This window comes from Oenanthe melanoleuca, chromosome 1 (genome assembly GCF_029582105.1).
Source record: "Oenanthe melanoleuca isolate GR-GAL-2019-014 chromosome 1, OMel1.0, whole genome shotgun sequence".
Classification (NCBI taxonomy): domain Eukaryota; kingdom Metazoa; phylum Chordata; class Aves; order Passeriformes; family Muscicapidae; genus Oenanthe; species Oenanthe melanoleuca.
In genome coordinates, this window is record NC_079333.1 from 32,295,207 (window position 1) to 32,438,384 (window position 143,178).

Sequence of the window (143,178 nt, forward strand, 5' to 3'; positions counted from 1 at the left end):
CAGTAGATTTAAAATTTCTTTCTCAAAACATGAATAAAAAAAACCTCTGAACCTATTACAGAGCATGTAATAGACTCACCCAGATCTGGGGAGTTTCTTATACATTTACTAAAATTTTGCCTTCCTACCACTGAGGTTTTCAGTGTGGGATGGTGCTCTCAGAGAGTAACTCAGCTGAGTTTTTGTATTCTGACCACCTTGCTTGTGGTCATAATATCAAAAAAGGTGAATTGTTTGAATTGGGGGCCAGCTGGAAAAAAGGTGCACACCTGTGGCCTGTTAGCTACATCAGTAACAACCAGGGTTCAGATTGTTCTGAAATACAGTCCAGACATTATGTGAAGAAACAAGTTAGACCTCTGTCCTCCTCCAGAGCCTGATGAGCTGGGTTATGCTAAAACATGCCAACCATCTTTTTAGGTCTGTGGTGCTCTCTGCAGAGTCTAACTTGAGGCTTTTGGCTGAGGAGAGATCTGTGTTCCTAGATCTCTTTGATCTCTTGGACTCTTTGTTTGGCTGTGGACTTGAGGCTGCAAATCATTAAAACACCAAAGAATTGTGAAAGCTCAAACCCATGTCTTCTGCAGGGATGCTGGACTCCTAGTACCCTTTACTGCTCTCTCATTGTTGCTCTGTGTTCCTTGAAGCAGCTGCTGTGCAGATTAGGTTTTCTTGCTGAAGGCCTTGCTGAAAACCCTTGCTCTTTGGTTACTCGTGGGAGACAAACTGGCTTGAGAATTTTCCTGAGTAGTATTTTCTCATTTGCTTTGTTTCCAGGAAGTGTTTGCTTTCAGTATCACTGAAATAACACTCAGTTTAGCTTTATTTAAAAAAGCACAGCACACAGATGTATTTTGTTTTTTAATTACTGGCACTTATCAATAATAGGAGGTTGTGAAAACCTCGTTCTCTACTGAATTGAGTTGAAAGGCTGATTAATCTGCAGGAGCAAACTGTGTAGGGAAGCTGCCTGCCCTGAGCAAGCAGAGGACGATGGAGTGCTTTGTTAGAGGGATGTGGTTCCTCTTAAAGCTTTGTGTAGGGGACTAGTGTGTCAGAATAACCACAATATATATATTTTTTGGTTTTTTTAATCATTGCATAATGAAAACAACTTGATTTACCTCTTGAGACTATTACTCTTGCCAGAACAAGAACTTGAACAGCTCCTAACAGTTTTCTAACAGCACAAATGTAGTCTCTTCATCTGAAGACAGATCTAAATTAATTTGCTACTTCTCTTCTTTGTTTCAAAGTCATAAACTAAAGTGAGCTGGTACCTCAGGACATGTTTAAAATCTGTCTTTGCATGACTTTGTGACATCAGAGGTTCCATTCAGCCAACTGCCAGAATAAGTGACAGACGTTCCCAGCTGCCAAGGGGCCCTTCAGCAAGGAAAAGGGACTGTGAAACCCTCCATCTTTCATTGGACAAAAAGTGCCCATCTCCAGAGCCTGACACATTTTGTAGCAACATAAATGAATTGCAACTTAAAGGCAATGACATAATTGAGATAAAGATTGTGGCAGAGAAATGAGAATTAAGTGCTAAAAACACTGGGAATGATAATAAATGCTGATGGGAGCAGAAGATTGACAAGATAATGTGAGAGGCAGTGAAAAAATGTGCTGAATGCAGACAAAAGAGCAGTGCTAATGGCAGCATATGTAAAGTGAACAAGAGCTTTCTCCTTGGCCTGTTGTCAATCTCTTGACTTGACCTTTGGAGCTCTCACGCTACAGTGGGAAGAGCAGAAACAGGCTTGATATGTTCCACTGAGTTTGCCCAACGAGCAAAATCTGTGAGCTGCTGCTGCTTTCCAAGATCAAACTGGAGGGCAGAGGGACTTAGCTGATTGTTCAGCTGCATCCTGGCTGGATCAGGAGGAGTGAGGAGGAGAGAACCCTGGGCATGTTCCCTGAAGCTGTAACATTGCTGCCACCAACTCGGCTCCTTTTTGTACCTGAAGGTTGAGTAATACTATGGAAGATGGCCTTCCCAAGATAACAGGTCAGTGAGTAAAACACATTTAATTATTTTCTTGCTTCTCTGATGATGAAGTTTCATGAAGCAAACATCAAAAAACCTTGGAACAAAGAGCCAACCAACTTGCTTAAATTTCTATGTGAGGTGATAATGGGTACAGAGAATGTGTTGGATGCAAGCACAGTGCTTTGGATATCCAGCAGCTGCAGTACACAAGGAGTACAGGGGTCTTGGGTTTATTTTCATAGCATGGATCTCTGCTGTTCCTGGCAGTAGCTGCTGAACTTCCCTCTGCCAGCTACAGCAATTGCCCAAGTACTGGCTTTTTTTTAGAAAAGCAGTATTTGATACAATTTTAGCTTCTTGTTTTACTTTAATTGCTAAGTGAGCAAAGATCCAGCACCATGTTAAATCCCAGTTTTCAGCATGGCTGTGTTCAGTTGTCCATATATCAGAACAGCTGTTGGCATCTTGTTGCCATGTCATGTCCTAAACCAATATGGTGTTTGTGGGAGACAGACCATGAGCTCTGAAATGTACTATTGCAAAAAACAACCTTACTTTCACAGTTGACTCAAAATCCAAGGAAAAGCATTTTTGGAGGAACATCCAGCTGCAAAACCTCAGTGGCTAAAGATGCTAACACCAATAGATTCTCTGTTCTGTGCTTGTCACTATAGTGTAACTTTTCAGTCTATTACCTTCTGCCTTGACCTTATTCTGGCAAACTCCTTTTAGCCCAGAGAAGCAGAGTGTTTAATAACTTCTCTCCAGAAACCAGCCAAACAAAAACAAGTGCTGCAGAACGAGTCACTTACCCTCATTTCCCAAAACGTGCAGGTCTGAACCTGTAGAAAGATTGCCTTGTTATATAACCTTGCTGCAGCAGAGGCTGCAAACCTCACAAAAACCAGACCAAAAGTGAAATCACCCACCTTCCCTGCAGCTCAGGCTGGGGGAGATCATACCAGCACAGCCAGACTATAAAGCAGTACAATCCAGTTGCTCAGAGAGGGTTCAAGCCAGCAGAGTGCTGAGGTAAGCAGCTCCTTTCATCACTGGAGTGGATACAGGCTCTCAGCACACCTCTCCCCATTGTGCTTTTTAGACATTCCATGGATTGATGTTTCTTACTTCCAGCTCATAGACCTCAGTTCTATTAAAGTAGATTTTTTTTTTCAATGCAGCTTGAGTGATGCTTGTATTTCTTTAATTTTGAATTCCAAGGAATACTTGTTCTTTCTTGTTGAAATTGTAAGTTTCTTTGAGCTGTGTTCTAGTTAAACACATAACTCCAGCTCAACTGAAGCTTAGCTTGGATTGTGGAGACACCTGGACCCTTGCTTGCATCCTAAGAGTTGTCTTATGCAACAGTAACACAGTAAAGAAAAGGTATTTCATAATGCTGGGAATACAAGGGTGACTCCCTTTGTTTGGTCCTAACTGGAGCAGTGAACTCCAAGTGGGGTGTGGAAGCACTGGCTGTGCTGCCAGAAAGTGACTGATCAGCCCCCTATTTTACAACATGCTGCTCATTTCTGAGAGATTCTGCCAGTAAAAAATTTATCAAATCCAGATGCCTTGGGCTGAAGACCCAGTTTTCTCCATATGAAAGCCTTGAAGTGGCCTTAATGCTAATCCTGTAGAAATCAAGGGGATTTGGGACACTTCACTAAATATGTTTTGCTGCAGGCTGTTGCTTCTGGCTTGTGCAGGCTGCCTGTGGCTTGTACCCTAATTAGCATGTTTGGGATTTCTTTTTAACTCCCTCTCACCCACACAGGCTGTTATGGGAAAAGGCTAAACTGACTGGAGGAGGCAAGGACTCTTTTTTCCAAGGTGCAGGTTGATGTTGTCCTGCCATATGTCCTGTACATGGTGTTCTGCATTATGGGCATAAGCCAAGGGCAGCCTAGAGATGGGCCCTGCATTTACACCACTAGAAAATATAAATCCCCTCTGGGGAGTGGTGGGAAGAAGGAGAGGCCTTTCTTTAACAGAAAAGGCATTCAGCACAAGCTACATTCTAATTCTGCATCTAAAGGAGAAGCTAATCACTGAGCAGAACTAATCTCTCTTTCAAGTCAGCCATTTCATGGGGCTTGCGTTGCAGTCAAAGCAAGGCAGGGGAGCTGAGGGGAGGCTTCTCTGGGCTGCAGACACAGCAGGAGCTGCCCAAGTGTGGATCCCCATTCCATGGACACTCAAGGGACAGGAATCACCTCAGCTTCCACAGTAACTCCACTGGGTTAACTCCATGTCCAAACTCACTTTACTGTTCTCCACGTGGCAGAGAAGTGAGAGTCAGTGTGAGGTGTCTGCCACCTTTACCTGGCTGATTGTGATCCCAGCCTCAGAGGAGGAGCTTGGTCAGTGGAGCCCAGAGACAGTGCGACTCACCTGCAGCCAAAAGAGACAACTCCTGGGCAGGAACAGCTCAGCGTGCTTGAAAAACCAAAAGTGTTTGTTTGCACTGAAGTACAGATATACTGAGGTATTGCACAGAGATACAGGTTGTTTAAAACATAAGTTTTTAAAAAAGCTTTATTCTAAACAGCTGATTATCCTGTAAAGGGTTTAAGTCAGATTATTCAATGCTGTCACAAGTTTCTAATGAGGAAATGGGTCAGAACCTACATGTGGGAAGGACCTGCTGTGTGGTGCTGGGAGGGTGTCCAGAGGGAACCCTCCCACTGAATCAATGAACTAAGAGATATGTTCAAAGAGACCAGCCACAAACCAAGCATATGGCCTTACACAATACATTTGGCCAATTCTAAACAAACAAAATACTTAAGACCTTAGAGATTTCTATGCTAGTTTTAAATTGTTTTCAATTAATTTTTGTTTATTTCAATGTATTTAAGTAGGGGTCTTGTGGAGACAGATAAGAAAGTATTCAAACACTTGATTTATAGCAATAGTTGAATTATACTTGAATAATTGATTTATGCTTGAATTAATTCTGCTTTAGCAGAGCATCAATTATTTTGTAACAGATCTGTGTTTTATGGCAGCCTGCGTATGGGCAGACCCATTCACTGTCTGATCAAGAGAGAATTCTACACCTGCAAGTGGAGACCACACAAACTAAATATTAGCTCGGACCTTTTAGTAGATATATGTGCTGCTAGACTGAATACCCCAAGAAGTGCACAAGACCTCTCTCAGTGGTAAGGAAGGGAACCTTTCAATTAGCTTCTTCACACAGACATACCTCTCATGAAACTTATAATCATGATTCAGGCACTCTAAAATAGTTTCCTCAAAGCCCCATGCCATAGAGAAGAGAGCAAATATTTAATGAATGGAGAATGTTACATTTCTGTGTAAACAGCACAGCTTGTCTAGTTTTCATCAACATTTTCCTTAAATAAGGCCTTGATCATCTCAGCTGTGATATGCTCATTTGATTTACCAACAGTGTCCTCTTCTCTGTGGCTCCCGCTTGGCATTTCTTCTGATTCCTTACAAGTAGGCACAGCTTTTCCAACCACATACAGCTTTCTCTTCAGAGGTCCTAGTTTTGAGTATGCCTTAAGAAGAAAGAATATGTCTCCTTTACAATTTCATGGGAAAGCAACTATTCATTAAAAAAACCCCAAAACTCAGCAACTTTTCTTTTTAAAGCAACTGTAGAGATGCTGCCTTGGGGTTGTGTTTGATAGTGTCAGTAATAATGTAATAAGTTTGCAAGCCAACTCATTTTAGGAGGCTTCAGCCCTGCTGCCCTCTTCTCCTGTGTATTTTCACCAATAACACCTTCTCTATAAATCAAATTCTAATCTCAAATTCGGTTCTGAGAGAAGAGTTAAACTCATCCAATAGCTTCTTCCTGCCAAAGAGAGAGAGGTCCAAGCCCAGCCATGTGCTTCTGCCACATCTGCACTGGCTCTGGTCTTCTCCAAACCTCTGAGTCTACTCGGTTGACCAACCCAAAAGAAATTAGTTCAGGTGGAGAAAGAAAAGGAAAGCTTTTCTGCTGGGTTAGAGTCAATCAGCTACAAGAAAGGTCAATGTGCACTGTTTTCTCAACCCCACAGTTTCCACCCAGGAACACCTTCATCCTGGCTTTTTACTGAAGGAATATTGATCCTTTAATGCTACTTTGCAACACAGATTCTAAAGGACCAGTCCATTATCACCCAAGCACAGTTATCTCTCATTAGGAGACATTCAGAATTCTTTCTAGGGGAATTTCAGCCTGATACTCCATGGGATGATTCCTAGGACACCATTCAATGGCCAAAACACATGCCTCATTATATCAGAGATACCTGAAGGCTTCCAAAACACCCAAGTGAGGCTGGTCTGTAGGACGCAGAACCTGTGCTGTTTTGGCCCAGCATCTGAAGGACATGCAGTGACCTTACTGTCCCAAACAGCACCAGAGGACTACAGTCAAGCATCTGAATTGTCCAGGTAAAAGACACTGGATGCCATAACAACACTGGAAACAGGATGGTCCCAACAGTAGCTCATGCTCCACACTGAAAGGGTTTTTGTGTCAGTGAAAGACCTGATAACTCTAACTCATACCTGGAACTCTTCTTCATCTTCATCCAAGCTGTCCAGGGCTGGAATGGAAAATTTTTTCCACAGCTTTTCATCACTGTCTTGAGGCTTCTCATAATCTGTTTTAGACTGAATCTTTGCAAAGGCACTTCTGAGGCTCTTTCCATCTGTCTTTGCTTTTTAAAGAGAAGAAAAATTAAGTGTATGCAACTGTTAAGCCTTATAGAAGTCAGAATCAGTACCTGATATAAGGATTGCCTGTAATCTTTAATATGGCTTAGCAAAGAACAGCTTGGTAGCATTTTTAATTGGCAATTCAAGCCAAATGTTCATTTACATTGGAGTTTTTAATGTGTTTTTTGTTTACAATTTCTGATCAAGACCCAAGGACTGAAATTGATTGAGTTAGAACTAATGGATCTGTGGGAGGGGGCAGGGAAAAAAAATGAACTTTTTTCAGTTCAGCTTAAATCCTGTAGAGCCCTGAATAGTTAAAAAGAATAAGAAAGGCATCAAAAATAAGTATAAACTTCTATACCCATGTTTGTGTACATAAAGTTTCTGAAACAAGTTTAGTCTACTTATAACTCCCCTAAAGAGTTCATGTCTGTAGTTGACTAATTCTCAGGATGATAGAAGATTCTGAACATGGACTGCCAAGTTACAGGTTTGCCTGGGACAGTGACCCAGCTTATAAGAACAAAGCCTTCTTCTCCAAGTAACTACTGCAAAAGTCTAGCAAAGGTTTTCAAAGTAACTATACATTTAATACAGAAGTCTTTGTCAACATGTTTGCTGGTGCCTGATGGTTTCAAAAGGCCCACCTATGGCTGGGACTGATCAGAACTTCAACAGACTTTCATGTATCCATAACTGTATGACTTCCATTTTTCTAACGTATCTCTAATTTTGTATTAAAGAGATATATTAAAATCATCTTTCTTCTACTTTTTTCCATCCTCTTTCTCCTACTCACACAAAGATGTAAAAAGTAAAACTTGTGATACTTAGGAATCCACAAAGACTGTCCTAAACAGATAAGCACAGGCTCATGCTCCTTCTTGCCCAATGGTATATACTTCCCTTGGACACACCTACCAGAAGAGATGGAGATTCAGCCAAGATTTTCAGTTCAGGCTGAGCTCCAAGTAGTTTCACCTGCTCTTGCTAGGGATTTAGTAATAATTTAACTCTGGTGTATTGGCTGAATGACTGCAAAGTGCATGTACACTTAAAGTGAAAGGCAACACAGAGTTTAAGAGTGTCCTCTCAGGGACAAGCTATAATGAAGTTATGATATGGACCAGCAAAGAACTGATTAAGATATGATTCATATCTTCATAAAAGATGGTCAATCCTAAACTGCATTCCAGGGTAGCTCTAGATGAGTAATTATATTCCACAATCTAAAACTAATTTCAGTTTAAAAACTGTATTACAGCTAGATTGTGATTTTGTCTCCTTATGTAAATTACAATCTATCGTGGCTGTGGTGGCTGCAATCAAGAGGCAAATAAGGTGTTCACTATGTCAAACAGGTAGTTTGATTAAAAAGCTTCAGAAATAAAAGGTCTGTAAATGTTCAGTAACTTATCAATTCTTATAAGCTGCTAGCATTTGCATTACCTGCATATTCTCTGTTTTCCCTTTTCATTTCATCCTCAGGAAGCTCATCATGCAAGCCAGCTCCCTTTGTAAGAAACAAATGCCTATGGAGTAAAAAGTATAAAGTGAAACCCATAAGAGGGTTGTGAGTTTTCTCTCTAAAATGTCCTGTGCAATGATTTGGGGTGAGGGGGAGGCCACCCTTTCTGAGAGCCACTGCTGCTTAACCACAAAGGCAGAATAGTGCAATGCTTCAAAAATGCAATGGAGGCAGCCAGGTAGCTTAGTGGCTAATAAGCTGCTCTTTTTTATTCTTAGTGCTTTAGTTCAACTATGTCCATGAGACTAAAAGAAAACAAATGTTATAGTCTCCAGTCAGTCCAAGATTCAGACCACAGCTGGCAGCTCTCACTTCAAAGAAATCCAAAGTTCAGAAAGGAGAGAAAAATGGTCACTTCTTAAGACTTGGAACTTTTTGTGCAATATGACTAAAATCACTGAGCTGGGACTGGAAACTGAAGATCGATCTCTCACATTGTTGCATTGTGTTTCTGATACCATTAGTGTTGACATTTTGTAGCTAAATTAATCTTTCTCTAGGGAAAAATTAAATAATTTCAATACAAAAGAAGCTAATATTACAGACAACTCTGCAGACATTTCCCAAGGTCTCTTCCTTTCTCAGTGTAATGTCATTTGTTTCACTCAAGATTGCAAACCCCCTATATATTTGCAAATTAATCTTCACATCCTTTAACATTTTGTGAACAGTAAAGGAAAAATCTATTATTCAGCACTTAGTCTAAAAAGCTGGGGCTGAGACCATCTAATTGCAACGCAAAGAAATTATTTCCAAGCCTCAGTGATATAAAGTGAGTGTTGTTAGGTCTTAGTAGATTAATTAAGGACCCAGTTTCTTCCCTGAAATTTGGTACTTGGGAAGTCACAATGTTACTGTCACCTTTCAGAGATACTACCCCCAGGTATACTCAGTCAAATCCTGTCTTCCCTCAGCTAAGAAATTACCTTGGCTTTGACATGGGAGAGTCCAAATAGCTCTAGAGGCAGACAGGAGCATTATCTTTAAAAAAAAATTAATCACTTTTGAGTCCATAAAATCATTATTTTACCCTGATAGTCCTAGATGCTGAAGTTTGATATCAATCAGTTTTGCGACTAAATTGACATTTTCTTCTTCCAGGAGCTGGACAGAAGCTTTCAAATCACTTTCTTCCTTTCGGTAGATCTTAACCTTTAGACAATTTAAAAAAGAATAGAACAAGGTCTTAGAATTTTGGAAACCTTTGATAGAAATTACTTCACCAGCACAACTCTGGAAAAAATGCAGCTGTATCAGCAAGATTGCACATTTTTTGGGGAAACATAGTGACACATTTTCAGACAAAGGGAAGGTCTCTCTGGTTCTCTCAAACCTTTATTAGAACACTTTTACACTTACTTTTACATTTGGGCTATGCAACCCTGACAGCACAACCTTCTTGTGTAGTCAAACACATCTGCTAGACAGTCTGGATTTTTCTTTTATGCTTTCACATCAGAGCTTTGAGAGAGAAAAAGCTTCTTTGCAGAGGTAAATTCAGGGTCTTGCTCAGCAAGTGTTGTTTTTCTAATTCCTCCCTATACACAAAGCCTTCTTACCCAGAATTAGTGAAGTTTTCAGTCCAAGTTACCACAACATTTCTTCACCCAGAGGGTGGTTGGGCACTGGAACAGGCTCCCCAGGAAAAGTCACAGCCCCAAGATTTACAGAGCTCAAGAAGCATTTGGACAATGCTCTCAGGCACATGTTGGGGCTTTGCAGGACCAGGAGTTGGACACAATGATCCTTGTGGGCCCCTTCCATCTCAGGATGTTCTATGGTTCTGTGACATTGGCTAAGCCCCAGGTACTTGATTTCAGACTGTAATTGCCCCTTATCACCATGGAATTATACTGACCAAAGGATGCTGGTTATTCAGTTCCCACAACTCCTCCCACTTTTGCTGAAATACAAGCACATTCTTACCCCCTTCACTGGGGAGGGGAGTGTACTATGGGAAAGAAACCTTCCCATAAAACTTAGCCACATGTTTAGGAGAAGTACCCAGTGATCTGAAAGCATCCATTCTCATCAAAACCAAATTAACCAGCTATAGTCATCCAAATTTGCAGTTAAAACTAATTCCAACTTCTCCCAAGGATTAAAAAGGTGAAAATGACTGGAAATTATTAACCAGGATGTGGCTTGGCATGGTGAGGTGATGCAGCTTTGCACCATCTTGGTGTGATAGAGTAACCATGGAAAAATGCGACTGAAGTCTCCAAATCTGTTTAAATTTGGAGGTAACTAATCTAGGGCTATTTTTGTAAGTCACTTTTCAGTTCAGTGGCCAAACTTTAAAAAAAAAAAAAATAACTGAGGCAAAACTAAAATTTTTGGCCTATCTCCCCCAAAGGAAATACTGAAACAGTCTGTCAGCTACATATAAACATTAGTCTGAGAGAAAATATTTCATCCATGTAAGAAAAGCAGGGAAAATGAACGGGTGAATTCAGAGGACTGGAGAAGTTAGTGATAATAGTTTTGTTTTCCCCCAAAATTCAAAGCACTTATTCATAACATAGGAAAGTAGCAACATAGGAAAGTAATTCATAACATAGGAAACTTCTAGTTGAGAGGAAAGAAATCCAAATCCCTCAGCTCTGAGGTGAGGGCCTGTCAGGACATAAGAGTATTCCAAAGTGCTCTCTTGTTGGCACTGCTAATGTACAGTAAGTGTTCAGTGAGACAGGGAGAAGGGAAGGCAATTCATACTCATTCAGTGATGGCATGTATAGATTTGAGCTCCTGATTGTTTATACAGAATAAAACATTAATTCTTTCCCATTTCTCTTCCCTACCCTCATTGCTTCAGAAGCTGTGGTTTGGACACTGTCCCTGGAAAGTTAAAGATGCATGCTCAGAGCTCATTAAGGGGAAGAAGGAAAGCTGTGTCCCTGCATACTGGCAAGTACCTTAAATTAGTAACTAAAATGAAGAAACCTCTACCAGGTTTGTTGATGTGGCATGGAAAAGTAAGAAGTACATTCATTAACTTCCCAAAATATTTTGCTCAGTTCTTAATTGTGAGACTGTAAAAGTGAGGAAAGGCATTTCACCCACCAATCTCATGCTTACATTTGATTGAAACAAAGAACCAATATTGACTGGAATAAATAAAATCAAACTTTCATCATGGAAAAAATTAGTTTCTTAAATCTGACACATAAAATTTTTTGCTTGTCAAGACAATCACAGCTATGTAACATATAGCTCTAAATTGTCATTAAAGGAAAGTATAAAAGCTATCAAGCAATTAATTACTACTATATATGATTTTGATTTTCCTCTCTTCAGTGCAGATTCCCCATGGTTCCTTTATGATCTTCCATTTAATGTTGTTTCAAGCCATTTCTCAGAACATGTTTCCAACATCCATATCCACTTTCTTTCAATACAGCAGCACTAGAACTTTAATGCAATTCAAACCACCCCTCCTCAGCTACTTACCTGGTTAATCCTTTATGCTATATAGCATCCCCATCTCCACAGATAAAAGTCCTTAATTGCATGGAACATTGCAGTCCTTCATGTAACAGCTTGGGCAGGAAAGGGGGTCCTCCATTTGTGGAAGCAGATGTCCACCTCTTACCTTTATTCACCACATTGCAATGTTTGCTGCTCAGGATTACAGATTAATTACTGGAAAATTGCTTTCCTTTGCCAATAGAAGTCTCCCGAGGCCCATGACTGGAAACAGTTCTGACCATAGGCCACAGCATTTCAAAAATGAACTGCCATGATAAACTGCAGGCAAGTGATCCTCTTACCTCTTCTTTTAGCCACTCATTCTCTTCAATCTCTCTGCGACAGTTTTTGTCTAAGTATCCCACAGCTTTCTGAGAAAACACAATTTAAGATCATCTCACCTGAGAGCAGAATTTCGACAGTCCTGCATTCTATAAAGAAGAACCCTCTGCTCTTTAGTAGGAAACAATAAAGAAACATCCACACAACAGACTGCAGCATCCCCTGAGGGATTACAAGGGGATTTAGTTCACAGGGCCAGATGTTTCTCCTCTATCATCCTGCCTAGAGCAGATTATATGCAAGTAATTTACCAATATTTTTTGATTTCCCACATTAAAATAGGACAGTTCCCTTTTTGCAACAAATTCTTCTATGTTCCCAGTACTGCTCAAATCTTATTGCTTTCAGAAAATCAAACCTTCAGCAATTAAGAACCCCAAGTAAAATCCCAAATGAGTGACCTAAGCATGTAGAGGTCTCTGCTAACGAGCCAAGGCTATAATTTAATTATTGATGTCAGTAAAGTGGGAAGGAAGAACTGGGAGGGAAGATGCCCCTGTAAATTACCATAAACACAGTGCTCTGGATTATGTTCTCACATGACTGAAAATTCCAGCACTGAAGTTAGGGAATCTAAACACCTAATGGGCCTAGTGGTTTGTACTGAAGTATGCTTTGCATTTTATGAAAGTAAGAAATTGTCACTAGAGCTATTTGTAAACCATGTTTTCAAATCAGAGCTGGCAGAGATGACAAAAAATAGTAAATCAATAAACCTACATTTTCCTGAGACTGCACTACCATGGCATTTAAAAAATGTTGTACCTTACAAGTACAGTGAATTTTTTTTTTCCCCAAATTGATGTATATTTTCATGCAATTTCTTTGTATGTTACTGCTTTTTGAGGTCTGTGAAAATGTCAAAATCAAGGCCATGGCAAAAGCAACAATTCTCAAATAAGCCTTGTCAGTGCATGGTGCCCCAGTCTCCCAGGCCTTGTTGGTAAAATGCCCTCACATCTACCCATTGTTATTCTGATAGGAAAAAAAAAAAAAGGTACATGCATGCATAGCAATAACCAAATCCATGTGTACCAAGATTTACACATTATTTTACTCTCAATTTATTAGAAAAGTTCCAAGTCTTAATATGAGTTAAAATAATTAATAATGCAGAGTACATGTATCCCAACTATAATGTGGTTAGCAGTTCTTTAAAAAAGCAAAAAGAATACCTTAAGTGCTGCTTCACTGAGCAACTGCATGTGCCTATCAAACAGTTTCTGATTTTCTTCTCTCACAACCTTCAAAGCTTCTCTATAATATTCTGCAAAACAAAACAAAACCAAAAAACACAGGGAAATCAGAAATTATTATTTGACATCAATTTTTCCTGATAACAGAGAGATAACTGGCATGTCATAACTAAACTGGAACTTATCAGAGAGTGTCACCTGCATAGATGCTCCACAGAAAAGGATTCAAATATCCTTCTCCACAGAAATTATCCTCCTAAACACAAAGAACAGCAGTATTAAGTATAAAACTAGAAATTTAAAGTGGCTTTAACATTTCTGTTGACAACTGCAACAGCTGAGCAATTCACTGCTAACTGAGCAGTGAGCTAAGCAATTCTCTGCTAAAATATTGGCATCTTAATATTAAATTTTGTCTCTATCAATAGCAGAACTCCTGGAGCCATGTGAGAAATTTGCTTAGAAAATTTATTTTTTGGAATAGAAGCATATTGGATCACCGAATCCACGTGAAATTTTTTCAGATAGTTATTATACCATGCCTAATATATTTTTTGACTTATCCAAGACTCTAAGGTTCTTTTTTGACAACAGGACAAAATGGAGAATGTGGCAATTGCCACAATTATTTGCTTCTATCATTACTTGTGGTCATTATTTAGAAAGTGTGTCTTACATTGAATTGAATAGGTTTGGCTTCATATTCTAGTCACTTGCTATTTAATTATTTCATCTATCCCTTCAGTTCTTTTTTTTTTTTTTTTGTTCTTCTAAATAGCCCACTTCTGCTTGATATTTCCTCCTTTTGAAGGAATGAATGAGATTATAGTAATTTTCTTTGAAGGAAGGCACTGCACACTTGTTCAAAGGGTTGAAATTCAGTCTCACTGCACTTGTGTTGCAGACTGCCTATTTCTGATCTAGCTGTAAATGAATATCTACTCATGGATGCACTGTGGAGTCAAAGGCAGTGAAATATGAAAGGTGTATTAGTTATGCATTAATTATTAATTTAACATTGTGGAAGCTGGACCCCACCATCTAGACTTGGCAGAATGAAAAGGAAATACTTCCATACTATAATAAATTCATTCTTCATTATTTCAGACAGCTAAATAACCCGAGTTGCACTTGGAGAATGAAAATGGAGAAACTGTATGTCTGAACAGTTCCTAAAGAGGCTATCTTCCCTAATCCTTTCACTACAACACTGTTTTCCCCACACATCACCTGAATGTGTGGCTCTCTTTTATTCCTCTCTTCTCCAGCTGTTTTGTTTAAAACGTCACCACCAGACAACATAAACTGTGCCAGTTTCAAACCCTACAGTGGTACACACTGAAACCTGTGAGAGAGATAGAAATCTGTTCACCTATGCTTATTCTCTAAGCCTGTGAGACAATCAAGATATGAACAAGCCCAATAGGTTGCTGCCTTGCTCTGAAAACTTAGATTTCCACTGGAAGGCTGTACTCCCCAGACTATGGGAGTTTCTGGGAGTTAAGCAAAATAGTTTGGTGAACATCCAGTACTGGCAGCATCATTTTCCAGTATGTCATGAAGGCCACTTACATATGTACCACTATAAAATGACTTTGAATAAATACACTTCTGTTGGACCATGAATTTTTGTTAAACCCTGACATTCTGTACCCTGTGACATGCAGAAGGTCAGACTGCCTGCCCCTGCTAGTATTCTATATAAAAGACCATTCTCTTTTTCATTTCATATTTCAGCAGTTATATAGCAAAGTTTTAAATCAATTAAGAACATGGAAAATGGATAATGAAAAAAGCCCAAACTCTCCTGAATACAGACGTGGATATCTGACAAGCTATCTGGAAATGTAGAAATCACAGAGCAGATCTTAATCATGGTAAAATAAGTTTTGAGAGACAAAAAGATAGCTGGCTGGCTCTTATTCACAGTAGCTGATGCCTGGTAATGGCTGGCACAGAATATACAGAGACCCTTAGAGCAGTGTCACTGCCTGTTACTACCAGCTGCTTGGCTGCAGTCATGCATACTGAGAGGGACATAAAGAAAGAAAACCAGGACATCTTTCTCCTCTTGGAAGCATGGGTTATGTAACAGCAAAATATTTAAATGTTTTTAAAATAATGCAGTAATAAAGAAATCTTTGTAAAGCACTCAGCACCACAATGTATAACCTCTCAAATCAATTCCACTGCTGTGACAGTGCTGAAACAGTTCCCACTATGTGTCTACATCTGTACTGGTGATTTTGCAGGGCCTCACACTGTGTAACCAGGAGGAAAGGTCCAGACCACTGGCTAAAGAGCTCCCTCTAGTCCTGCATGTAAACCAGTGTGCTCCATAGAAAAGACTGTTCCAAGAATGAGCTCATACTACTTTCCTGTCAAAGGAGCTTTCAATATGTGAAGTGCTTGTAGATGATGAGAAGTAACAGCAGCAGAGTCAACATTTTCAAGTATGACTGCTAAGGGAGCCCTCTGTGTAGGTGACCCAAATACATGTAGACTTACTTTTACAAAAAACTGCTGTCCTTCTCAGTAACATTTTTTTAAAAATGGGTTGCCTGTATTTTACAAGAAAAGCATCAAAAGACCAGCTTATCAATTTCTTTAAGTGTCATCATTTCTGTAAACTTCATAAATTTCTTTAATAAAGGAACTTTTACAGAGAGAGAAAGAAAGAAAGGGAGTCCTTATATTTTTCAAGATTATGCAGCCCATCCTAGGTGTACTTAGAAAAGTTCATGCAAATTACTAGAAAAGTTGATACAAGTTACTTGAACTTGTCCTAAAATTAATTTTATCATTTAATTCCTGCAAGCAATATGCAAAGACCCTGTAAGACTTGCATTACACCAGCTGGAAACTGACCTTCAGCTCTTTCAAGTTCATATTTGACTTCTGCAGTGTCTTTTTCCAGACTGCTAATCCTCTCAGCATGTATTTTGCTTCCAACATTTTTGTATTCCAACCAATAATCTCTCTCACGCTGCTTTTCTGAAATTTTTTTCTTAGTTTCTTCAATTTGGGAGCGCAGATCTATTAAAATAAGAATGTCAAAGTTCATTACTGATTTCTTGAACTGATAATTCTTACAATGACAACTTCTTTAGGAAAGGTGCTTTCACAGAGAATGGAAAAGGAAGGGGGATTCTTCCACACTACAGTATGTTACAACCTGATGGCCCTACACAGTTTTAAGGGCCACCATCATTGCTGAAAACAGCTTGATCTTATTCTTCCAAGGAGAGAGAACAGTTCTAGCCAAAATGTTGTAACAACACGTCTCCCACAGAGAAATGAAGGGATGGCAGCTAGAAATTTCAACACTCAAAACGGGTCTTTTTTCCTGCCATCAATAATTTTATTTTAATCTTCAGTGCTTACCACTTTCATGAATTTCAAAAAAGAGGGAGCCTCTGTACTTGCACAATACTATTCATCACTTAGAAGGGACAGATTGATTTATAAGCCCTCCACAATCTCATACTCAATTGAGAGAGCCAAATTTTGGGAGAGGAAAAGTTTTATACTTTTTATACAACAAAGAAGTTGAATCTCTACTTAAATTGCAAAACAGCAAACAACAACACGTACTCAATCCCAAGTGTGTAAACTGCAAACCACACCTCCCCAACTCACAACATACCTTGAAGAAGTTGTTCTTTGTCCTTCACAAGCTGAAAAACTGCTTTCAGTGACTCCTCCACATCATCCCTGGTTACAACCTCCTTCTCATCTCGTTTTTTCTCTTTTTCTTCTATTTGCCTTACTATTTGCCAGATAAGCACCTCCTGTTCTTCCTTCAGAACAACATTCTAAGAAAGAAGACACAGCTGATATTAAAATGTTTTCAAAGTGACAAATTTAAGTTAAAAAGGTAAAATCTGGCCTAGTGCCAGATGAAATGCAAGAACACTAAGCTAAACACCTGTTCTTCATATTCTGAAAGGTTAGAGCAGAAGGGGGAATTTACAAGTCTCAGACATTTCCTCAGTAACTTCAAGACCACTGAAAGGAAATGAAAGACAAATGACAGCTCTACTTGGTACAGCACATCAATAATCCTCCATTGCCTGGAAAGAAACATGCTTGTGGATAATTTAATAACAATATTTATATGTAGGAGCTATTTGCTACATGTCAACATTCTTCATGAGAACATACTGTCTTGATATAGAAAAATCATGAGACAATTAGGTCACTTGCACATAGCCATAGCAGAGTCTTGCCAGAGCTGAAATTAGTTAAACCTCCTGATTCCACAACTGTGATCATAACCCTTGGCCATCATCCTCTCTAGTGACACTCAGAATGTTTTGAAATTACTGTCTGTATATGTCTGCTCCCAAAGGATACCACACAGGAGCAAACAAGTAGCAAGTAAGTAAAAGTTGGTAGGCAGTAGAGTCTCAAGCATTCCCCACTTCTAGAATTAGCTCTAAACTGCTCAGAAACATTAGGCAGGAAATAAAGAATGGAGCTCAAAGCACTGTCAGAACATGATTAAATTAAAATAATAGCACTTCACCCATGCCTTAAAGTATGCTGCTCAATCTAAAATATGGAGTCCTTGAAAGACCATGAACTAGCAGTGAATTGGGGAATAACTGTAGAAAGATAGCTGGGGGTAAAATTAGAGGAAACTGGAAAGTTGTATTCACATCCTAACAGAAGCTGTAGTGGTACAGAAATTAGAGGGTAAAATGCAGCTGCTAGTCTTTGAATGGAATGCAGTTGGCATGCTCAAAACCTATTCCATGATGATTCCCTACAATCTGCAACCACAGCCCCTCTAAGAGAGATGAAACAGAGGGTGGAACAGAACGGATACACCGTGGCCAGGCTGGCTAGAAATCCTTGCAGGGAGGGGAACTGAAGGGCACTGAAGCTGACAAACCTGCAGCACAGCACCTGTCAGCCAGGGGAGAGAGGAGAAGATGAATAACTAGAGTCACTCAAGCTCCACCTAAACATAAAGAAATAGTATTAAAGTAAGTTAGGAATGGGGAGAAGTTCGGGTAGTCCATCATAACTGCTGGGATCATTCATGAAACTGAACCTGTCTTCTCCTCATAGGGCCACCTATGGGGTTAGAACCATGCTCTGTGGACACTAAATACTTTCATTGGGGATTAGAGCTTGTCTGTGAGTTGCTTTGAATATGTTTTTGCAGGGAATTACTGTTACTGAAAATCCTCAACCCTTAATCTATCATAACTTTATGTTAATAAAGAACATTATTCCATAAACTGTCAGCATGAGTCCTTCAGGAGTGCTGGCTGTCAGTAACACACTCAAACAAACTGGGGAGACCCACTGAGGGGTCACAAAGTGGGGAGACACACTGAGGGGTCACAAAGTGGGGAGACACACTGAGGGGGTCTCCCTTATGCTGTAGCACTGTGTCCCTGAACAAGGCAGCTGAACCGCCCTCCAATCCAGCAGTATAACCACAAGGGACATAAGATCCAACAATAATCATAAAAGCTTGCAGATGCCTGCAGAGAGAAGAGCAATTGCCACTTCAAGTGATAGTCAAGCCATAAATGAAGCACCATCCAGGCTTAAAGACTGAAAGAAGTACCAGAGAAAGCTGAACAGATGGATGCTTATAAAAGCAGGACAAGCATCAGCACAGGAAGGACAGAGAGACATTGTTTCAATATTTCACTGCTATGAAGTGCAGGCTGCAGCATGATTCAGAATAAGGGTTTTTGAGCACTTTCAATTAATTTCAATAGGTGACTCTTTAATATCAATTTTCAAAGTTCACTGCTCACAGTTGTCAGATGCCATATTATGGCTGTTTATATACAGCTCATATGCATGGTTCTATAAAGTGTCACTCATGTGCCATCAGTAGTTACACAACCTTATTCTAAAAATTACCCAAAACAATTCTTAATCCATGAGAAAGTGTGTCTTCATCAATCAGTGCTAGAAATTGCAGCTAGTAAATAGCATGACGTTCTTTCTTCTTTATTCAATTTTTATTGTAACTAAGTTTGCAGCAACAACTATATTCTCACAGAAACCTGTGCAATTCCATTACTTCAGAAGTGATTCAAAGGAGGTCAGCAATTCTCAGTGCTTGGTTAGGTCTGCTAATACTACTGACAAAAATGAAATTTATACCATTTATTCTTCATGCATTGAAATATTAAAGATTATTTGTAGGACTGGTTAAAAGGAATATCTGCAGGAAAGGTACTTACTAAAAGAGAGCTTATTGTCCTGTGCTTGCTACAGAGAAAGATGCCAGGAAAGGGCAACAAAGTAGATAAAAGGACTAGAGCACAAGTCTAATGTGGAGCAACTGAGGATGTTTCATGTGGAGAAAAGGAGACTCAGGTGGCATCTCATCTCTCCCTACAACCACCTAGAACAATTTTGTAGCCAGGTGGATGATGGTCTCTCCTCCCAGGCAGTAAGTAACAGGGCAAGAGGAAAAGGAAATTGTGACAGATTTAGATTGGATATTAGGGAAAATTTCTTCACTGAAAGGGTGGTGAGGCATTAGAACATGTTGCCCAGGAAAGTGGTGGAATCACTATCCCTGGAAGTGTTCAAAAGACATGTGGTTGTGGCACTTGAGGAACTGGTTTAGTGATGAACACAGTGGTGCTAGGTTAAATGGTTGGACTTGATGATTGCAGAAGAATTTCCCATCCTTAAGGATTCTGTGAGTCCATGAAATATGTAGGTGGTTATAAAGATCTCTTGTGCATTGGAAAGCACCTGCACTGAACTTACTTTACCTTACTGCTCTGTCCTATTCTATAATGTTCTACTCCTGCAGCTTCTTTTCAGCATGTTATATTTAGGACAATTATGCTAAATGTCACATTTAATTCAAATAACACTTTAACTTTCAGAACATAAAGTGACTCACTAATTCTAGTTTCATTGACTGTAACAAATTCACTGCAAAAACTAATTTTAATATATGCAGTATTAGAATGGAAAGAATAAAACTGAATCTGTAAGAATACCACAAATAAAATTTGTTGCATAGTCACTTACTTTTTTAAGATTTTCTTTGATTTTTTCTTCCAATTCTTTCAGATGAAACAATACCCGTTCAATTGCTTTTTCTTTTGCTTCAATACTATGGAAAGTAAAGAAAGAGACATTCTTACAAAAAGTATTTAGGATGCAAACACTACCAAAATGTTTATTTTCATATCATATTGCTTGACTCATTTGGGTAAATACTACTGCCTGCTTACTACATACAAATAAATAATTTCCCATATACATCTGGGCCTGCATGTTAGTTAGGATTTCATAGCCCTACAGACTCCCTGGTTACACTGTTGCTGTGTAGCCTCCTGAGAGGCTGGAGCTGGTTTGTTCATTCTGCTTGAGGTTTAGCTGACCTGTTACACAGGTCACTTCCACCACAAGATAATTTGTGCTCCAGAAAATATTACTAATCACTAGCTATAGAGAAAGCCTAGGGAACTCACACACAGCTCAAATGAATCCCAAACTGGAGAATTCAATGGGATTCAATTCTCCTGATAATGTGCTGTGTTAAGCTTCATAAATCACATTTCCTAAACTACAAGAACTTGTTAGCCTTGAAGAATAACTAAGGGAATAAGGACTCCAGCCTAAGTAGTATGTTCTGTTTGTATATTTTTGTCAAAGAACTAGCTCATTGATTCCACAGTTTCATAGGCTACTAGTCACCCTCTTTGCCACAGCTATAAAATAAACATTTCTTTCTGGTATTCTCTCTTCTAGAATGAGAAACAGTAGGCTGCAAATGGTGTCTATTTGAAAAATTCTCTGTAATATGTACCTCTGTTCCCAGCATTCATTCATCATAAGGCACAATAGAGGTGAGTTTTACAATTATTACAGTGTCTTTTGTTCTTTTAACAGTTCTTCTTCCTTCAGTTTTTAGTTTGGGGGTTTTGGATGCTTTTTTGTGGTTTTGGGAGTTTTTTCCCTTCCCTATTGCCTTAAGCTATTTTAAAAGAAGATAATATTTTTTCCTGGTTAATTTTCTAAGTTTGGATCACCGAATCATGCAAATTGTAGGTTACTAAATTCGCATCCTCTGGTGTCAGTGTGCTCCAAGGTATTCTTCACATTTTCTATTAAGTAGAAGGATATTAGTTTTAAAGAGAGACTAGACCAGAGATATGGGGGTACAGTGGCCATGGCCACAGCAAAAGTACATTATAAGATTGTAGTTCCTAAGAAATGCTGAAACGGAGAATTTTAATGAAAATGTAAAATAACAAACTGCCTAGGAACAGTGACCATTCTTCAGTGTATGGAAATAAAAAAAAAAAAAAAACAGGAATGGAAGTTAAATAAATACTACACATTTGATAAATCCTAAAGTGAAAAGTGACAGCTATTCACCTGTATGACTATCCATGTTTGATTAGTCAAGTGGTACAGAGAAGTTACAGACTACAAAAGTGAAGAGAAAGAAAGAGAGAGCAAGAGGGACAGAGAAGAGAGAGGGAAAAACACAAAAACAGCAAGAAGAGTACTTTTCTTCCCTTTTTCCTCTACTGTTGCTGTAGAAACTACATATTCCCTTTCAGTGAAGCACCTATTTCAGTGGAAGACTCTCCAGACAAATGAGTAATTTGCTTGGATATCTACATATGCATAACAATAATTTTATCAGAAAGTGGTACTGTTTTTTTTCTTAGCCCAGTTATAGAGTTTCCTTATTCCTTCACAAAATAGGTGAGTTACTTCTGGACTTTTCAGATGGTATTTGTTTGTGATATGATTCAGCTATATCTAGGCTATTTCACTATGGAAAATTGTACTCTGTGCTCTGTAAAATGAAACAGAAATCCCACATAAACCCTGTGAACTCATATAGATGTCACTACAATTACAGGAGCATACTTTTCAGCCTGCTCACTCCATTCCTCATTTCCACACCAAGACATTTCTCCTTGCTCCCTATACTCTGATAATTGTTGGATATTGGGTGTTCCTGAGGTATTTCCCTTTCAATTTCTGTCTCTTAGATAAAAATCATGAACCCTACTTTTTCTCCTTTAATCAGTTACTCAAGACTAGAAATCAAGTAAGTTGGACTGGTATGTAACTGCTTCAGGTATTTCCCCCTTGGCTCTTATTTTTCTCTGTTTGATTTTAAGAGACCTTTAATTTATCCATCTCTTACTTTCAAAATAAAACACTTTGTGCTCTGCTCTCAGCTGCACCAAGGAAGACAGCAAACTGTAGGTCTTGAGGTTCTGGCTACAACAAGGTGACAACAAACCTCCGCGAACACCAAGGAATCCTAAAAAATACAGTCAAATGTGATCTTGCAACTTCAGCATATGCTGATCAAAAGCTTGTTACTAACAGAAAAAAAGGCAGGGTTTTTTGGTTTTAATAATTTTTTTCCCCAAGTTATAGTCTAATGGCATAAAATTTCTGACCCATTGAACTGCTTTCTTACAGCTACAGTTTAAAAAGTGTACCTTTCTGAGATAGCCTCAAAACAATCAGCTCAGGCTCTAAACTGTATAAGTTGTCTTTGTTACCTGCTTCCTTCATTCACATATTCTATATGAATGAAAAGTTAAAATATATTAAACCTACTGATATTCTAGTAAGGCTTCTGGTAAATCTGGTTCATCAGGGTCTTGAATTTGCTCTTCTGGTTTCTTCTTTTTCTTACTCTCCTCCATTTTTATTTTTTTTTATACTCGTGCTAGATGTAAAAGAAAAAAGTATACAGGTGAATGATTTACAAAACATTGTGTGATCACTGGCATTTGTCACTTGTGACAAGCTTGTAACAGTTCTGAAATAAAAAAAAACCAAAACAACAAGTTGGGTTTTTGACAGCAATAATCCTGCCCAGGGATAGCACTTAGACCCATGTCTATATATACACATACACACACATACATATGTATACACATATATATGCATATATATATACACACATACATATGTACATATGATGTATATATATTAAATGTATATGAGTGGGTACAGTGGTCTCTATCACCAGTTACTTATTGCATCCCTTGCTGCAGGTTGTCTTTTATATTCTTGCAAATTAAACTAGCACTTGTTCCTTTCCCAGTCCTTTGTTTCTTTATCAGGCTTGTTTTATCAAGTGCACTTGTTCATATGCCTCTCTTTCCCTCTCCTTCTGTTCTCCTAGAACTATGAATATCTCCCTTCTACTACAACTCTGATACCAGTTTTCATTGTCAGAGCTGCAACAAAAGCACTTTCTGAAAGCATATGCATGTCAGCAGTATTCCCTGGGCATGCTGTCACAACTACCAACCTCAGAATCTGATTGGCAATGAAGAGTTCTGCAATGGAACTGGTAGCAAATGTTATACAAAATTTAAAGAAAGTCAAAAGAAAGGGCATTTATGAAGATGCCTCACTTTTAGCAGTCACATAATCAAATGCCCAAACCAAAATATTTATATAATGAAGAATGTTTTATTACTGAATTAGTAGAAACATTGTATATAACCTGTTTTCATATTAAACTACTGCTCTGAATTTAAATCATGAATTTTATAATAATAGATGAAATTGATAAAAATTTGTTCTGTGACTAAATACAGCAGGCTGGATACTTGTTTTTCCTGTTAAAATGAGCACAGATAAACAGAAAAAAAAAATCAGTAAAATGCCCCATAAGCAAGCCTGTAAAATCAAGGGAATGAAGTGAAACCAACTATTGATAGATGCATATAATCCATACACTGTCCCATGCCTTCTCACCACACTCACCATACCCTGAAGCAAGGCAATGTCAGCTGTCTCTATAGAAAATTACTTTCTATCCTATTTCACATACAAGCTTTGCAGTTTCCAAATCAGTACGATATTTTTTTATGAAACTTTCAAAAATCCTAAAGACATGGCTGTTGTAAGACCTGAGGTTTAAAAGAAACCCAAGCAAGTGAATTAAGAAAAAAATCTCACTGAGGTAGGAGGTTAGGTACTTTGCTCCTCCTAGATTCCTTTGAAATTTCCAAACCAAATCCACAAGTGCATGATACATTTGTTAAGTGTAAAAAATAACTCATCACACTTCTTCAGTGCAGAATTAACTGGACTGCTATTGATTCCATTTCCGCTTGGTTATTTGTTTTACTGATTTTCCTCAGAAACTGAAGATCACTAGAGCACTCCCTAAAGTTTTCTTTGTTTCTGTCTCTTTCACTAAATGCATAATCCGCTTAAAACTGGATACAAAACAGAAAATTTTGAGCAGAAGTATTTTGCAAAGGCTTAGGGCCTTTTTTTTTAAACTACAGACCCAGATGAGCTCCAGTGATATATTTATGCAATTCTTCCCAAGTAAAGAGGTACAAGAAAGCCTCCAAGCTGTACAAGGTGAAAAAACACATACTACAATAAAGGATTTTGCAAACTTTAGAAAATACACATATGTGAGAGAGAGGAACATATTTAAGGGGACTGAGCATTGATTGCACATTTTAAACCCATGGGAGAACATTTGCAGGAGATCTATTTCTTCTTCCAAACAATAAAATTGTGAGGATCTTGACTTTATCAAGTACCAGCACTGTCTCAAGCAATAACTAGACTGCTGTTGCATCCTTAGAAGGAGCAGGCAGTTTCCTGACACTGCAACCCGGCCTAGAGCGACTTCCCAGACACACTTTACAGAGACCACCTGCACTGCAGTTCACCACTCTCATGAGTCCAATCATTATCATTAATGCCATCCAAACTAGCACTTGCACTCACATAATTATCCCCGTATATTGAGCAGCTGCACTACCAGAAGCCTCCACCCCCTCAGTCCCCAACATTTACAGTCACAGAATACACTGAGTTGGAAGGAACTCATCAGGATCAAGTCCAATCTCCGGCCCTACGCAGGACACTGCAAGAATCACACCATGGGCTGAGAGCATTGTCCAAACTCAGCTTCAGGCCATCCTCGCACTGGTTACTAGAGACGAGATGGGTACCAGCCCCTCTGATTCCCCTCACGAGGACCTTGCAGACTCAGTCTCCTCTTCTCCGGGCTGAACAGACCAAGCGCCCTCAGCCACTCCTCATACGGCTTGCCCTCAGGACCCTTCACCATCCTTGTGGCCCTCCTTTGCACACTCTCCAACAGCTTAATGTCTTTCTTGTGACACCCAAAACTGCGCAGGATGTCCGAGGTGAGGCTGCCCCAGCTCAGAGCACAGCGGGACAATCCCCTCCGGTGCCCGGCTGGCGATGCCTGATGCACCCCAGAACACACTCGGCCCTCCTGGCTGCCCGGGCACTGCTGACACATGTCCAGCCTGCCACGGACCAAGACCCCCAGGGCCCTTCCCACTCTCGCTCCCCAGCCTGTCGCTACACGCGGGGTTGCCCCGTCCCAGGCGCAGAATACGGAAAATCCATTTCCCCAGTCACGCTACAAAATCGTGCAGCCACACTGTAACCCCTTCCCCGTTTCCAAAGCAGGCTAACAATTCCCTCTGCCCTGAACCCGTCCCTGGCTAACGCTTCCCCCATGTCCCTTACACTGTTCCCCCCAGCCCCCTTCGCCACAGTGTACAAAGCTGGGCCGCCCCTCACCGAGGCCAGCGCCACTCCGCCCGCAGACAGCACCAAATCCCCCTCTCACCCTGCGCCTCGGCCGCCGCCACCCCTCCCGCCCCACCGCAGAGCTCCCTGAGGCCCCTCCCGGCCCTGCCGCCACCACAGCCGCGTCCCCCCGAGGGCCCCCGCGCCCGGCCCGCACCGCGCGGGGTCTGCCCGGGCCCGGGGCACGGCCCGGCCCTGCCGCGCGCCCCGCCCGCCGGTCGCCATCGCGACGGGGCCGCGCAACGCGGGGGCCGCCGGCGCCCTCTGCCCCGGGAATCGAGAACTACGGGGAAAAGGCGTGAGGGGCGGCCCGGCATTCGCCCAAACGCGGTGCCAGGCTGGGAGCCTGAAGCTGTAGCTTGAAGGAGAGCGTGTCCCAGCTCCGTACTGGGACAGTCCCACACCGAATGTGGGCCGGGCCCCCTGTCAGCGCAGAGCTGCTTGCTCGGGAACCGGCTCCCTCAGTCCAAGGCACGGCCATGGAGCCTCGGCCGGCCCCTGTCCTGCACTAACAGCAGCCGTGCTCTGCTGCTGTGGCCCCTTTGCTCCACATCCGTGCAAAAGGCCATGCCCAGCGGTGGGGACAGGGCTCAAGAAGGTGGAAAGGTAGGCTGGAGTCTGATCCTGAACTCCTTCTGCTTCTCTCCTCCTGCCCAGTGGACTGCAATAGATTTTGGATAGGCTCTGGTCATTTCCTTCCTTTCATAGGATGTCAGTGCCTGAGCCACATAATCCTGGGAGCCACACTCAACCTCAGAAATAAATTATCAATCACTGAAGTGCTGCCGTCCACATTCGTGGGCAACATGGAATCATAGAAAGGCTTGTTGGAAGGGACCTTAAAGATCATCTGGTTTTAACCCCCTGCCATGGGCAGAGATGTCATCATTAGTTCAGTTTGCTCAGGGCCCCGTCCATCCTGGCCTTGTAAACTTTTAGCCTCTCTGGGCTCTCCTTTTTTAGTTTTAAACCATTCACCCTTGTCCCATAACTATCTGCATGTGTAAAAAAAGTGATTCTCCCTCTTTTTTAAAAGCCCCCTCTAAGGACTGGAAGGCTGCCATAAGGTCTCCCTATAGCTGCCTTTTCTCTATGATGAACATTCACATTTACTTGCTTTGTTCATAATTTTGGGCCATCTCTGTGGGAATTTGTGTTTTCCTTTGACAAGTCCCGTTTGATATAGTAGAACAGTCTCTGTAATTAAAGATATATTCATTAAAGTAAGGACAAAATGCTTTTAAGCAGAGATCTCTAGCCATGCTGCATAAGAGAGTAAATTTAAGGATGCCCTGGTCACAGGCAGCAGGACTTAAATTTGTTTTGTTTGAGAGCACAAGAGAAGGAAAATGATCAGGCCCTAGTTATGCACATTTGATCTTTGAAGCCATTCCTTTCATGATCATTATTATCAAGCCAGTCTTTTTCTTCCCACAGACAGTACAATATAGAGTAATATAAATTATCCACACTGTTTCCTTTTACAGTTTGCAATTCTGGTATATATTTTCTTGTAACATTTTAAAATAAATTCTAAATAATTTTAAAATATTTTTGAAGGCTTATGTTTTTAAAGCCTCTGCACTCCTCCATGTATGAAGAGATGTACATTTGACAGGCTGAGAGCTCCTGTGGTGGACTTGTGGGCAGCCAGGCAGGGTATTTCTCAAGCTCCTCCACTCACCATTATTTCTCTGCCTTCCTTTGTGCACATGGAGAACTTTTTACAGCACAACCTAACAGCATGGAAGATTTTAAAAGAAACAAATAGTTACCTTGATGCCCAGGAACCAACTGAAGGATGAAAACAAGGGATGATGTGGTCCAAGCCACCTGGGAAATATCACTACAGCCATTAAATGAACAACATCAGAGTTAGCTGTGATTTGTGTTAGTTCATCAGAGAGCAGCTCAGTATCAAAGGCAGTTGAGTGATAGGAGAAAACTGGAGGAAGGAAAGCATTATCAGCTCAATTTGCTTCACTGCAAGTTACTGTCTCTTCAGCTAATACCTGTCATTTTGTAACCATACCAAGGCACTCACTAGTTTTTTTATTACTGGAAGAAGATGGGATGACTTCCTTTTTACTTTGAGAAATCACTGGAAAGACAGACATGCTGAATGAAGGAGTGAAGGAAGAAAGGTCATCCTCTTTCTGAATTCTGATAGCAATACTACCATACGAAGATACCTGCAGACTTCGTTGGTTTGGGTCTTTCTCCTGAAGATGCCATAACACACTCTGTTGCACTGCAATCAAAACCATGCTTATATCTTTTGATTGTGCTGAGAATTTTACAACTCTGTGACTGTGTCTGGGAACACAAAGAGGAGGGTGGGTAGAGTATACCCTTTTATGGCTAATTTTTGTTCTCTTGCTGCCACCTTGAGAATGTTCGGGCTCAATTAACTTGGAAAACAGCTGTCCTGTGCTCACATGAAATGCATAGATTCTTCAGATCTACTGCACCACTGCAGAGTAGCTGTGGGGACAGGCTGGATACTGGGTGCAGATTTTCCATCTGCAGTTACTGAGAAATGAGTCTGAGGGTCCTTCAGATATTCCATGTTTTGAAGGTCATTCAGATCTTTTCAGTTTCTTCTTTATGAAGATATCAATTGGCAACAGGTCTGAGCTGAGACAGTCCTTACACACATAATCCCACAGATTTCATCTGAATCCATTTCAAGAACACATCACTGAATTAAATTTGAGCAGGAGAGCTCATCTGTGTATTTTAACAGACACAGCACACACCACATACACAGTTTCTCAGCAATCACTTCTCACAGTGCTGGAGACCTTGGCTATTTAGCAGCGAGGAGCTGCTTTTTCCTAAGCTTGGGTACAAAGTTCTTGATTCGAGGGGGATTGTTATGGGCAGCGAGTACTCCAGACCCATCAATTCCAGGTCCATCCAGCAGGGGTCAAAGCTCACTCACAGCTGCCAGCTGATACAGCGTGTCTGGTCCTGAACCACTGTTTTACTCATACCTTCCTATTTCTGTGGGAGGGGGGAAAGAGGTACTTTACACACGAGAAAAATATGCTCCATCTACAGAGTGTCAAAAGGGCTTCACATCGCTTCTAATTAAGTGGTGCTTCTTGATCTGCACTGAACAGCAGTGTGGGTTTGAATAGATACAGCTTAGTATGCTGCATTGGCATGAATAAACAGGAGATGTAGATGAGAGGTGATTGAATGAAAATTATTGAGGGGAGCAAGCGACTTTCAATCTTTTATAAGGTCTCTAGTTCTCTCTGATCCTTGTGAGCTGAATGTAAGCCTTATTAAAGGCTTATGAAGCCAGAATTTTACTGCATAGTGCATGAAAAGCATGCTCTACTCCCTTATTTTGTCATCAAAAAGGAACAGCCACTTATCATATGCATGAAATTGAAGAGACATATAATTGACCAAAACTTTACACCAATGCTATGAACACTAAATTTTCTCTAAAAATTGTTTCACCATTTCCAAGTTTGAGAAGGAAGCGAAACCTAAGAATTGATTGTTAGCAGGAAGGCAGGGCTGATGGTATGGGATTTGGGGGTGCATGGACTCAGGCTGGGAGCACAGTGGGAATGTAATTTAAAGCAAAGCTGCTGCTTGCGAGAGCCGAGCCAGCGCTCCGGGCGGCAGATGCGGGCAGGGGACAGCAGGGCTGCTGAAATCCTCAGCTGCCCCAAACCAGAATTAAATCACTTAGATCAAGCACTCCGAGAAGAAGGTGCGTAAGGGGAAAATGCCATCACAGCAGCTCTCCCCATGCCGGTGTCGGTGCTCTCACCCTGCTCGCAGAGGCACTCGCAGAGGAAATCGCCGTGGTGCCTGGCTGCGGAGGGGAAGGTCCTGCTGAAACACCCCAAGGAACGGCGCCATGTGTGTTTTGTGCCACTAATTAAACAGCCACTTACAGCGGCTTCCTGGACAAATAGATGACTGAAACCTCTGTTATCGCGGCCCATATCTTTACTCAAACAGGGGCGTATGTTCACACTTCTCGGGTTGCCTGTCACCAGGTAAAATGAAATACTGATCGTCGTCCCTCAAGGCAGCTCGTCAAGTCAAGCCGACACTTCCTGCGTGGGCTTGGTGTGAAGCAGCCACAGTCCGCCGTGGAGCTGCTGCCCCGGAGCAGTGCCCGCTGAGGGCCGGCCCGCAGCTCGCCCGGCCCGCGGGCAGCGTCACACCCGGGGCTGCCGCAGGTGACACGGGCAGGAGGCCGGGCCGGGCGGGGGAGCCGCCCCGCTCGCAGGGCCGGGCGCCGGCATTGGCCCGGGGCGGCGGGACGGGCTCGGCCTCGGCCCGCGCCGCGCCTCCCTGCCTGCCCTCAGACGAGCGGGGCGGGGGCGCGGGACAGCGGAGCCGGCGCTGCCTCTGGCCGGAGGGAAGGACGGGGGAGCCGCGGAGGGGACGGAAGGAGAGGTGAGGCTGGCCTGGAAAGGGCTCTGGGGGTGGGAAGGAGGGGGTCTTGTTAGTGCAGTGACTCGGAGTCAAAAAGGGGCGTAGCAGCCCCCGCGCCCGCAGTGCTGGGGCGGCGTGAGAGCGAGCCCGCTGCCCGCTGAGGAGCCCCGGCTGCCCGCTGAGGAGCCCCGGCTGCTCCCCTTCGCCAGCCGGGCTGCTCCCAGGGCTTGGCCCATTCGCCTGAGGAGGCTCAGCGCTCCCAGGTGTCTCGCCGGCCCGGCCCCGGTTGCTGCTCCGCGGGGAAGCGGCGCTTGTCAGCGCCTCTCCTCAGAACCGCTCCCGGGAGCGCCGTGCCCGGGGAGCCGAGCGTCGGGACATCGCTGCTGCTGCTGCTGCCTCTGCCTCTGCCCGCGGTGAGAGCTGTCAGAACTGCCCTGCACAGAGCTCCTGGAGTCTGCTGGAATGGCAGGACTCTCTGTTTTAGAATAAGATGCTTAGATCTCAGCTGAGAGATGTTAATGACCTTTGCGTAAATAGTAAACACTTTTATTCTCAAAACAGTGAATTAGTCGCATCATCCACGCTGTCTCTGCAATGACTTGCAGGATTGGACCTGGCCCGAAAGTCTAACGCAGCCAGTTGTGTCTTTCCTGTGTGAGCAGAAGAATCTGCTTAGAAGATTGCTAGGATGAAGGTCACTTAAATCTGGAGACAGAATTGTCAAGTGACAAGTATTTTTGAACTTCTTGACAAAGTGTAAAGGGAAGGGACTTAGAACATGTGGTGATGTGTGTCCCCCACACTCATTCACAACATATGCTAATGGAAAGTTGTGAGAAGAAACTTGATTTTATTAGCTGAAAGAACTGATCAAAGCATTGCACCAAAACATGTGCATGTTTACACACAGACTGAAGCTCTCGGTGATGGATTGTTTAAAAGACTAATGAATCAAAGATTTCATATTAAAGTTGTATACAGCAACAATGCAGCTTTCCAGTCATTAGTTATTAATTACCATTGGTCATTATTATCTCTTTCCCAAACAGTTCTTAACAAGCACATATATAAGTGGTAATAAACCTGGAGTATATATACAATACCCCGGAGCTGGTACTCTATACTTAGCATTGATTACTGTGCTGCTTGATGGTTTATTTGAGTTGCAGGAGTCACAGTAAAGTGCTTGAGAGCTCCTTGGCAAGAGAAGCTGGAATCAAAACGAGTTTTTTGTGATTTTTGAAAATGATCATCCTTTTTTTCTAATTGTTAATGTATTGTTCACCTTGCTTCCTCTCTGGAAGAAAAAGGGCTGATCTCAGATGATGTAGTTCATATTATTTGAGGGAATAAGCTTACCACAGTATTGCCAGGCATCTTTTATAAATGTTTTGCAGGATTATTCTGGTTCCATCAGACACATCTCCTTTTCGTTGTGCAATATTATTTAATTTCATCTGACATCTTTCCTGACCACTCCACATACTTTGTTTTTATCTTGCAGATTTTACATATCTTTGTATTATTTGCATGTGCTTTCCTGTGCCCTATTTGGGCAAGTGTACTGCAAGTCTCTGTTCATTTGCAGTTGTGTGTTATTCATGTATACTAAGTTATAAAATACTATTAAAATACACTGTTTAAAATACACTGTTGCTGTGTTACAAAATGCCTGTACACTGCTACCAATTACCATATCTTAGTGTGTTTATGTCTAGGTCTAAGGCAAGGAAATAATAAGCATCTTAGTCTGCTTCTACTTTATGTGTGCAGCCATTCTCTGCTTTGGTTGTAAGGCACGTTTTTTAATTTCTTGAAGCTGTCATTGGACCTGTCTCTTGTTAAATTTTGTTCCAGCATTTCTTGCATCCCAAAATAATGTATTATCAGTTTCACTGTCAGACTTTTAAAATTCAGTGAAATAGGTCTTTGTGTTCTTGTTTTCCAGTTCTGACAAAGGCCAGAGTAAACAACACTCCTTTGCCCCCAAAAATGGAAAAAAAATCACAGAAAAGTGAATTTGTCATTTCCCTTAAGAGCCAGTGCTTTAGAACACTGGATAGCACTCAATGAGTACTCTGTTTCTGCTGGATAGAGACCATGTGCAGGTATTCTCTGGAGTAAACTCCTGTTAGGAGAGGCTTGCCAGATTCCCAAGTGAAAATACTGTTTCAGTTTAGTACTCGGAGAAAATCTTTAATAGTTGCATCTGGAAAAGAGGCTTAACCAGAAAAGCTGTTGGATGAAGTTAAAGAAATCACTTACTTTCTGCTCTGTATTGTTTCCTATGTTCATGACAGAAAAGGATGTAGCAGACTTAAATCAAAATTCTAATAAGAAAACATTATTTACGAGGAAATATAAAGATAATTTGTAGTCTCTCAGTGGGGAAAAAATGTTTAATTTTCTTTTTATTTAATTAAAAGGCTAGTCTAGTCACTCTAGTCAAGAGTGACTTGTTTTAAACCACAGTAAAGAATTTTTTTTTTCTCTGCACAGAAAGTGCTCTTCACCTGGGATGGTTGACTAATGGATAGCTGCTAAAAGTAGTGGGTACCCTTCTGGTGCTTGAAGTCCATCACTTGTTGCACTTAAAAACAGCTTATTTAGATTCATCAGAAGTCAATTTAAGGAGGCTCCATAGTTTGAGCTCCGATTCCAAAACACTTATGCCAAAATGTGTGTATCAAACCAGTGATGTAGCATTTGCTGTTTTGGCAGTCTCCAGTTTTTTAACTTATTTGGGCATAACTTGAGAGTGACAGCTGATTTCAGCAGATTTATTCATGATTCATCCTTGTGGTAGGGAGTCATTCCAATTCATCAGGGTAAAGCAACCGGCTATGTTAGATTTACTTCATGTTATAAGGTTTCCTTTCTATATAATTTGATGCTGCTTAATTGCATCAAGAGGGGCAAAGGGAAGAGATATAATGTACGTGTGAAGAGGATGAAAAGATCACCTCTTCCCCTTTTTTATTTTATAGATCCTTTTCTGGATAATAATGCCAGACTATTTTTGACCTGAAACTCACTCAGCATCCTGTGCCTAGACATCAAATTAATGAGTAACTTAACAATTTGTTGCCCAGAGAGGCAGAGGTCTCCCCATCCCTGAAAGTGTTCTAGGCCAGACTGGATGTGGCCCTGAGTAACCTGGACTAGTGGAAGGTGTTCCTATCCATGGCAGGGGGGTTGGATCTAGATGGTCTTTAAGCTCTCTTCCAAACCAAACCATTCTATGATCCACTTTTTCCCCCTTACATCTTGGTATGTTCCTTTTTCTCTGCAGTATAAATCTTCTAAAAGTAATTTTTTCTTTTTCTCTGTCCCAGTCAGGGAAATTTTGCATTTCATCTCTCTCTAAATAAGTCTGAGTATAAACAAAAAGAAAGGCAAGAAGAAAGGGGATGCTTACCTGTGGAGTTATTAGCGCAACAATATGCTAGATGCACTGCAAAATGTTTTTGTTCTACAAAAGCCTTAAACAATATTGGTAACTTCTGTATAAAATCACCTGCTCAATGTCTGATTCTGGCTGACTGATAAACTGACAGATTTAGCTCTGTACAGGCTGGAGGGACTACAATCAGACTTTGTGATCTCAGCTGTATGGCTGGAGCTCCAGAACTAGATCAGTGTATCCAAGAACCCCTGGGTTTTAGAAATGGTTTCTACACCATTAGCTTGGAGATGTTAAGATCTGTCATCATGCTTTTCTTCTCTAATGAATTTAAATAGCTAATGTGATTTAAAAATAGAATTTAAAAATAGAGTTTCTGTTATGAAAAACTAAGGGTGAGGTCCAAAAGCTCTCTGTAATTGCACTTGAAGCACTGTAAGCAAAAGGTATGTATCTAAGTCCTAGGCAAAACTCTGTCAAACAAGCAGAATTAGCAAGCCCTTAACCTTCTATTCTGGTCCTGCCCATATAACTTGTTTTTTAATCCTGGGATAGCTTATGTTAGTGTAAATGTCATTAATTTTACCTTGCTTCATAGTGATTACATTACTTCTCTGGAGGTTAAGAGGCTTGGATTAAAAATGAATACCCTCAGGTTACTGTCCTGTTCCCTCTGCTCTATTAGAACTAGACTCCTCTACAGCCAGGAATGAGGAGGGAAGTTAGGAGAGACCTTGATATTTTTTTTTTTTTATTTATTTTTTTTTATAGTGGCCTGACTGAGAAAAGATGTACCTCCCTTCCTGTTTCTGCCTGCAAGGTTGTGACATCACCTTAATAATGATTATGTGAGGTTTTCTCCTTGGTAGTTAGTTCAGGCCTAGGAGGGATCAAGAGAGAACCAAGCAAACCCTTCAGAGATTATCATGTATTTTGGTGAAGAAGGGGATGTGCATTTGAATCTTCTTGGATTAAGTGGTCATGGGGGCTCTGGATTTGGCTGCTTTCTGTATCTGTAGTTATTGGGCAAGTGAGCTAACACCTTGCATAGCTATGTTCTTAAAGAATGAGCCACTCCTGCAAGACTAAATACCTGTTCAGGGCCAGGCCTGATACTCTAAAGCCCAGCCTCACAAACTCTAAACTCCTGATTTAGCTGTGTATGAGAAACAATTCCTGTCACAGTCTTTTGCTCCTTCTTTCCTATTCCTGTGCTATCTGTAGGGCCAATCCTTCTCAGGCAGTGCGAATTGGCACCTCACCTCATCGAGTGTAACTGAAGGCTGCTCCAGAAACTTCCCTGCTTCATGCTTCTCATGAGTAGCAGTTTGGTTTAGCTCTTGCCATGGCCTTTTATCTTCCTTGCACCATAGCACACCTCGTTTTTCAGTGTAAGAGTTCTCTGCTTGCATCTGGCATAAGTGTTCAGGGAAACTGGTACCAGTCAGGGAGAAGACAATTTTGCATTATACAGCCCAGCCCTCAGTGCAAACAATCTCATGAGTGAAGTTTTCATGGCTGATAGACTTCCTGTTATTCTTGCAATTTAATATCAGTATTAAAGAAGACTAACATTGCTGCTGATTGGTTTCAGCTCAGCCAGAATGATCCCAATAGCAGACAAAATTTTCATGTTATGGGGTTATCTGTTAAAACATTATGCTTAGGAGGACAAGTTATTTTCCTCTCAATGGGGAGCTATTGTGAGCTTTTAAAAATGTGTCTATGAAAAAAAAAAGGACAACAACAACAAAACAAGTAAACAATAACCCTGAAATAAAAACTTCATTGCAGAGTTTAAGTTAATTTGGTGACTGAGAAGAGACCTGATTCTGACTGGTTTATGGGCAGACTGCATGCTACCTTTTTTTAACCATTTTGAATGCTAACTTTTTAAACCATTTTGATTTTTAACTTACCTGGGAACTTTGATGTAGTGCTTTTTTTGCAGCTCGATTGTTTCTGTGACTGTAGGACTCATATTTTCTTTCCTCTAGCACCTGATTTGTGCTGGCAATTATGTGAGGCCCTGTTTTCAAGTAGGTGTGTGCTTTAGTTACAGTAGCAAGGACCTGATTAATTGATGCCAACTTTCTTAGTATCCTCGAGATTACATAATTTATTAGGTAGGTAATTTTAATCTTTAGAACTTGCAGGAGTGAGTGTCTAAGTGAGTGGTTAATCAGTCATGCTGTGAGAAAGGATAGACAAAGGGCTTGTACTGCTTGCTGGCTCTTTGTCCACAGTAGTAATCAGTTAAATAGGGCTGTAGTTGTAAGAACAAGGCTGGTAGCTGCAAAGCAGGAGGTGCAGTGACAAATTAGAGTGGTTCAGGTGAGTTACAGATTCTTTTGATTCCCACAGGTACTTACTTATGCAGTTAATTGAGAATGATGGAGTGCCTTTTGCAATGTTCTGTGTGGTCCCAAATTTCTTTTGAGCTGCAGGCAAAGGTGCTCTGGGGAAGTTGAGATCAGTGGCCTCTGCCAGTGAAAGCAAAGGTAATGTAAAATGTTGCTGTCTTGACTAGGAAATTTTATGCTTAATATGTACCACAAAACTGTGTTGTACACCCTCCTGCAGACACAGTGACATGTGCAGTTGGATGTTGACAGTGCTTTAGAGTAGATCAAAGTGATACATGGAAGGGGTGACCTGTTAACCCACAGGTTCCCAGTTTTACAAAAGTAGTGGGAGGAAATCAGTCTGTCAGTAACAGTGGCTGGCTGTCCTTGCTCAACTAGCTCATCACCTCAACTCAAATGAGCAGTAACAGTGGGATTGTCAAAGGCACAGGGATGCAACAGATACTAACTAATGGATTTCCATAATGAGACTAAAATCATCTGAGAAGTCATGTCCATGGACTTTGAAATAAAACTTGGAAATTATTTCTTCAGAAACTGTATGCTCCAGTCTTCCACTTGGTATTTAGCTCTACAAACTGTCTTATTGTCACCTCAATTTAGCATTACTGTTAAGTATTTGAATCCAAATCCTTGTCTGCTCTTTGTAACATAGATTTCTTCTCATCAGTGCTGCTAGCCCCCTAATAAGCCCTTTTGTTGGACTGTCTGCACTAGCAAAGAGTCACTGGAAACTGCAGCTCAGTTCGTTTTCACATAAGAAAGAATATCTTAACAAAGTGCAGGAAGTGTGTCACTTCCCAGTAGCCACTGATAGGAAATACTTGTTAATTAGTCACACTGTTTTGCACACTTCCATTCTCCAATAGTACAATTCCTACAATAAAATAGAATCCTAACTAAAATGTAGCCAGTGCTTGCTGGAGGGTAAGGAAGGAGGGTAGAGGTCGGATAGTTCCCCTAAAGTCTCCAGTATCTAAACTTGTCAAGGCCTCTACTTTGGCCTTTTTGTTTTGTTTTGTTTTGTTTTGTTTTGTTTTGTTTTGTTTTGTTTTAGTAATTCCTAGTACATAATAAATGTTTTTATTTGTCTTGCATCAGTGCAGTGTTCATTCGCCTAATCCAGATAATGCTAAAGTCCAAACTGGAATTTTTTTTTAAGAATGAGGCCACGGAAGAAAAGGAAAGGGATTTGGCAGTTCCTAGTTATAGATTAATGTCCTCTGTGGGACAATACAGGTGGGAGAAATAGGTGTGTTCTCCATTCTGCAATAAAAGTTTATGAGAAGGGAATGGAGGTCCTGTTGTTCCATTGTCATTGTTATCTTCCATGCTGAATCCGTCTGTTTAAGATGGCAAGTCTCCAGAAGAAGAGGGAAAGAACTTCTTTCCTGTAAAATGAGAAGAAGGTCATGGCTTCTTAACAAAACCTTCTTAAGAAATTAGTCAGTTAGTTGCATTATGAGTTTCAGGGTTGCTTGTTGCTGGGATCTTTTTTGGAAGGGAGAGGCAGGGCAATGTTTTTTCTTATTCTTGTGTGACTTCTCTGCTAGAATTTGAATCTGTCTTGCATTTATGTTTGGAAAACATTCAGAAACAGCTAGCTATTAAATACAATGTATCAGATATGTAGGGTCAGGAGGTGCTTCCCACCAAGTAGTTGGTTTGTTTCTGACCTCTCTAAAGGTTTTGGTATTTTGCTTAAATCTATTTTCAAACAAGATATAAAAACAGTCCGTCAGACTGGACCCTGTCTGAGTTTAATGCCAATGTTGACATGAAGAATGAGAAAGTGGCAATGGGAGCTTGAGTCCTGTGAGCCTCACACTTCTGCTGTCTAAATGGAGATGAGAATAATTGTTACACAACTGACAGTGCTCTGCCTTCAGAGATCTACAGGACTGAGTCACCTTCATTATTATATTTCAAGTCCATTATGCTGAGACAATACTATTTGTTTTGTAATTCTTGATGAAAAGAATTAACTAGAAGAATGAAGTTCTTTCAAATGAACTATTACTAATTCAAGCAATGTGCCCACTGAGATTAAACCAGCCAAGTACAAAGGGTACAATGTGCAAGGAAATATAACTAGATTGGAAAATATGCTGATGTCAGTATCAATAACTTGGTGGAATTTCTGTAATTTTGAAGATTCTTCAAATTATATATTTTTAGTAGATTTGTACTTACTGCAATGTGAAATAAATGGCATGACATCCACAGTTAGCCTGACAGTGGTCACAGGGAGGAGGAATGTTTAGGTGTGTTTTCCTGCAGCTTCTCTTTAATTGATGGGACTCTTCTCCTAAGACCACATCCTCTTAATACCTCTGGCCTAATGGTTTTACACCATAACAGGTATAGAGTTTGACATTCTTAGGCAATGCTGCCAATATCCAAGCCCTGTGAAAGAAATGGCAAGCTGCCATATGTGATTAGGGGGATTAGGCCACAACCAAAGCAAATTATTCTTTTCTATTCCAATATTAAGTTGTTAACTTTTATCCTCTTTGTTATTAACTCTTCTTCAGAGTAAATTGCCTTTATAGTCTTCAAAGTGATGTAAGTCTTAATGTCTTACCAAATAAGAATAAAATTAAACCACAGGCAGAGTCATGTGGACCAACAAATCAGATCTTCCAGAAGAAAATGAGAATTTTTTCTGAAGTGCTTGTGTTACTCCAGCTGAACTTCATCCTCTTTCAGCTGGTTGAACATCATTATATAAGGCTTTTAGTGAAAGTATCTTGAGACTGCAACTATTTTACAGGTTAAAAGCAGTAAGGATTATTTTGATACTGTTGAGCTAGAGTAAGGTGTGAGCAAAGCTTGTGTGTAACTTTTAATATATTCCTCTTTGTGGCTGTTTGGAGCCACATGCTGTAAGGAATACTGCACAGGAGAACAAGTAGGCCTATTATTGTAATAAAATGAAGCATTGCTCTATTAATAAGGCAACATTGGAACTGCTCTTAAAATAGATCTCCCTCACTTCTGCAAAAGTCCATGTTCTACCAACACTTTTCACAACTAGCTAGATAAGAAATTCCTACCTCTCACTGACTAAACATACATGTAAGCAAACACTCCTCTCTAAATTAATCTCTAGGACTGTTGGAAATATGATATGCTGTGTATACTTGCTGTTATAATTTTGAAAATATTCAGATAGCACCTTTTGTAAGAGCAGATGGATTGGCTGCAGATATGCATATTTTACTGGGTGATCTTTTTCCTTTCTGCCCCTTCAGGAATAAAAATGACAAAAGGCTTCTTGTGCTTGTTTTAAATTCTTGTCCTGATCATTGCAGGCAACAGCTTCTAAAACTCCTGTGAATTGTGGCTTAAGTCCTTCTTCAAAGTTAATAGCTCTTTCTCTATTGCTCAAACTGAAATCCATAATCCTCTGATCTTCTGAGCAAATATGTTCATGACCGTTTCTGCTTGGGCCAACACTGGCATTTAGCTTAATTAGCTGTCCTGCCTTCATGGGATTTGCCTCATGTATTTACAGAAAAAATTATTTCTAAGCCTAGGCTAGTGCTGAGTTACCTGTAACTGTATTGCTTAAATATCACTGCAGAATGAAATTTATTCAGGAGACTGATTTGTTTGTTGTTGCTGCAAAGCTGTAGCTTGTAGGGCTTGCAGTCAGAGGTACTGTTACTGCCTAATGTCACTTCCCAGGGCTCCAAGGCTTTTATTGCTCTTAGCATTCTTCTTGGCTTCCCTGCTTCAAAGTAAAGGTTTATTATTTCCTGAGAATGGGTGTAGGCCAAACTTGGTTACTTTTGAGGACGAGTTCCTCTGCCCATGCAAAGTGTTGTAGTGTACAATTGCATTTATCTGTCTTCCTCAGCTTCCTGTTGCCTTATGTGTGGACTTCAAACTCATCCTAGTTGCTAGTGCTGGTATGTTCTAGCAGTGGAGAAATACAGTTAGATTTCAAGCACATAAATCCAAACCCTCTTATTTTTAGGAGCCAGTAGGTTACTTGCCAGTGAATGCTTTCTGGGATGAAGATGTGTGCAGATAGCAGTCACTGATCAGCCAGGCCTGCAGGGTAAGTTGTTCAGCTGAAGGAGTTGGCAAAAAGAGCTGTGTAAAGCAGCCAGAAGTGTAGGATTGGCTGTCACCTTCTTCCTTTTGTTAGAAGGCATAGGCTGCAAGACAGATTCTCTGGATCAAAGCTTTAGCAGCTTAGGTCTACTCTACAAGGAGCACTTGAAAAGTAGTTTTGCAATGTAAATTTAAAACATTGAGGTTTCTACATGCAAAAGGAGATCTTGTTGGTTTGAAAGGAACAGCTGACTCTGGGGTTTTGCTGTTTGTTTTCTGACTGTTGGTAAACAGTGTCAGCCATGGCAAAGTACTCCAACCTTTTCCTTGCCTCCCTCATTGCATCCCATAGGTATACACTGAGTAAAAAGTTGGGAACCTGAATTGCTATTATTGTACTACCTCTTAATGTAAAATCCCATAGTGTTTGCAATACAGTATTCAAATTAATATTCCCCTTTTATATCTGTGGGAAAGCAGTGTGTGTGTAGGGTTAATGAGTTTGTAGACAAAGTTGTCTTTCTTTTATGGTTCCTGTTGTAGAAAAATGTGAATTCTGACTTAAAGCAATTGAGGTGAACAGCTGCCTGAGAGGTTCTGAGAAATTTTACAAGATAAAATTTTTGGATGAGTGCTGGCCTAAACCACTTGGAAAGTAAGAGCAGCTTAAGAGTGTGTGTGAGCAAAACTACATTTTGAGTTGCCTTTCTGTTTCTTTTATTGCCAAAACATAGAAGCTTTCATGCATGAGTTGGATAAAACATAATTTCAGATCCCTGTTTATTATGGGAGTCTTTAGTAGAGGGAAGATTTTTTTTGTGTGGTTTTACCTGAATTTAATATTTAAGGAAAAAATCATGCCAAATATGCCATGACTCACAAATGTTAGTATATAGCACATAAAAACCCTACATTGGAAGTCAGTCAATGTGGTATCAATTTCCATGACTTAATCAGTTTGATAAGGATCTTTCAGTCTTATTTGAAACTCAGGTCTGAAAACTTTCCTGACAAAAAGCCCTTGCCACTTGCAGTGGCACCAAACTGTTCAAACCTCTCAGTTCTTCCTGACACGTATTGGCATTTTTAAGAGGAAGAAAATGTCAAAAGAAATCAAAATAATTGAGGTTGAGGTGGTGTTAGAGTGTGAATTGAACAGGGGGAAGACTTTGAATTTTTTTCTTCACTTTTTATTTTTAAATTAACTTTAAGTTTTATAACAGGTAACTAGCAGTTTTTACCATCTGTGTTTGGAATCAGTGCTGATAATCTTTAGCAGAAAGCCAGCCTTGCAGTAACTTGTATCAGACAATCTCATGAGATTGGCCCTGCACCACACACACAGAAAGGTTTTCTTGTTTATGAAGCACTGTGGAATCGTGGGTGAAGAGCCTGCCAGGGTGGGTGGTATCTTGGTATCTCACCTCTGATTGAAAACAAAGTGGGGGTGCAACCCTGGCTGATGAAACTGCTCTACAGAATGATGGTATCTGGGAAGTTTAGTAGCAGTGCTGCTTGCTATGAGCTCTCAGAGCCTGTTTGGATGTGCCCTTGCAAACTGGTGTTCAAACAGGGAGGCCTGAAGCTCTATTTCCACTGATTTTATTGATTTGAGTGCTGAGAGACATCAGTGAAGTCTGCAGGTGGTTTTGTAAATACTGTTGAAGTATTTCCTTTAGATTTTTCAATTCATATAATAAGACAATATAGCAAAAAAGACCAAAGATGTGGTAAGATATTATTCCCTGCAACAGCTTTCTTGCAGACTTGACTTATCTTGGGGAGGAAACAAAGCAAAATCTTTGATTATTCCAGTTCACAGGTGTCCAGGGTTTGTAATTGCAACATGAGCTTCTGTGCCTGTTGGCTGAGCACTTGCCATTCAACCAGCATCCAAGGCTTTGGATTAGCAGTGTGGATGCTGGTTGCTGTGTCAGATGGTGTAGAAAGTTTCCACATGACAGTTGAAACCAAGATCCATACCAGCTCCTAAGCTGAAACAGTACTGTAGTAGATACTCAACAAATCTAGGATTGTTATATTTGTCAGTAGGCCTATATAGTAAGCACTTTCCACTTTTGCCTAATTATAAACCCATAATTTTCTAAATGAAAATGAAGTTACAGATGGCAGGTTGCTTGAGATGCTGTTGTATCAACCTCATGCAACAAAATCACAATGAGAATCATACAGAAAAATATGGCAGCCAAAGAAAAAGCAGAAGGTAGTTGGGCATTGTAGTTGTTGAGGGGATAATCAGTAATGTGGCTACAGCTCCCTACCAAATCTGAAAGAAATGCTGCTATTTTCAGAATGAAGTTTCCCTTTGAGTCCTGCCAGTGTCATATTTTGTTTTAATGGCCTGGTTGCACTCTTGTGGCCAGGGGAGTGAATGCAGTGACTGCTTTCGTGATTGTAGTGCTCAGTAGACTGATAGGAGGTCAGCATCCTGTCAGCCACATCACACTGACAGTCTGCTAGGGCCAAAGGAAGACACCCACAACCCTGAAAGGCTGTGATGGACCTGCCTGGTACAGAGACATGTTCAGTGAAAACATCTGCTTCTCTTCTGTCTCTCACCAGGTTTGGCACTAAGCCTGCTTCTGAGCATTAAACTCAAGCTATTTATTTCTTTTTTCTCAGGCTTTGATATCTACATCTCTGTGATCCTGAGGCACTGAGATACCTTACCACAGACATAACTAACTCCTTGCCATGCCACTCTCTCTATTCCTTTAAGGGCTTTTTTTGAAGGAGAGGTTTCTGTCTTTTACAGCTGGAATTATCTCTAAGTGGATATTCCCCTGAAACCATGGCCAATGAAATACAGACAAAACAGTATTTCAAATTACTACTTGTAAATGCAGTTTGGCTTGTATAAAGCAGTGAGGTTCATGTTACCACATGACTTGTAATTACACATACTCAATATAATTATGTATAAATTATTTCACATTTATTCCATATGGTCTCTAGGACAGTGATTTTGCCTCTTTTTTTTTTCCCTTTTACTTTAAATTGTTGAGATAAATGCACTTTACTTATTGGGGGGTGGTTGTCTCCCCTTTCCTTCAAATTATTCTGCTAACTGTAAAGGTGATTTGAAATATATAATACAGTGTACCAATTGTATGACACTAATTTCTATGTTTTAGGGTGTGAGTTTTCATATTGGGGAGGAAGATATTTTCATGGCCACCTTGTTCAAGAGGCCTGTAAAGCAGGTTTGACTTGAAGTGACCATTTGAACTTCATGAAGTCATTTAATCATACTGAAAAACTTGTTTCTTTTAATTAAAAATGCATACATAATCTACTTCCTTGATCCCTGATATTGCAACTTGTTCTTCCTTGTCTCTTTTTTAGGGAATGTGTTGTTTGTTCTCAAACACTGGATATGCTGGGTCAATGAACTGTTACTCCAGGAAGCAGAGCTGAGAGGACAAACTGAGAAGGCATTATTATGATGACAAGCAGGAATGCAGCACTTGCCCAGAAGTCTCTCATCTAGGGAAGCATGCAAGAAAGCAACCTTTAAACCACTGACTGTAACCTGGTCCAGGTTTGTCAGTGCCTGCTGAAAAAGACTTCTAGAGCTTTAAAGCAGGCTGCAAGACAACTGTCCTCAGCAGGATTCAGGATCTTCCCAGGCACTTTTCCAGCCCTACACACAAAACAAGATGATTGACCTAAGCTTCCTAACAGAGGAGGAGCAAGAGGCAATAATGAAGGTGCTGCAACGGGATGCAGAGCTTAAAAGAACTGAAGAAGAGAGAGTCAGGTAAGGGATCTAGCACCCTGCTTGTCCTGGGAAGACCTCCACAGTTCCTGTACTGTGTACTCAGGAGTAGGTTGAAACAGTTGCTGCTGAGGGCCCCATATTTCTCAGTATATGTAGTTTGGAGATTTTTTTACTCTGGACTAGATTTTACCATAGTCTCTGGATGAAATACCTTTGCCACACAAATGATTGATTCCTGGCAAAAATTTTTTTGGACCTTTGCAATTCCCTAAGGGGCCAAGAGCACCCTGGATGCATCTGCCTGGATACACATCTGCCTTGGTTTCCTCAGAAGAGGATTCCAAAGTGTCAAAACCACTGCAGACTGGACTAATGCATAGTAAGTGAGGGACTTGGCTCAAAAGGAGTGCAAGCACCCCCAACAAACCAAAATATGGTTGCAGTCAGCAAATATGTCTGAATGCTGAAGTTATGGAGCTGCAATATATTGGAGCTATAATTCAGAAGAAGTACCAGTGCTATGCCTCACTGCCAAGAAAAGTCCTTGCAATCCATAAATAAAGCAGAAAATTGCTCCTTAATTTCTTTGTGTCACAGATGGAGCAATGTGTTGTTATTCTGGAGTATTTTATGTGCTGGGAGGTTTTACTGTAGGTACTATATTAGGGTAACTGCCATGACTAGAAATGCATGCATGGAAAGTAGTGTTTCCCAGATAGACAGCTTTCTATCTACACAGGTATAAATAGCAGTCAAATAGTTTCTTCAGCTGATATAGATAGCTGCCTGCTCAAGAGTGAGGATTTTGGTAGGCACTGGTTTTCTTTTTCCAGTGTGAGGGAAATTATCTATTACAAGGTACACAAATTAATATGTGGACAAATGAAAAATGGTGCTGAAAACTCCAGGTGCTATAACAGAACCAATTTTTTACAGCCTTAGTTAAGGCAGGATCTTCTCTAAGATTCCTTCTCGTTGTGATATTCCTCATGAAGTAATGTATTTCCAGTTTAAATGTTTTGAAATTATTCCAACCAGGGTGCATCTCTGATGCTTCTTAGCTACTGAGAAAGATGTTTTGATTTTTCTTTTTTTTGATAAATGTCCTATATCATGCAAAGGAGAAGGCAGCCAGCCTCTTGCCCTAAGAGCAGCATTCCTTTTGCTGAGTATGCTTGGGCAGCCCTGAGGTTCTTTGATCAGCATGTGGTCAGCATTTCGTTGAGTTACTCTACTTGCTTCTTTTAAGAGCAATAAAGTGTAGACCCGTAGCTTCTCCTTGTTAAAAAGACTTTTCCTCTCAAAGCATTTGCTTTGCTGAAGGTAAAATTATTACAGGCACTGTTCCAAGTTCCTGCCCCCATCTTAATGCAGCCTAAGTAAATATTTTCACCACACACTCTTGTCTTCTTAAAAAAGCAGTAGACTGACTTTGCTGTAACAGAATAGGCATTTTATTTACTGAAGGTAGAAAAACACTGTTTTTTAGTCTTGAAATGTTAGATCAATGCTAGGTCTGAAAGCATTCAGGGAAGTAATTATAGATGAGAGTTTGAAAACAGCATCTAGGGAAAGGAACCCTTCTTGGAACAGAAATTAAAAAAACCTCTCAGTAGTGGTTTGAAAGGACTGTCAGCGAGTATTTTTGTCCCTTTAGCTTTACTTCTGCCATTTATAATTCTAGTTTGAGAGGGTGTGGTGGAAAATGCAAGAGACTGCAGGTCGTAGCAGCCTGTAATCAGTACATTTGCTGCTACAATAAAATGTCTCTTTTGGTTTCTAAATATTATAACTTCTGAGAAGCTAGAAGCTTACATATTAAATAGATTTATCTGCTTAATTGTGGCACATGGAGATGCTTTTCATATCTTATATATTAAACTCCTACTTGAATTATATCTCTAGCCAAGGAGATGCAGTATTGTAGTTTGGATTTTATAACCTTGCACAGCTGGAATATTCCAAGAGCTGGGATCAACTGTTGTCGTTCAAACATCAGACAACGTGTTATTTATATGTGTATATAATGGAAGTCTTTCAATGTGAAATTTTTTCCTTTCCAGGAGAAATTCTGAGGTTTGAAGTGTGTTCTAGTAATCTGTGCCATGTTCTTGGAGCGTGGACAAATTGGTAACATGACAAAATCCTCTTTGAGCCACTTCGTAGTGGAATTTTACAAATCACCTGATAGAGTCTTGCGGGAGACTCCTGGACTCTTTGAATCAGGGTGGACGCGAGGGACAAGACTCAGACGCTCTGTAAATGCTAAAAGCTACAGTTGCAGTTTATTATAAGGGAGTCTGCAAGGAGCTGCCCGGCACAGCCACGTGCAGATTAAAGAGATAAAAAGGGGGAGAGAAAGAGAGAAGAAGGAGGGTATAGAGAGAGAGTAAAGAAGGTAAAGAGGGGAAGAGAAGAGGAAAAGAAAAGAGAGAAGAGAGGAAGAAGAGAAGAAGAGTAATGGGATAAAAGGGTATTGGGGTAAAGGGAGAGGGAGAAGAGCAAGGAGTAAAGATAGGAAGAGAAAGAGAGAAGAGAAGAGAAGAGAGGAGGAGAGGAAAAGAGAGAAGAGGAGAGAAGAGGAGAGGAGAGGAGAGAGTGACTTCCCGTTTGTAACACAATAAATCCACTTCCATCATGAATATTCTAATCCCTAAGAACCAATCTAATACAAAATACTAATTCTATAGCATTTACATACAGCCTATAGGAAATGTTACATTAGCATAGCATGTGACATTCTAAACTCTAAGATCTAATCTTTGGGTGCAGGTCAGTCTTTTGTGTCTTTTGGCCTTGCCCTCTGGCCAAAAGCATTGTTTAGTTAAGAGTGGATTGGCTTCGGTGAGCCATCCCATTGTATACCTGGTTATTCAGTAACTAGGGCTTGGTATCTCAAACGTGGCTTTCATTTCAATTTCATCCATGGTTTCTATATTCCCAGAATCTGAGCATTCATATTTGCAAGATTCCTCAGTTTCATCTTCTCCAACAGAGTCTCTTCCCTGCTAGCAGTTCCTAGAATTGCTAATCTAATAAAACTGCTCTGATTAGGCTGGCCCATGCAGCCTCCTTAAGGTAATCTGCTTTAATTCTTGGTTTGTTGAGGGCTGTAGTAGATGTTTCCCCATCTTGTGTCTCCTTTTGTGTTGGTCTGGATCAGCATGATTAGTTTAGGTACAGCACTGCTTTGGGAACAGCATGACTGCTTCCTCTTTCACCTCTGCTGAGGTTTGTCTCAAAGGAAAGAGGATATTGATGTTCTCATTGGCAAAAGGGTGATGAAGAAATCTCAGATGACAAGAGGGTGTGATGCATGGAAAGCAAAAGACATTGTATGGTCTTTTATTCCTAGTGCAAGAAGATGTCTCTCTCTTCTTCCTTACACTAGGAGTTGTAGCAGGTCACTCAATGGCAATGTTCCTATAGATGGGGCAAAGGCATAAAACAAGAGTCAGGTGACAGCTTGTCAAGGCTAGAAATTTTTTTTCAGCATATTACTAACTGAATTATTTTGGTTTTGTTGTCATCATTCCTGCCCAGGAATCTCTGATATGCCCTTCTCCACCACTGAACAAATGAATGGGCTATGTACATAACTGAATGTCCTGGCAGTAGCTTCAACATAACCCTAACCCCTTCTACAGATGCAGAGTTCAGAACTGATTTAACTTTGAGCCCTTTCTGGAGACAATAATGTGAGCAGAAATGTATCTGTCTGTGGAGTTGTGGAGTGTGGTTGGGTGACTCTTCTGTGGTTTGAGTAGCTGGCCCCTGGCACCAGCCTGTCTAAAGCAGAAAGCTGTTGTGGTCACCTTTGGGACAGGATTCCCTGATGTGGTGATCAGCCCTTCCTAGCAGAACCTCCTAGCAGTGCTCTTGTGGGATGTGCATGGGATTGTTTGCTCCTTGTGTAAACTGAAGGAGGTTAATGATAGGGGAAATTCTGGTGTGGAGTTGTTTGTGTGGTGGGTGGGGATTGCTGTGAGCCAAACCCCTTTGATACATTAATTGGTGTGGCATTGCAAAAAGAGAGAAAACTTCAGGGGTCTGGTTCTGCTGGGAGTGTGTAGCTGTTGAAAGCCTATTGTAAATGTTATTTTGACTCTGGCTAGTTATCCTCTCCAGTTACTTTTCCAGGCAGTTTTCCTTACATTGTTGACTGTCAGAACAAAGGCTCTTTTATGAGGTGGGATATATTTAAGGTATTGTAGAGAGGTTAATATTGGCATTGGGGATACCAGACTTACTACTGTAATGTGAAAATAAGTGACATCAGAATGCACACTTAAAATTGTCATAAAATATATTTTTGTTAAATGAAACTGTTTTGAGAGTGTGCTTAACAGAGGCAAGGAGGTTCTTCATGTGCCTATTGTGGCAGAAAAAAATCAGCTCATGTCTTCTGGATGAATTCCCCATAATGGACACTGCTTAGCACCACATATGATTTTCCAAATACAGTGACTATTCAGGAAGTGGATCAATTTTATTCTCTAGGAGAATATTAATGCCATTATTTATCCATTTTAACAAAGCAAACTGCCATAAGAATGAAGATGGGGAGAATGGTCCCAGCCCACCTTGTGAAATGCCAGTAAGAAAAGCAGGACTGTTTTCATCTTGATGAGGTGAGAAAACTGGGCTTAAGGAAGGGACCTTGCTTATTGGTCTTGGTAAGAGATACAGCATTGGACTACACTGAGAAATGAGCTGATACCTTTTCTTCCCAGTATTGGTTACTACTTTGTCTGCTAATAGCAGATAAACTGACAGGATGATGATTGGGTCTGCTAGTGAAGCAGGGCAGATGGGACTCATGGTAGAAGAATGTACTGAAGGAAAAAAAGCAGATACTTATAACAATTTTTAACCTGTATATTGAGTACTCCCTCTGTAAGCAAGGTTTTCCCTACAGTTCAAAAACTTTCTTGGTAAGACTTATCACATTTGTACCTGACACTCTTGTATTACTACCCACCAAACTGAAGCCTTTGTCTTCAGATTAGATTAGTCTTGATTTGTAGTTCACTTGAAATCCTAAATGCAACCTTTTCCACAGCAGGAAAGATATCCTTGCTGGTAGTGTGAAGCAAGCTATGATACAGACTTTTCTGCTCACTTATATTTGCTTGTATGTGTCATTTGGTGGGGCTGGTTTTATGTTTTATATGCCTGCTTTTAAAGCCTGTGAGGAGCTGGGGACACTGTGTGAGCAGAACCTGCCAGTTACATATTTTCTATCAGCCTTTCCACCCCTTGTTCAGATTGTCCTGTGCTGCTGTCCAGGCAGGATCTAATACCAAAGGTGTATTGTCACAGGACAGCTGTGCCTCCATTGAGGGTTGGATTGGTTGGTTTGGTTCAGTTTTCCCCTGGCAAGGTTACTTGGGTTGCATCAAAAGAGGGAGGGGAGGCCATTGAGGAGCCTCAATGCAAGTCCTTTAAAATAACAGAGAAACTGAACAGTGTAAGGCTGTTCTGATAATGAAACAAATGGAAGATAATAGAAGCTACTAATACTGGCAGACTTTGAAGACTTCTACCTCCTGTAGCAAGACTCAAGAGTCTTAATATTAATTTTCTGAATGGAATAAAGTTAAGCTTCTATATACTAAGAAATGCTTCAACAAATTCATATGTTCATTGTGTCTGCCTAGGGAGTATCTAATGAAATGATCTCTATAATTCATTGCTTGTAAAAGGAAGTTCATTTCAAATTTGACAGTGCAACTACTAATAGAAGAGTAAGTCTGAATGTTAAGTGCAGGTGACATAGTAGAAAGGCCCATAGACATGAAGGACTCTATCTGTGCAGATATACATAGTGCAGAATATACATACAATTGAAATGAAATGGGGGAATATGTGCCAGTTTGATGCCCCATGTGTGGCCATCTGCTCAGAGAGGAATGTCCAGCAGGGTTAATGTGATCAGTGTGTTTCACAGCCACTTGTTCAGCATAAACATTGGGATCATAGTTTTGGTTCTAGATTCTGACAGAGACCATATTTCAGTGGGCAGCAGAGCTTCATGTTTTTTCTTCTTTCTCTCCAAAATCAGTCGACTTCTTACACCTCTGAGCATGTAACTCATTCATTCATTCTGATGCTTCAGGCTTGGATGAGTCTTTCTCCCCTCTGACTTGAGAGACAGTCTAGTCAGTTCTCCAAGGACTCAAAAGCAAGATAATACCTGAGATTTATTCATCAGGGTATTGTTAGTAGACTTAACACACACAGACTTCTGAATAAGCATAAAATGGAAGAACATGCATTACTACCAACAGAATTGGCTTGCTTTTTCATGTACCCAGCTACTTCTTACTATCAGAGAGTCTTGCTGTCTAGAGAGACTCCAAACACAAGAATTAGAGGTGTTGCTTATGAGGAATTGTGGTGATTAGGATGGAGACAGGTTGCATAACCTCACAGGTCTGCTTTGTTATTTCTAGTATAGCCCTCAAACAGTTAGAAATTATATTACTCTATTGCTTAAACCAATTAAATAGCAACTGATAGGTTGGTTGGTTCGTAGGTTTGTTTGTTTGTTTTTAGAGTTTTGTAAAATCATGTGCAGCTGCTATATAAAAGATAGCTTACTTGCTGTTTGGGACTGCCCACTACAAGTATTTTGGGTGTAGTTCTCTAACAAATGTCAAAACAGACTTTCTTACTATACCTTATGTAGATATTTGCAGTCTAAAGAGGCATGCTCATACAAGGTGGAATGCTTAAACAAATACTGCTTTGTCCTGTAAACTTTTTCTAGTCATTTCCTATTCTTAAATAATAAAAAAGAAAAATCAACAGGTCTGGCTTTTATAATGCCTGTTCTAATATCATTTTACTCCTGTCCTTGCATGAGTGATACTACAAAATGTTTTTCTTGTTTTTTTTCAGAAAGTCACCTAGAATGTAAATCCTTTGTCTTTTTGTTGGTTTGAGATTTGTTGTTATGTTTGCAGCAAGTAGAATTGAGATAAAATTCATCAAAATCCTTTCCTTTCAGCTTTTCCACTTACTTGGTATTCCACTTGCAGAAGGGAGGTTTTGGGAGTTAATTTGTAGATAAGGTGTGGTAATATCAGGATTTTTAAAGGCTTTATTGGACTCTAGGGTACTTTATCCATATGTTTGGATTGGGGTGTGTGGGACAATAATTAATCTGTCTTTGAGGCCAACACAGACCTTGATCTAAGTCCTCCTTCATTCTATGAGGAGTCCCAAAATAGGGGTACCACACAGATTCTCCTGTCTGAAAAGCTCAGTTTAAGCTGTCAGTTGGAGTATAAGGCAATCAAATAAGGTATTAAGGTGTCAGTAGTCACATCTTGCAAATTCTGTGGTGACTTGTAATATAGACTATGAACAAGGCAGGTGCAGGTAGGGAATTGAGACACTAAGGTATGTAAGGTATGTATGAGGTATTTATTGCTAGATACTCTTTTCAAAAACAGGGATGAGTTGTTATCTCTTTGCTTGTGCAGTGACCTATTGTAGTAGCTTACAAAGCATAGGATAAACCATTCTGGCTTTGGTGATAGGAAGGTTGACAAGGACTGATTATATCAGAGCAGATTTCCTGCCTTACAGTGATACCATACGATATGGCCCATTGTCAGATGTTCCAGAGGTGGAGAGGAGCAACCCAATTAATCCATGCATAGATTTTCTGTTTGCCTGCAGAGTGGTGGACAGTTGTTTTGAATTCCTGTTCAGTGCAGTCTGTATGTACTTACTGCCCTAGGGGAGATGACAAATTTTCCATCTTGCCATAAAACATGTTTCACCTTGGCATAGTGGAAACATCGTATTAAATAGTGGGAACTCAGTCTTATTCAGTCCAGAAATCCTCTTTTTAATTTCCTTTTAACTATGTACCTTTACTTTCTTGTGTTTAAAGTTCCTATAGGAGAAATGGGCACTAGCTTCATTAAAACTTTAGGCTGTTTCCCCTTGAAAAACTGCAGCATAAGCTAACTGGCATTTTAACAGAGCACAGAGGGACACTAGAATACATACTTGCATCATACATAAAGCTCTTGCTGCATTTTCTCCTAATTGCAAACTTGGCAACTGAGCCTGCAATCTGATTCTTAATCTGGATGTCTACTAGCTCTCTGATCACCAAGAGAAGAATTTAATGGCAGCTTGGTCAGCCTCCTTGTTAACTGGGGAGCTGGCATAGAATCAGTTGTTCCCTTTTAGTGCTGTTGTGGTTTGCTGGGAGGCTGATGTAGCTGAGGAAAACCATGGCTGCAGTGTTATTCTCAACAGAGAAGGCAAATCTGTGTCTAATTCCTAGCAGTCAAACAGGCCCACACAGTGCAAGTAGTTTGTTATTACTGATGTCCTCCTAGCAAATCTTGAGAATTCAAATAACGTAGTAAAAATTCCCATTTGTTGCAGAAACAGCCGTGGGCATTGTGTCTATGGTTAGCACAGAAGGCTTAAAAACTTTTTTGTTGTCAAGACGTAAAGCTAATTGTCTTTCTGATAATGGAAATTGGTTTCTTTACTTGTGGCTGAAGAATGTCTGGAAATAGCTTTAATACTTATGTTGCTCTTAGTTCCTCAAAAAAAAAAAAAAAAGCCTGACTGACCTCTCTTGAAAGGGTGAGTAAGCCAAGCTTATTTCAAGGGGACATAGTAGAAGTCTGTTGTAAGTCAGCTGCTGTGAGCATCTGTCATTTCTCACCATACAAACCCTATCAGGCAGCCAGGTCATTCATAAAGGAAGTGCTGTGTAAATTGAGAGCACATTTATACTTTTGTTAGCTGCTGGAGTTAAGGTACACTAACTCTTAGAGGCAGCAAGCAGAAGTGGGACCAGGGTGCTTGACTTTCACTTCCAGACAAAATGAGAGCTGCATTGGCCAGGTGACATTTATTGAGCCTAGACCTATGACAAATCCATGCCTCTGTCTGTGTCTGGTTATGTTAACTGGTCACAGGTCTGAGAATCCTGCAGGCAGGTAAGCAGGCTGCAACAGCTGAGAGGCCTGGGATCCTGTCCCCTTCCACAGCCCAGCTGAGCTTCCTCTGCTCTGGGCTGACGTGTAAAGGTTTCCAACCACACCCCAGTTTCAGTGGCTGAATACCAAGGGGAGAGGGGTGAGCATGTCTGGGGTGAAAGGATTGAATCAAACAGGGTGAGGACACTGAATACCTGTCCTGTGACTCAGTACCCTCCCACCAGAGAACCTCCCTTGGCATATGTTGTCATACTGTCCCAGAGCACTTGCTGCGGTCAGAGCTCTGCTGCCCTGCAGGCTGTGCAAACAGCTGAACAGCCAGTCCCTACCCTAAGGGGCATCACTTCTCAGAAGACAAATAACACATGTGCAAGAAGGTGAAAGGAAGAAACAGCCACCTGTGTAAAAAATTTGTGTTTTACATTTCCATTCTTCCTGCTGGCTGCAATTATAAACTGAGTAATATATTTGCTGGAGGACAAAGGGAAGCTACTGCTGTGTTCCTGCTTCAGCTTAGAACACCTGCTTAGGAAAGGTACATATTTTGGCCCTTAGAGAAGCACAGAGGGAGGGAGAAATTTTAAATGACCCAGTAATACTATGGACTGTTGAATCTTGGAGTTAAAAATGCCAGTGGGGACCTCAACATCTGGCAGCCTAAACTGTGTGTAGTAGATTTGAGGCACCCCTAGAAGGGACTGATTTTTGACAGTATTTTCAAAATGAAGTTTTATGTATTCAAATTCTAATATAGCTGATGGATTAAAATAAGTCTTTTCATATCTGGCTATACCAAAATGGAAGAGAAGTTGATTGACAGATGAAAATGGTCTATCTTAGTGTGAGGATTGGGACTAGCTCAGTGTCCTTTCTCTGCTGTGAATCTTCTCTGCTGACTATCTGTACTATCTGACAGTCAGATCTGCAACCTAAAATATAAAAGGGCTGGCATCAGAGTTAATTGATTGTATGAGAAGATCTGTCCCCTAAACCCCTAAGAAATACCATACTTGAGTGAGCTTTGTTGGGGCTGGGCTAGATGATATTTAAAGGCCCCTCCCAACCCAACCCATTCATGGTTGTCCATCAGACCTGTGAAAGACAGCACCATTCCATGGCAATGTGGCCTTCCAGTCTCAGTAAATGGATCTGATTTGATTTCTCCCTTGGGCTCTGTTATATTGCTGAAGGAAAGGACATAAATGGAGAAAGAAGATGAAGCATGACTTTTTTTTTTTTTTTTTTTTTTTTTTTTTTTGCTTCAGTGCTCTCTAAATCTTTATGGTAACTTCCCTGATCTGAAGGTTAGTCTCTAGGCCATGTGTAAGCATATGCCTAATACATTACATGCCTAACAAGGAAAAAAACAGTCTGTCAAATTGCCCACATCAACTACTTATTCTTTTAAAGCATGCCTCATAAAAACAGGAAAACCCTGAAGCCTGAAAACAAATTATTAAAAACTTGTCTTCCGGTTTTTAAAATGGCTGCTGTTCACATGATGGATATAGGTAGATTAATAAAAAAAATTTACAAAAAACTTATTTTGTTGTTTCTTCCATGTGATGATGTTTTTCTTTGTAACTTACTGTATTCATATAAAGATTTTTGTGTAATTTATGGAAAAAATGGTACCATGCTTCCATTATACATTAGGACTGTGTGTTTGTAAAAGTACTGCCAAAAAACTCCTGAAGTGGTACTTTCTGAGCCTCAAAATAGCCATGCTCCTAATTTTGCTAAAGACTTTTTATGTTACTAGCTTATTTCAATTTTAATCTTGGAAAACTGGCCTTTGAAGGCAGGAAGTCAAGATCTGCAGTAACTGCAGACTTCTCTAGTGCTTGAGTGTTCAACATAGTTAAGCTGGTTTGTATTTTTAATAGAGTTAAGTTGAAGTAAGGCTTGAGGCTCTTCCCTTTCCAGCTCATTGTCATCCTTCATAATTAAATAAGGAGCATAATGGGAGAGAAGATGGAAACAGCATGTAGAGACAGTGTTAAAAACACATCAACAAACAAAACACAGCCCTGCTCCCCAAAACAAAAAACAAACAATCAAAAAAATCTGACTCTTTTTTTTCCTGTTCACATAGGTAAGTATGTGAAGTATGATTATATCTCATTTATTAATTTTTCTCTTCCTCAGGCATTTACCAGAAAAAGTCAAAGACCGTGTTCAGCTGAAGAACATGAGTGGGCAGTGGTTTTATGAGGCCAAGTCGAAGAGGCACAGGGATAAGATCCATGGAGCAGATATTATCAGAGCTTCCATGCGCAGGAAACCTGCCACCATTGGTAAGCATTTGGTTTGGACTTCATTTTGGAAAGGCTGGCTCTTACTTTGCTAACCTCAGACAATGTTGTTTGTGAAATACAAGACTGCTGGTCTCTACAAGTGGAAAATGATGCAAATAAGAGACTTCCCATGTAATTTACAGTGTAAGCTTTCCTCTCCCACAGTGCTGTATATTAAAGAGTGGTGACTGCTAACAGAAGGGATTGGCTTGTGTTTGTGTAGGATTAAAAGCTCTCTGCACTTGTAGACTCATTCTCTTTTTCATTTCTGAGGCCCTGTGAGTTAATTAGGAACATGCAAAGAATCCAAGATTGAGGAAATTGCTCTTTAACATGAATTTCCAAGATTTCAGTGCTTGGTTTGAGATCTTTGAGGCTTAATGGCAGGCATCTAGAGATAGTGGTTATAACTAACTGAAGTATATGTGCTGAAAGCTCTGCCAGCTCTGACTGGCATCTTGTGTCCAAGTGAACTTTAAGTGCACCCAGAATCCTCATGCCACAGTGGGTACCCTAGTCACCATCAACTTTATCCTTTGGAGGGGAGTGAGCAACCAATCTCTATTCACAAAAATGTGTTATATAATATCCAGGATTTTATAGACCTCCATCATAAATCTCTCAGCATCTGACTTTTAATCTAAAGTGTCCTGGTCTGTTTTATCATTCTTCATATAGAAAGTGATTTTTTTTTCCCTTAGTGAAATTTACCTACATCCCCTTTTAACCTCCTCAAGTTCTACTAAGTCCTTTTGATTTAGAAGGGCAAGACTTATATTATTCTTACCAGATTATGCTGATGTTTGTACTATTTAGTTTTTTTAGTTGTGTCAAGTGATTTTGCTATGTGCTAGTGAAGCAAATAAGATACTTTTTTCTAAACTGTGACTGGACTACACTTCGTTGCTTTCTATGGGTTTTGTAACTACAAGTTAGCCTTGTTTTCCTGTGTCTAACCCTGTAATATTGCACTTTCTCAATTTCTATATTTTCAGAGATGATTTTGACTAATGTCAGTTAGCAGTTTGAGGTTACTGCTTTGAGTTTTTAAATTAAAAAGAAAAGGCCTGGAACAGAAAAGAATGCAGAAAAAAAACTCAAAGGTGGCTAGTGTGGTGTGTTTGTCATTTTAACTGGTTTTGTGCTTGAAGTTGATGAAAGTCAGCTGTAAAATTCTAACTAAATTTCACAGTAACTTTTATCTTAAAGGAAAGTACTAAAAGCCATACCATATTAAAGGAAAGTTAATTAATCTTGATATTGTTACTTAAACAAAGGGACATGTTGGTACATTTAGAACTATGTACAATTGCTTGGTTTCAATGACTCATGGGATGACAAGATATTTTTCCTTGCAGTTATAGATAGCAAAAGTGGGAATAAAAATCTTGCTTATTTTTGCACACTAAGAAGTTCTTCACTTCTAAACTATTGGTGAAGAGGAAAAAGCATTAGAGAAAATAATGGAATGTTTTTGTTCTGAAAGGGATTATCAGAATAGAATTTTGTCCCACCCTAAAAAGAAATGCAAATATATTTGCATTTGCTGAGTGAGGTGGGGCTTTTTATTTGTTTGGGTCTTTTATATTACCTTTTTAACATCTTGTGATAATTCTGTCCGTAAAGGATTAGCCACCTACCTTAGTGAGTTATGACCGACTTCCAGTTTACTGCTTAGGAAGGGAATAATTGACTGGATTTCAACATATTTTCAGTTTCCTATGGTTTAATAATTTTTGCTTCCTCAGCACACTGATGAACTTTCAGTATTTGTCTAACTACAAGAACTTTAGGATCAGTCTTTACCAGGGTTCTTGTAGAAAATTCCTCCATTCAGGATCACTTAAACATTTAAAGAAGATACATCTGGTATAGTAGAAAGAAGTATTCAGAGCAGTATTTAACATTTCTAGTGGCATTAAAAAGGTATTCTTTAGAAGGCACCAGATCTGCTTCTGGAAACAATTCAAGTGTAGAAATAGCTATTTAGAAATAGCTGTAGGCCTAAATGCAAATACTTGTACTTCTTTCTTAAGAAATCCTGTGTGAACATGTGGGAAACAACAATATTCTTGCTTCATATTTTAGCTGAAATGGGTCAGAACAAAATGAGCAAAGCAAAGATCAGCTGGGTGAACAATGTTAATAAAGAAGTCTTCATGCCACCAGATCTACACAGCATTGTGGAACATCAAGAAGAACAGCAGAAAACTAGTTCAAGGTAAGCTGTCTTATCATGCTTAGAATGTATATATATGGACTAGTGAAACTTGGGAGCTGTAAGTTCCACCCAAAATATTGTACTTATCTCTTATTTCAAAGGTCACCAAATGTTCCTTCATTTGAGAATTGTACACGAAATCTTTGCATGTGACAGGCACATAGCCATGCATTGCTCTTGCATTTGAATATAGAACAATCAACAGTCCTCAGCTTGTCTCAGAAAAAGTTGACAATCAAGCATAGAATGGTCACATACATGTTCTCATGTCACAATTTATTTTGGTTCCTTGAAGTGAGACCTGGGTTTTCTAGTTAGAATGGCTGGCCATGATCAGTCCCCTGCAGTCAGTAATAGGGGGACCAGAACCTCTGCATCTCTTTATTCAATTGTTTACTGAAACCATTCTATTAATTCAGCCTGAATTTTAAATTTGGATTACAGCATTATTGAGGTTAGAAAAACCTGTAAAATCATCAAATCCAACCATTAACCCAGCACTGCCAAAGCCACCATTAAGCCTATTCCCAGGTGCCACATCCACATGCTTTGAACACTTTCCATCACGTGAGGAATTGGAGACTAAGAAATTGCTGCTTTGAATTTTCCAAATAACTGGGCACATAGTTTAAGACCTCTGCAACTTCTTAAGAAGACCAAACATATTTCAGATGGAACAAACTAGAATCTTGAGATAGCTGCAGAAAATTAGTCAGATTCTACCAAGAAAAGTAAATGTCTATCTGGAATGGAGAAGCTTCCTTTGAGTAAGATAAGGCCTCGTCCTTGATATGCCTGAATTACTACAGTTGTCAGGAGGGCTGGATGATAAGTAGTTTCTGAACCAAAAAGGATTTCATATTAATTCAGTTTATCTTAAGTCTAAACATCCCAAAAAGCTTTATTTTGCTTTGAAATATCCTGAGTTGATTTCTGAAACAGTTATGTTTCTCTTTAAAATACCTACATGTAATTCATTGGCTGTGTTAAAAACTTCCAAAAAGCCTACATTTGAGAAGGAAAGTGCTGAAACAGCTGGAGTCAGAGCAGGTAAAAGTGAAATATATTAAAGTGGCTGGATTCCTTAACACACTGAGGAAACAAGAACCAGGGTGTAACTGTTTGTGCTTATAGTGAACAGAGTGAGGTAAGAGCCAGACTTACTTCTTAGGGGAACTGTTTTACTTCTGGTTGTGCCATTGATCAGCTCTGTAACCTGTCACTTTCTTGTCTGTCTTCTAAGTCCTTCTCTGTACATCATCTGTTTTTTCTTTGCAGTAAGGCTTCTCCTACTATGCATTTATACAATACCTAGTAGCAATTGAACCTTTCACTTTCGTGATCTGCAGTCTGGGCACACACATTCATGGTGAATGGCAGCAAAGGTTGGTGTGAGTCTTAACAACTCTGGCTTAAGTTACTGGTCTTTCTAATATTTTATCACTATCAGTGAATTCAGAGGTGTTTTTTTTGACCACATTGAAAGTGTGCTGAAAAAAGTCAAATATATGCTTTGTTATAGACTTGCCAAAAATGAAGTTGAAAAGGGATGATAAAGTTTGCTTATCACAAGACAGAGCTCTGTTTCCCCTCCCAACTCAAGTTAACTGATATGCTGGCAGAGGTAGTTGTTACTAAATGTAAGTTTTTTTTTTGCAGGGGGCTTTTGCTTTCAGGGGATTGCTATGAAGTTATTTCTTTAAGAACAGCAGAAGACTTGTTCCTGTTTAATATATCTTTTAGAATATTTTACATATCATCATGCGCATCAGGAAAATATGATACTTTTAAAGAAGTATTTCTAATGCTATTCTTATAGTTACAACTCTCCACAAACTGTATGTGATTGATAAGCTCTAATAGATTTCATAATATGCCAGGGCAGCCTCTTCAAAAATACATAACATAGCAAGATTTAAGAATATGTAGATAATTTTTTTAAAATGAGACCAACTTGATAACGGTCTTCAACTTGAAGCGATTTGATGACTTATTTCAGATCACAGCCATGAAAAGCTTTATAGTTATTTTCCGGGACTCTCTGCTGCCTTTTGCTCCAAATTGTACCAGAAGTTAATCAGCCTTCACGCCTTGTTCGTGTGTACTTAGGCTTTCCTCAGTAGCTCAAGATCCTCTCTCTAAAGCAAGCTCATCCAGTCCAGATTTATGAGGCAGTTGGAAATGGACCTTAGAAGTAATCTATCATAGGTGGGCTGGATGCTTACTTACATTGACTTTGCATAAATAACTTTATTAGATGCCTCAGTTAATTTGTTTCTAAAATGTCAAAACCTATGGCAAGCAAATGTGGCAGAACTGTGAAATTCATTGCTTATGATTTTAGTATGGGCTTAATTCATTATAACTGAGATTAGTCTACACAGTATTGCATGTGAGAAATTGCAGGAGGCACCATATGCTCTTAAAATACTCTTCCTTTCTGTTCCCTTGGTACTGGAATTTGATGGAGACTGGCCTGGCATAACTGTGGGCCTGTCTCTGGCAGAAGGAAACACAGTGGTGTGAAAGCAATAACCCCAGTATCTGGGGTGGGAAGGGAAAGTCTACAAAGATTTAATTTGGCTGCTAAAATAGTGGAACCACAAGGAATTAACAGACTCTCCCTCTTACAATGCAATAGTCTTAACCCAGCTAAGAGATGAAACAGATAATCATTCTAGAATTTGGAATTGCATTAAAGGCAGTTGGCAGCTTACAGTGTCCAAATGCTACCTGCAGTTCAAGCATTTGGACTTCTATAGCATTTTAAAGTGCTGCTTTAAGAGTAAGTTTGTGGGTGTTGTGGGGTTTATGGGGCTTTTCTGTTTGGGTGGTTTTTTTTCCCCTTTCCCCTTCTTTCTGTAAGAGTGTGCCTCAGGCCAGCATTGACTTGCAGACTTTGCCTGAACTGCAGAGCTAACCTGAGGATTGGGTCCAGAAGCTATGTGATAACAAATTACTCATAGTACTTTTCTTCTGGATCCTGTTCTTAAAGCAAAACAATTCTTACTGAGTGTAAAGAAAATTTAGTTCTGGTAGATCTGTTTGTAAACTGATAAGGATAAAATCCAACCCTGAGGCCAGTTCAACTACTGTTGAATCAGGGTGCTGCTATATTAGGTGGAGCAACAATATTCTTAAAATTAGTGGTGACCTTTATCCCCACACCCCAAATATCTAAATTCCATAATGAAGCTATGAATTATTTATTTATTGATTTTTATATCACTGTGATAATTTTCTTGCATACCAGAGGCTTTACAGGCCCGGTATGTGAAGTGTCTTTGAAGGTGTAACCTTAACAAAATGAATTTTCAAAGGTGAGTCACACTTGTCAATATTACCTCTGTCCAGTGATGCTATTTGTCTATATGCTGAATCTCAAAAAAGGAGGGTTGTCTTTCCAATTAAGATCTGTAGGTTGTTTTCTTCCCTAAGCTAGAAAGTATTCTTGATTAACGTTGAGCAGGTGGCAACTGGGGGTCCTGAAGTTCAGCAAGTGGAAAACTTGCTCAAAAGCCTTGACTTTTAAAATCCATGTATTGACAATGCCTGCAAATCTGTAACCCCTTTCTCTAGCTTTGCTCCTTCCTTTACCTTGTTGCCTCAGTGTGTATGGGACTTGGGCCTTCATTGTGGCTCCTGGCATATCATTTTTCCAAGTTGAAGTGCAGAATTTTTAAAACCTTTTTTAATCTTTGGCCTTACACACTTTTAGATTAGCTTTGGGAATGCAGTATATCTGGGAACTGTTTGTTCAGTTTTCTTATCTATACAGATTGTGGGTAAACTCATTTCCAGACCCTTTTTTGTAAAACTTAGTTATAGGATACTGGCTGTTGGGTTGGGGTTTTTTTTGTTTGTTTTTGTTTTGCTTATTTTTTTGCATTGCTTTATTTAGACCAGGGTTTTCAGTATATAATGTCAAGTTAATAATCTTTAATTCTTCTGTGGTAAGTCCAAATAAGCATTGCATTCAAGATTGTGAGATTGTGTCATTGAGCACACACACAAAGTTACCTCTCCACTTGTAAAAACTGCACTGAAGAATGTCTTACCAGTTTCTTGCAGCTCAGGGTGCTTAACAGTATTTTCCTTGCTTAAAATGAGTGAGGGGTTGAAGTATTTGGGATCCAGACCTTAAAAACAAAAATCATGATTGTCCTGTTCAGTAGTAGATGTTGCAGAGAAGACAAAAAATGCAGGACCATACCGGTGTGGTGCTGTCAAAAACAAAAACACAAATGCTTTTTAAAGGAAAGACTACAACCTCCATTTTCTGTAGTTTCTTTTATATGTATGTCTATTTTCACACTTATATTAGAACTAAGGTTAAAAACCATAATGTAAAAGAAAATTTTGGAAAAGAAACCAGAAATTGCAACATTTTGCTCTTTGAGAACCAGAATTTTTTTTCTTACTTGGGATCAGCAAATAATAGAACAGTAGTAATCTGTTAGTAATCTGGTGTGTGCATATAAGAGACTGCAACAGTTACTGTCTTAAAAAATGTAAGAACAGTTAATTTTTCACCCCTGAGATAGATTCCATTACAAGATCAGCTCATACCTTAACCCTCTATCACTATATCACTATATTTCTTAAAGGCAGTGTTGAATGCCTTTAATGCTCACTATGGTAATTTTATCTTCTCCGTAATTATGTTTTTCCTTCTGCAAAATGTAAGTGATGTCACTGCTCAGACACACTTAGCAGTCCAAAGGCAAGTAAACTTTCAAGGGTAGTTATTGGAGTGTTTTGGGGTTTTTTTTCTCCCCTAAACTTTGAGTTTAACTGTGCACCCTGGAGAAGATGGGAAAGTTGTCCTTCCGCTCAGGAGGGTAGACTGGTACCAGTTATCAGACTGGAGAGATATTTGTCAATACAAGGAGAGAAATCTGGAACTTGATGAGAGGTAGATGCTGTTTCTGTCCTGAGACACCTTATGGCTCTTCTGTTTATCACCCTTAAACCTTTTCACACATAACAAAAATCATTGAGCAAAGAAATACTCAGATTTGGAATCTCTTTGTACATCTATATTGGAAAAACCATAGGAGTTGCTTTCTTTCCTAACCTGAGATATATTTCCTGTCTGGAAATATAATTTTTTTTCTGCTTCACACTGTTCCTCTACCCCAAAATCACAAGCGTGTATCTTGGTTAATGTCAGTGTTTTCCATATAAAATTAGGATACTGGATATAGTTGTTATGTGAAGACCATATTGAAATCCATGTGTAACTTCCATCTTCAAAAACCAAATACTTTTTCATATCTGAGATGTTTCGGTAAACTCAAATAGTAAAATTCTGATTGGGAACAAAACCTTGTGCCATTCTGCAAGTAGATGAAATATTTCTCAAGATAATATAGGAGCTGTCACTTCTAGTGCTTTTAATTTCTCCCTATCTGGGTTATACTTATTATCACAAGTAATAACTTACTTCACTTATGCTATCAATCAAGAAATTTATACATCTCAATTGAAAGAATAGCTTATAAAATGTAACTCTGAGGTGTTATGTTGTCATCAGTGACATGTTGCATCTTCACTCTAGTGGTGATGGGGTTTCTCTGTTTTTTCTGACTTTGACACTTTGCAAAACTCTATGTTTATTCAGATTTTGGCACTTTCCTCCACTTTGATTTCAGTCCTAGAAGTACAAATGTAGGACAAGGATGGAGATGGCAGCACTGATATTGTTTGCAGAGTAGCTATATTTACTATATTTGTGGTAAAAATAATATATATATTTATGTTTGTTTTTTATAAAAATTGCTCAGACATCAAAAATATGCCAAGTAGAAGTTGTATTGAATTCTTTAACAAGTAAATACATTTTTGCAAGAAAACAAAGCAGCAAGAGTATCCCATTTGCTATAGGAATGAGATGCTTTTCTTCTAAATCTGATGAGTACAGGCTAAATAGAAAAACTCAGGTGCCAAGTGTTTGTTTGAGTATGTATGAGTGAATCTTTGATCGCTTTTTCAAAAAGGCTTAAAGTAATGTCCCATTTGCTGAAGTTGTTACATAATTTTCCTTTGCAGTTCCAAAGAAGTAACCCCTGCATTAAACAAACCAGAGGAAAGACCTATGAAGGCAGTCTCATCAGTAAGGGTATGACTGATACTGAATATGGTGGAAGTTATTTGCTTCAGTGATAAACATTTGTAAAAAAAATAAGGGTTTTTTTGTTTTGTTTTGGAGGTAGGCAATGAAAGCCACTAAAGGTTCAGCATTAAAGTGCTGCTAAACCTATAATTGGTGGCTGTTTTTTCTTGACATTATTTCTAATCTGTTCAACTACTGAAAGTGATTGACCTGCTCTGTTCTAATATCACAGAATTAGATAAAGATATAATTATTTAACTTGCAAGAACTTGGAATTTTTAAGTGTCTTTAGGTGGTGGCTTATCTCTGTTGATGGTGAGTTCAAAAGAACAAGATGAAGTTATCACTGGCACTTTGATAGTTTCCTGTTCATATTGTTTAGGTTTTTTGTCATGTATCCAATTTAAGAGGTATGCCTTCAGACTCTTTGCTGATAGATTAGTGGGGAAGAGAAAATCACTGCACTTGTGTCTATTCTGTGATGTAAGAATTTCACTGCAACAGTAATTTTGTTCCTTTTTTAGCAAAGGAGAAATCCATTTAATTCCACTGCATCAGATGATAACTTGAACAGTGAGGAATCAGAGGACAGACCAGCCACTGTACCTCAGCTATCAAAGAAGGGTAAATGTACTTGTTTAGGAGATGACTCTGAATTTCCTGTAGGTTTATATGGAAATTATTTTTACTTTCATTGCTTATTTCTGCTTTCTGAAAGAGATCAAAACATTTTTGTCTTAACTATTGGAAGTTGTCAACTAGCTTATTTCAAATCTCATCTAAAGCATGTGAATAGACTCAGGAAATGGCTGTAGACATGAGTAAATGGATTTTGCTTTCTTTGTTTTACTCACAGTTCTAGTGAGTACTAAGCACTCCATCTGAGAGGGCTGCTTGTCCTGAATTGCTGACAAGAGGGCGGTGAAATTTCATTGAATTTTGCATAGCTGTCTTTTTGACCTTCCAATCATTATTGCTAATTGACTTCACAGAAGCAGCCTAGTTCTTCTCTTTGGTCCATACTTTTTTCCTTTGTTTGTATAGTCCTGTATGTTATCCTCTCTTTCCTGCAGTATTTTCTGCAAGCAAGTTGATGAGTGATTATATATCACAACACATTCATTTGAAGTTGTAATTTAGAGTCGTATGTGGCTGTTACTCTTCTGTCTCTGTTGGGAAGCATGCTAACAGGAAAAGAAAAGATTTGCATAGTAGGAGTAGAAAACCCTTCATCTCCCTGCCAGGAGATTATTTCTGCATTTGACTTGTTTTATATGACTGTGGAAATAGCCAGTTTCCATTTTTGTAGGTTGCTGTTTATGTTCTGACATTGAAGAGATGTATGTGTATTCAGAAGCTGCCCTTCCCTGCAAACTTTGTCCCTTGGAGGAATAATGCTGCTAAAAAACTTGGTGTGCTTTCTTTGGTATCATCAAATAGTTAATAACTGCAAGCTTTTAATTTGCTAAAAATTTCTATTACATAAAAATGAAATCAACACCTATATAAAATTACTGGCTGTGTTTTTGCTGCAGTTGTTTTCAATAAACCAGTATAATCACTGCATTTTAGATCAGCACTGTCATATCTTTCTGTTTACACTGGCAAATGTCACATAAACTCATGAGCTCTTCTATGTTTTACAGAAATTTGGTCACTCTCAGAAGACAGCCCACCCAAATCAAATTTACAAAATGATGAAAGAGATAAACCTGAGAAGCCTTCTGTAGAACTTACTGATGAATCACAGAAGGAACTAGCTAAGCGTCCTGTCCCAAAAGCCAGGAAACTAATTCACAAAGCAGCAGATTCTGTATCACAAAGAGAGGACCTTGTTCCCAAACCAGCCAAGCAGACTGAGAGGATTAATGGCATTGGTACCCCACCCAGGGGAATTCTGAAGCGTAGCTCAAGCTCAAGTTCCACTGACTCAGAAGTTCGGGTCAGTCAGATGTTAGATGTTCAGAAAAAGAATGGTCTTTCTACTGCAACTATTTTTGAAGGAGAAGGTGAGAAGAACTCGCTTACAGAAGGAGCAGAAGACTCCACACAAAATTCACTGGAAAAACTGAAACAAGTGAGGTTTTCATCTAGCTCAGGTGAAGGAAAACCTCTGCAAAACCCACAGCTGCACAATGGTAAAGAAAAAGGAGAGCATGATATCTTAAAGCCTGACCAAAAAAAGAATAGTGGAAATTATGCTGTTCAATCAGATTCACTTGGGGATAAGCAAATTTCTGCAGCAAAGCCTTTGGGAACCTGTTCATCAACTTCACAAATGAAAACAGTAGATGACATAGAAGAAGACACATCTGCATCCAGCCCTTTTGACAGTAACAGATCAATCTTCCCAGTTAGTGAAAGCTTCCAGACAAATACAGTTACTCCCAACAAACTTGGAACTCCAAAGCAGACCTCCAGCAATATCCTGTCAAACAGCAATTATGAACAGAGTGTCGATCAGACACATGAAAAAAAATCCAACCAGATTTTGAGCCATGAATCAGAGTCACACAAAAACTTCACTGGTAAGAGCCTAATAGAAGTGAAGAATGGAATGAGATAGGATAGAGCACATATTCAACATATAGAACACATATTCAAGCTAACAATTAACAACTAGGAAACAGTAATAGGAATGTGCTACTGTGGGAATGTGGTGCTGCAGAATTAAATAATCAATTTTTTTAATATACTTTTATGACCTCCTACTGGTAATCTTATCAGAGCCAGTATAGGCACCTCTGTTGTGGATGGTATTTTAGTGTAGTGCTGTCAGTTGTCCTTGGGAGGAATTCAGATGTGACTTAGGAATTTGCTTATGGGACTAAACACAAATATGCTGGATTGTCAACTTCTGTGCGTGTGTCACACCCAGCCTCCCTTCAATGAAGGCATTTCCTTTAGAATGGGTTTAACTCATCTTCTTGGCTTGTACCCTCAAAAGCAATTATTCCAATAGGAAGTCTCAGAGCAGGAATTTTCCTCACTCTATTGCCCATGGTTCTTTCCAAAATCACAAGGACAGAGAGCTGTTTTCTCCACTAACAGTTAAAACACTAACAGTTCTAGGTAGACCAAACATTTTTAGTCATGTGTCTGATTCATAACTCTAATGAGTTTGTTTACATTGTAGATGAATATCAACTTTCTGCTGAAGCAGAAGCACTTGAGGTGTCCAATACCAATTCTACAAGTCTTCAACAAGGTAAGCCTGATCTTGTTGAGGAGAGAGATGCTAAAACCACTCTCAAGCCTGGCAAGCATATTGATGAACTCATGAAAGTGAATGATGAATCTGTATCAAAAGTTTTAGACTGGTTTAAAAGAAGTTCTAGTACTGAAGATGAGGAACTTGTATCAATGAAGTCCCAAGGCAGGGAGCCCAGAGAGAAAGTGGATGTGTCAATCAGAACAGCAGTTCTTCCCACAGAACACAGTGGGCCTGACATGCATGAAAATACAGAAGATATAGAAGAGAGACCGTTTGGAAAGATTAAACAACAGAGCAGTATTTCATCTACATCCTTTACTTCAGAAAACATGCAGCTGATAAAGGAGAGAGTGAAGCCTAAGACAGGGGAAGCAAATGAAAAGCAAAATGATAAATTTCTAACTGAATTTGATTGTACAAGAGTTGAAGAAAAAGAACATGGTCAAGAAATCAAACAACAAAATAAAAAATCAAATCTCTTGGAACATCAAGGGCACAAGCTACCAGCTCAGAAATGTGAATCAGAGAAAGCAATACAAGAAAAAAGAAGAATAAGGGCGATCAGAGCATTCTGGGAAGGAGATAAAACTATCCCCAGTCATGGAGAGAAAGTTAGTATCAATGCTGATTCATCAGGTGGCCGTGCATTGACAGGTCTCAGAGAAAGTGACAAACCATCTGCAGTGTATCCCCCTAAGGCACTGCATGAGCAGAGCAAGAATACATTAAGAAGTCCTGAACTAAGTTGTGTGAGCCAGGCTTCAAGAAACAAAAGTCACCAGTCTTTTGAATCTGGACCAGGCCATGCATTTGAAAAGCCAGGAGGGACACTTCAATCTGATGAAGCTCGTGAATTTACAGAGCTCCCAAAAGCCAGTAACTTGAATCCCAGAGCTGGTGTCAATTCAGCTTCCTCAAAAAGCAAAGACAAAGATGAGAAGAAAGTCGCTGCTTCTTCCCAACAGAAGCCCAGCTTCCAGGTTTTGTCTTTAAAAGAAAAGATGAATGAAAAGTCCCAGAATCAAATTTTAGATCCTTCACACTTCCAGAGTCTGAGAAACTTCTGGGATACTGGAGTTAAATTCCAGAGCAGCATTGGCAGGGAAGATGATTCTTTGCCATATAACACTAAATCAATAACCTATGAAAGAAAATCAAAAGAAGATAAAGGCGGAGATAATGTGAACAAGCAAGGGTTAATTCAACAACAAACCCAAACATCTGAGAAAGAAAAAATACAGAAACTAGATTCTGCGGTACGCAAAGAGTCTCTAGAATCTCCTATCCTAAAAGGTCTGAATGTGACACACACAACAAATACAGACTCTCTCCAGCTGGACAGACAAGCAGTTACCTCAAAATCCCAGGAAAAGACGGGTCTTCCAGAGCAAGAAGTTAAAGAACTTAGAGAAAAAGGCATTGTTTCATCAAAACATCATCATGGATCCTTGCAGCTCCAGTCAGCTGGTGATAAAGCTGCTTTAAAGGAGACAGTAGTAGGGGATAAACTATATTTACCTATAGAAAAAGAGGAAAACAAGACTGGTCCTTTGGATAAAGAGGAAGTTGCAGAGACTGTGGATAAAGTTGTTCTACCTAAAGGTGAGCTTGATATATTTAAATCATGTCTAAAGAAGCTAGAAAAGGAAGCCTCTGAGATGTCATGTAGCTTAAACCTAAAAGGAAATATTTTAAAAGGGAAACATTTTCAGTCAAATCCATGCAAGGTCTTTGAGAGAACAGGGGAAGACAGTCATGATATTTTTTCTGTTGAGCGAGGAGAAGAAATAGGCAAAAGTACAGGACAAGTGAATGTGTCATCAACAGATAAGCATGAGAACAGAAAAAGTCTCAGAAAACTGTTTAGGGAATTTGAACCTTTGAATCTGCAATATCAGGCAGCAGAAAAGGATGATACTCTTGAGGGCTCTCAGAGGCCTCAAGCTGGTTTGCAGAACCTTCTCAGAGAAACCTTTGTATCTCAACCTTCTGAATACAGAAGGGTGGGAATGAAAACATATGACGACTCAAATAGTATGTCACAGACTAACTGCAATGCAGAATCAGCACACCAAGAAGCTACTGGTCAGCCTGAAGAGGTACGTGAGACCATAGAGAAGTCTGTAGCTGGATCCAAGGACAATGGCTTGAGTTCTGCTCTAGGGAAGCTGCTGAAGGAGGCTTCTGAAACACCACCTCCTAAACCCAAACGTGCTGACAGCACAGCATGGGAGACTGCTGAGGAGCAAGTTAGGACAGTGTATGAACATGGTGGAGAAGTGCTGCAGGAGATCTGTGAGACTGTAGAAAGGTCTGTTGCCCCATCCAAGGCCAGTGGCTTGAGTTCTGCTTTAGAGAGTCTGCTGAAGGAGGCCTCTGAAACACCCTCTCCTAAACCCAAATGTGCTGACAGCACAGCACAAAGGACTGCTGAGGTGCAAGATAAAGGCATGATGTATGAGCATGGTGAAGAGATGCTGCAGGAAATCAGTGAGACCATAGAAAGGTCTGTTGCCCCATGCAAGGTTAATGGCTTGAGTTCTGCTTTAAAGAGGCTGCTGAAGGAGGCCTCTGAAACACCCCCTCCTAAACCCAAACGTGCTGACAGCACAGCACAGAGAACTGCTGAGGTGCAAGATAAAAGCACAACTTACGAGTGTGATGGGCAGCTGCTGCAAGAAATCCATGAGATAATAGAAAAGTCTGTTGCCCCATCTTCAGACAGTGGCTTGAGTTCTGCTTTAGAGAGGCTGCTGAAGGAGGCCTCTGAAACACCCCCTCCGAAACAAAAACATGCTGACAGCACAGTACAGAGAACTCTGGAAGTGGAAGCTAAAAGCATGACCTATAAGCATGGTGGAGAGGTACCTCAAGAAATCACTGAGAATATAGAGAAGTCTGTTGCCCCATCCAAGGCCAGTGGCTTGAGTTCTGCTTTAGAGAGGATGCTGAAGGAGGCCTCTGAAACACCCTCTCCTAAGCCCAAACATGCTGACAGCACAGTACAGGGGACTGCTGAGGTGAAAGCTGTGAGCACAGCCTATGAGCATGATGGAGAGCCGCTGCAGGAAATTGGTGAGACCACAGAAAGATGTGCACTGTCCAGCACTGGGTATAGAGGGTCTGATGTTGATTTTCAGAATCTACCAAAAGAGGTCTCTGAAACACCAGCTTCTGTGCTGGAAAATACGGATAAGAAAATTCATAATAAAATACAGACTAGTGTAGGTATACATGTTCTACATCAACAAGACAGTGATCACCCTCAAGAAATACAAGAAACTATAGAAAAAACTTCTGTTTCAAATATTGCAAAATTTGAATTCAGTCGCTCTGTAGAAAAACTTCTTCATGAAGCATCTGCAGTTTCATGTCCAATAACAAAAGATTTGTATCAGCAAGAGGAATTTGAGGATCATACATTTCCATCAGAAAAAGAGACTCTATTCATGACAAGGTCACAGCCATACAATGCCCTAAGTAGCTATGATACACAATTGGAGATAGTTCTCAAAGAGGGAGCTCGAGAAAAATATGTCAAAGCCTCAGTTAATGATCTTGCAGTAAGTGAAATTGAAGCTTCTAGTTTTAAAAGAGATGGAGCTATTAACAGAATAGAAGAGAGAATCATGATTCCTGTTGATCTTCATCCCTTGGAAGGCAAGACCAATATGGTTGCAATCAAACCATTTGAGATAAATGAAAAAGGGATGAATGAAAGCACATTCTTGGAGACTTCTGAACAGTATCCAGAATTTCAAGCACTGGTGAATTTCAGAAGAGCAAGTACACCACTTAATGATGAAAGCAACTCCCCCCAGCCAGAAGCAGCTCAGTTCTGCCAAATGTCTCTGCATGAGGATAACAATGAAGAGGAAGGCAACAACTTAAATTTGGGATCCAGGATTTCCAATGAAAACTCTGATTCCCTCTCCGGAACCGGAAGTTCAACTCGTGAGCTATCTGATTTCTAAAATTCATGGTGCTGAGTTAAACATGGCTACAATAATTTTCTTTGTATCCAGCTTGAAATATGCTAATGGAAAGTCTGTGTGATCACTTTTTTAATTGAGAGATTTGGATAGTTGCTTGGGAGGGGTGGGAAGACCTAATTAAGTTGTTTGATTGGAAAGTGTTTAGCAGACACATTTGGGTAAGGATAGTTTAGAGTATGAATCAATTCGGTTTTGGTGATTTACACTTTTCTTATTCCATGTGGCATTGCCTTCAAATTAATAAATTTGTAACACTCAGTCTAGTAATCCTTTCAAATAGACTGGATTAAAAGAGGAAAAAAATATCAGTGGCTCATTGGGTTCATTCTTTAGTTTGACTGGCTAATCTCTGAAGATAAATACTTATCAGTGGAATATCTGGGTATAAGGATAATACCAATACTCTGTGCTGTTTCATTTAGCGTTGCTGCCTTGCACTGAAAAATGACCATATAAATGAAGAGATCCATTTACCAGGATTCACGTTATTTGGTTAAGTGGCAGTTCTAGTCAATGCATAGTGTATGATAGTCCTCAAAGAGCTTAAGGTAGAAGAGATAATTTACCCTTTTTAGTCTCACACTGAGAAACTGGGAATATTTTCTTCTCCTGGAGAATCTGAGAAATATATGAAGTTCCCAGGGCCTGCCAACTTATATCCAAGCCTCTTTTGAAAGTGAGTTTCCAAAGAAACTCAGTGAAAACTCAAGATAAGTGAAGAAAAAGTGAGAAAAAAATCAAATGTCATTTGGTTTCACCCATGATTACAGGCAGCAGTGATGTGATTGGTTGGTGGAGGGGGAGGAAAGTGAGATAGGGAGGAAAAGAAAGTCTTAAAGATTTCTGAAGGAGCTAGGTCTGTCTTGATTCTACTTTTGGAGACAATTGCATAACTCCAAATATATCCACAGCTTGTTTTTTTTGTGAGGTTTTTGTTTGTTTAGTGGGGTTCTTTTGGGGTGTGTGTGGGGAATTGGTATTCGGTTTTTTGTGGTTTTGATCAGTTGGTTTTGTTTGGTTTTGGTTTTGTTGGGGTTTTTTGGTTACTCAAGCATTGAAACAAAATTACTTTCACTGTGGAAGGACTATAATAGAAAAATTTGCACAAGGGGAAAAAACTAAAATTTTCTTTTGTGCTGATTCATGAAAATATGGTTACAAAATATCTACAATCTGAATTTATCCAATATTAATCTTAACCAGCTGAGTGAATAATTGCTCCAAACACTGTTGTTAGTAAAGATAGACCTACACCTACACAGGGCAAATCACTTGTCTGTCAAATTGTTTGTCAGACTTATCTGTGCTGATGACTGAGGGTGCTTAGAGAGCACAAATAGATAATTAAAAGTAGATGTTTATTTTATTTTGGATTTATCTTGTATTTTCATTGAACGTTCACTGTATTTGCTGACTGTCAAAATAGATTCTTAGGAGAAACCTGTGATTGGTTATTCATTGACTTGCTTAAAGTGGCATGTCTGTGTGTGCAGTGTTCATGTGTTTTGTCTCGTAACAGGTTCTGAAGAAGAATTAAACCCTGTTTTGATGGCATTGAAAAGGAGTGCAGATAGGAAAAAGCCTTCCAAAAGTCTAGAGGACATTCCATCAGCCACCTCAAGTGAGCACAAAGCTTGTGTGTCTCCCATGACCCCCAGTTTGGCTTAAATGTGTTTATGCTGGTCTTCCATACAGCCTTGCCAAGTTGTGGCTTTGTTTTTGTTTCTCAGCAAACTATATGGAGGTTGTACTTTAGAACCAGATTCTTTGCTCAAATGGTTTAATTTTCAGTTCTTGGCGTTAATTTTGGAACAAGGCTGGTCTGTGAAGCAGACATTTTCCAGGAGTGCACTGTGTTGATCAGTGATTAACTGTTTCCTGGATAGTTTTTCAATTGGATTGGCAATGACCCAATACAGTAATGAGCAGCTACTGTCATTGCCTCCTCATTGCTGGCTTGGGTCAAATAAGTAGACAATGAAAGCATGAAAAACTCAGTTGAGTAATGGTCCACCAGTGTATTCTAGCAATAAATAGATCAAACTTACTTTAAGAGAACACAGTGAGATAATATTACACTTAAAATGAATTCTCAGCTTCCCTCAGTAGCCTCCTTGAATTCCTTGGTTTTTTAAAAATTATTATTCCTGTCTCACTTCACCTTGCCCCTGAGTGTTTTCATGCTTATGTCTAATGGGGAAGACACAGACTGAACTTACATTTGTGAACTGAAGCATGGAGATGTAGATTTTTGAAAGATACTGGCAAGTTGTTCTTCTAATACTACTTATGCTACTGCTTGCTTCTAACCAGTTTCTAGGTTTTAGGTGTGCACTAACATTGTTGCTACAACACGCTGATAGAAACTATGTCAACGTGAGACCCCTCTGGAATTTAACTATTCCCATGGCTCTGCTGGTTTGTCTGTGGTTTTGCTCCTCCTTACTCTTAGTTCTGTGATTATCACTACCATCCATTTTATACTGAATAACAACATTTCTAACTGTGTTGTTTTTTCCTGCACAGATAAAGAAAAAATAAATAAACCAAAGGAAGAATTAGTTCTTAGTGCTGAAGATGGTAAATATCATTTGTGTCTGCATGGAAGTTTGTTGCTTTTTTAATGGCCTCTGCTAGTGAAGTTATATAGTTTTTTTTAAACCAAGAATTATGTTGTGTTTTTAGATTTGGTTGACCTCAGCATGGCTGGAAAGCTTTTGTAGAATTCTGTTGTGGTGTTTATTCTTAAGGAATCTATTTATATCCTCCTGTATCTGTAGAAACTGTGCCACTTATCAGTGTATTCTTTTGGCCTTCAGTCATTCAGCCTATGAGTTACTGAAATCATAGGGAGCCTTGAATACAAGCTCTCTTGAAAGAAATTGGCCTCAGTAAATATCTATCTGTCTATCTGTTGCATTATAAGATCCAAGATTACTTTTGCTAGAGCAAAACACTCTTCAGAATACCTCAGTTGGAAAGGAACCTCTATTAATATCCCTGCCTTAGTCCTATAAAGTAGCATTATTCTAAGCAATAAATGAACCTCTAGATCAGCTACCAGTTACATTTTTCTATATACCTTTAGAAATTCTGAATCTAAGAAAAACAAAAAGCAAACCTGCTCCAAGAACGTGTCAAAATAAACAGAATTCAAAACTATAAAATAATATTGAATATGGTGGAATATAGCACACAGTTCTTTATTTACTGCATTGGAGCACTACAGTTTTAAAAGAACAGTTGTGTGCAGCTGTATTTTTTATTTTATGCTTTAAGTGTTTTAAAGCATTGTCCATGCCAGTGGCCCATAGTATCAATAGGATAATTATAGCATATTAGGATATCAACAACACCCAGTAAAGTAACAAGACTTAAGCACTGTCCTGCACTCTGCTTTCAAGTGGAGACTCCTACTGAAAGCCTGTTTGGCATTCAGTGTAATATGTAGAGACTAACCTGAAAAGAGTAGGAGGAATTTGAGTTTGATTTAAGATTGAAGTTATAAAAAAATGGCATACAGCCAAATTGATAGTTGTACAGGCAGAATAAGGTAAGTTCTCTTGAAAAGGCTGTTCTTTTGGAACAGCAAAAAAGACTGATTTTTATAGCTTGTACACTTACATTACACTCATATTTTGTCATGATCCAGCTCCTCAAAGGAGAACAGCAATGCAAAACACAGAAACAGAATCATACAATTGTTTAGGTTGGAGAAAACCTTTAGGATCATCAAATCCAATGATTAACCCAGCATGGGCAAGTTCCCCACTCAGCCATGTCTCTAGTTCTGAATTTATGTTTGTGTAAACAGAAAGGCTCCATGATGCACCAAAATCAAACAGACCTTAATAGCCATACAGGCCTAATACCTAAACCACTACTAACTCTTGGAAGGAAAAAAAATCCCACAAAGTTCACAGAGTCTGGGGAAGTAAAAAAAAACCCCAAAACACTTCAAAAACAGAAAAATCCCATATATAAAGTATATTGATGCTATTTATAACCTTGCAAAACTGCTGCTGAATGACTATTGATACTGCACTGAGCAGGTCCGAAACCTGATCAGCATCAAGAGGGGACTGAAAATGCAGCAGAAAGTGAGTAATAGGATTCTTCCAGCAGATACTGGAGAGACTTTTCCTCTGATAGCTGAACTAATACATTAACAATACTTTTTAATTTACCAACTAACTAGATACTTGCTCTAAGTACCAAATCTAATTGCATACTGACTGTAACTGATCTGTTGAGCTCTAGCTGAGTTTTGACATCAAAAGCTTGGCAAAAGCTTCACTCACTTTGCAAACAATCCCATTGTGTGCAGTGTTTCATTTTATGCGAGAAATAAGTGTTCCTGTAGCTGGCTGTTTGTTGCCAAATCATTTTCTGTCACATGTCACCTTATACAATTAGGTTTTGTACACTGAAAGAGTACAGAAGTGAGCTGCAGTAGAGCTATGCAGGTATGGAAGAGACAGTGCAAAAAAGTGCATCATTAATAAGATATGCATCTTATAACTAAGTAGGAATACTCGCAGCTTCCTTGGTCAGGTCTAGAATTTGCTTGATTTACACAAATTTACCTATTGCAGTTAAAGAGATTGAGTAAATAGAATACAGGTTGTCTTGTATGCTGACTTCTCACTAAGAATATTATGACGATTCTAATGTCAGTGATGACATTGTTAGTGCACAAGTGTGCTCATTCTTGTTCTAGGAAGAAAATCTAGAAGGAAATCTGCAATGTTTTCTTCTTCACTTTTGATCAGAATTTGCTTGTCACACCCAGGCTACCTCATGTCAAGCAACATTTCTCGTCCTGTCAAAGTTTGTTGGTCACTGTTATAGACAATGCCATTATCCTAATGATAACTTCTGAGTACTGTGGGGGAAAAATCTCCTTGCATCCAAGCTGTTTGTGCATGTGCATGTATTTCATCCAAAGTGGTTTGCTTCTAACAGTGTCCTGTTATGGAATCACTGTTCTGATGTACAAGTGTTTTTGAAGCCTTTTGAATTACTGCTTTTCAGTTTCCACAGTGACTTCACAGCCTGATAAACTGTTTTCCAACCCTGAAAAACTCAAAGGACTGAGCAAGTCAGTACCCTCATTCTTACAGGAAGAGGTAAGCACCATCTCTGAAATGTTATAGTTTCAGGCAACTCACCATTAACTCAGTGCAAGTAAATTTTCAGAACTCCCAACAACATGCCATGCTCGATTATTGTTATTATCATCATTGTGGTGTGAACCTTGGAATAAGCTCTGAGGCCATATTCAAATCTAAAATGACACTGAAATTTGAAAGTGATAACCAACTTGAACTGTCAGGCCTGTGACATCTGTGATTCTCTGTAAATGGTTTGGTTTGATTTGAATGGTTTTGTTTGGAAAGGACCTTAAAGACCATCCCTTTCCAACTCCCCTGCCATAGGCAGGAACACCTTTCACTAGACCAGGTTGCTCAGGGCCCCATCCAACCTGGCCTTGAACACTTCCAGGGTTGGGGACAGCCACAGCTTCTCTGGGAAACCTGTGCCAGTGCTTCACTACCCTTACAGTGAAAAATTTCTTCCTAGTATCTTATCTAAACCTATCACCAGTTAGTTTAAAGCCAATTCCCCCTTGTCTAATCACCATATATCCTTCCCCTGTAGGAGAATTTAGGATTTTTCTGTCTTTCAAAGAGTCCATGTAACTGGACTGACTATCCACACTGCTTAACTGTTACTTCACTCTCTGGATTTATTTTGTGCAGTCCCAAACAGCATTCTCCAAAGCAATTTTCTCTCAAGAAGCTTTGTCCTGGGTAGGCTGGACATTATTCAGTCCTTATTGTTGACCTCTCAAGAGAGGAGCAATCCTGGTCTGCTTTTATTTAACAGAGTAGACATAAGCAGATTTTATAAGCAAGCTGAAAAAGTCTTCATATACTAAATATTTATTTATAGAAAAACCTATTTTTTTAATGTGTGTGGAAATTGTTGTTTACTAACCTTGTATCTGTTATTAGATCTATGACTTCAGTTCAAAACAGTTTGAAGGAGACTTTGTAAATTGTCCTTGGGTGGAATATGTCACATCTCAAGGTGTCTCCTTAGACTTGAGATCACCTTAGGTGGACATGCAGGTGGTTTGGAACCCAGCTTTTTCTAATGCCCATTAATGAGAGACTGCAGGAGGCTGTTTTTAGAGGTTTTTATGGTTGTTTATTGTTCCTTATCTCAGGAATGCTTTGTTTAGCGAACAGCGGTTTGCTCGCTAGACGTTTAGGGCAGAATTTGCTTGGCAGAGGCAGGACTTACCTTTTATAGTCTAAATTAAGTACTAGGTATTTACAAATGACCCCCAATACAATACAATTTTGTTACATGGTCCAGCTCTGTTTTCATCCAATCTAAAAGTGCCAGCATGTCACCCAGCATGGATGACATAGAGAAGAAGGAGGAAGAGGTATTCACACCCCCAATTTTCCGTGTTGGTTATGTGTCCCTTATTACAAACATTCTAAAAATTTGCTAATTTTACATTTTAACAGTCTAATTTGCACTCTATTTATTTTTGCGGCTTGCATTTTTTCTCTTAATGTTGGTAAATTGTTTCAAGGAGCTAAATCCAGCCCTTGAGACACCTGGGTCTCATTCAAGGGTTTTTGGGGATCCCGCCAGGGGGGTCTTAAACTTTTCAGGGAAGCCAGAGGAATAGTCTGGACTCCCACAGAATACAGCAAGAAGATGAAGTTGTCCATAACAGCTTGTGTAGGAAGGCACAAGGAATAGGAATGTGGGAAGGGGATCAATTCTTTAGTTCAGAGATAGCATTGAGATAGAATGGGGTTGTATGTAACCTGATAATGATCAAGGAAACAAAAGCTGCAATTCCCTCATGGAAAAGCAAAGCCCTACTTGCCCTCTTGCAAGAAAGACTTGGCAAAAAACATTCACCGTGTCCAGTGCTGTTCTCTAAATGTTACCTTCTGGCCAGCTGCCCTTAGAGAGAGGTACAGAACTGACAGCATTTACTATATAACAGAAAGGACAGGTAAATGAACTGAGTATTATCAATTGCATAGGTTATGCACGAGACAGTGACACAGAGAAGTTGAGTTTAATTGTCCCAATAAACTTAACTTTTTAAGTTTTCATTGGTACTTGAGACTTGAAAGAGACAAACAAACAAACAAACAAACCCCCGAGCCTAGCTGCAGCACTGCTTAAAAAAATTATCAGTGTAGGCTGTTCATCAGAAAAACTCCCTTTCAGTTTTAAATGCATGACCTAAATCAAGAAATATTATTCATGTTGCAGTACAAGGGAATATAAATTCAGCCTTCCACTGAGTCTCAATCTGCATTAAAATTCTCTTTGTTTGGTTTTGGTTTTTTAAAATTTTCCTTGTGACTATAAACAATGTACACAGACTTTCTTTCTGTGATGTTTTTGTAGAGTGATGACAGAGAGACAGATACAGCATCAGAAAGCAGTTATTCCTTTGGCAGAATCAAGAAGAGTCCCAGCTCTCTAACCAATCTTAGCAGCTCTTCTGGCATGGCCTCCTTATCCTCTGTATGTAAACCAAAGCATTATTTTAATGGCACTTTGCTTTTGCTAATTTCTTCAGTGTTGTCTTGGCTCTTTTCTCATTCATCTTATCTTTCTTCCCTTGTTATCTCTGTCTTTCCACTTCTGTGATATGAACATAACATAATTCCTTGCATGGAATTGCCTGAAGCAAGTAAAGTAAAATGAAATAGATTTCAAATTTTTTTTTTCTAGTAATATATTGGTGCTTGTTCAGGGCTCTGAGCAAAGGTATTGATTTTACACAAACAGCTTACATTTGTAGCTGAAAATGAGGAACAATTCATATAGAACAAACATTGAGAAAGGGGAGAGAGATAAGTGAAAGCAGGAGTTATTATTGGTATATCAGGTGTGCATTTGAGTCAATTAGCTAACCAAAAGTCATTTATGTGGACTTTGAGTAAGAAAACAATTTTGGGGAAGGATGTTGAGATAAAGGATATATATGTATACACACATCTTTCTTCTTCTGTGTATTTAGTATTTAATTTTCAGTGTTTTATTTAATTATGTATTTAGGTACATAATTCAGCAACATAGACTTTACCTATTAATCTTTTTGTTAGTATTTTAAGAAGGTCTGTTGTCCTAAACTATTCCGCTCTGCTTTCTGCAAGGAAGATCAGCTGAGGAGGTTTAGAAGTAATATTTCAAGGATCTGAGCACAGGCAATCTTCAGATCTACAGCATCCTATAATTTAATTTCTTCTATCTCAATGCAACTAACCCATTCAAATTTTTCTCGAAGAATCCTGGTGTAACCCCTTTGATTTCCAAATATCTTTCTATCATTAATCTACTTGCTGAGAAGCTTGTATAATACTGTCCATTACATTTTATTGTTACATCTAAAGAGATGCAGCTGATTTCTTTACTGCCTGAATCCTGAGCACAATTTCTACCCTGATCCTGAAGTATCTGGTGAAATGCAATGTCTGGAAAATATTTCTCCTCTTGTTCCATGCAGGTGAGCGGCAGCCTGATGAGTATCTACAGTGCAGACTTTGGCAGTGTTGATGTGAAGGGGAACATTCAGTTTGCCATTGATTATGTGGAAAAGCTGAATGAGCTCCACATCTTTATTTGCCAGTGTAAAGACCTGGCAGTAGCAGATGTTAAGCGGCAGCGTTCAGACCCGTAAGTACAAAGAATTCATTCCTTTCCTAATGGAAGTTTTTCTTTTAATGTGGAAATGAAAACTGCTGAGGTTCTCTAGTCTCTCTAACCTGCTGGAGTAAACCACCCAAGAAATAGATGAAGAGGCTACAATGTGCTTTGTGGTTTGTTTTTTTTTTACTCTGATTGAATATAGAACCACCCTTATAAATTGGTCTGTGTATATATTAACATAGGAAATCAAAACTTTTAAGAATATTAAATGTTCTTTTAAAATGCCACTTTTCAGATGGTAAATCCCACTTTGATATGTTTTCAGCAGGATTAGCACCTATAAAGATGATATTTGGTCTTGCTACAGTTATATATTCTGTATTTTCATGTGCTGAGGAGGCATTTCAACAGATTTTTTTCACAAGAAAGTGATGATGTTATACATCACCACTGCTGTTCTAATTCTTAAATATACAAGGTGAATAATATAATGTCTACTCAAGTGGATTTCTTTTACTTTGTAAGCAAGTACTCATGTATTTTTGAAGATGAAGTTGGAGAGGGTCTGGATATTTTAGGTTTTGGGGGTTTTTTTAACTCTTCTAACAATCCTGTCTAAATTTTAGGTACGTAAAGACCTACCTGCTTCCAGAGAAATACAGACTGGGCAAACGGAAGACCTCTGTCAAGAAGAAAACTTTTAATCCAGTCTATAATGAGATACTGCGGGTATTTATCAAACTACTACTAGATATAATACACTGTATGTGTGATGTGTGAGGAGCCTCAGCTTTTGGGCACAGGTCTAGATTGCACTCAAAAGGGACATTAGCCATGAGAGGGATTGCCCTGCAGAGCTGGCCGTGTGCTTCCATGGATAGGTTGACGCTGCAAAGATCTCTGGATCCAGCATTGAGAGCACTGGTGGTTTTATACATCTTGTAAACAAACACAAGCCACGTATAGGCTTAAGATGGTAGAAATAAAAAGTAAATAGTTGGGTTTTATTGTGGTTTGTTTGCTTTCTGAAATGCAGAAGTGGGCAGTTATGGACATATAAACCCAGACACTTTTTTTCTAACCCTATAACTTTCTGACACAGCACTAGTAAAAATTCACCGTGTTAAAATTTTTTTTCCTTACTTCTTCCTGGCAGTATAAAATTGAGAAGGAGCTCCTAACGAATCAAAGCCTCAATATCTCTGTCTGGCACAATGATACCTTTGGGAGGAATAGCTTCCTTGGCGAAGTGGAGTTGGATTTAGGAGCTTGGGACTGGAATGATCCATCCAATAAGCAGATCAACTGGTTTCCTCTCAAGCCAAGGGTAGGTTGGCTGTTTTGCATTTTCTGCAGTGTACGTGCAAAACCAAATAATTATTTAGGCTTGGTCTTGTGTGTTCTGTGGGTTTTGTGCTGATTATAATCATAAATACTTATACACTGGTAAACAGAAATGCAGTTCTCAGATGTCTTTTAGTCTAGCTAGGTATTACAGTAGGAAAAACTTTCACAGTCTAAGAAGTAGGAATTTCAAAGTATTTCTCTTTGTCATATTGCTGCACTTGTTAACCAAATATGAAGTAAGCCTTCTGAGGATATGGAGCAAGTGTAGCACCATTTTAATATTAGATGTTTGGTTTAATTTTTTTTTCATTTCAGACTTCAGCAGTAACTCTTAACCTAGAAAACAGAGGGGAGATGAAACTAGCCCTCCAGTATGTCCCACATCCAATTGGAGGTAAGCATTGCTGCTTTGCTTGGGTTCATCAAGCCTTTGGTGGTTTTGTCCTCTTTTTTTTATTTTATTTAAAGAAACTCCTCGTTTAATGTTTGTGATTCACTTCAGACAGCTTCTTTCAACATAAAAGTTTCCTGTTTTCTTCCTAGAGGATTAAGTCAGATTGTGAATATAGTTAAGAACCTCAAAGACCATTATGAGATCTTTTGATGAAGAAATTACCTCATTGTCATAATCTAAGATTTGTAATACAGTATGTATGTGTAACAAAATTCTGTTTTCTCAATAATTTTGGAGATTATAAATCATCAGACAGGTGTTGTGAGGTGATAAACTATGACAACACACTGAATTTTAAGCAATACTAGATGCAGGAAATAGCAACAAGTATCTAGAAAGCAGAAATTTATAGCAGTCTGATCAGTTTGGTTTAATCTTGTCTTGCAACAGATAGTGGACCAATCTGAGAGTGAAGCCAGGTCAGGTCTTTAATCCAGACAGACATTCAGTAAGAATCAAATATATTAAGACCATAAAAGAGCTTATTTGAAAGTACAAGCAGCAATAAATGCTAAGATCACATAGGCTGATGACAAGCTGATCTGTTTATCTAGGAGTCTTGGGAAGAGAAGACCAGTGGCATATGTTTGCTTAGTTGTAACAGAAGAAAAGTCATTGTAGGAATGCAGATATGGTGTGATCTTGCAGTACTTTGATGAAGTATTTCAACTTACAGAGTACAGAGAGCAAAGATGAATTAAGATGTGGGATAACAAATCCAGGCTGAATATCACTTCTGCAATGGGCAAAAACTGCTGCATCAGACAAAATACCTTTAAAAGGCATATGCTTAAGCAGATGTTTTGTTTTATTTTTACAGGAAAGAAGACTCTATCTACTGGTGAGGTTCACATCTGGGTGAAGGAATGCCATAACCTCCCTCTTCTGAGAGGCAATAGGCTCAACTCTTTTATTAAATGGTAAGAATTGTGGTTGAAGTCATCAAACACAGTGGCCCAATAATGCTACCATTGTGCTTTCTAATTGTATCTTCTTTTTCTACATTCATATTAAAAGAACACTGAATTGCTTTCTGATTCCTCTTTACTGTAGTGCAAATTGTCCTGCATAGTTTACAACTTCCAGATGCTAAGTATGTGCCACCAAGTAAAACTTACTGGGAGAGCTCTCTGTGTCATTATTACACTTTGGTTTTTTCTCTCAGTCACTAGGTGGAAGGACTAGTCAAACTGTTCTGGCTTTTATTCACATTGAAGCAAAGCATGTTTGTGCAAAACACAGTTTAGCTTAGCAAATTTTGGGAGGAGACACAAGCCTGAAATAATGTAATAATGTGAATACATAATTGCATTTCTTCCTCCTTCCTTTCCACATACAGACTAAAAATGTGAAGAGATAAGAATAACAAGATGGTTGGGGAAATATCTGGCAGCAACAAAATGTTTCAGTGTCATCAGTGATAACACAGCAAATAAACTCACTTGTGCCTCTTCCCCACCTGACTTGCTTGTCCTGGTTTAGGACACTTGCCCTTCCATCCTCTGAAGCATAAGGGTGGATACCTGCTGCCAGTATTTCCTGTAAGGGACTGAGAATATGACCCTTCACTCCATCTCTGTAAAGCACCTTATCTTCAGTCCTGTTTTAACATGCAAAACATAGTTAATGAGCAGCTTTTGCATTTTCAGTATGTTTCATGCAGACTGTGCTGTGCAAGTGCAAACTGACAGTGTTTTTTCTCTCTGAAGTACCATTCTTCCAGACACCAGCAGAAAAAGTCGCCAGAAAACAAGGACGGTTGCCAAAACTACAAACCCAGTATTCAACCACACCATGGTCTATGATGGCTTTAGACCAGAAGATTTAAAAGAAGCCTGCATAGAACTCACAGTCTGGGATCACAACAAACTAGCAAACCACTTTCTGGGAGGCCTAAGGATAGGTCTTGGAACAGGTACTGGACAATCACCACATTAATATTTAGCTTACGAAGTAGTTGGTTTTTTTTTTTTTTTTTGTTTTGTTTTGTTTTGTTTTGTTTTGTTTTGTTTTTGTTGTAGTTTGGGGTATTTTTTCCCTTTTCCATTTCTTCTCTTTCAGTCCTTCTTTTCTCTTGAACAGTTTCATTTGGTAAAGTACCCATTCTTCAGAACAGATCCTGAAGTTTTGTCAGGAGGGTTAGCATGACTGACAAGGAGAAATACTAGAAACTAACCTTTGTCTGGCCATATATTGTATCTGGTGCTATTTAAAGTACAAGAATATGCTCTTCCTGCCCCAGAAATCTGATAATGTCTTGCAAACTTGATGCCTAGAGGAGATGGAACAGAGGCTACACGGAGTTAAGGGGAATAAAATGGATATTTATTGAGATGCCTTCAAAGGCCACACCCTGGCAGTACCAGTCATGGCCCCTGCCTGGATGGCTCCAAGATGGAAGCAAAAGAGGGCTTGGTCACAAGATCTCACATTTTTATAGGCTTTAGTTCATTTGCATGCAGGAGTCAGCTGTCCAATTAATAGCCTCGGATCATGAAGATTCATCCTCCTTGCTTGCTTGTTTACTTGCCCACCCTCCTCTTTTCATGTTGTTTATGCTTAGGGCCTGAAGTTTGAAGAAATTGTCCTTGAGTCCTCAGCTGGAATAGGACTGTTTTGTCTTTACCACCCAAGCACAACAGAAAAGCACACCCAAGCAGAACAGAAAAACTTAAAACTTAAGGCATCAACTCATGCAAAAAAATAGTGTAAAAACACCAGTGGGTGGAAATAAAAGGATAGATCAGGAATGATGGATAAGATTGGAATATACTGAATAGGAAAAATTATAAATGCAAGCAAATTTTTAGTATAAGGGCAATATAAGATGTGCAGATATAGCAACAGGAAAAGCATACAATTCATCTCTGTCCCTTTTATTCTGCTCTCTGATATGAGGAGAGGATGTTTGGAGTTTTCTCAAGAAATGCAATATACAAATGACTTTTCACAAATCAATTTCTTGCGTGGTTCATCAAATTAAAAATTAGAATAGTAAATCTTAATTTGAATTTTAGAGTACCCAATCTTGCACTTCAGTACAAAATCAGTACCCTGTTTTATTGTTAAACCTTCTCAGATGCATGGGCAATTGGCATTTTTTCCTTGGGATTGTGACAAAAAAGACCAAAGATAAAAAGGAAAAAAATCTGGACAAAGATGAAAAAAATTGTGTGAAACTACTGTTAATTGTATTTGACACAAATGTTCAGAGTAAAAATGTAGAACTGTATCTCCAAAGCACTAGGTCAAATACCTGAGGAGGTGTAACCATTTTAGAGCAGGCAAACTTGTGCTTAACTCTGCAGCATATTAAGTAATTTTTCTCTTAAAACTGACATTTTACTAGGCAAAAGCTATGGAACTACAGTAGATTGGATGGATTCTACTTCAGATGAAACTGCCCTTTGGGAGAAGATGATGAACTCTCCAAACACCTGGGTAGAAGATACATTACCTCTCAGGATGCTTATGGTTGCAAAATTGACAAAATAAGGTGGATTTATATTTGTTTGTGTCAAAAAGATATCTTGGGAATGAAATTGAAAGCATGGGGGTGGAACTTGGAAGAGGAACACAGCAGCTTTTTTGACAGTTTCTGCTCTGTTACTGTTCTGGTTATGTGCTGTCAAATGTCACTTTGTATTTCAAATTAAACATCTGCTTGCAGATCATTATGTAAACTGTAAGGATTTTTAAATTTCTTATTCACTGAAAACAACTTCAGGAAAGAAGGTGCTTACAGAGCTCATTGTTAGAGGTAGCTGTGATACCTGGATGACTGTGTTGTCTAACTGAAGCATTGCTGATCCCTTAAATGATCCAAATAACCAGCAGAAATATAGGAGCAAAGTCAACTGTTTCTCTACATTGCTGGGATTGTTCATGAAGCCTTACTGATAAGACAGCAACATTAGTGTTAAAGCTCACTGGTATGTGTTTTTATCCTCATTATGCCTTGTTAGATCTCACCAGCATGGAATATGGGCATGAAGCATCTAGCTTTTTGAAAGTTCCTGTAGTTGTAATTGTACATTTCTAGGACACACCAGTTACTTCCCCAATGAGAGAAGCATGGCAGGAAGTGGGACTGTCAATGTCCTATTCTACAAGGTGAAGAGGACTTAGTTCCAATGTACTGTAAAAAATCAGGGTTATAAAAAATTTGCTTTATAAATGTGTTAATCATCTTGCTAGCATACAATACTTAGTCTTAAGTGCTGAAGATGTGAAGGTGAAACTTTTTTTATTACAGTGCTACTCAAAAGGATCGAAATGTGCCAATTTTAGTGATGACAAGGATGTTGGGTATTTATTCTCCAAAGTGCACTTGTTTGTTTGTACCTGTATCCATCAGGGAATCCACTTTCTCTCTCGTCAACCAGGCAATCTGTGGAGTTTAAAAATGTCAAAAGCAGTTTGCCAGTCTTTGGTATCTTCCTGCTTCAGCTGTTTTGTATGAGATTGGTAACTGCTCCAGCTTCCACTCTGCCAGACATACAAAACACTTTTTTACTAGGGAACACATGCACATGACACTTCAGAACAATGTGTTCTTGCCAACGGGGTACAGCTGTTCACTCCCTATATGAATTAATTTTTCACCTGAAAACAGAGGTTGCTGTGAACATGACCTTCAGTTTCACAGGATTAATGTTTTTATTGCAGTTGTATCTCCTGTGAAGCTCCAATACACTGCTAAGTCTAAGCAGCTTTGGGTTCAATTGTAGGAATGGGGTCTTAAGGCTCCAGATTTGCAGGCAAGTGTCATGTAATCTGCTATGTTCTCTACAATAATACTCTACAAAATTTTTGTACCTAAATTTCCCTGCTATCAAAATAAAAGGTTTAGTTTGTGACAGTGACAATCTCCTTGTCTTCTGATCAAGTATAAGACATTGTGTCTTGCTATTCTTTTAACCCTCCTAGAGACTGACACAGAATTTTTCTGGTATCTCAAAAGACTCTATGTATCACCTCGCTAATAGACCAAACCTCAAATTTTGAAAAGCTACCTGAACATGAATGCAAGATCTAATCTCCCCCTTCTCTTTGAACCATGAACATTGTGTTGACAGCTTTGTCAATCCATTGGCAGACACACTGAAGTAGACAAGGCACAAATACTATGATTACTGTGATGACAATCAGCACATACATGCCCATTTTCAAAAATTTTTTCCACAATTGTGGGATTACAATTCCAATTACACAAATCATCCAATTGTGATCCTCCTTCAACTCTGAGTTTGGAGATACCGTCCTGCAAATCTTGTATACTTTTATGTATAGATACCAAATGATCAGAAAGATTCACACGACACATTCCAGCAAAATCTTTGCATCCGTGTCCATACACTAACAATAGAAAATCAATCGCTGCTGTTGTGCAGAACTGTCTTTCTCCTTGAGCATCTGTTAACAAATCACTAATTGTGAGAGAGCATGAGATCACTTACTTAGCCAACAACCTAGTTGATCCAATTGTTTCAAAGCTGCCACATCTGCACCTGTGTCCATCATTCCTGTGATCGTGATTGTTTTGTTGTTATATGTCAGGTCACAAGTTATTTGTGGTGTATCTCAGCCTATTTGTTCCATCCAGAAGACATGCATCTCTACATCTTCATTTTCAGATGATGCCTGTTGGCTCATGACTGGCATGACTTGAGGTCCGATTGTATTGGTTGGCAGAGCAATGGCCTTGGAGTATTTTCTGGAATAATCAATGGAGCCTGCAAGGCCTGAGCTAACACTGTTAATTCTTCATTCTGATTGGCCAAGATGACTGTCGGGTAGATGATGAGTCCTAAAATGCTACTTCTGTCTTTCCCTATGATCAGAAAGTCTTATCTCTTCCATGACATTCCAGTCACTCCTGTGGAAGCTCACTCATGAAGTAGGTTAATTTGGAAGCAGCCAATTCACATTGCGCCCCTGGGAGTAACAGGTCTGGGTTGCTGGGGAAGTGGCAGATTGTCCTGTGTAGGGAATCTGATTGGGGTTCCCCACATATTGTATGTTTTGCTGATACACTGGCTGCTGTCCTGTCGCTATCACTTGTGTCGTCACACACTGGCGAGTCGCGCTCTTCTTGGAGTTTCCCAGCAAGGGTAAAGGATTTCCATCTACATCCGTCTTCGAATGACACTGACTTGAAAAATGCCTTCCTTTTCCGCATCTTGGGCATCAATTTGGTGCTTTTGCATTCTCTGTTGATTCTGGGTAATACTTTTTTTGTGTCCGAATTTTCCACATTTGAAGCATGGCTTTTTGGAAAGTTCTGTTGCCATTACTTCTGAGGAGGTGTTGTGCTGAGGAGTTAAATGAAGAGCTGTGAGAGTTTTTTCCAGTCTTTTATCTGCAGCTTCTAAAATTTTTCTGAATTGCTCCCCCAAGGCATTTGCTTGAATTGTTACCATATGTTGATGAGTACCTATCTTACTGCAAGCTTCTATCATTTGAGGAAGGGTTGATTGAGGGTCAGGCAAAGTACTAATTATACGTTTACATTCATGGTTGGCATTTGCAAAAGCCAAGCTTCGAAGCAGATGTGGATGTGCATTTTCATCACTGCATTGTCTTTCCAATGCTCGAGTTAAACGATCTATAAAAGAAGTGAATGATTCTGGTACACCTTGCTTCACCTCTGTGCAAATTCCCCCTGAACTCCAGTAGGCTGGATCTGAATGATTGTCTTCCGAGCTGCTTCTTTGTTATCTTCGAGCACGTCTCGAGGCAGGACTGCTGCTTGATCTACTTGTTTGTCATTAGGAGGATCTCCTGCCAGTTGATCCAATGTGAGGTTTCTGTGTGGACCTCTAGCATAAAATTCTATTAGTTTTGTGAGAGCTTTCTTCCACTTGACTTCCCACAACATGAACTGTGCGTCTGTCAAGACTGTCATGGCAATGTGTTTACAATCAAAAGGTACCAAATCATAATTACCGAAGATACCTTTTAATAGTTGCTTGAAATAAGAGAGAAAAAGAGAAATAAGGCTTGAGAGCCTAAACCATTCTCTTCCAATGCTTGCCTTAAGTCTTTAATTACATCGTATGTCAGAGGTGCCCATTTGGGATGTACATTTCTCCTTCCATAACTGACTGGCTTGCCCCTTGTGTTGATGCCATGTTGAAATCTCCTTCTTTCAATGCTTTTCTTCTGATCTCATCCAAATCTGTGAGTATTTCTCTTGAGTTTCTTTGGTTTTTTTTTTTGTTTTGTTTTGTTTGTTTCTTTATTTTGTATGTTCGTGTCCTGGAAGGATGCTCCTTCTTCTAGCTTCAAAGCTGTATTCAGCTCCTCCTTCTGTGAAGTAACTTGTGTTTGGCATGTGTTGTGGTAAATGTTAATTATTTGAGGGTGCAGTAATAGAAACTGTCAGAGGTGGCGCTGTAGCAGGAGGTTTGACACCGTGTTCAGAAAATGGCGTTGGCGGAAGTACGTAATCATTATTCACGGAAATGCACTGGGCGCCGACATTTTGTCGTACGGAAGTCGTGCGCATGGCTCCGCCATATTGTTGTACGGACAGAGAACACATGGCGCCGCCATCTTGTGACCCGCACAGGTGCTGCAGTTGAAATAAAAGATCTCTGAGACATTCTCTCGGGATTACATTATGGTATGTCACTGTTTGGCCAAATGGAAGGTTGCTCGGCGTGACTGGGATCTCTTAGCGGTGCCAGGGACCGGGAAAAAAGGCTGGTGAAGGGATAAATATTCCTTCAGTGCAGTGTGTATTTTCTGATTCTGTGTTTGCAAGCTCCGGTTCGGAATCTGAGCTGTCCCCTTTCTCCCTCAGTTGTTTCGGGTGAACTGCGTTTTCCGTCTGGCTTTGTCTCTCCCCGGCTCTCCCCTGCCGCACTCTGCGGGCTGGCTGAAGGCAAAGCCGTGCTGGTGATGTTTAAATTTGCACGGGAATTGCTCCGAGCAGTGCGGGCCGCCCGCGGGCTCTCTGTCCGCCCCGCTCCCCGCTGAGGGCCGGCCCGCTCCCTCCTGCCCGGCGGCGGTGCCTTCCCCACACCGCTGGGACCGCCGTGCCTGCCGGCGCCGCTCCCAGCTCCCTCGTTAGCAGCGGGGCTGGTTTTTGCTCTGTGGCGGCGGCAGCGATGCGGGTGCTGCCGAAGCTGCTCCGCTGGGCAGCGATGCCGGCGCTGGGACCGCCCGCTCCCGGCTGAGGCGCGGTGTTTGAACTGCTGGCTGCTGCGCGGGGCGTGCTGAGCGGGGCTCGGCCGTCCCCGATTCACGGGTGCTTCCCGGGGTCACAGACATCTCGGGGGTCCCTCCTCTGTCGGAGTCACTCAGCAGGAGCCGAAAGCATTCTGTCCTTTGGCTGAGGCTTTTTCTGTGGTTTTATAGGTTTTGTCCCGACTCTCTCCGGATCGGAACGGGGGAGGGACATTCCCTGCACTCCACCCGCTCCCATAGCTTCCGCTGTGGTTTGCATTTCAGGGATTTCTGTCATGAGGATCATTGCTCTCTGCTTGCGTTTTGCATTTACGTGTTACAACTTCATATACCACTCTGCAAGCAGAAGTAACTTCGCAGCTGCAGGAATTCCAAATGTTGCTGCATTAGACAATCTGAGATTTAAAGCGTCCCAGAGAAATGAATTAAACAGGTTTTGGGTCCTCATTCCGAAATTGTTCCTGGGCCCATTTTAAAAGATCTTTTAATTGGTCTCTGAAGACTTTAATAGGATGGTCTTTGACCATTAACTGTCTTTGGTCTAGAATGTCCTTTTGAGACCTGGACATTACGTTGCCCATTTTAATAGATTACCCTGAAGATAACAAATCACTCCTACCTTACTGGCAGTCAATTTCTTCCTCGGGTCCCTCCTTTTCCATGAATGGCCAGCACCACGGGCTCCTGGTTCACCGTTCATCAGCGTCTAAGGATCCCCGAGCTCCTGTTCACCCCAGGGACTTTTCCAGCTGCTTGCGTTATCTTCTTCTCTTCAGGGAGGTCCTTGACTCTGAGATTTAACAGGTGTTTTCCTTCCTCACAATGCAGGCACAACTGTAACAGCGGTGGGAGTTTTGCACCACTTAATTAGTGGTTTGTCTCAATCTCTTCTGCCTTCACTCAGAGCCAGGATTAACCAATGCACGATGGAAACGGATTTTCTCATGTTTGGGCTTGGTTGTTTATTAAATCTTATCAGAAAGTACAGAGCATTTGACAGCACTTCTAGCTACCTGCTAGAAGTGAAGAAAATGGAAGAAGATGCAGCTGCTACAAGGTCTCTTAAAGCTAAACAGTCCAATAGAGAATTAACACCTATATTATTTATACTTTTAACCCAATAACTAAATTCCCATGACCCGTAGTGTGACACTGACTGACCAACCAGAAACTACTACCTGAAACACATGAGAAATTAAGAAGGAAGATGAACACTGAAAGAGACAATGCCCAGAATCCTTCATATTGCCCTATACCTATAACTATACTATAAAAAACTCATATTTAAAACCATCACCATGTGAAAGCACACACTTCTATTTCACTACACACCCGTTATTTTACCTTCATCACTCATATTTAGAAGCTGTCTCCACGGCCTCAGGTCAAAAGCAGTCTTCTCCAGGGGGTCAGTGCCTGACAGAACAGAAAGTTCAAAACCCCCAGGTTTCTGAGATCCAACAATCTACTTGCACACTGCACTTGTAATTAACTAGTTTGATTAACTAATGACACAGAAGTACTATGTACTCATCTAGGTTAACCAAGAAACTGAGCCAAGGACAAAAACTGTTCCTTAAGTACAAAAGTTCCTCCCTAGTTTTTAATACCTTTCTTTTCACCATGTATGGAATTCTTAACTTCAGTAGTATGATAATATGCTGATGGAGAAATGTGAGTTGGGAAGTTAAGACAAAAAGTTACAAGAAACTTGTTACTTTGCTGTTAAGTCAAAGGGAAAGCCTTTAGTCATCCATAACCAAAATTTTAAAGGTGCATAATTAGCTACTCATTAAAGGGCAGTTTGATAAATTAATTGCTATGCTCTGTCATAAAGATGAACTGGAATTAAGAATCAAAGCAGCCACACTCCTAGAACACCTTTATGTACATTCATTCTTGTCTGGAGAAACACAACCGTTCCTTCCTCTCTTTTCCTTCATGTTACAAGTTCATCTTTGTTTTAGCCCATAAGTTTTTTTTTAGTACATATGTGTGTATATGCATAGATACATATGTGTATATCTTCTAAATTACACTGTTTTCACTTGCTATAAACCAGACTTCAAAGTCCCAGCTCTCCTTTTGTGCTCTGTGTTCAGAAACCTCCCATTTCTGCAAGTAAGGCTGCAAACCTGAGTTGGTGCAGCAACATTGCTTTGGTTTTTCCCATTTCGAAATGTGTACTGTGCCCATGTAAATCTTGTTTGCTTCATGTCTGTTACCACAGCACTCTCTTCTTTCTCCTTTGTATTCTTTTCCAGACGATTCAGCAAAATCTGCACTGACTTCTTTCTTCCAATTGCATTTATTTTTCCTTTCCCTATCCTATCTGCCAGATTTTTATTAGCTGCTGGATAAAGTTGCAAGTTGTTCAGGGCAAGGTCTGTCTTTATTTTCTATGGACCTTCAGTGTGTTCTGAGGGCAGAGCCTGCATTCTGATCTCCTCTGGCATGTGCAGGGAGTAAGCTGAGAACAAGGAGTTCTTCAAGCTCATGGAAATTCTTTCCTTTTCCAAATCTGTGTGCTTTTGAGAGTGCCAGCAATGTTTGTTTGCTAAGAAACACTGCCAGCTCTTTCAGCCACCCTGGTGGGGCTGGCGTGGCTCCAAGCAGCCTGGATGAGGTCATGAGCTCTGGAGCGACTGGATTCAGCGTCTTACCTCTATGGAAACAGAACCTCACAATAGGAAAGACAACAAACAGACAGCAGAAAGAAAACACCTGGTAAGGAAGTAGTTTTCTCTTCTTAAATCCTGCTCTTCATTGTATTTCCACTGGATGGCCTAAACTTTTCAGCCCTCCTCCCTCTCCTCCATTATTTTGCAAAGGATTCAAGGTATCAAGAGCAGTGAGGGAGTGCAGGATGGTGGAGGCACTGCTTGTGTCTGTACTGCAGTTGCTACTACACAGCTCTGAAATTCTTTGTGCTTCACAGGTGTTTCATTCATTTTTGCTGTACATTATCTTTCATCCTTGCTTTAAGCTGGCTCCTTCCCACATCCTATCTTTACCCCAGTCAAACCTTGGCATTCACAAAACCTACAAAACCTGATTGTCAGCATGTTGTTTCAGGTCTGCATCCAAATGAAAAACTTGTAGATAAGTTTTAGGCTAATTTTCCAAATATCTGGGTAGCATGCTGTGTGATTCAGCAGAAATAATAATTTTGGTGCATATGTAATGTAAATATTTTCCTTATTTTTACATGAAGAACCAGACTTTTAAAATTACATGCCTAAAATAATCTGGCAGATCAGTGTGAAAGCTCAGATGAGGAGCTGTTTCTCCAGGCACAGAGGCTTTGTACCACAGAGCATTCACTAGTTATTAACATTGTATAGATCTTTTATTTGATTCATAAATCTCAAAGCATGGGGTAAGGCTATTCAGTTATTTTTAGCAAGCAATGTACTATCACAGAAATCTTGTAAATCAATTAGAAGTTTGACGTAACCCTCTGTGTTTTATTTGCAGTTACAATACAGAGCTGTAGGAGAAAATAAAGGCAGAGGAAAAGAATTGCGTAAGGAATTATTTACAGCTTTATCACTTACAAGCTTTTTACCTAAATATAATAGTAGTTCTTGTAGCTACAACACTAGTGCCTCGAGAAGGAATAATTAGCAGAGCTAGTCATCAGCAAATGAATAGCCTTGCACAAATACTAAGCCCACATTATTTGCTTTTGCTCACAGAGTCTGGCATCCTTGGGTCTCAGTGTGCCTGACTGAACCAGAGGAGGGGGAGGGCAGCAGGCCCGTGTGGTTGCTGGCTGACATTGGTTTTGGGAGGTTCTGTTTCCCCACATCAGTTTCTCTGGACTTCCAGAGAAACGCCACCAGCTTATGGCAGCAGAGTTGGCCACACAACCACTGGGCACTGTTTAATTATGGAGTATCACTAGCAGAAGCAGCCACTATAAAATTTTATCATGTCTTTGCATGAGACAGGGGCTCCATGACTTAGGAGACAGGAACAGGGATGGCCAACTCCACAAGTGATCCAGAGACAGGCAAAGACATGGAAGATCTGACAGAAGGCTTGGAGGAACTCTGTGAGAGTTCTAAGGAGCAGAGTGAGGACATGCTGTTGCTTTCACACCTAGAGCAGCATCATCATCTTGTCTCTATACTGAGGAAGAAAGTGGATGACACATATGAACACTGCAGAGACCTGGAGCAGCTTAACATGGAGCTGGAGAAACTGAGGGCAGAGGATGCTGTGAAAATTAAATTCAGTATTTGGAGGGGCGCTTCATGGATCTGGTCAAAAACCATGAAAAGATGATCCAGTTCAAATATGAACCCAAAAACTGGCACATGCAGCTGTGGGAGGAGAACAAGCACTGTGGCAGGACAGGGAAGCACTCCTCAGCCAGGCTGTGAGGGAGAAGGAAGCTGAAGTGCTCTGGCAGGTGGCCCAGGCCAGGCAGCTCTCACAGCAGTTGTGCTCCTTTCAGGAGAAATACACTTATGAGAGTCACAGAGCCCAGGAGCGAGAGAAGGAGCTGCTGGAAGCCCAGAGCCAGCAAGCAGGCACCTATGCCTGGGAGGTGGATTCACTGAAGAAGCAGCTGCAGCTCCTACAGGAGAGGCACCAGCAAGCTGCTGCAAGGGCTGAGCAGGCAGAGAGCACGCAGAGGGCTCAGGACAGTGAGCTGCAGGCCAAGCTGGAAAGGGCACGTGAAGAGAAAGAGCAGCTATTGAACCTGGCCATGGAGAGGAGCAAAGCTCTGCAAGATAAGGAACGGGAGATTCAGAAGCTGGAGAAGTTAGAGACTGTGGAAGAAGCTATGCAGAGAGAAGGGAGATGCCTCAAGAAAAAGGCAGCACTAGACAAAGATCTGAAGGTTCAAGAGCTCCAAGGACAGCTAGAACATAGCAAGCAGGCATACAATGAACTCTTGCTGCAGTTCGATGCTTACAGAAAGCACAGTATGGATTTGGTGACTAAAGAGAGAGCTCTGAATGTCAAACTCCGTCACTTTGTTACATAACTGCATTTTTTTCTCTCCGTTCTCGTCTCAACAGGTGCCTCTATGGTAACACACTCCTGAATTTTGTTCCTTTCCTTTGGTTTCTATATACCATCCTCATCAGTTTAAACCCTCCTCCACTGACAGTTCTGTAGCCTTTCTGTCATTACACTTTTATGAAAGTAAATCACTATGCTCTTAAATCTGAGCATGGATCATTGAACCAATCAAACCTGTGACATGAATGATTAGGGTGGAAAACATAAAATATGACTTTGATTTATTTAGTGCTAACCTCTGCTGAATCATAGGTTTTCATTTTTTTTATTGTTAAAACCACTTTATTTTTCAAGATGACCAAAAGCTCAAACTCTTAGCCTTTTGTATTTGATTCTGCTTTGAAGTTCAACAGAGGCTGGGCATGTAAGAGGCTCTGAGACTCCAAGAAAGAAATTCTACCTTGCAATATCTCTGCAATTCTCTAAATTCAGGAACTTAACAAGTAATCCAATAATCTCATACAACAACTGATTCTCAAGCAAATTACTGTTTATCATTTTCTAGAAGTTTTACAGATTCTGTAGTCATTTAAACCCTATTTAATGCTATATATCCCCATTCAGCTCAGAATAAATTGTCAAGTCTTTTGGGTGATATCAATGTGTTCTTTGGAACAGGACAATGTTCTAGATGTTCCACCAGGTTTTTTTTCCAGCTCTTAGCTGTTTCCTGGAGATAAATATTAGTGATACACTCTTCCATTTTGTGCATGTCTGGCAGCTTTTGACAAAAAGAAAAATCTTTCCTGTTAGCACTGTGGGATACAGAAACCTCCCACTCTCTCCTGCTGATGCACTAGGCAAGAAGGAAGTTTTTTGCTGTTGAGTTTCAGCTCCTGTTCTTTAAGTCCCCAGCAACAAAAAAACCCCAAAACAACCACCATGATGGGCCAAACAGCATCCCCCATCTGGGCTGTAGGCAGCTGCCTCCAGAGTACAAGCTCTTTGCCACATGATTATGTCTTGTGGTAACTCAAGAATGTAGGTAATGGATTGAGTGTATCTAAAAGCCACAGCATGGTGTCAGATTTGATGTCTATTGAGATCATTTACAGAAATGACTGGAGGCAGCAGGTCTGGAGGCCAGTGACCAATTTGTCTCAAGGATTGACTGAACCAGATGTATTTTCTGGCTCTGGCACAGGTTTCCCAGAGGAGCTGCAGATGACTCCATCCTTGGAAGTGTTCAATGTGAGGTTGATGGGCCTCTAGTGAAAGGTTTACCAGTTCAAGGCAGGGAGGTTGGAACTAGGTGATTTTTAGGGTCCCTTTCAACTCAAATAATTCTATGAATCTGTGATTCCGACTCTACATAAGCAGCAGCTGCCAGCAGTCTTTCTTCTGAACTTCTCTGTCCTTGAACTCATGCAAATCCAGGTGAGAAGTATTGCTCTACCTGCTGTGTGGCGAACCACAGCACTTCTTCTGATCCTGGCTCCTACAAGTGTCATTCCACATGCGTTTTATGGACCACATTCTCCTACTTTTTAACCATACTTCCCTGCTCTGAGGTGCCCAGCCCACATACACATTTAATCTCCAGTGCTGGTAGCTACAGCAAAAACGCCAACTGACTCCCATTACACACTATGCCCCTGGTCTGAGGGCTGGCAGCTCTGTTTGAATTAGTCCATAGGCAGCAAGGAGCACCTGTATCCCTCTGGCTGCTGCAAGAGACCCTGAGACCAGGTGCCTTAATGCTCTAAATCTGGGCAGAGACACCCTCTCACTGTGTGACAGAACAGCCCCTCAGGCCTCTGGCCCGGCCCCAGCCATGGGGTGTGCTGGGAAAGACCCCACATTCTGCACTCCTCAGGGACATCCCCTTCCCACCCTTTGGCAATGTCAAGGTGTGGGAGACCTTTCCTCCACTCCCTCACACACAAACCGCTTGTCACTGCCCCCATTCCCTCCTTCACCCCCCATCACACACACACACCCCTGCTGTACACCCACATTTCCTACACACCTCTCATCACCCCAACCCCACTGGTGTCCCCTCACACCCCCAGCCGTGCACAGAAATGGGATTTGTTCCGCGGTGTGCACCGAGAGTTACATATGTGAGATGTTAATTTACTCCAGAGTTGCACAAGCCTGGGTGCTTGGTGGTATTCCACAAATCAAACACACCAACTATCAAAACTTTTTACTCTTTATGTTTTAGCAAGCAAGGGAATTGGTGTTACAAGCTGCAAATTACTTAGTTCTCCTATTAATTTAGTATTCTATCAGTTAATGATTCTCTCCTGCTAATTAGTTTGCGTGCCCAAACTTTCTCTTTTTTTGGGGTCAGTGATCCGTGAGTTGGTGGTTGGGATCTCCCCCTGCTGGAATTATGTTTTACCCAGTCGGAGCTGATTTAGCACAGTTGCTGAGTTGGGTTTACTAATTTATTCCTTATCGTGGGAGTTCTGCCAAATGTCCTTGTGGCCCGTATATTCTGCATTCTTTGTGTCCACTATCAGCGGTACATCCTTCTCCCCAAGCTTTGTTAACCTCCCGCTAGGTCTGAGGTCACTGGAACGTGTTGAGCCCTAAACCTTAACAAGGCAATTCTGGTGACAATTGATTTGCCCTTCTAACACCTGGAGATCCCTTACAGCTCATTGGCTGCTCTCTCTTTCACGGATCTCCCTTCTCGTTGATTAGGCTTGAAAGTACAAAAAGATCAAACGTCAGAGACCATCCTCTCTCAATAAACTTGTAGATACTCCACATTCGGTGACAGTCCCGCCGCACTCCCAGACGCGCTTTCCCGCGCGCGGGCGCAGTGGCGAGGCGCTCCCACACCCCCCCCCCCCCCGCGCGCCGCTTCCCGACAGGCCCCGCGGCGGCAGCGCCGGGCCGCAGCCTCGCGCGCCCGCAGGCTCCGCGCCGCCGCTCCGCCATGCGCCACAGCCTCACGCAGCTGCTGGCGGCCTCGGCCGGCGGCGCCAGCCCCTCGGGCGCCGTCTGGCCGCTGGCCGGAGCGGGGCAGGCCCCCAGAGGGCGGGATGGCGGCGGGGAAGGCGACCCGGGCCCCGCGCGGCCCAAAGCGCAGCAGCCGCCGCGGCGGGAGCCCCCGGGCGCCTCGGAGCCGCGGCGGCAAGAGAAGGAGGCCGAGGCGCCCGGCGGCCCGCTGGAGGTGTGGGAGCAAGAGGACTGGTTCCCGGGGCTGGAGCTGGGAGACCTGCTGGAGGCGGCCCGGCCGGACTGGGACCTGGAGGCGGAGCTGAGCGGCTGCTTCTGTGGGGACCCGGAGCCGCTGCCCGCGCCGGGCCTGGGCCCGCGGCCGGCGGCGCCTGGGCGGAGGAGCGGTGGGGCCGGGAGTCGGCTGAAGGCGGCGGCGGCGGCGCGCTTGAACCGGCTGAAGAAGAAACAGTATGTGCTGGGGCTGGAGAGCCGCCTGCAGGGCCTGGCTGCCGAGAACCGGCAGCTGCGGGACCGCAACCGCGGCCTGAGCCGCCGCCTGCGAGAGCTGGAGCGGGAGAGCAGCTACCTGCGGGCTGTGCTGGCGAACCAGAGCGCGCTGGGGCAGCTCCTGAGCCGCCTGGCCGGGACCCGCGCCGGCGGGCTGCAGCTCAGCACCAGCCTCTTCAGGGACACGGGCAGCCCCCGCCGCCAGCAGCAGCACCTCCAGCCCGCCGGCGAGAGCAGCGACCACGACTACGCCCTGCCCAGCTCCCGGCCCCGCGGCCTGGAGGAGGCGGCGGCGGGGACTGAGACGGAGGAGGAGTGGGCGGCCCCCGGCGGGATCTGCCTGCACGTGGACCGGGATCAGGTGTCGGTGGAGTTCTGCTCCATCTGTGCTCGGCGGGCAGCGGCCTCCTTCAAAATGTAGGGTCAAGTACCTGCTGCAAGTACTCGTGGGGTTCTCACCCGTAAGGGCCTCGCGTCGCGGCGGAGGAAGCAGGCAATGGTGCGGAGGAAAAGAAATTCTTACAGTGGTGATGGGGTGGTATTGGGGGAGATGCAAAGGAGGGGAACCTGGCGCTTACTTAAGTGGCCACGGTAACAAAAAAAAAAAAAAATCTCTCGAACGGCACGTTGGGAGCCAGACGGTGGCCTTGGTTTAAGGTCCTGTAAATCTGGCGTGTGGACGGTAGTAATGTGAGCCTGTTTGGCGATGGGAGTCGCGCAGAGCTGTGTGCAGCAGTGCGACAGTGGCCGTGCAGACTGACACGGTGCCGCCAGAGCCCGTTCGCAGCACTTGGGTGAAAAGATCATGCCGACTTGATGCATGAAGGTGTGCTCGGCTCCACTTCGCAGTAAAGATAATGCTGACTACCCGGTCTTGAGTCAGATAATTTCTAGCCTGCTTATCCTGAGGAGCCGAAAATGCTTGCTTAGAAAACCAAACAAAAACTCCATTATGACATCGTCACTGGACAGACTTAAGAAAATAGTAATGATCGGCAAAAGAAAGCATGCATATAAAATTATATTGCATCTCAGTTATACATTACTATTAAAACCTCTCTGACAGTTTCTCTTTTAGGTGGTTGCCCTGCCAGGCTCCGTTGTGTAGGGGTTAAAGAAAAGTCGTTTTCCACCTCGCAACCTGGTAAGGATCAATATATTCCCATAATGTGGTATCAGACAGCTTGCTTTGCTTATCCCAGTCTCTTATAATGACTGGTTCAGAAAATGATTTCTCTGGTCCTTGGCCTAGTCTGCCAAAATATTTCTAGTTCTGGATGACAACTAATAGTAAAGGTTACAATCACATCATTCTCATTAGCTGTTTTCCTGATTTGGTTTTTTAAATAAATACGTTGCATACATAGTAGCCAATGTAGGAGCTACATTTTGAATTTTGAAAAAATGCTCACACCATTTGAAATTTCCTATTAAACCAAGTATCTGATGAGCTGAAAAAGGAAAATATGCTATTAAGGGGGATGTGATGTTTATAGCCTTTTATTACAGGGGACTGTCCCAAAAGTCTTAAGTAAATTGCTTTTTGAATGAAAAAAAGAGAAGGAATTTGTGACCTGTTGGTTTAAAATGCTGTCTTAGTGTAAGGGATGCACGGTACCTTTCAAAAGCCCTTCTGTAGCTTGCTCTGATTGACAATACCGAGTTTTACCTGATGAAACAGCCTGAGCACTGGTTAAATCTCTACAGAGGAATCCTCACATAGAGGAGTCACTCTTGTGTAGACCTTTAAGGAGAATTAGGTTTAAAAAATCAGTGCATCGAAGTAACTCATTACTTTACCTTCCCATAAATAAATCTGTGTGCCCATGCACACTGAAATTGCTATGTTACTTCAGAGTAGCTTTAAATTTTAAAAATATTGCATGTATACGCATGTGCTTAACTCTACTGAAGAATTCTTAATTTAGCCTCTTACAGGATCCAGAAATCCATAACCTCATATAGTTAAGCAGAGTTTGGAGATGACTAAATATGTATCTTGAGGCTAATGATGTGAAAAAAGCTCCATAATTGCTCCTGAGATAGGAAGAAAAATAGTTTGACAAAAAAATAGTGTGTGTTTTCTTGTACTAGTCAGTGTTTCTCCCTATCACAAAAGATGAGTGGGTTCTTTTTTCAGTTGTATTATAATGTTTAGGTTGTTTAAATGTATGTCAGTTGGGGGAAGAAGGATTGTGAAAATGATAATATGTAAAGTGAGGTTTCACAAAGAATACTTTTCTAAAACAGCTTCATTTATTAATTTCTTGAAAAAAACCAAACTATTTAGTGTTTCTGAAGTCTTGTTTCTTAAAGCCTTAAATTTTGTGTTTAAGGCTAGTTAGGTGAAAGCATTTTCTTTCAGTTGTTTGCTTTATTGGTGCTAGACCTTGTCATGTGTTCATCAGTAGAAAAGGAATTTGATTTTTCTTTGTGAAACATCACTGGTTGATAAAGTATATGTGTATTTAGCATCCTTGTTTTTCTTTATGCTAAAGTGGATTCAGCTGTGTTGGGGCAGAAGAGACGGGACCAGCTGCTGGCCACATTTCCTGCTTTATTTTAAAAGGTAGTATAAGAAATGAGAATAAAGAGGTAACAGGGCTTTTGCTGTCTTTGGTTAAAAAAAAAAAAAAAGTTGAATGCTGGGATTATTTACTGTCATCCAAGATGATTTTTCTTAAAAGGCAATATTCTATCAAACAGGTTTTACTCCACTGTATGCAGAATTCCATCTGTTCAGGGGATATTGCCAGCACAAAAGAGACTTAGTGGAATTAAAAGAGACTTAGACTTGCACTTCTGTGGTGGCATCAACAGGGCTGTTCAAAGTTTCAATCTTAGGTAACTCTGCTGTAACTGATGGGTTATACCAGTGCACAGGAGTCAGAGTTAACCACCAGGACCTGCAATGACTGATATGCAAAATGGAAATAATTTAGATTCAACCTAATCTCAACCTGCCTTGCTCAGACTTCATGAACATGCTTTATTTTGCAGTTTAATGTGCTTGAGGAAAAGAGAAACACTAATGTAGCAAGCATGGGATGTTCCAGTGGCATTCTTACGGTTACTTCAGTGTAGGAGTGTTATTTTAAGTTAATTTAAACATGCATTCTTTCTTGTTGCATCACTGCTGAATGGCAGGGTCAGGGACAGTTCTGGCCTCTGCTGTGAACCTGCACAATGCTCTGTCGTGACACGACCTGTGGCTGTGTCTGAGAGCAGCTGATTTTCTGACATGCAAAATGATGTATTGTGGTACAAGAACAAGGTCAAGTCCCAAGAAAGTCAGTGGCTGCAGGCATTTCTAGTGCCTACTGAATCATATTTAAACCAAATAGAAGGGAGGAAGTTATTTGAAACTCTAACCAACTGTACTATCTGTATGGTGTATTATTAATGTAGCTTTTTGAAGTGAAAGCCTTGAAATGACATAACTTAATACTTGAAAATATATTGTAAATGTTTCTTTGTAATTATGTGCCATTCAGATAAGAATACAATATCATAATAAAATGAGACTTGTTCATCTTTCAGTTTATGGGCTCAAATGTTCTTTCATCTTTTTCTTTTCATGAATGACTTGGTTCATTAAACAAAGTGGTAAAACAGAAATGGGAAAATGTTGTTGCTGCTTTCCCTGGGTCATAGAGACTGGAAAACAAGATAAAATGGATCAGGGTATGCAGGAGAAATGTTCTTGCTCATCTATTTTTAAAGGTAATTTTGTGGTGAGGACAACACAAAGGTGGTATTCCTTGAACTGCAGATAGAGCTGTGCTTCTGAGAATCAGCACTTCTTGTTTTTCATAGCTGTTTTTAATTTTTTATTAATATAGATATGTTTGATCAATATACCATGGAGGAGTTTCTGCTGGAATCAGCAATATTCTGGTTATAGGGCTGTACTTAAAATTAGTTACTCTGTAAAGTGACTAAAGGATATTTTAGGTATGGGAGCTGTTCAAATGGCCTCTGTTTAAAGAACACCCTGTGCAAAAATTGCATGTTACCAGCTGCTGATTCTGCATTTTTCCACCCAGTTTAAGTGGGATATGCAGATGTGGAGAAATATCTCTGCCTGTGCTCATTAGTAGGAGGGTGCCAAGGGCAAGACTTGCACATGTACCAGGAGTATGAGGGTGTCATTTGCAGGAGCTGTAGAATAGATTGTAATGTTGAGACAGCATTTAGAATGGTACAACTGGAAGATAAAAGTGCTTTTTTAGTCTTTCTTCTGGCTCTTATCTATAGCTATTCTTGGCCTTCTTTTGGCCATAGTTCAAACCTGAAGTAGTCCGAAGGCATTTCTCTGGGATATGTAGCCTGTGCCTAACTTGTTTCTACCATAGTGGTGGAAGAAAGGATCCAACTAATATCTGTTCTCACTCAGTGTTTCTGGGGAGTTTGTTACAGTTGTCAGAGGCTGAGGACTGGTTCTTGGGGGTTGTAGGAGGTAGGTCAAATACTGTGTATGAAACCAGGAATGGAAGGAGCATTCCTGTTGTAGGCACTCCACATGCATGCATGCCAGAACTGGGAGTGTCTTGCTGTCCCATGGAGTTCTGAAACAATTTCAGACTTCATTGATTAACTTCTGAGAATGCTTTTCCTCAATAGCTTTAGGAGAAGTACAGAGGGTGTAATTGAAAAGTTTCCTTGTTCACAAACACACCACCTTCCTAGTCTCAGGAGTGTTCAGCTGACCTTTGATGTGACTAGTGCTGAACGTGTAAAGTACATGCTTGCAATTTGTGCTGGAAACAGCTAGTCTTTGCAACTTACTTGTAGCTTTTTTTTTTTTAATATACAATCTTCACCTTTCACTTCAAGAAATGAGTACCTGAAAGGATATGGTTTGTCCAGGTTAGACCACTAAACATCAGAACATGCATTTTGGTGACTGAGGATAATTATGACTTCAATTTATACCAAAATGACAGTAGTACATGGAAGGGAAGATACTTTTGAACCTCACCCTTTAATAAGCACTGCAATCTTTTTATGGTATTTTAACTATATCATGTTAAATGCTTGCAATATTCACTGAGCCAGTCATTGTCACTTTTCAAGATACTATTTCACAATAACACCTTTATTTTATGTTTTTATTATCACAGGTAAGTGGTTCTGTTGGTTAAAGTCTGATGGCTTCCGGAGATAGGACAATTCACTGTCATGTAAAATGAGAATCTCCAGTCGGGGTGATTAAGGTAAGGCCAAGCTGTCTGGGTGCAGACCAGGATGGGGACACCATGTGACAGCAGCACTTTGCATCAAGGACAACTAAATGATCTCTACCTAACAACAACAGGGAGTCTGTATTGCTGCTGCCCTGTACAGATCAGGCTGCTGCTCCTAGTTAACAGAGAATGTGTCATGTTCCTGCTCTAATGACCCTTTTTTAAGAAAAAGGCAGATAAAGATGATGAAACTCCTTCAATGTATTTTTATTAGCATTACAGCATAAATTTTAACCCCTTTCAATTAAAGGTCTCAATGCTGAATTCTTAATTCTCATTAATAAATATTTCCATGTGCGTCTCAGGGGATGCTAGAATTTTACTGAAGTGACTGTTGACCAGTAACTCTTTTACAGTTACTGAATCATTTAAGTTTGGAAAAGACCCTCGGGATCATCAAGTCCAACCTTTGAGTCATCACCAATTCCTTGACTACACCGTGGCACCAACTGTCAAATCCAGTGGTTTCTTGAACACCTTGAGGGATGGTGACTCCTGCCACCTCCTGCACAGTCCATTCCAATGCTTAACAAGCCTTTCTGTAAAGAAATTCCTCCTGATGTTCAACCTGAAACTCCTCTTGCACCATTTAAGGCCATCTCCTCTTGTCCTATCACTTGTTGCAGGGAAAAGAGGCCAACCCCCACCTAGGATGGGTTAAGACTGTACATCAAATTGAAAGTACTGATTCTGTAGAGGAATTCCTGATTTAGCTCTCAGACTTCAGAATACACTAAAGACACCATGCAGTAGAAGAGCTGCAATTTATATTGCTCTGGAATATATAGCCACCAACGTGAAGAGACACCTGAGTCTGGACCACTGATCTTAGATGTAGCTGAGATATCCCAGTAACAGCATTTGCTCTCAGAGCCGCTCGACACAGCCCCATCCTTCAGGAAAACGCTGAATTTCAAGGCAAAATGGTTATAAGGCCAAAGGCTGTATTTTTGATATGCTGGGAAGCCTGACCAGGACTATCACTCTGGCTTGCTCTGTGATAAAAGTATTCTCTACAGTGTGGCCCATCTAACAGTGTAAAAGGGGTAATTGTGTGACAGAAGTTTTGTGCTAGCAGAATGGAGAAAAGGGAGAAAAATACTCTGATTTTGAGGAATCTAGTAAAACTCTGCCTTGATCTTCTCCCTTTTGTTGTTTTTGGTGTTTTGGGTTTTTTTATAAATCTCTATGGTTTGCATTATGAAAGAAAAAAACCTCTTTTTTCAAGAATATTCTTTATTTACAACTTCTAAAAGGTGTAGCATCACCTTAGAATCAAATGTTAAGCAGGCACTATAAATGCTTTCTTGCCTCCCATTTCCAAAACACACCTGTCTGTTATTCAGGTATATACACTAAACTGGGCATAATGAAAAGCTTAACCTGCATTTAAGTTCAAAACTTAAAAAAATGCCAGTACAGACACTCGGTATTAAAAAAGACACAGCAAGATCTGTCTTTCTTGTTTATTATGGTTACTTATCCAAGGCAATTGAAAAGTTGCTTTACTTCATTCAGGTAGCTCTTCAGGATCCCTGCTCGTGTTCATCTGCAGCAGCATTTTGATATATATTCCGTGCTGTTTAGTGGCAAGGTACAACCCAGTCACAGTCTGTACCAGTATACCCAGACTCATCTTTCTAAAGACAGGCTGAGCAGTTGTGAGCCAGTAGCGCAACAGATTTTCTTTCCCTGGCAAGGGACTTGACATATACCTAAACAACAGAAACATCAGTACTTACTTTTTTCCCATGCAAGTGTCAAGATTTAACATAAATGTTTATGTAGGTAGTAACTTTCTCTTCCTTCTCCTAAGCTAAATTCACTTGGTGGTACTGAGCTCTCTGGATAAATGCTTTTAAAGCATCCTGACCACGCCCTGGGTCTCACCAAGCCTCGTCCTGCCCTTGATGTGCTCTGAACTACAAAGAATGACACCTGCCCAGGGTCAGTGAGGTCTCTTGGCTGTCCAGCCACCTTCAGTGGTGGCAGGACGGCAGCCACCACTGCACACATCCAAGCATACCCTGGGAGACTTGGAAGGTTCCTGCTAAACACAAGGGCTTCCCAATGGATCACTTTGCAGATCTTATTACACTCTGGTGTAGCTCTTACAAACTTCACTTTGTAATCAGATGACATTAATGTAAATCTCCTACATTCCTAAATGTCTACAAGAAGACAGATATGCACAGATTAAATATCTACAGAATTTACACTGAGAACTGAACATTTAACCCATAAATACATTTCAATCAATACATTGCAGGTAAGAAAGACGTACCTGGCTGCTAGGCTTGCATTCAAGGGGATAGCCAGGAAAATGGGATAGAATCCACCCACAACAGCACCTACTAATCCTCCTCTGATCACAGCACAGACCTCACAGTTCAGCTGACCTGCATAGCAAACAATATTTCACTGCCAATATTCACACGTGCTCCACCACATCAGTTTGTAAGCTGCGTGCAAGAACCTGAAAACAGGCTCTTGACAGAAACTTCCAAGCTGTACAGATATGCCAAAAATTATAAAGGAGGAGGACTCTTCTTTTAAAAAACAACAAAAGTAATCTGTAAAAGAAATTTTTTAGAAATATATAAAAACATATGTATTTCCTTTCCCACTCCACTCTGACAACTCACTGCTGTCCAATGCATTCTGTTTTTCAAACTCTGCTTTACAAACAGGTTTTTAAAAACTTTTTAAAACTACAGTTTAAGAGCATTGTTTTGCAGGGAGAAAATGCTCCTCTAGTGCTACATTGTGTAACAAAGGAAGCAAAGCCCTTTGGAAAAAAAAAAAAAGGAATAAAGATGTTTTTACCTGAAAATAAGGGGTCACGCACAAAAGCTTCATAAATTGCTGCTGTTGAAAGAAATGGAATAACAGCCATTGGCATAGCAGACACCAGTGAAGCCTTTCTGACATGTAGGATGCTCCTGAAGAAATTATTTGCTGCTAAGCCACATAAGCTTGAATTTGCTGCTAGGAAGTATTTTCCATGATTACAAAAGTTCCTGTGAAAGAAGGAAAGTCATTTCAGCAACTGAGAGCTATAAAAAAGTTTAGTCAACACTACAATTCTCTTCTGATAATCCTGCAGCAAGGGGTAAGAGATGTCGGTCTCTCACTGGTGGAAAATGGAGAGTCGCTACTTTCAAAGGCAGCCACTGCAGCATCCTTGGTTACATGCCTGAGTTTACACACACTTCAAGAGTAAAGTGACAGGTTGAGAAGCCCTTGGTACAATTTTTTTCCTCTCATAGTTAATGGAAACTTTATTAAAACTCTCATAATAAGCATGTTTCTAAGGATGTTTTCTGAAAAGAAATGAGGAAATATATATACCAAAAAACACATAATTTAAAAAAGGTTAAGTCAATCTACTTATAATTCTTCTATATTTTAATGTTTCAAATATATAAAAGATTTCAGAGATCTTAAGTTTTCTTGCGAAACTTAAAACACTAAGAATGTCATCAAGGACGCAAACTAATTCTTGTTTTGAATAAGAAAATTTTACCTTTGCAGTCACAGGCAGTGAAACACAGGCAAGCACATCAATAAATATGGAGGACTGAGATTAAAATTTCAACAGCATATTTAAGTGCTCTGTAAACCAGAGCAAATTAATGGACCCAGGACCCAGCAGAATCTACTTAGTGAGGTACAGAACTGCTACACTGCACAAAAGAAAAGGAGGATGGAAGAATTGAGGTTTGTGGTTTTTTGTTTGTTTGAGCTCCCTAGTGTTAAAAACAAGTGCTTGGATAAACAGGAACTCTCAGTTTGACTGCAGAGTGCTGGCTCTTCCCTTCCGGACATTAGTGAGCTCCCCTCTGGATACAAGCTTTAAGTCCTGCCAGGGCCTGGCAGCTACTTCTTCCCAAGGCCCAGCAATCCCTAAACCCAGAGCTTCTATCCAGACATTACCACATCAACTACTGAGTACCTGCCTCCCCTGCTCTCCTGGGGAAGGAGGAGTTTTGGAGGCTGATCTACACAAAGTTGCAGCCTTTTCCTTCTTGCCTGTGTGGGGAGGCCCTGTGTTACTACCAGCAGTTTGTTTAGCCAGCAATTTAGTCCTATTAAAAAAAATAAAATAAGCTTCTGATTACTCTTATTTCTAAAAAAATTATCCAAGCTGATGCACACATGCAAATGTCTCCTAACAGGACCAACTCAGGTCCAGTAAGGTTTTGCAGTGACATACAGTATCACAAACCGAAAGGTCACTTGTGAGGCCCAGAAGGCATTTAACTGGCTCTGTGCTGTACAGAACCCTGCTGGTGAGCCTGCAGGACTCCAGCTGACTCCACCACCACCACCTGGATACTTAGCCTCGCCTTCCTGAAACAGGGAGCGGTGCAGAATGAAATGCAGAAACCAGCAGGTGGATGCTCACTCAGTTCTGGCCCCAGGCCAGCCCTGCTGGACACAAGATGACTCCAGCAAAATCGCATTTCAGTTTCCTAGAAATTTTTTTATCTCTAGCACAGGACTGAGAATGCTCAAAGCCAGTCAGGGCTTATCAGCCATCTGAACCCCTAGCACTGGGAGAGCACATGCCAGAAACCAGCTGAGCAGGACCAGAGCCAACACTGAAATAACATGGAACAAGTTTCTGTTCTGGACAATAACCAGCATCTTCATAATTAACTAATTTTGTAACTGCATGGAAAATTTGTAGTACAAGAATAAGGAAAAAGAAAGGCCTCTAAGACTTGAAATGTTTGATGCACTTATCTTCATTTACTTTACCAGCACTTACTGATCTGCTTTAGGAAGCTCATTGAACATCTTTTGTATGATTTCCATCCGCTTAAATCTTTCCAAAATTAGTCTTTGCTGTGGAGAATCTAGTTCAAGAAACTCTCTTCCTGTCATCTTGAAGTCCTGGATCATAAGGAAAAAATAAATAAATCAAAGTTACATAGCCCCAGTATGAATCAGATAAACATTTAGAGTCTTTGCCACTATGAATCACAAATGCATTTCCTATTTTGCATGGCAATACTCCAGGTTTAAATTGACTTAACTGTCAAATAGAACTGTAAGAAAAAACCCCAACCAAATAAATCCATACTTTGTAGACATAAATCAGAAAGCATACAGTTGCAGTGGGTTTGTGTGGCAAGGTTTTGGTAGCAGGGGGATGCAAGGATGGCTTCTGAGATGCCAGGAGCTTCCCCCATGAGTCTGTTCCAGCTGGCTCTGAGACAGACCTGCTGCTGGCCAAGTCTAAGCCCAGCCCAACCACTACAGTGGTGGTGTGTGTGGGAAAGTTAAGAACAGATAAAAACTGCTGCACAACAGTAGCTGGAAAAGAGAAGTGAGAGAACATGTAAGAGCAACAGCCCTGCAGACACCATGGTCAGTGCAGGAGGGGCAGGAGGTGCTCCAGGCATTGGAGCCAAGATCCCCCTCACCCCATGGTGAAGCAGCTGTGCCCCTGCAGCCCATGGAGGACCATGGTGGAGCAGGGATCCACCTGCAGCCTCTGGAGGATCCTGTGCCAGAGCAGCTGGATGCCCAAAGGAGGCTGTGACCCAGTGGGAGGCCTCTGCTGGAGCAGGCTCCTGGCAGGATATATGGCCACATGGGGAGAGGAGCCCAAGCAGGAGTGGGCTCCTGGCAGGACCTGTGAGCCTGTGGGGGACCCACATTGGAACAGCCACTGCTGTCACTGAAGGACTGACCCCTGTGGAAGGGACCCACACTGGAGGAGTTCATAGAGAAGTACAGCCTGTGGGAAGGCCTCCTGTTGGAGAAGTTCGTGGAGAACTGTCTCCTGTGGAAGGGATCACACACTAGAAAAAGAAGAGTGCAAGGAGGAAGGAGTGGTAGAGACAACACATGATGAACTGACTACAACCCCCATTCCCTGTCTCCCTGCGCTTCTAAGAGGGAGAAGAATATAGAGAAAAACAGGAGTGAAGGGAGGGGTGGAGAGAAGGTGATTTAAGGATTTGGCTTTATTTCTCATTACCCTATTCTGATTTGATTGACAATATAATTTCCACACAGTTAACTGTTTTGACTGTAATGGTAACTGGTGAGTGACCTCCCTGTCCTTACCACAGTTCTGAGCTTTTATTCATACCTTCTCCCTGTCCTGCTGAGGGGTCAGAAAGTGGTAAGAGCATCTTGGAGGCTCCTGAGGCCAACTCTTTACAACAGCTCTTGATTACACTTGGCGTTTAATGATTCAAGTGCTTCTTTTCCTACACGTTTTACTGCAGAGGAAATTCTCCCAGACTTATTTTGCCAACTATACTTACCTTACGCTGCTTTTATAACGTGAGGGCTGCGTCCCAAGCCCTGCCTATGGGACTGAGCCCGCTCCGCTTCGGGCTTGGCAGGATGCAGGAGCGGAGAAAGCGGGACAGGCGGGCAGGAGCTCACCAGGATCGCTTCAGGCCGCCTGAGGAGGGTCTGTCCCAAACCCGTGCTCTGGGATCCCACAGACGGCACGTCACGGAGCTGTAAGCATCCCCCTCTCCCCGAGCCTTGCTGGAGGCAGAGGGAGCCCTCCCAAAGCCCCGGGGCCCGGCTCAGGTCAGAACCCTCACGCCGGGAAATTGCGGCTCGACCCCGACCTTCAAACCCCACCGCTACCGGTCGCTGCCCCGCACCGCGCTGACCCTCCCGGCCTCCCCGCAGGACTCGCGCTCCGACCTTGAGCCGTACGGGCGGGTACGGACGGACACGGCCCCACGGCCCTCGGCGAGCCGCTCCCGCCGCCTACAACATGGCTCCTCCCACCTCACGCCCTCCCCGTGGGCGCCGCCATCTTACTCGCTCACATGACCAGGCCTTCAGAGGCCGCCTGCGATTGGGCCGCTGGCCGACGGCCCAGCATGGCGGCCGCCGATTGGCCGCGCGCCGGAGGGCGGGGCCCGGCGCTGGTTGCCGGGGCGGCGGATGGCGGCGGCGGCTCCTCGATGGCGGCGGGGCTGAGCGCGGACCCTGCACCGGCGGCCGGGACGCGGGGACTCCCCCTTCGGTGCGGGGAGGCCCAGTCCTCGGGGTAACCCGCTGACCCCCTCCCCTCAGCCCGTGCCCCTTCCCCGCCCGCCCCCTCAGCCCCCTTCTCTCGCCACCGGCTCCTTTGTGCTCTCTCCCCGTCCCGCCCCCTTCGAGCGCCCCTCGCCCCGGCTGCCTCTCGCTTCGCCCCACCTCTAACCCCTCCTTCATCCCCCCAGCTCCTGCCTCTCTCTTGTCCCTCAGCAGCCCTGGGGGGAATTGTGCTCGTGCCTAAACCGAGCCTGGCTCCGCTAGTTCACCTGCACTCTATCCCAGTCCCCCACCTGCCCGGCCAGCCCTCTGTGCCTAGTTTCGCCTCAGAAAGCAGCAGGCAGACCCTTTGGGTTCGAGAGAACGGGGAGGGTGGAGTAGGGAGAGGATGAGGGGGGCAGCCCCGGAGTCCGTGCCCGCGGGATGCGGGGACGAGCAGATGCCAGCTGCGAGCACCGGAGAGCGAGGCAGAGCCGGCCCTGCAGCAGCACAGCTCCCGGCTCCCGGAGAGGACGATGCACAGCAGAGCCCTGTCATGTGCATCGCATCCCGTTATCGCGGGCGAGGGAAGCGCTCCGAGCCTGGCCGCCTTTCTCAGGCTTTTCCTTAACGGAGTAGATGAGGAAAATCTATCCCGTTTCTGTTTCTCTTTTTGTTTTTCCAGAAAAAGGGAGAGAGAGAGACAGGCTGATGCTGAAGCCAACCAGCTGCACTTCTGAGTGGGAAACTCCGGATTGATCTCATGGCTTGCTTTTTATTTCACTAATACTTCATTATCTCTGAAAATGAACCTTTTGTGAAGCTCTTCTCCTAACTCTTATTCCTCTCTCACGAGGTGTCTGCTGCTGTGCAAGGGAAGGAATGGCATGAAGTAAATGACTCCAGTATAAAGCAATCTGCTTTGCCCAAGTGCCCAGTGGGCAGCACTGTCACTTTAATAATTCCAGGTCAAGGGATTGCTTTCCTCGTTTTCAATCCTCTCTTTTAATACATGGGAGGATCAGAGGGACATTAAAGACCGTAAGGCTGGGTGGCTTGCAGATAATAAAAATGAAAGTGTCTGCCCAGTGACTTCTGTTGGGTAAGAGGGTGATATTTGAAGGCTGTTGTCTGGTGAGGAAAAAGGGATCTTTTCAGGCTGCTGTGTAGTCACCCAATACATAGCTACCAAAAATTAATTCAAGAAGCAAAAAAGCTTAAAGAGGCACTTTGGATTGTTTTTGTCTTCCTCCTTATTTGGATTACTTGGGCATTTTTGTCCTGCAAATAATATGTTTTTGAGCATGTACAGGTGGAGTATTGAGACAGCTGCCTAGAGATGGACTGTGCCTTAATTGTATTGCATAAAATCTTCTAATTTTCAAACTTTGCTGCCAGAAGAGGAGTTATAATAAGGTTTTATATTGCCAAGGAACGTTTCCTCTTGTATTTTTATAGAGTCAAATATATTTTAAAGAAATTGAAAGCATCTCTTAAAAAAGAATCAAAAAGCTTCTTTTTCCCCCCCTTTTTTTTCTTATTTGTGGAGAGCGTCGGAAGTCCAATCCAAGGGATCAGCAAGTATTCATAGAAATGAAGATTGAAGCTGCATTTCCTTACTGAACTGTAAAAATGTTCTGCAATAAATAGTCAGTTCCTGACCTTGCAGAGTGTTCCAGTAGTACTTCATTAGTACCTGTAAAAAGTGATTGCAACCAGATTCAGAAGTAGGAAGAAGAATGCCTGTCAAGAAGAAAGGTGGGCTATGAAGCTTCATATCTCATATTGCGTCTTCATTGTGTTTGATTGTTGATTTCTAGTACTTAACAATTTCAAATTAAAAATGCTTTAATGGGGAATGGAAATCGTTTTTCTTTTGCATTGAAAATGGGAGAAAAATCTGTGCACTTAAATAATAATTTTTGAAAGTAATTTTATGCTGTTTTAAGATTTATGTCAAATTTGGCCTCAAATGTTTTTTTTTGTAATGATCAGCCACCAAGATTTTGAACAGACACCAAGAGAAAAGCTTGACGTTTAATTTTGTGAGAAGCCTCTCTTACAAATGCTAATAAATTTTAAAACTGTAGTTTAATCTGTTATCTATTTGTGACATGTTTGGCGGATAAACATCAGCTATCAGTAGCAGCATAAATAAATAGCAAAGTTTCAAGGCTAATTTTAAAAGAAAGTTATGAGAGCTGTGTTTTGAAGGTGTTTTGTACCTGTTTTTTTGTTTTTTTTTTTTTTTTAATGTGATTTTAACTAGTTTGAATTTCCATGCTTTAGTACAATATAAAACTACTGTCTTTAGGGCTGTAGTATGGCAGCATTTAAGAAAAGACAAGTAGTCTTACATTTGGCCTTTTCTCACCTCAAGTTTGTGTTTGCAGCTTTGGAAAATGTGGCTTCCAGTGTTCAAACAACAATTGGGAAGTATAAGAAGGCAAATTCTTACTCTGAAAACTCTCTCAGACCTTAGGTTATTTCTGGTTTCTTGCAGATTGGACGCCGATTTAAAGTTTCTGAATATGCTAATAGAATAAGGGTCATGTGAATCTTTTTTTATTCAGCTCATCTATCCAGATGTGCCTGGATCTGATATATCCCAGTATCTGATGATACAAAATGTGAGGGAACGGGCAAAAAGTGAATGTTGCAAACAGAAATAAGGATGTAATTGATGTGACTTTGGATTCTCTTCCCTGTAGGAATAAGTCATTAGTTATGAGTTAACATGTACTGTGTAAATAATTATAAACCATGCAGATTGGTAGAATTATTTTCATTAAAAAACAATAAATGTGATTTTGTGATTGTATTTTAAAAAACGACAGTGTAGAAATGAAATTTCAAACCTGAAATATTTTAATGAATGGCATTGTCATTCATGGAATCGCTTTCCTTTATGTATAGTAAAGGTGGAAACATGTGTGAAGGAGTTCCCTTCTTAATAATTCATCCTGCTGTGCTGTAAAAGTGTCACCCTGATGTACTGGTGAGGCTTCTGTATCCTGCCTGTTTACAGAAGGAAAACTGAGGCTTTTCATAATTTAAATTTTAATCCTGATTTAGGTGATTTACACTGAGGATGTTTCTGTGACGGATGTTCAGCTGTAATTCAGTTTCCAAATACTTGCTGCAGGACTTTTGGGGTGAAATCTTACAGGCTGCTTTGTGCAGAAGTGAGATTGGCAATCACATCAGTCCCTTCTGGCCTTGAAAATCTGTGAATTTCCTGTTTTTTTCCAGGCAGTTTGGGTCAGTCTTAGTGTACGTCAAGGCTTGACTTACTTTGATGTTACGAGGATGTGTGTTTTGGCAACATTAAAATATAAAGTCAAGAGACCCAAATACCACCTTTGAAATACTTTAAACTGTCACATCAGTCAGTGTGCTGAAGTTGCCAGTGTGAATGTATTTGATTATTAAAAGGGTATTGTTAAGAATGTATTTAAGCATGTAAATTGCAGGATTAAAAATTTTGGCAAATCAGCAACTTCATTGTGATTTTGAATGACTTAATTTGTCTAGTTCATGCAGTAGACTTTAACTTTCTAAACGTAATTAAAAGCATGCTAGCAACTCAGAACATTCTACCATTTTTAAAAAGATTGCTATTTTTTCAAGTAATCCCTGTTACTCCTGTGAATATTAGGGAGATTGAGGGAATTCTTCCGTGTTTGGTTTTTGGGTTTTTTCCCCACTTATTTGCCTTATGATTTTGACAGCTGTTTGTGGGTAACTAGTTTAATATTTCTGATGATGGCTTATTTTCCCTTTTTGGGGAAAATTTGGGTCTTCGTGCCTACTGTCCTTCCCATTGAGGACATCTGTAGAAATCTCAGTGAGATACTCTCGTAGGCTGTGCAGAAGTATTTCAGTATCAGCATTGAGGACAGGATTATCCCTCTCCTTGTCAGCACTTCTTTCTGCATTGCTATTTTGGATTTGATTAAAATATTCTCCTAAAATCAGTATGGAGACAGAGAGAGACCTGTGAAATAAGCTTTAAAACCTGCTGATGTTTATCACTGGAAATTCTTATCAAGCACTGCTTTCTTTGCCACTGGCCAGTCCTGGGTCTTTCTAAAGAACAACTGAAGCATTTTGGGAATTTACCTTTGAAATAGCTCTCACATCTAGTACCAGTCTTCAAATTTCACATAGCTTTGCACCTAATTTACACTTTACCTTGCTGATTGGTATGATGCCTGCCATCTTGCTTTTAAAAGTCCAGGTCCTTATAGTTAGGAAAAAAATAGTTTGCTTAATAAAAAAAATCATATAACTTACTGGAAGCTTTAATTTCTTATGGATGTGGAAAAAAAAGGTTTGCTCTGGTTCTGGTCATGTATCAGTTGCTGATAGTCCTTGCTGATGTGCTAGAGTGAAAATACTTTGTTTTTCTCACTTCAGTGTGGGGGGCAATGAGGCTCTACATTCCCAGGAATGTTCAGAGACCTGGAATGCTTGCTGGCAGTACCAGCAAAAAGTGAGGCTGGAAAGGGACTATGGAGTATCCTGCAGTGGTGGATGTCCTCCCTTTAGGTATGGGGTGAGACATTGTGTGGATTGGTGCACTATTGCTACACAGTTAAACAAAGGGCTCTTCTCTTTGGCTTTTACTCATCTCTAATTTTAAAGTACACTCAAAGTTTTAAATCAGACAAGACAGGCATCTGACTGTAGTTACAAAAAAGTTGGACAGTGCCATTTAGAGATGGAATAAGATGAACAATTTCGAAAAGTAAATAAATTCATTATTTTTGCTTAATTTTTACCTTACTTTTGCAAACTAGGATATTTCTGAATAGAATTATTCATGGAAATATTATGGAATTTCTTGAGGAAGGCTTTTCTTCAAAGTAAAATTGTACAACCATACAGAAGAAGTGAAGTTAGGTTTTTGCATGGGTTTAGATGTCTGCTCTCCCTCCCTCCCTCCCTTCCTCCCTCCCTCCCTTCCTGAGTTACTTAGCTTGATTTCTTTTAACTGTAAGGAACTATATTTAGATCTGTAATTGCATATATTTTGGATTCATCAACAGAATAGTTAATAGCAAAAATGTTACTGTAATTCATTCATGTATTTCACAGTGATGGAAAGAACTAATTAAATCTGTGCTCCTCTGATGGAGACCAGATTCCAGTTTTGGAGCCCTTGTGATTCACACAGAGATGGCAGGAACCCCCACATCTGGGTGCCTGGCTGCACATGTGCTTTTAGACTGACTCTGTCATCCTCCTTGCACATCTGGCTGTGTCTAGGCAGTCAGAAATAGGAGTGTTGGGTTTTGTGCTACCCTCATCCCTCTTTGCATCTCTCAAAGGGAGAGGGATTGTACCTTTAGTCAGATGAAACCTGTGGGCTGCTGTTAATACCATCTTGGCTCATCCCACGTTGTAGTCAGTTTATAAAGATGTGCTGATTCTGTCATGGAAAAACTTTTTGCATCATTCATTTTATGTTAAAAAATGCCTTCCAGGACATATTTTATTAAGTACATCAATGTCAAGAATTAAAACATGACAGTCTGATCCCATGTGGCAACTTCTGGGCCATTCAGAAGAATCTGACAGATGTGTTCTGTGAAATGCTGGATTTTGTAGTGGTAATGCTGACTTTGTGGCTGGTCTGTTGAAAGGAATGAGTTTAAAAACAACTCAGCAGGAACTTTTGATGCAAAGTTCATAAAGGACCAGACAAAGCTAGCTCCCATTCATGCCCTGTTTCTCATTCAAACTGGCAGCTTCTTTTTAGCTAGCAAAATTTAAGTTTTTTGTGCTCAAAAATCTTGAACGTGGTTTCAGCCTTCTTACATCTTACAGCAGCAAATCCAAAATATATAGGGAATTCCTCTTTTACTTGTACCAGGTAGTTGGTATTACAAGATTTTGTCCTTTCAGTTGCTGAATAAGAATTGTCAAATAAGTACATGGCTAAAAGGCCACCTCCTTCACTCCAAGTTTTGTTCAACTACCTCTCAGTTTTTCCTGTTAATTGAATGGAACACTGCAAATTTTAGTTGTGTTTATAGACTGGAAAGCACAATTTTAGATTTCCAATAGTTAAACAAACAAGTGTCAGAAAATTGCTATCTAAACCATGCCAGTTTTCACCACAAAGCTTTGATTTAAAGATATCACTGCTTTTATGGCAGTGAGCTTTTCCCAGCCAGTCATTGTTTCTGCTGTGAGAAACAGTGAAGTATTTTGCCCACAAAAGGACTGTAGGAGCAGGCATTATACAGAACAAACCTTTGTTATATGCATGCACACTGCAAAGCTAAGTGGGGTCTGGACTAGGAATAGTGACATTTATACTTCTTTTCAGCTCTGTTGTTATTCTGGTACTTCTCAAATGTTTAATGTAGATCCATCCCATTTTAGTTGCCTCACCTAGGTAGGGTGCCCAGTTTTTTGTCCTGGAGGGTTGCTTTGGTCAGCAGAGAAAGAGATCCACCTCCAAAGGACATTTTAACACACCTAAGATCTGCATTGCTTTCTGGACAATTATAATTTTCTCTCTCCCCATAGACAAAACACAGGGTAACCACACTATAGCTCACCTCAGTTTGATGATGTCTCATTCTCTCATATAAATTTCAGTGGCAAAACCATCTCCTTATCTGAGATATTTATGAGAGCTGACACTGTGTGTTCTGTGAGTGCTATAAATTAACACTAGTCATTATTTTAGTGGGGAAAAAAGTGTTATAAATTATTGTACTATTAGTCACTGGAATTGGAAGCAACCATAGTGTTGATCCAGGCACAAGAGGCAGCTGTACATCCTCTCCTCCATTCCTTTTTAGTGCATATTGCACTCAGTAGAAGCAATGGTGTCTTGCATTATAAGCATAATCTTCTTCCTTCTCATCCTCTCTTCTTTCCTTCTGAATTTGTTCCAGATGGCCAAGCTAGATGTCAGAGGGTAACCATGGAGAAAAAGCTGAATTTGTAACTAGTGGCCAAATGTGATAAAAGATGATTTTGCAGTCCCTGCTTCATCAAAATGAGAAAATCTGCCTTACTCAGATATGCTTATTTTGGTCAGGTCATACCAAGTTCCTGCTTCTAAGAAGTATTTAAGGTCTGTTTCACTGTGGTATCTTCTTTTATTTACTGCAAATTAAACAGTGCCAAACAACAGCTTTATAAAAATAGAAATAAAGATCATGTTTTCTCTTGCCATATTCATCCCAGAAAGAGCCAGCAAAGCTGTCCCGACCTGATGGGTGATGACAGTAGTAATCAACATACAAAATATGTGAAGAAAACATTTGCTCTTTATTGGATGTGGTCCAAAAGAGTTTTTGGTGGCAGTAAATACTTTGCCAGAACGAGTCAGTGCAATTGTCCCTAAGTCTGTCTTCACTTTTGGGCTGAAGAGGTTAATGCTTCCTTCAAAACGTATTTATCAGGGAATTGAATCATGTAGAGTTTCCTGGAAACAGGGAATCTGCACAATTTACAGTTTCACTAGCAGAAACCAGTCTTTTCTGATTTCTTCTCTCCCCTGACCGTATGGGCATATCTCACATTTTGCTGTAGTGGAATAATTCCAGGCACCTTCCAGTTCAGTTCTAGGTTTTGAGCACTATGTTAACACTGCCTTGCAGATGGATGTCTGCTAAGCTGTGCTTTTAACCAAAAAAACACCAACCAAATGACCCCAACCCAAGGTTTGCGAATCTACAGACTCAGTTGTTTAATGTTCAATATGTAAAATTGATTTTATATTGTTGCCTGAAGGCACATGTTGGGTTTTTTTAATTGACTTGGAGATTCTAGTATAATACAGAGGTTCTTAAATTAAAAATTCCAACATGGACGTGAGAAAATGTAAGACCATAATGCCTATTTTGCTAATAAATAAAGGTAATTTGGTCTCATTCCATTTATTTTTCTTTTGCATCACTAGAAAGACATTTGTGTTACTGAATTGTTTTCTTGCATGTAATATAATTATTCTTTGAGTTTGGAAGTTATTTATTCCTGAACAGGCATCTTCTTCTTAGTTTTCTGTCTCACTCTAATTTTTACATTTATGTTAATTTTGATACTGAGTGTTCTTTTAAAGGAAAAAAAATACACAGCTGCTTTACTAAGTGTGCAACTCCTGGTTTTTACTCTTGCAACTATACATCAAGTTCCACTAGTTTTGTGTCTTGCATTCAATTAGATTGTAAGCTCTTCAAAGCAGGGCACTCTGATAATTTTGCACTGTTAAGATGTCAATTTACATTTATTCAGCTGTATAAATAAGAGGTTTTCATTTGGTGCTATGTCATTTTGAGGGTTTGTGGATTCATTTTTCATTCTGTCTTCATATTTGCATTATTGATTTCACATTAACATTTGTACACCTAGATTTTAACATTGTGACACTTGAAAGGCAGAAGCAAGAAGGTCAGGTGAAGTTACTTGTAATTGCAAAGTGTCTGTAGTTTTGGAAGGAGTCTCAAGGCCCCAGAATCTGCTCATTCTGTTGTCTGAAATGCAAACAGGTCACCTGTGTAGCCAGGTCACCAAACTGGAGCAAGGATTGCTAATGCACAGGTCCCACATTGACTTCAACATACCTGGGGAAAGAGAACTCATTGGAAAAAAGGAGTGGCCCTGGTGTGATGAGCAGCTGATATCAGCAGTTGTTTAGCCCTTTTGTGGTCTCCTGAGGAAAAGTGATGTGGTGGAAGGAATTCAGGTGCCAGAGTGAGCCTCTGATAAGGACTGGACTCTTCCTTATGGTAAAGTGTGATACATAAGATTAACAGGTTATACACTAAATACTGAGTATTTTTTCAATATTTAGTTGTAATTTACAGGTAGGGATGAGTAGAGAAAACATATCTGTGGGATTGAAGGGGTCAGATAGTCCCATCTGGGGGCACTGAAGCAGGAATGTAGCTTGGTTTTTGGGATACTTTCTGATAAAAAGAAATACTGGAGTAAAGTTTGTGAGCTTATGCTGAGCCAGTTCCTGATCTTTATATAATTATCCTATTCCTTGTGTAATTGCAGTTAGTCAAGTTTAAGGAATTATATTTAAAACTAAACAATGTGTGACGATGGCATTTTACCAGAACAGAAGTGTGGTTATATGTTGTAAAATCAAGTGTGAAGTTACATGGACAACAAGGTTACATTGAACTAATCAACACTGATAAGTGAAATTTTTCTTAGTTTTCCGTATTGTTAGTTAGACAAAAAGTCTGATTCTTAACAAATAGGCAAAAAAAAGAAGAACCCATCACTTCTCTGACTGGTTGTGTGTGTGTGTTGTGTTTCATAAAGCTGACAGTTTTTCTGTCCAGCTCCATCTGCCAATCAGTGTTCCTGTATCATTACTGGGCATCCAGCCTGAGTTTATAGGTTGTGTGTTAAGATAAATTTAATTCTAGAAAAGAGAATAAGAAACTTTGAGAATGTCAAAAGTATACAAAAGTTGCAGAGGCTGGAACTGTGAAAAAGGACACTGAGCAGGGAAGGGACATGACAAATCAAACAAGTGTAGAAGAGGCTGTAAAGGGAATAATGGTGATTTGCTTTTCACATTGACATCTGGAGAACAAGTAGTTGTCCTTTTATAACAAAAAATATTTATTTTTTTAATGTAGTAGGAAAAAACCACTAGAACCTTAAAATACTGAAGTCAGATGGTGAAGGATCTTGTGGATGTTGTAGGAGGTTACCAGTGCAATTAGATGCCATCTGGGTGTAAGCCTGGGTCCTTCTGCACAGCAGGGAGAAAAACTGAAAACCTCATAGGGCTCCTCCAGGCTCTCTGTGTCTGTCTGTTCTGTTTCTCAGAGAGTTCAGCTGACACATCATAACATAATTCCTGCCTTTCAAAGCAATCTGACTTGCAGAACATTTAGCCCTCTGCGTTGTATCGTCTGCTCAAATCAATATTCTGGAACAAGAGACTGCTGAGCAACTTCTGCGGTTCCGTGGCAGGCTTTCCCATGAGCTGTGTGGGGCACAGAGACCTGGAATAATACAACTGCATGGTAACACTGTTCAGTGCAAAGCTACCTGTCCTCATTACTTCAGTTTTCCTTGGCATTTGGATATCTGGTTTCCCCTTAATATACCTGGGCATGTAATACTGCCTTGTTCTGAGAAATTTACTGTTGTACTTGCATAGCTGTTCTTACAGTCTGTCTGGCCCATTTCTTGTCTGCCAGCAGCATCATGGTATAAAATAACACTGCTTCACGAGGGAACCGTTCCTAAATCCGTGTTCTGAAGGAAAGCAGTTGTGCAGAGAATTCACCAAGGCTACAGTTAGTTTAGGAATGTCACAATTTTTACAGTTAATGGGGAGCAAGGGCAACTCAGAATGCAACTTGAAATATCATTCCTTGAAAGACTCTCCACTTGCCCAAGATTCATCTCCACAGGCCATGTGTTGGCCTCCTCTGTGTGCCAATCTGGTTGCTAAAAGCTGAGACCCCAGAAACAGGCTTGCCTGGTAATCCCTTCAATGATTACCCCCCTCCTTTTTCTGCCCCCTTGTTTTCCCTAGCAGGACAGAAGATGGGTTTATGTGCCATGCATATCCTGAGGAGCTGTTATTTTTAACCCTTTTGCTTGTTTGTTGTGAGTGCTCACCACACTGGGTGATTGTCACATACGTCATGCCTTATGCTTCCTCAAGGTTGTATAACCCATATGCTGCCTTTTCTGGGTGCCTGTTTAAAGTCCTCTTACAGAGATGAAGGGCCCAGATGCTGGGAGCTTTCTGTTTTTTACACATATTCTCTGTCTGCTTTCTCTCTGTGCAGTCTTCTGGGTTAATTTGTGTCTCATATTGATGTTTATATGTAAATATTTTATGATTATCACTTGTCTAATAGCTCTTAAGTCCTTTGAACCATGGGAGCTTACAGCTTGTGTTTTTCTCAACCATCGTAGTGTACTGTTTCTTGAATTTCATTCTTAAATTTAACTGGCTTTCTACTCTTTTCCTCTATGGGTACTGATTATTGTCCATTAGCAGTATTTATTCCTTTGTGTTTGCTGTTCTGTGTGAAGATCAGGGAAGGTAAATGAGTTACTGGTAGTTTTGACTTGGATCAGTCCCGAGGCAGGTTGCCTGGAAATTTCTTACCCTCCTGCTGATCTGTAACAACTCATTTTATTTTTTGTGATTTCTAGACCATAGAATCAAATCAATGGAGGCAGGGAACAGTGTTTGCTCCTCTTTTGGTTATCTAAATGAAGGTGTGAACTCTCCAAAATGAAAGTAGTTTTTGAGATCCTTTTCTTCTAAAGTTACCAAAGATCACTGAGAACACTTCCTTGCTCCCTTTCCTGGGTCTCTGGTTCCATTTCACACTTCTATTTTGGCACCATTTTTTTTGTCCACCGTTCTTCATGCCTTTTCCTGCTTCAATGCCCTACATTTTCCCAATTCTGGTTCCCAAAAACCTGTAAAGTGAAATGTGTTGGCGTTTTCTTCTTTTAAAATTCACCTCTACAACAGAATTTGCAAGTCAGAAGATAATTGAAATCCCTTTTAGAAAAAAGCAGATTAAAAAAAAAAAAGAAAAAAGAAAAAAGAAAAAAGAGAAATTGAAATCAAAACACCCCTTCATCTTATCAATTCAATTAGGATTAGATCTCAACTAATGTTAAACATCTCTCACCAATGAAACCTTATTTTTCATTTAACTTAACATTTTTCCATCCTGTTGCACCCCAAAAAATATTTTCATTCAAAAACTCTGATGGAGGGAAGGAAAGAAAGGAAGGGAAGGAAATGTAAATGTGTTTCTAAACTTAGCAAGAGGCTGTGGTAGTGTTGGTTCACTGAGAGGCAGTGGCTGCCTGATACTCCCTTGTGCTGGTGCAGGGCGCTGTTAACCAGCTGACTCTGATTTCTTTCACATGCAAGGCAGAACTTGCTGAGTTTGGAATTGTATTTTCATTTTTTTTCTCTCCATCCTCTGAGAGATGCAGAGAAAAAAACTACCTTGCTTTGTACCAGGAGTTGAATGACAGGATCATACTCCCAAGGAAAGCAGCAGCAGCAGGTCTCAGCAGATTGAGGGTGTTCACAGCACAACAGTTTGAGTGAAAAATCAGTAACTGATTCTGGCCAGTTACATATATGGGTCCATATACAGTTCAGCCTGTATGACATTGCTGTGGCCAGAAGGAGATAAAATGGCTTGAAAATAGCCATATATTCATACATATGGCCTTAGCAGCATCTCCTTGAGTTACGTGGTGCTTCCATTATCTGCTCCTTTGGTTTGTGCCAGCATCATTCAATAAACCCTGGATTGAAAATGGAGCTTCTTGGAGACTGGTTTTTGAATAATTTTTATCTTTCTCATATAGTTTAAATTAATCCTGCTAGTCAAACCTGTTCCTAATTACTTATTGAAGTTCATGGATATACTTATCTTCAGGTGTAATGTGTTCAGTTCATCTGAAAGATAAATGGTGTGCATAAAGACCTGGGACATAGTTAAGAAATTTGTTTCTGGTTTCAGTCCTATGGTGTGGTGTGTGACCTGCCATGTGCAGGCATGGCTATGTCATCCTCAGTCCCGTATGAAGGTATAAAAACTTTTTAAACAGAACTGCCCACACCAGCAGAGCTGCAGATGCTTCAACTCTACGAGGACCCTACTGTAAATGCTGCAGTGAGTATAGTGTCTCCTTGCCTACATGGAGTTTCAAAATGATTCTAAAAATGTGCTTGGAAAACATGAGAGCATAGAAAAAACACCAGCAGGGGAGGGGAATCCTGCTTCAAGGAACTGGTTGGTATTGCACGTGGCATCCAGGTCTCAGATGTGGACCCTGAGAAGCAGATAGAATTGAATTTGACGTCATTTTAGCAAAGTAGATTATTAAATTATTGCGGTATTAATTTAAGTACACATAACTATAAAATTTAGTCTTTCATATGTGCGGTTTACATTTTAAGAGCAATGCTTTAGGAAACAATTTATTGTTGAGAATTTAATTTCTCGTGATATATAGTGCACCTTACTCTGTTTGTGCTTGGATCTATGGCTTCATTTCTTTTTGACAGTATCCCCAGAAAAACCTTTTGTCTATAAGATATACTGAAGTGACATTTTGTAAAAATATAACTTGGATTTTCCTATACATTTTTTTTATTTGTACCATCTGATGTATAAGCATTGCCCCAACAGATTATTTTACTCCATAGCATAAATCTCTACTTTCTTAACTTTAAAAATCAACATCACAGAAAAGTCTGTACAGTGAGGGTACTACAAAGTGTGGCATATTCTGTAATGATCTCATCTAGAATAATAACCCCAAGGAAAGGATTTGCCTCTTCATTGATTCTTGCATAGCATACATAAAGCAGAGCCTCATTCTGTAGAAGAAAAATTGAGTAATTCCTTGTGTGATAAAAACTTTAGATTGAAAGGGGAAGGAAGTTTTCTGAGGGAGTGCAGTAAACAGAGTTACTGCTCTTTAGTTTTGTGTCAGTATTACATACCTCTGATTTGCTGTATTGTAGCAATAACCCGTTCCCTGATTGGTAACATAAACCACAAACACTCCTGAACTGCTTAAAAGGTTATGGAGCGATAAAACAGTAAAATTTAGAGAATTGTAAGTTAGTTTGGGTTAACTGATAATTTCTTGGACAAGATCCTGTAGGACTGTATTATTCCTTAAGATTTTTTTCTTACAATTGTATTATGATGTTTTGAGTATGATTTATTTAAACAAAACAATAATGCAATTACTGGCTATAAGAATATAATTTTTTGTAGGGCTGTATCTACTGAATAATTCCTTGTCAAAGTCATCTTCAAAGCCAATAGCATCAATTTAAAAATAGTATCATAAAATACAAAGAAGCAGTAAAAAAAATTAAATCTATGTCCAGCAGGCCTCATGGGACACAGCTGATGCTGACTTTTCAGTGGTCTTTTGTTCACAGACAAAGGACCTACTCAGGCTTCACACAGAGGCCCACCTCTTGGGATATTAAATTGTGTGTTCAGTGGCTTTCTTGTCTTGCTTGAATTTGGTTTTGGTATCAAAACTGGAGAACAGTGATACCATAGAACAAAAATTTTTTGGTTGCATTTCTGATATACTCTGTAAGGTGCAGGACTTTTTTTGGCTGCTATAAATTAACTGTGTGCTTTGTTGAATGCCATAAATGCATACAGTGATCCAGTCCCTCGTGAAAGCCACCAATCTCTCATTCTTCTCGATGAAAAGAATGTGTGGGAATTCAGATTCAGAAACTTCCAGTTAATTGGGTGACAGGGAATGTGGTTCTTATTTGACTATTGTGCTGCAGTCCATGCAGTCCATTCTTGCCACCAGATAGTACTTAAGCTTTGTAGCTGCAAAAGAAAAAATCTGGATGTCCTCATCTGTTTTGGGTATGACTGGGAGCTGACAATTATTATTATTCTGGGGAGAATACCGAGCATTTTTCAGCTGTGCCATTTTATTACATTATTTCCTATTGCTCTGTGTTGTGCAGAGGTAGGAATGTACTGTGCTGGTGTTGAATAGGATCATGCTCCAACATGCTGAATACTGTCAAATCCATATGAAGATCTAGTTCTGAGTAATTTCTAACCATGAGAGTTCATCAAGAGGGGAGAATGTTATTTTTTGAAAGCCTAATCTGGTGACAAATTGACTGGAGATTCAAGTAGTCTCCATAAATCCCTTGGCTTTTCAGGAATGCTCCAGTAGTAATGGTTGCACGGCCCCCCTCCCCAACATGCTGAAATACTCTTGGTCAGGATATGCCTGGGCATCCTGATTGGATCACCCAGGTACACTGCTGCCAAGTGAGATTGTGCAGGAAAAGGATGCAGCTCCAAGCTGGAGCTTAGGAATGGAGTAACAATTAATGTATCCTATTAAAGCTAGTGAGGAAAATTAGGCAGGGAGATGATTACTTTATCTGGGATTTAGATTTAGCACTAGAACTGTGCTCTGTTGCTGGTTGTTCAGTTTGTAGAGTTTAGGACTCTTCTGGGGTCAAAAAAAGGTAGATTTTTTGCATCTTCATGAACTGAAATGTAGTATTTCAAGTGAAAATAAAAACTGCTCATCCCCAATGGATGTTAACATCATTGTTTTTAAAATATAAACTGTACACTTTAGGAAAGGAATGATTAATGCAAGTCACTAAGAAAGAGGGAATGGTATCCCTGGTGTGGAAGAGGCATTCACAACCCATTTTTGTAATTTCTCAGTCCACTCTTAAAATGTGTCCTCAGTACCGGATACTTTGCAGTAGTTTTCCACCATTCTGCAGCTTCACTTTAATATAAATACCCATGGATGCATAACACATGCAGATCTGTACTTGGAATTACTGATTCCAACCCATGCTTTAAGTTACAGCCTATTTTATTGAGGGTGGTCAGAATGTTCAGTGTATCAATAAAAGTACAGGTGTCTCAGGTGGGTCAGGCAGTCATGATATCAGTAAAAATGTATGATGTAGTTGGGGTTTTAAAGGCAAAAGAAGCTGAGCTCATATGCAGAAGTAGTTTTTTGAACCCAACCATATCCCAAATGGATCCAGAGCTTTGTTTCAAGGCTATATTTTTGGTTTGGATGATTTGATGGGAGCCCAGCCCAATTATTGTGATGTGGCCTTTAAATAAGCTCATCTCTCTCTCTCTCTCTCTCTCCATGGGCCATAAGTGGTCTTAAGTGCAATTGCCTAATTCTTACCGGCCTCAAAACAACTCTCATAGAAAGAAGGGATTCCTCTTGGAGACCCCCTCAAGGTGGGATGAAAGCAGAAAATTGTCAGGTCTTCCATTGTAATGGCTAGACTGCTGTAAAATGTTCCCTAATCTTCCTATCTATGTGATATGTTCATAAGGTTGGACTCAATGCTCTTAGAGGTCTTTCCCAACTTTAATGAGGCTATTTATTTATGTATGTGTCTGTGCACATATGAAAAACATTTAAATAAAATTCCTTTTTATTCATTGTTTTTCATTTCTCTGATAAAATACTTGTAACCAGCTAGAATTTCTGAGAGGAGAAAGGAAAAAAAAAACATTGCATCTTTTTAAATTTTAATGATTGATTAAAATGTTCCCCTTTTAAAATTTGAGAATGTAATCAGGTTACAGAATTCAATGTATTCTGTAATGAATGAATACATGTCTCTGCCCCAGTGTGAACTCATCTGGTTGTCACATCCCAAGGCCTGTATTACAGGGAGTCATCAAGATCCTGAAGAAAGACAGTCAAACTTTATATAGTGAAAAAGAAGCTTTCTTTTAGTTCTTTAGTAAAAAAGAATTATAAAAGCAATCTTTTTTTGCCCTTCCAAGCATTTCACACTACTTTGTTGAAGTTAGTCTAACCAGAGGAATCTGACCTTCTCGTAGTAATGAAACTTGCATTGAACTCTAATGGAAGAAGTTCAAATTGGGGAACTTGCTTTTAATTATTAATTTGGGGTTTTTTTTAGTGTCTGGGAATCTTACTGAAAATTTGGTGGCAATACAATTGCAAAAGCACATGCAGATATCTCAGTGTCATACATATGTTTGTGTGCATTTCTGGAATCTAGTTGGGATGGGGAGAAAGACAGATGAAGTCTGATTCTCCAGGTTCCTCTATTTTTCTTCTCTGTAAGATGGCGATGTTTGGATTTAATGCAATTTTACATGTCACTCATGCTCTTGGCAAGTGAATACAAAAAGATAATAGCAGCAGGAGAAACAGAGCTATGCTCCTCTGGGCTCTTACAGAAAGGCTGGATTGCTCTCTTTGAGCCAGCACATGGATGAAAGTCTGCTATCAAAGCCTCATTTACCAAAGAGGTAGATAGCAATTTTATGTATTGAGGGAGTAGAAAAAAACGGCCTCACTCTTGGACACCTGCCTTTCAGATACACATTTGTCAGTCAGAGAACAGAGAACTGAGTGCTGCAGATGCAAAGCAAACACTTTCATGTCTTCTCTGAGTATGTTTTAAGGCCAGTTTTCCTGCATGGGTATCCATAATGGTTATTGTCTATAATTTTGTAGCTTCTGCAAGTTGTAATTTGGTCCAGGCCCCATGCCTTCCAGATGGCTTTGGATAAATGGAAGTTGAGCACTTGTTATAGATGCTATTCCAAAGATCATTTTCCCGTATGCATATGCAGTCTTGCATATGTTGTTCATGACATACAGCTAATGACAGAAAGCAATAACATCACCATCCCTGGAAGTGTTCCAAAGGCATGTGGATGTGGCACCTGGGGACATGGTTTGCTGGGGAACATGGTGGTTCTGGTTTAAAAGTTGGACTCGATGATCTTGTCGATGTTTTCCAAGCATAGTGATTTTATGATTCTATAAACATTTGCTGCAAATGTTCCCTATATGTGTGCACAATGCCTCTCAAAATGCATAGTTAACATTTGAGCATTTAGATACTTTTCAGAGCCAAGAAAGACATTGTTGTGCTTTTTTGTTTTTGTTTTTTTAGATACTGACCGAGCTTTAGTGCTGCTGGAAGAATATTGCAAAAAACTACGGAAGCCAGAAGAGCAACAACTGAAAAAAGCCATCAGAAAGGTGATGGGCATCTTTAAGAGCAGCTTGTTTCAGGCACTTCTAGGTAGGTACTAATGGTTAATACTAGGTGCACTCTCTTGGAGGCCAGAGCAAGGTCAGACCTAGTAACTTTCTTAATAGTCACTATTTACTTTGTGTTTATGGTGAAAAGCATGTTGAGATGATCCTTACAGGTTCTCTGAGCAGAAGCTCATTGTCCTGATATTTCAAAGGTATATTCTTACAGAGAAAGAAAGTAACAGAAACCTAATACAAGTTAAGGTATTGAATAGTTACTCCTAAACCTTGCTGCTTTTCTTTATTTAATGGAAGATAAAAATCAGAGTAGGATATAACTGTTTATGCAAAGGTGAAGATAAAGTCATCTCCACAGGTAAATGGCCAAAGTTTATTCATTTCACTGGCACCAAGTAGCATTGAAAATCTTTGTGTTTTTTGAATTATGTTGTGAAAAGTGTCAGCAGAAAAACTCAAAAGTAAGTTAAGAAAATTTCTCCAGGAGACAGTTTGGCAGAATGTTCCCATTCATGTGTTGTTGCAATGTTCAAACAGATGTTTCACTCAGTCTTTCTTCCACTTACTTGAAAATCCCCATTTCACCTTGTACATAATGTTAAAATCAAGTGCTTATTGTTGCGGAGCTTATGTAAAGCAATCTCCATGAGTTATACATAATGTTTCCAAGGTCATGAACATACCTGTTTGCCTTGGCATTCCTGCTGTTCCTTGTGCTGTGCCTGAGCTGCCAGTCATGGGAAGTGCTGACTGTAACTGAGCATCTCCTTTGCTCTACCTCTCTGTCCTCTTGCTCGCATTGCATGGCCCTTCCTTCACACATATCTACATTTTGTGAGAAACTCATCTCAAGGGTGCATTTCCTAACACAAATTATGTTTGTGAAGGCACACATGCCTTCAGCTTATGGCTGTTTGAAGCCAGAGTGCTCCTTGCGGAGCCACAGTCAAGACCAGTTATGGAAAAATTTTGATTATATGTCATAAAAGTGGAAGCACATCAATAATGCATTATTACTGTGAAAACAATAGAGGTCTGGGACCAGTTTCATTTCTGTAATTTCTGTAGCATTTGTGGAAAATTTGTATTACCAGTCTCTAACATTTCCTGCAGAATTAATTAATGTTAGTGCTGTTTTACTTGTAACTTTTCTGAACTTCTTTAAAGCGATTAGCTTTATTTTATAAACTCTACATAATTCTAATTTATCTGTATGCTTTAAAAGAGGAAATAGATTAATAATTTAATTTACCAAATAGTTGTAAATAGATTTAGAAAATAAAAAAGGTTGGACCTTCCCATATTGTTTTTATGAAGGTGACTATGGATATAGAAATGTGTATTGAAGAAATACATCAGTCACAAAAGTTACATTAGCTATACATTTACTTCTGCACTACTTGGAAGCAGTGAGAATACTTCAGAGTATTTTAACAACGTGTGCTTTGTGTCTGGCTGCACTACAATATCCGTTGATGTATTATACATGTTAGAAATAAAAAAGTGATTATAGCTACAATAAGGTTGAATCCAAAGAAGAACTCACATCTTTTGATTGCTACAATAACAAATTGAGGACTATGGTGTTACAGAAGTTAGCATTTTAATTTGTGGGCCTTTAGATGTCTTTTCCTCCTTGAATGCTTTCTTTTGTAGAAGAGATTTGGGAATTGCGAGACGTGTTCAAAGTATTTCATTATTACATTTGGTTTGTTACTTGGTTGGTCTAGATTCTGGAACAATACTAAAGAGGGATCTCTCCTCCATGAGAGGAGACATCCCAAACATTTTAAATGTGGTAGATGATGTTATTAAGCAATCAATAATGAGATTCTTGCCTAATTAGTATTTAAAAAGACCCTCACTTCCGTAACATCTGTTTTAGCTTCATGGTGTAGTTTTACTAATCACCTATAAATCAGACCACCACACAAAGGAATACCTGAGGCAGAGTTTCTGGTCTCCTTTTAAGTTCTGTACTCCTAATGTTCCTTTGTCTTTTATATTTACAGAATGTCTAATGGTCTTGAAAGTGTCCCATTTTTCTGTTCCTGATCTTAATGAGAGTTAATTTTTAGAGTCTGAGAGTTCATTGCTTTCCAAAACCCTCTGATTTATAGCTGTCAAATGTTGATTTTATCCAGAATGATTGACCTTTCAAATATTTACGCTGTAACTACTAAAGAAAAATGTGATTTTTTTTTTTTTTTGTACAGAATTCTTAACCTGGATGCAGAGGTGCACATTCTTACCAGAAATAAAATTAACATAATTTTATGTGCCAAATTCAGTTTTGTAGGTCCCACAGCTTCAGTGGAATTTGCTTCCTTTACAAATAAATTCATCCATTGTAACCATCTCTGTCCTTTAAGTGTGGGTTCAATTCTTATTAACTTCCAAAAGGCTTTGAAAATCTGTCAGATGTCTTAAATTGAGTATAACAAGAACAGGTAAAGAAAAATAATAAGAGTCACTTTTCAAATCGAGTGTCATCTAGTTCCTTTTATTCTCAAATTTATGCTTGTATGATTATGCTGATTTGATTCAGCCATCTTTGAACTTCATTCCTCAATGTGTGTGTGTCTATTTTTATCTTCAATGTGTTTCATAAATATTAAATGTGGACTACTGAACAGTGGGGTAACATAAGAGAAAGGAAGATTCAATATTTTTCTTGTGTATATTCTACACATGCAAGAAACCACTATCATGTAAGGAAAAGTTCTGTAAGTTATTTACAGAAGGATTATTGAAGGATTGTCCTTTTACATTTTAATTTTGGTTCAAAAGCATGCCTTTCTCCCTTTGGGCTGTTCTTGTTGCTGAACTTCTTGCTGGAATGGCTGTGTTCAGTGACAGCTGAGTTAGTTGCTAAGAGGAACATTTTCAAAGTGACATGTGGAACTGCAGTCTCTGGTGTTCCCATTTACACTCCAGTGGCCCAAACACAATGCTTTGAAAATCCAGCCCTAAGAGGAAGAAGGAGGAGAAACTCTTCAGAAAGAGCATGCAAGGGAAAGAACATGAATTTAAATATTGACATTACTCTTAAGTTAGTTCTAGATTTCTTTCACCCAAAGGATTTTACCCATTCTTCTATGGGCAGCAAGAAGTTATGCTGTTGTTAGGGCTCTGTAAGGATTTTTTTTTTTTTTTTTTTTTTTTTGTAAGGTCTTCTATCCCTTCTAACCCTTCTATGTAGGGTTATCTAGCTAGCTGATAATAAAATCACAAGGTTCTCTTAAATTGTAGCACATGTGCTGATGTAAACATTTTTAAAAGCCTGCAAGGAAGAGGAAATGAAACCTCCAGAAATCAAAATGCCTTATTTGTGGGATTGTCTCATAATGGGGCATCTTGGAGACATCATGCTGTGATAAAAAAGGGAAATCATGAAAGAGTAATAATACATCCAGTCATCCAGATGTGTCAAAGCAAGCAAACATTTTTTGTTCCAGTCCTGTTCTTTAGGAAACTTAATAAATTTTAATAATGCTGTACATAGTTTAGTACAATTTATTTCGAGAAACCTCTGCTATATATTTGTCTAACCTTCATTTCATTTAGAAAAGTGCATGATTCCACAGCTTAGAGTGGCTCTGTGGAATGAGAATGGATAAAAGAGGTTTATGTCAGGACTGTTTGGGTTTTTTTGTAGATACATCTCTATAAAACATCATTTTGTTTCTAGTAGGAATTAAAGTGCCACAAATAACTTTAATCATCTTATGCAGTATTAGGTAAAAACTAATCTCAAGAGGTTTTTCTAAAATTCAGATAAACCCAATCTGCAGTTGGTGACGTATTTCCTGAGGACTTTGAAACCATGTCTTACGGGTTTTTTTCTCATGCTTGCGTAACTTTGCCTGAATTTTTAAATGCCGTATTTACAATTAAAATCTCCATCACTTTTTGTTTGGTTTTTTTTTTTTCTAAATGGTATTGTACCATTTCTGCAAAATAATGCAGATGTTCTAAAACTGCTCATCTCAAAAATGGCTGCAGTAAATGTTACTGTTACAGAATTTACTCATCATCTGTGTCACAGAAGGCTCTTAGAGACTTAGTACAATGTTACATTTCCCATTAGCTGGTTTTTTAGACTCTTCCTCATCCAGCTGACTTTTCAATAAAACTTGTTATAACAATCCATTTAAAAAGAGTGATCATGTCTTTTAAACCGAGTCAAAAAGGAAGTCAGATGATTTTTCTGCAATCACATATTACTCTTCTTTAAAAAGATTGTGTAAATGAAATGGAAGCATAATTCAATAGTGTTACATTAGTCTCCAGAATTGCAGAGATCTAGATAAATCTTGTATTCTTCCATGTTACTAGAAGGTGCCTACTACAGATAGGGTATATAAAGAGGACATTTCAGAGATCCAAAGCAAATTTCCCTTTGGTTTAATTATTCTAGGACATGTGTATCTAGTAAAAATAGCATAGTCTTGAGAAATGCAAGTATTTATTATAGCTAGCATGAAGCAAGCCATGAGTTTGATTTCCTATGGGTTTGTCTTAGTTTGATTGACCTCAGTGTCTACAAAGTTGTGAGGTGAGACTGACAGTTCTCTTGCACTTTGGACTGTGGTTAAATTTCTGGATAGTTTAAATATGAAAAAAACTGGAGAGGAACCAATCATAGGAGTAATGATGGAATGTTGGAATATGTCACTGTCATAAAAAGAAAACTCTAAGAATGAAAAATGAGGAATATTTTGATAGGCATATCCAGGCATGTCAATTAAGAATAATGATGAAAAATATCCCCCACATTATGTCAGCTTTAATGCTGAGAAGAATGATGATACTGTTGACCATAAGAGAAGAAGAAAATATAGGAGATTAGTAGGAAGACAAGGAAGACAGCGAGCTGTTTTCTGGTCATCTCAGGCTGTTTCACCCACAGTAACAACACTGAATTTCTCAGGTGTTAATCCAGTGCAGCCAAGCCTGTGCCCAGCCCAGGGACATTAAGCAATCCTCTTGCTCAGGGCCTGCATCCACCATTCATGATGTCAAAGAATAAAACCTCTGAGTTTGCTTGCCTGATCATGTGTTGGGGTGATTCTCACAGAGATTTATATTCAGACCTTGTCTGACTGAGAAATACAGATTCTTCTATAGCTGTGTCTAAAAATATTGAAACCCTCTCTGATTATTAAAAATGTCGAGGAGCAAAAGAAATGTGCAAAACCTCTTCAGTGCTCTGTCACATTTGAGAGATGCTCAAATGACATCTCTGACAATGGGGAAGCCTGTTATTACTCTGCACAGAGTCCTACTTTCCCAAACTGGCATCTTTCTTTGTTGCAGCATAAATTACAGCAGAACTGAAATTTAAATTCAAGGGCAGCTTTTGTTTTGCCTGAAGACAGCTGCAGCTGCTTTTATTCTTGAAGTCCAATTCTCTTAGTAAGCAAATTTTTTGCTTTCTCTCGAAAGAGCTAAAGGTAGTGCTCAATCTTTGGGATGGTTTGAAACTGTGTGATCTTTTTTTAATAGCTGGGGGTTGGATTGCAGCCAGCTGGAGAAGCTAACCCTTGCAATTCTCCAGTGAAAGTCTGGTCACAAGGAGTGGACCATTTGTTAAAAAGAAAGAAAAAAGGCAGATCTGTTGTAAATGGTTTCTAGTGGATTTTGGCCCACTGCTGTTTTTCCTTCCATGGCAGAGCAATTTCTCCTGCATTATTATAATTTCTCTCAGTCTCTTTCAATTCCCCCCAACCCATGGTGCCTGTGGATCCTTTGGAGGAAATAAGCCTTCTTTGCTTCTATCAGGTTGCATTGACAGGGGGCAGAGGGTCCAAATTTAGCTGGTGAGAGCTGGCAGCTGGATGCACATGGAGAAAGAAGACAGGGATCATGTTGCTATAGAGGAATTGGAGTGAAGATACCCAGGGAGAGGAGTTTCACACAATGGGTCTGATTGGAGTGGACCACTGGTATCCTCAGTGGAGATCACCTATTCCAACCTCCCCCCTCAAGTGGGGTTTCCTAGAGCATGTCAGTCAGTCAGAATTGTGTTCAGATGGCTTTTGCATATCTCCAGCCTCCCTGGGCAACCTCTGTGTTTCACTGAAGTCTGAAATGTTACCCAGATTTTCTTAGCTGTGTCAGTGATGGAGGAGCTGAAATATTTCTCAGAATTGCTTTAGTCTTTGGGACTTAGTGGCTATTAAGGTGATGTCTTACTGGTTAGAGATGAGCAGAGAGAGCCAGGGCATGCTTCTTGCTGGGCCAGTCTGGTGATGTGAATAGCCAGCTTCTTAATATTAAAGCTATTTCCCACCTTGAGGAAAGGTGTGTGCAAAGATACAGGAATCTTGCATGGGTACCCTGAATGAGTTTTCATTTGAAAGAACTTAAATATTAGAAGCTTGTGAATTACTAGGAAGGACCTCAACCCAAACCCAAAGCTCTGCTACCTCTTGCATTTATGGGAGTGGATCTGTTGAACTCTGATAAATAGAAGATCCCAGCCCAAGTCCATATCTGGATTCTCAGCCTGTCTGAGTACAAGAAGAAACCGATTACAGCAGTGATACAACCTGGGTAATACATAATCACATGTAATCCTAATGCAACCCTCTGCTCCTGTTTTGCTGCCTTTTAACCCATGAACGATAACATTTACATCTCAGACAAGGAATTCAGAACCCTTGGGGACTTTTGTGATTTGAAATGCAAAAGCTGTGCATTAGAAATAAACCATTTTTAATATGAGCAATGTGATATGTGTTGAGGTTTTTGGTTTTCAATATCCAGCAAGGAATAAAAGCTGATTTTTGTTTCTTTAGGGTTTGATTTTTCTGGTTTGGTTTGGTTTGGTTTGGTTTTTTTGGGTTTTTTTTGAGTGCATCTTGGCCATATGGATTCTGTGTATAATTAGAATTAATAAAATGCAGTTGCAGCAGCTGTTACTGTGTGGCTGCTGTCCCAATGTGAAGCTTTTCTTTCTCTTTCCATTAAATAGGGATAGCCTTTTATTGTTGGTTTGTGATGAGAGCTAGAGACAAATTATTGAGAGATTCATTTAGATAATTTGGTTTTATTGTGAATAATGCAGTTTCTTTTTTCAGAATGACAGAATATAAAAGAACAATGAGATAGATGATTTTCTTTTGGTGTTAAAGAAAGAAAGACTGGATTTATATCTTGCTAATGTAGTTTGTATATCTACTAATAAAATGGAAGAAAATAATCTGGAGCAAGCTGTTCCATCACTAATCCCAATGTTTATTTTTGACTCTAAAATAGCAGAGCTTTTTCTCCCCTGCTAATGTTTTGGTCTGCAGAGTCATTTTTGGCTAGACTGTGATGTGATTTTTGGTCAGTGAATATAACTTTTTTAAGAAATTGCATGGTAATTTTGAAATCACTGAAACATTTTAGCCTTGAAGAGTGTTGTACTTTTTGTTTCTCAAAGCTGTTATAAATGAGCCAAGTTTATTGCCAGTGCCCCCACTGTGGATCTTTTGGAATTTCAGTACTCTTTTTACTTGACCCTGTGCTTCCAGTTTGTTGTGGCAGTCACTGAAAAATACTGATTGGAGTGATTTAAGTGCAATTGGGATTGAGCACTGGACAGTAAGGTGCATCAAAGTAGACAAGTTAATCTTAGATACATGTACCTGTATATATTTGTGACTATATCTATATCTATATATAGAATACTTGTATGAATTCATACATACATGTTGTGGCAGGTAACTGTGGATATCCTATTTATCTCATACTTCTGCTGTAGTTTGCTCAGGTATTATTCTGTCCTTGGGAGTTCTGTTGAATTTTAAAGTGTGCCTTGACAAGAAATGCTGCAGACTGTGTTGTTCATTCCCATTGCACGCTGATTCTGTTGTGAGGTCCATTTTCTGTGGTTATGTTCATGTTCTGTCACCCTGATCTGCCTCTGAGATAATTATGTGCCCTTTGCAAAGGAGACTGAAGTTATGTCTTTAATTTGTTCTTTCCTATCTTCATTTTGTTGTCATAGTTGTCTGGCTTTGAATATCTGCTGATATAGCTGATTAAGGCACCATTGTACAAAATCCCAGGCTTTAGAAACAGAAAATAGTTTTATAATAATCATCATTACATGTTGTTATGTTCCTTTATGTTATTTTGTGTTATGCTGAAAGGATGTGCTATTTCCAAATAATGTGGAAGAAGATAATTTGGTAAGTGATCAGAGGGCAGTGCTATAACTAAGCCAGTTTTGGTGAACAGAGTTCAATTCCTGTACATACACACAGTGTGATACCTCTTATTTATTTGACCTTAAACTTGTTTTCTTTAAAAATCCTGCTTCAATCAGTGTGCAGAAGGAGCAGGACTCAGTTCATGAGCCAGTATTTAATTCATTGCTTTCCCATCATTATTTACTCTGTGAGAGGTGGTACTGAAGCCCTGAGAAATAGAAATAAAAATATCTTCTTATTTTTGAGGCCTGATTGAAGACACTTCTGACTTGATACATCACCACATGCACCACTCTTCATATCTTACCACAGCTCCAGCTGTAACAGGGAGTGTCACCATTCCAGCAAGGCTGTCTCGTGTCTCATTTTGGGTACTTAAAACATGAGGATCATCTGATGGGTGATCATTTTCAAAAAATACTGTGTATGTGACTTTCTGATCTCAGTGAGACTATCAGTAGGAGTCAGGGGTAGGATCTAATTCCCAGGGTGGCATTTAATGCTCTTAAGCTAAAGAAACCCCAAGAAATCTTCTTATTGCTCTGAGCCTTTGAGCTCCTCAGATAAATGGTGCAAAGGTTGCTCAGGCAGCTTTCCCAGAGCAGGGCCATGCTGTATACTGAATCAAGTGTCAGAGCAGAGGGAAAAGTGATGTGTGACCATACACCTAAAGTGTAACACTTTCTACCTTTGGGAGTACCTTGGCAACCTTACCAGTGTTTTGGAGTTAATTTTTTCACAGTGATTTCCTAGACTTTAAGGATAGTAAAGAGAACTTCTCTTCACAATTTCCATTGTGTGATGGTATTAATAACATACATATTTTAAACAAGGTCAAAACTGTAAGACACTTCCACATGAGCCTTTGCTGTTTGAGCTTTTAGAGACGCTGATGCTACTGAAAGTGCTGCTTCCTTTCTCTTAGATCTGTTTTTTTATACCAATAGTTAGATGGTTTAGATGAACTAGATGATTTCTACTGCAAAATAAATGGAGTATCTTTCTATGCAGACAGTAAATAGACAGCAATAGAAATCCAACCTAATTACAGTGAGACAGAGGGATAGATGCAGGGTTGAAATGTTTTGTGGCTGTTTTGTCCCAAATCTTGCATTTTCTTGAGTTGTTTTTGATCTCCGGTTTTGAACTGAACTGTAACTTCATTCTTTTTCTTCTTTAACCTCTCAAACCAAATGAGTGTTCTGCTTTTATTTTTGTTATTGTTTCATACCAAGCCTGCCTTTTGAGGATTTAAAAGTAAGTTTTGGTATAGTAGACTGCATTTCTCACATTTGTTTAGTTGTGTTTAATATGAAGCAATTAATTTATGGTTTAAGTTTTGTACATGCAATGTGGGAGACTATACATATACTTTGAAAAAAGTATCTTTGAACTCTAATAAAAGTTGATGTAGTCTAACCCTTCCTCTAAGTAAAGTTTAGAGTGACATCTTGTGGTTACACTGATTTCAAATGTATGTATCTGTTGACATTATTTTATTTTATCCACAATGAGTGTGGTGTTTTCTGTTTCAAAATGTTCTGGATTGCTCCCCAGAAGTCTATAATGATTTCCACTATGGCTTTTGGGAGATCAGAGAAAACATTGCTGTGTGTCAGGGCCTGTAGGTATAGTTTATCTTTTACTACATGAAGTTTATCCCATGTACCTGTGTGTTTCCAGTGCTTTGAACTCCAATTCAAGATGTTTTAATGCTCTTCCAGCCATTTGGAATCTCTAAAGAAGTTTCAATTAGCCATAATGCCAAAGCAAGTGGGAGCACATCTCTCAGTAACATCTGTTTGTGCCAAATCATTAACTGTCCAAAGATTTGCTTAGGTTTAGGTAAAGATAAATATGTTCAGGAAGCTGGCATGAAGGGTTTGTCAACATAGGCATAGCCCATTTCAGCAGTAGTGTGCATGTATGCTTACTATGGATCACCCTCCAAGGTGTTGGGTGGGGTAACTGCACCACCACCAAACCATATCCCAATGCCTAGAAGACACTCAGACTACAGTTTTGTGCAGTTTATCTAAATTTAATACAAACCTTTTCAATGCCGGGTGGAGCTCCTTAAAGGAGCTGGGGAAACATGAGATTTGCTGTCACTTTTGGGAAGCCCTTTGCAGGGAAGCAGGAACAGTGGCCCTGCAGAGGGTTTTGGTAGGGGCCAGCAAATGTATTGCCTGATTCATGCTCTCAAATTAGCCAAAAAAAGGTCTTTTCCTATTCCTCAGCATTAAAGAGGAGAAAGATGGTGATAATCTGATAGTTCGAGTTATAACTATATAAAATGTTGATTAATGTAACCATGGAGCCCATCTGGCAGATTGAATACTTGATTGTAAAATTAACTGTCACTTTACCTTTCTAAGAAATAAATTCTTTTTAGGAGAATATACTCATTAATGCCTGTCAAGTGAACTAGCACTGCTCCATGGTACATCACTCATAACATGTGGCCACAGTTCTGATGTCGAGTCTTTTGATATTAGAGGCTGGATTCAGGAAAGGATTCTATGTTCATTAAACTTAGGTTTTTGTTGGAGGTACTTTGGTCATGTGAGGATGATTGATTTGATGTGCTGGCAATGTTAAGGAATTTTAGCTTTGAGGTAAAGCACAAAAGGAACATGAAATCCAAGAAGCCCAGTTCAATGATCCTAAAAGAGCCATCTGGTGACCTTATTTATTAATTTGATGAAAAAACAAAGACGTGACGTTTTCAATTAAGATGAATGTTTGGCTGCCCTGCCAGAATTGGTTTTGGTGGATAAGTAAGTACAAGTTAAGCTGATAATATAATCCTAATACTGAAACTGGAAGCACTGATGTAGATTGAGTGTAAAACAGAGCAAGTAACTTGGAGGGCCTCTCAGAGAGGGCTAGCCTGTAAAAATTATTTGAAGTAGGCAAAGTGTGTTTAAATGATATATTTACAGGGAGAATTCTGGAGATTTCCTTGGCAAAGTGCCTCCACCCATTCCAACAGAGACTATTTAAATAGTAAAGAAATTTATAGATAGTTAGGTACCAAACTAATGTTGATCTTTTTAAAATGCCTTCTCCTCTTGTTGCAGAAAGAAATGACTGGTGGTGATGTTTCACGGCAAAAGAAAGCTGTCTGCTCTTTGTTTCATTTCTGTTACACAGACAGCAATATCCTTGTTGCTCTTTTTGAATGGCTGCTTGCTGGATTTTGTCCTGCTATGAATCAGAATTTTCTCTAATAGTTTTCATCTGCCCAAGAAAGAATTTGGCTCTTCCTGCTGAGACAGCTGGATATTAAGTAGATTTTGCAATGGGAGACTGTAAAGAATCTGTTTCCCCATAATGCAGGATGAGAGGCTGAGATGACATTGTGCAAACCACAGTTTTTTTTCAAATTGTGTCTTCCATGTGGTGAATTTTTTGCACTGGCAGCAGATAACCCATTGGTGCATCCACCAAGAGAAATGGCAGGAACCCTGTGCTAGCTGATGACTATTGCTGCTGAGTGTGGTACCCCATATTGGATAGGATGTGTTGAAAATAAGGGCTCATCAGTTAGACAGTGTTTAGGTAGTGGAATAGGTGTTTGAGGTGTTTAATTATTGAATCCTCTGAACTCTAAACAGCTACTCATAGCCTGTTTCAGCAGCATAAAGCCAAAATCTTACTGTGCTGTGATCACTTATGTCACCTCTCTGACTTTGTCAGAATAAAAAGAAGATTCTAGCAATTCTGGCCCTGATTTTGTGCTAGAGTTCCCCTCACTACAGTTCAGAGATGACATGCTGCCTGCAAAGTCCTCCAGTATTATTAAAAGCCACAGCAAATTTAAATGTAAAGTGGAGGTGATGGAAGAACAAAATTACCTGTGGAGTTTGGGGGCCATTACTTAAATAATTGCTATCTACCTGTGTAAAACCCTCTGGGCTGCCTTTTGGATTAAGTATTCCTTACTGCTCTAAACCTCTTGTTTAATATTCACGTGTGTTGTTAAACAGCTGCTCTATCCTGTCCAAGAATAAAAAGGGGATGCATTTCAGTAGCAAACCAAATGATACTTAAATATATCCCTTGCCTACTTCTGAGCAGCAGTATGGGAGTTAATTAATATTTATCAAATGCACTAAAGTCCTTGAATGAGAAACACTGTGGTTGTGGAAAACATAGTTTGTTTATTTCAGGCTCTTACCTGGCCATTTTGACCATTTGCTAAATGCACTTGAGAGCAAGCACACAACTTGCTATAATGCTGACTTGATTTCTTTTCTTTAAATGGGAACAGAATCAGGACACACTTTCCAACAGTATAATAATTGCAGGAAATGTAGGTGCTCTACTTAACCTGAGGAAAAAAAAAAAAAAGAAAAAAGCTCTTCACTTAATTAGCTGCCTGGCATTTTGTAATGGTAATATAAAAAGGTTGTATTAACACAGTGCAATATAGAAAGACCTTGTTAGATTTTATTACATATTCTGCCTTGTAATTTATTATGATTAGAAAGCCTAATTCTTTTGCTTTTCTTGTAATTATAGAAAGGTGTTTATAAGCAGGAGTTCCAGCTGCTTTTCTGTATAGTCTCATTAGATGTGAAATTAGAAAGCTTTTTAGGCTGTTAATTTTTGCCCATTACACAGGGTGCATAAAGCATTCTGAAATGCATGTATTATGTGAGGTCAACATTATATTTTGTGAGTTGCTACAAGAGTTTACAGCAAGGACAATGAATCTTATAGATGTAGATGATCTTCAGAGAAAAGCCTCTTTAATTTGAAGACCACATTTTTGAAATCCTCCTCTGGAATAAATATTCCCTGTTCCATCAAAAACAATTATAGGTGTCTGTGTGTACAGTCTCCATTTGACATTTAGGAGTGTCTGGTGACAATGTCCATGCCTGAATAACACAAAAGCCTCCTGAGGAGTCCTGTCCTTGTGTGGTAGTGCCCAGCTGACCATTGCTCTGCTGGGACTTTTTTACAGATTGCAAAACCCAGCTGGTCAGAACAAAAGCTTTAGTGACTGACCCAAGACCTCACAGGACACTTGTGACTGGACACAGAGCTTAATTAAGGAATCCAAAGCTTACGTCACATCATGAGATCATCCTGATTTAGGCTGTCAGGCTCAAGTAATAATGGAAAGCATTGTCTGATTTCATTCTCTTGGAGAGAATTTAGGCCAGTCAAGGGCCTATTCTTATTCAGTTTTGTTATCTTTCTGTGGAAGATGGGATAGGATACCTACCTGGAGCAAAAGTGGGCCACAAAATGGCAGGCAGTAATTAGAAATCAGAGCATTTGCAAATAGGAGTAGACATTGAGCTATTACTGGTGCTAAAACTATTAATACTTATGTGTCTCTATATGTTGCATTGTTCATGATAAATTTTTACTTTTACAAATCTGTTAATTGCTGGAAATTATTTGTCTTGCAGTTTGGACAGATGAATGTCTGTTAGAGGATGGAGCTGCCATCTGTGAGACTTCTCACTGGCAGTCTTTGCTTTGGGAGGTACTTGCTTATAATGTGAAATCTGAATGATTATTGTGGAACAAACCAGTTTCATGAACTCTGATGCAAAAAAGATCAATATTTTAATGAGAATACAAAATCAAACCTGGATATTTTATTGAGGTTTTACTAAACTTGCCATTATTCTGACACTCTGTGAGTGAGAGTCCATTGATTTTATTTGTTCCCAGTCCTTAGTGCCTGTCTGGAGAGGAACTTTATATAAGGGCATGGAGTAATAGCACAAGGGGAAATTGCTTTTAACTGAAAGAGGGCACTTTGAACCACAGAATCACAGAATACACTGAGCTGGAATGGAGCCATTTGGATCATCAAGTCCAACTCCTGTCCCTGCACAGGACTATCCCCAAGAGACACACCAATTGTCCAAATTCTGTCAGGTTGGTGCTGTGACCAGTTCCCTGGGGAGCCTGTTCCAGTGCACGACCACCCTCTGGGTGAATAAGATTTTCCTAATAAGATTAACCTAAACCTCCCCTGACACAACAGTAGGCCATGCCCTCTGGTCACCAGAGGGAAGAGATCAGTGCCTGCCCCTCCTCTTCACTCTCAAGAGGAAGTTGTAACTGCAATGAGGTCTCCTCCAGGCTGAGCAAACCAAGTGCCCTCAGCCACCCCTCATATGGCTTCCTCTCAAGGCCTTTCAACATCTTTGTTGCCCTTCTTTGGATGCTCTCTAATAGTTTAATATCTTATATTGTGGTCACCAAAACAGCACAAATTATTCAAGGTTAGATTATATATTCTATATATCATTCAGAATTATATATTCTATAGAATACTATATTATATATAGTATATTATATGTTCTATTATATGATATTATCTATTATATGATTATATTATATGTTTTATATCTTATATAGAAACAAATTCTTTACCTTGAGGGTGATGAAGCACTGTAACAGGTTGCCCAGAGAAGTTTTGGATGTCTCATCCCTGGGAGTATTCATGGTTAGGCTGAATGGGGCTTTGAAAAACTTGGTCTAATGAAAGGTATCTCTGCTCATGGCAGCAGGGTTGAATTAGATGATCTTTAAGGTCCCTTCCAGCCCAAATGAATCTAGGATTCTGTGAGCTGGATTAGGAGCAGAGAAAAGCTTAGATAGATGTAACTAACACTGGTGCATTATCCACAAGCCCAGAAAAACAGAGTGAGATTCAATCCACATAATTTGCACCACAGATGAGATGGCTTTTAGAATTACAGTTATACCCCTAAATATAAGGGTATATGTCTTCAGGCAATAGAAAGAGATGATGCCTTTTGAAAGCAGAAGATCCTGTTTGAGCTGAGATGAGCTGGTTAGATTGGCTGAATTGTGCACTAAGAATCCAGCTAAACCAGAACAACAAAAAGAGCAAACATACAAGAATAGTGAAAACAATTACTGCTTAAAAACATGCTTTAAAAATTCTGTTTCTGGATTGAGCTGGATTTGTTTTTGAAAGATCTTTGTTTTTCAGACCAGGCAGTCCTGCAAGAGAAGGAACCTTTTTTTTTTTGCACCAGTTTCAGTATAGTTTACCTAAGGAATCTGAGCTGGAACACATATGAAGCACCAAGCCAAGAAAATCTGTCCTGTATGTGGTGCAAATGTTGCATATCAGAGGGAAGGACAAGATTGCTCAAAAGCTTTGTTGGTGATTAAGAGAGGTGTATGTGTGACAACCTAAGAATCCCAGTTGACACTCCACACACGTTAAAATGTATACATCTTTCATTAACTGCTTGTCTGGAACTATAACATTTGCTAGAGTAACCTAAAAACAGGACTGTAAATATTGGATAAGTACATGCAGTACTTTAATGAAATGAAGTAACTGCCAGGGCTCTTGGGAAGGGAAGGGACAAGCACTCTTTGTTCAGCTTTACAAAATGTATTGT

The 143,178-nt window shown here is 40.1% G+C and overlaps 6 protein-coding genes across 30 annotated transcripts in view; 4 read left to right on the top strand and 2 right to left on the bottom strand.

Moving 5' to 3' along the window:
- Window positions 1-4,514: 4,514 nt before the first annotated feature.
- On the bottom strand, window positions 4,515-29,960 carry CCDC83 (coiled-coil domain containing 83). Of its 3 annotated transcripts, none has more exons than XM_056497058.1 (11): window positions 25,953-26,035; window positions 22,805-22,916; window positions 20,237-20,321; window positions 16,860-17,028; window positions 16,082-16,249; window positions 13,193-13,284; window positions 11,978-12,046; window positions 9,238-9,359; window positions 8,129-8,211; window positions 6,527-6,678; window positions 4,515-5,523 (listed from the first exon to the last, which is right to left on the bottom strand). In XM_056497058.1, exons 2-11 carry the CDS (start codon window positions 22,891-22,893, stop codon window positions 5,335-5,337), a joined length of 1,218 nt encoding a protein of 405 aa, XP_056353033.1. In that variant the 5' UTR covers window positions 22,894-22,916; window positions 25,953-26,035; the 3' UTR covers window positions 4,515-5,334. The 3 variants fall into 3 exon arrangements, with proteins under 3 accessions (XP_056353033.1, XP_056353210.1, XP_056353123.1); XM_056497235.1 differs by lacking the exon at window positions 25,953-26,035 and adding an exon at window positions 29,716-29,960 and having other exon boundaries at window positions 4,562-5,523; XM_056497148.1 differs by lacking the exon at window positions 25,953-26,035 and having other exon boundaries at window positions 4,562-5,523; window positions 22,805-22,991.
- Window positions 26,009-85,957, top strand: SYTL2 (synaptotagmin like 2). 18 transcript variants are annotated; one of them, XM_056495735.1, is made up of 20 exons: window positions 26,009-26,401; window positions 43,403-43,817; window positions 54,905-55,053; window positions 57,142-57,274; window positions 63,326-63,395; window positions 63,914-64,013; window positions 65,036-65,917; window positions 66,526-66,597; window positions 72,118-72,219; window positions 73,125-73,178; window positions 74,651-74,698; window positions 75,633-75,727; window positions 78,048-78,167; window positions 79,153-79,322; window positions 79,922-80,024; window positions 80,452-80,622; window positions 80,958-81,036; window positions 81,917-82,016; window positions 82,806-83,011; window positions 84,446-85,957. In XM_056495735.1, the coding sequence occupies exons 2-20, from the start codon at window positions 43,717-43,719 to the stop codon at window positions 84,589-84,591; spliced, it is 2,901 nt and encodes a 966-aa protein (XP_056351710.1). In that variant the 5' UTR covers window positions 26,009-26,401; window positions 43,403-43,716; the 3' UTR covers window positions 84,592-85,957. The 18 variants fall into 18 exon arrangements, with proteins under 18 accessions (XP_056351710.1, XP_056351963.1, XP_056351629.1 ...); XM_056495654.1 differs by lacking the exon at window positions 26,009-26,401 and adding an exon at window positions 30,124-30,226; XM_056495818.1 differs by lacking the exon at window positions 26,009-26,401 and adding an exon at window positions 39,967-40,040.
- Window positions 85,958-92,190: 6,233 nt separating this feature from the next.
- Window positions 92,191-94,946, top strand: CCDC89 (coiled-coil domain containing 89). The gene is given in 3 exon segments (XM_056497368.1): window positions 92,191-93,523; window positions 93,526-93,633; window positions 93,636-94,946. Coding segments are annotated over 3 exon segments (1,011 nt in total). The 5' UTR covers window positions 92,191-93,273; the 3' UTR covers window positions 94,289-94,946.
- Window positions 94,947-97,132: 2,186 nt separating this feature from the next.
- Window positions 97,133-104,117, top strand: CREBZF (CREB/ATF bZIP transcription factor). Of its 6 annotated transcripts, none has more exons than XR_008841640.1 (5): window positions 97,133-98,145; window positions 98,795-98,872; window positions 100,227-100,297; window positions 102,852-102,944; window positions 103,331-104,117. XR_008841640.1 is itself a non-coding variant. In XM_056503769.1 (3 exons), exons 1-2 carry the CDS (start codon window positions 97,217-97,219, stop codon window positions 98,841-98,843), a joined length of 978 nt encoding a protein of 325 aa, XP_056359744.1. In that variant the 5' UTR covers window positions 97,133-97,216; the 3' UTR covers window positions 98,844-98,872; window positions 100,227-101,267. The 6 variants fall into 6 exon arrangements, 1 of the variants encoding a protein (XP_056359744.1); XR_008841642.1 differs by having other exon boundaries at window positions 103,601-104,117; XR_008841641.1 differs by lacking the exon at window positions 102,852-102,944.
- A 309-nt stretch (window positions 104,118-104,426) lies between these two features.
- On the bottom strand, window positions 104,427-109,725 carry LOC130259484 (transmembrane protein 126A-like). The gene is made up of 5 exons (XM_056503802.1): window positions 109,656-109,725; window positions 107,749-107,873; window positions 105,801-105,994; window positions 105,259-105,373; window positions 104,427-104,689 (listed from the first exon to the last, which is right to left on the bottom strand). Exons 2-5 carry the CDS (start codon window positions 107,862-107,864, stop codon window positions 104,485-104,487), a joined length of 630 nt encoding a protein of 209 aa, XP_056359777.1. The 5' UTR covers window positions 107,865-107,873; window positions 109,656-109,725; the 3' UTR covers window positions 104,427-104,484.
- Window positions 109,726-109,814: 89 nt separating this feature from the next.
- Window positions 109,815-143,178, top strand: part of DLG2 (discs large MAGUK scaffold protein 2) — a 963,673-nt gene continuing 930,309 nt past the window's right edge. The window contains exons 1-3 of the mRNA XM_056503649.1: window positions 109,815-110,007; window positions 110,659-111,731; window positions 127,456-127,587. Of these exons, the coding sequence (XP_056359624.1) occupies window positions 111,713-111,731; window positions 127,456-127,587 (151 nt within the window). The 5' untranslated portion in view covers window positions 109,815-110,007; window positions 110,659-111,712. The remainder of the gene's footprint in view (window positions 110,008-110,658; window positions 111,732-127,455; window positions 127,588-143,178) is intronic.

Coding starts and splice junctions, on each gene's coding strand:
- CCDC83 (XM_056497058.1), bottom strand. CDS start 22,893: ATGGAGGAGAGTAAGAAAAAGAAGAAACCAGAAGAGCAAATTCAAGAC. Junction 6,679..8,128: donor GGAAAACAGAGAATATGCAG/GTAATGCAAATG, acceptor CTCTTTAAAAAG/CAAAGACAGATGGAAAGAGC. Junction 5,524..6,526: donor AAGATGAAGAAGAGTTCCAG/GTATGAGTTAGA, acceptor TTTCTTCTTAAG/GCATACTCAAAACTAGGACC.
- SYTL2 (XM_056495141.1), top strand. CDS start 66,669: ATGAAAGTGAATGATGAATCTGTATCAAAAGTTTTAGACTGGTTTAAA. Junction 81,037..81,916: donor TGTCCCACATCCAATTGGAG/GTAAGCATTGCT, acceptor TTATTTTTACAG/GAAAGAAGACTCTATCTACT. Junction 82,017..82,805: donor CTCAACTCTTTTATTAAATG/GTAAGAATTGTG, acceptor TTCTCTCTGAAG/TACCATTCTTCCAGACACCA.
- CREBZF (XM_056503769.1), top strand. CDS start 97,217: ATGCGCCACAGCCTCACGCAGCTGCTGGCGGCCTCGGCCGGCGGCGCC. Junction 98,146..98,794: donor GCAGCGGCCTCCTTCAAAAT/GTAGGGTCAAGT, acceptor CCTCTCTGACAG/TTTCTCTTTTAGGTGGTTGC.
- LOC130259484 (XM_056503802.1), bottom strand. CDS start 107,864: ATGACAGGAAGAGAGTTTCTTGAACTAGATTCTCCACAGCAAAGACTA. Junction 105,374..105,800: donor GCGTGACCCCTTATTTTCAG/GTAAAAACATCT, acceptor TTTGCTATGCAG/GTCAGCTGAACTGTGAGGTC. Junction 104,690..105,258: donor AATGCAAGCCTAGCAGCCAG/GTACGTCTTTCT, acceptor TCTGTTGTTTAG/GTATATGTCAAGTCCCTTGC.